General features: G+C 38.7%; 1 long non-coding RNA gene across 1 annotated transcript; it reads left to right on the top strand.

The window, feature by feature from the left end:
* Window positions 1-41407: 41407 nt before the first annotated feature.
* LOC141374951 (uncharacterized) lies at window positions 41408-94801 on the top strand. Its single transcript, XR_012382174.1, has 4 exons — window positions 41408-41615; window positions 42771-42967; window positions 44287-44402; window positions 94623-94801. It is a non-coding gene; the product is annotated as an uncharacterized lncRNA (long non-coding RNA).
* The last annotated feature ends 49378 nt before the right edge of the window (window positions 94802-144179 follow it).

The raw sequence follows: 144179 nt of genomic DNA, 5'->3' as shown, positions 1-144179 counted from the left end.
TTGTTTTCTGTGGCTGAAATTTGGGGGTGCTTGTTATGACAGAGTAACTGAGCCCATTCTGATGGAGGTGGAAATCTTTACGTTATACCACGTGATTTACATATACCTATATGTCCATTTATATGGTGAATATAAACCATGTTTTTATTCTACTGTGTTCCTCATCCAACAAGTTGGCTGCCCTTTAGTGGACACTTGAAACCTTTTTCTGAATTCATGTTTGGAGTTTGAATATCAGAGTTTTGAATATCAGTGTTTACTCAGTGGATAGCTCACTGAGGCTGTGTGTTTCGTACTTTTGTACCTCCCACTAAGCCCTACACACTTAACATAGAGTAAGCATGGACTGTTGAGTGAATGGATTACCTCTTAAATATTTCTTTTCCTGACTGAAGCCTGTCAGTCAATTTCATTTTTTCTGCATAGGTTCCACTCCCCAACCCTAAATTGTAGGCCTAACCACAGATTTTGATGTGAACACCTACAAGCAACAGCTTTGCATTTCTGAGTGAAGTCAGGAGTTTTCTGACCCCTGGATTCAGTTTTGTTGCCTTTGCTCAGCCAGGCAGTGCTGGCCTGTTATTTCTGCATTTCTTTCTTCATGGACTTTAGATCTTGGAAGAGACATTTAAAAACTCTGTTTATTTAGCTTTCACTTTCCAAGACATTTTCACTTTTTTCCCCTCATTTGAGCCTCCCTGGAAATCCTAGGAAAAGTAGCTGAGGTAGGTATTTCCCCCATTTAATAGATGGGTGAAGTAAGGTTCAGAGGGGTCACCCAAGTAGCAAATGGAACATGTACCATTGAGTTCTTGATAGAAAGTTTTATTGTGCTAAAGTCAGGAAATCAGAAAAATATTTACCTTGCTGTGCTTTACCACCACTTTGATTTTCCAAGAGGTAGAGGCTACTGTGGCTCTGAACTTATTTCTCATTAGTGAGATGATGCTTATGAAGGAGATGGGGATTATGGGGGAAGATGTGCACATTTTTCAGACTTAAAGACTATTGAAGGAGGGGAGACTAAGCACAAATATGTTCTCTAGGCATTCAGAATGCCTTTTTTCCCCTTAAATCAAAGAAATGGCTCTCAAGAAATGGCATCCTTCTATGGACAGAGACTTTAAAAGGGAACATAGCTCAAAGGAGATAGGGGGTCTGAAAAATGTAATTCTGATCATATATTCATGAATAATCCCCATGTGAATAAAGGTAGGCACATCTAAGGAAGCTTTTGTAACTGTCTCTCTGATGAGCTTATATTTAAAAGGACTCAGAGGAGAGATGCAAGAAGGGAAGCATGATGATGGGTAAGACCGGCCGGGCAGTGCCTGAGAGTGAGAGGAATAGACCATAGGCTGCTCAGCTACAGGTGACCTTGGATGGGCCATTCTTTGCTTGTGTGGGCCTTATAGTAGACATTCTTTCTCCCAGGTTTAAGATTTAAGATTTGCAAACACTAAACGTGCAAAAGCATGATCCTAAACAGAGTGTATTCAAGTAAGAGCAGCCCAGGATAAGTGGACGCTGATAAAAAAAAAAAAAATGTTAAAGACCGTAAAGTTGCTTTCAAGCAAGGGAAATGAGAGACCCAGAGCTATAAAAGTGAAAGTGGATGGCATGGGTAAGCACGTCCTATAAACTGTGGGAGATGCGGAATATGAGGAGGCCTGGTTCTGCTCAGTGTTAGGCCCCTTGCTTGGGGAATCTTTTGCTTTGTTACTAGGAATCACTTCTATTTGCCTGTGGACTGATCTAACAAGAAGAATAATAATCTTTAAACTGAGAGGGCAGAACAAACAATGCAAGGAGGAAACAGAGCCATGAGAGATGAAGAGAGAGAGTATCAAGTGCCCTTAATGAGAAAACTTTCTATGATCGGAAGAGCAGCATCCCAGGATGCTGAGATACCTGAAAGATATGATCAAAGGACCTGTCTTGCTGCTCTTAAGAAATCACAGAGAACAGGAGAAGAGTCAGAAGACTGAAAGATAAACACCTTCCCAGTTTTCTAAAGAAATAGAAGGATAAAGCGTGCATCTAATGAACACAATATTGTTCTCTAGCAAAAATAGGATACATTTTTCAATTAGAGAGTTTGTGAGCACACTGTGATAAAAGCAGCACACATGAAGAGTCAACATGATTCTCTAAGAACAAATCCTGATTATTAAACCACCCCCCACACACATACACACAGACACACAGACAACAGTTCTGGGTTGGGAGTTATAAGCAGAATGATAGCCCCCAAAGATGTCCTCATTCTCATTCCTGAACCTGTAAATAAGTTAGGTTACATGGCAAAGAGGAATTAAGGTTGTAGTTGCTAATCAACTGAATTTGAATGGGGAGATTTGCCCTGGTTTATCTGGATGTGTCCAATGTAATCACAAGGTTTCCTGAATGTGAAAGACGGAGGTAGACGAGTCAATGTCAGAGGGATGCCTTCAATGAAAGACTCCACTAGCCATTGCTACCTTTGCAAATAAAAGAATTCCATGAGCCAAGGAGTGCTAGCAGTCTCTAACAGCTAGAAAACGCAAGACAACCACAGCAACAACAAAACAAACAAACAAACAAACAAACAAAAAAACCCGCCAATTCTCTGGATCCCACAGAAGGAGCACTTCCCTGCAGACACCTTGATTTTATCTTAGTGAGACCCATTTTGGACTTCTGATCTCTAGAACTATAAAATAATAAATCTGTGTTGTTTGAAGCCACTAAATTGGAGGCAATCTGTTACAGAAGCAACAAAGAGGCATGGGGAGGGTCTTGACTCCACAAAGTTTTTGAGAGGTTTTCTTACAAACCTGATGGGAAAATTGATTAGTAATATTGTTTAGATGAGTTTCCAATTTCTTGCACAATCATCTCATGTCACTGAGAGAAACTGCCCTGCATCCTGCCACAGGACTCTGCTCTGGGTTCATTCACTCATTCACTTACTCCACAAATATTTACTGAGCATATTTTATGTCACGGGCACCGTTGTAAGAACTGAGAATTCAGCAGAGAACAAGAAAACAAGGTCCCCGCACTCAGAGTTTACATTCCAATGGAACAAACAGACAAAAAACAGTTTCTAGTAGTGATGTGTACTTTGAAGGAAAATCAAGCAAACTAAGGGAATAAAAAAATGCAGAGGAGGCTTTTTTTTTTTTTTTTTTGGATAGAATGGTCAGGAAATGTGTCTTTGGGGTGATATTTGAGCAGACAACTGAAAGCCATGAGAAGGTCTGATGAAAGAACCTCTCTATGAGAGAGGAGCAGACAGTGCAAAGACCCTGATAGGAGAAAGAGCTTGTCATGTTCTGAAGACAGCAAGAAGGTCAGAGGGGCCAAAATTAAACAAGCAAGACGCAGAGTAATAGGAGATAAGATAGGAGAGGAAGTAGATCATACAGTGTTTGAGCAGAGACTGGGTGATTACCCATGAGGCATGGTCGGTCTCCATCTTTGATTCCCAACCTCAGATGCTTCGACAAGAGAGAAAAAAGCATATTGCTTTGAACCTGGTCCCTTCTTCATCTGTGGCCACTGTTGCTAGGGCTTGGTATCTCTTACTCTAATACTGCTCACTCTCCTCTCTCTGACTTGAGAGGTAAAGGATACAGAATAATTTACTCTTTTGCAGTATAATTTTAGTTAAGATTCATTTGACCATATCATTTATTTTTTAAAAAATGTTTTATTTATCTATTTGACAGAGAGAGACCCAGCGAGAGAGGGAATACAAGCAGGGGGAGTGGGAGAGGGAGAAGTAGGCTTCTTGCGGAGCAGGGAGCCTGATGTGGGGCTCGATCCCAGGACCCTGGGATCATGACCTGAGCCAAAGGCAGATGCTTAACGACTGTGCCACCCAGGCGCCCCTGGCCATATCACTTCTAAAGCCTCTTTAATCTTTAGGGTTGTATGGTTACATAATTAGCTCTCCCACAGGACCGCATTGCTACTGGGCTATAGCATCTCACGGATGACAGTAATATCCGCTCACATTTTCTCAAAAGGTTACTCTGGGGATAGACTGTAGTGAAATGTCTGAGAGTATAATACAAGGATTAGAGCTGCACAAATGTAAGTTGCTATAATTAATAAATGATAATTTTTTATTTCTTATTCATTCTTTATAAACCATGGTCATTTCAAACTCTTACCTAATTCTCTCAGTGGACACCTTTTTACTTAATAACACTTGTGAACTCAAAAAAAACTTGAACAGTCAAAGGAACAACAAATGATTCCAGGGAAATTCCCACTGAATACCATGTATTATTTCTTTGCATATTGATTGTGGATCCATTGACACCTCCAAACTCAACCTTCTCTAAGTGGTTGGTATTGGTGTAATAACTAGGCAGACTGAGAGGCACTATAGTGTAGTGGCTAAGAATATAGACTTTGGATTTGGGTCCCAGCCCTTTCATTTCCTAGGTATATAACCTTGGGCAAGTAACTTCACTGCTTTGTGCCTCAGCTTTCTGATGTGTAAAATGGTACGAATAATGTATGAGTCAATTTATGTAAAGCACTTAAAGCAGCACTTGGCCCAGGGAAAACAATTAATATAAGCTATTATTTATTAGTTATATTAATTATTTATCCCTGCATAACAATATTATCACAAACTTAGTGCTTAAAACAACACATTCATTATTTCATGGTTTTGATGAGTCAGGAGTCCAGGCATGGCTTAGCTAGGTCCTTTGCTTCAGAAAATCACAGGCTGCAATCAAGGTGTCTGATGGGGGTGCAAGTTCATCTGAGGCTTGACTGAGGAAGCATCTGCTTCCAAACTTGCATGATTATTTGCAGCATTCAGTTCCTTGCAGGTTGTTGGACTGTGGACCTCAGTTTCTTTCTGGCTTAACAGATTAATGCCATTCTCATCTCCTTGCTGCTTGGGTCTCTCCATATAGAAGCTTACACCATGGCAGCTTGCTTCTTCAAAACTAGCAAGGGAGAGAGAATCACATACATGCAGTCACATATCTCCTGTCACCTCTGCCGTAGCCCATCAGCAAAAAGTGAGTCACAGATCCTGCTCACTCTCAAGGAGAGGGAACCACACAGGGTATGAATACTAGGATCATGGGGGCTATAATAGAGTGTATCTAACATGTCACTCTATTTTTTTCAATTCCTCAGTAAATGTACTTCAGATAGAGGAGACATATCATATGTGCAGCTGTTCCCCTAGGAAGTACGGAGAACTTGATCCAACTATTTCATTGAAATTGTGGTTATTAAATATGGTAAAATACCTTGCTAGACTTTTGTCCCATCAGATCATAAGGGCAATAAGCCTTCTATTGATACCAGTGTTGCTAAAATATTAGTCACAGATTTGCTTTTGCTATATATTATAGATGATATAAACTCATGATGAGCAAATCCTAAGTACCCTTCCCCACCTAGGAGTTCATAGTTCTGTTGTTACCTCACAAGCAAATTGAATTAAAACAAACTCATTCAGTTATATAAATTTGGTGTTTTATTATATATATATAAGTGGTAGGTAAATGAAAGGAGAAATAAAGGCTCACATTTAGAGAAAATCCACATCTTTTTAAAAAATTTTTTATTTGTTTTTTTTGAAAATCCTCATCTTTCAAGTAAAGCATAAATCTCTTCCTGAGTGTAGAGTTTTTGATGATTTGTTCTTCAAGACTACGTGCTGTCTTCTTGTGACTCTTGCTTTTTCTTCCAGACACTTGGCAAACCATCTACTTCATTATGTGCCCTGCTTGCTTCTTCATCATGATCTCATGCCATTCTCCCCCTTTCTCATGATGCTCCAGCCATGCTGGCCTTCTTTCTGTGTCTCCACACTCACCAAGCTTTTCTGCCTCAAAGCCTTCTCAGTTCTGTTTCCTCTTCATGGAAAATGCCTCCCCAAATTGCTCACATGACGAGTTCCTTCTCGGTATTCAGACCTCAGCCCAAACATCGTCAGAGAGGCCTTTCCAGAGTTCTCAAGCTGAAGTTCCCTTTTGTCCTGCCACAAAGACATTTATCACAGGAGTTCTTGAGCTTTTCACTGTGCATCAAATTCCCTGGAGAACTTGTTAAAAACACAGATTGCTGTGTCAGTTTCTGATTCAGTAGAGCCCAACAACTTGCATTTCTAACAAGTTTCCAGCTGATGGCCCAAGGGCCACACTTCGAGAGCCACTGATCTATCACGTTATCCTATTTTGTTTTTCTCATTGCCTTCATTTTCTCAGTATTTGTTTACTTATTTATTTGACTTTAGGTCTTATAACATCAAGCACTATGTAACAAGTTAGTAAAACAGTGTCTGGCTGCCTGGTATATAGTTTCTATTTGATGAATGAACAAATAATAAATAGATTGATATATAGAAGAAAATTCTACCTGAAGGCATTGGTTTTGGGAACTAAATTGGAGGATCCATTTCTATTTGTGGTTTCACAAATAGATATTAAAGATTGCTTAGGAAATATATATTTTAAGCTTTAAAATACAATAATTTAAAAGTAAACACTTGTGACTCCGCATATAGCACTGGGTTGCCCTAATGATTGTATGAGGGCTTGGAGCCAAGTGTAACATTAAATAGGTTAATTTTATAAGTGGCATATAGTAGTGAAGACATTTCAATAAAAATCTTAAGCTCAATGTATTTTAAACTAAACAGGGTAGGTTTTAATTTTATCTGGAAAATATCTTTTTCTCTCATTTTATACTTTTTCCTCTTTCTTGTCTCACGAGAATACCAAGAATTGTGGTTTGGCCCTGCCTCTAGATTGATAAATCTATTCTTCTATCCCCAGAGTGTTTCAGTCATTTTCTTTCATTTTATTATAACTGTGACATTTTTGTTAACATACATTCATCATCAATTACCTGCGACACCTGTGGATACCACATGCAGAATGGAAATCTTTTTAAATGAGCAGTCTAATTAAATAGAGTTGGTATTAGCTAATTATGAGACATACATCTTGCAAAAAGAAATGGGGAAAATTCACAATAAAATTATTTTATTTAAAAAAAGTTTAATAGTACTTATACACACATGCATACACATACACACATACATACACAGACATACAGACTCGAAGTCACTGTGAAATTGGTTTCACCAAAGGGTGTGTTATGAGGTTGTGCACAAATATCATCAAAGGGGAGATCTGGCAGTTATCCCCCTGATTTTAATCCTGACTGATACCAGATCATAACTTCTGTGGCCTCAGTTGACTGTGGTGACCAAGTGAACCTGATCTGATACCTTCCAGATCTCACTTCCATCTTATATTGAAGAGATATTGCTGTTGAGCAACATGCAAATATTTATGCTCAGGTCTAAGCAATTACAGCAAGTAGCCCATGCTTATAGCCTCCTTCATCTCTGAATGAATAGCTTTTGATTAACTACATTGTAAAGCAAAGTCACAAAATCATACGTGTTATAGTTAGAAATGGCCCTAGGGATTATTATTTTTTTAAAGCCTCTCCTTTAAGAGATAAGGATGTTGACACATAGATAAGTAAAGTGATTTTCCCAAGGTCACACAGGGAGTTAATGGCTGAACTAGGACCATGTATCTGCTTTGCTCTTTGTCTCTGGCACACTTTTCTCCCATTGTCCACAATCCATTTACTGTAAGGTAACTTAGAGAAAACCTACTTGATATAAGCTACCACAAATTTTAAACAATGTGAGAAATTAACTAATAATCATATACATATATGTAATATTTCCATAATTTCATATTTCCATTTAAATTGTGTCAGGGCTTGATATGGACTGAATTGGATCCAGCCCTCCCCACCCTGCTAAACTTAGATGTGGAAGCTCTAACCCCCAATGTGACTAAATTTGGAAATAGGGATTTTAAGGAGGTTATTCAGGTTAAATGAGGTCATAAGGGTGGAGACTTAATCCAATAGGACTGGTATCTTAAAATGAGGAAGAGACACCAGCAGTGCACATACACGGAAGAAAGGCCATGTGAGGATATAGCAAGAAGGCAGCCATCTGCAAGCCAAGGAGAGAGGTCTCAGAAGAAAGCAAACCTACTTCTAGAACTGTGAAAAAATAAATTTTTATTGTCTAAGCTAGCCAGTTGGTGGTGTTTTGTTATGGCAGCCCTAGCAGACTAATACAGGGCTGGTTCAAGGTCAAGTGTTACACCTAGACAAAGCTTTAGAAATGAGCCCAATTAGGGATGCCTGGGTGGCTTAGTCAATTAAGTGTCTGCCTTCAGTTCAGGTCAGGATCTCAGGGTCCTAGGATCGAGCCCTGCATTGGGCTCCTTGCTCAGCAGGGAGCCTGCTTCTCCCTCTGCCTGCTGCTCCCCCTGACTGTGCTCTCTTTCTCTCTCTCTCTGACAAATAAATACATAAAATCTTTTTTAAAAAAAGAAATGAGCCCAATTCCCCCAGCCCCTTGTTTCTGCCACTAAATGCTAGAAATAAAGCTACCACATCTTGCCCATAGCTGGATTGTTCCTTTGGTAAATAACTAGAACTCCCAAACCTTCTTTCTGAACAAGAAAAGTGATTCTATTTGGCTGGACTCACCCATATCACAAGTAAATTGCTGCCACCACAGCGGGAAGGCCATGCCCAGCAGTTCACTTCTTGGGACCAGTCCCTTCTTCCTCTATTTTCTCCCCCTAGTCTCCACAACAGTGCAGTCATCTTCCCAGTCACATTTTTGCTTAAGAGATATAGAAGGTAAGAACAGATAAAGAATGTTTATCAAGGAGAAATTGTAGTTGTGGGTGAAAATGAGTGAGCAGAACTCCATTCCAAGTCTGGTTTGGAAGATGACCACTGATTTCGGAGACTTAGTGAGCAGAATATTGGATTTGTAATATTATCCCACTCACACCCTTATCATCATGCACACAGCTCATACCTTAATTTCTTGAGTGATTCACCAGAAGGAATGTGGTAGGAGAAAGTTTTGAGATGGGCACCAGCTGGCTGCAGCCTTCCCTTCTGTCTGTGAGTAAAAAGAAACATTATAATGACTGAGGCTGATTTGAGTTAGAGTCTCCATGTAATTTTGGCTCCCTTTTTCCTGCCCCATGATGCCTAACTCTTTGGCCTGGCTTTTGATATTCCTCTGCTTGTCTGTCCCACCCAATTCACCCAGACTGTTGTCACAGGCCTTCTCAGCACCAGTTCCACCCTTTGGGCTCACCCCTGCTGATCTTCTTCCCAGAAATACCCTCCCTCTTATCTAAATTCTGCCAATTTTCAAAGCTCACCTTAAGTCCCGCCCCCTCTAAGAAACCCACAAAGATACTCAATCATCTCAATCTTGCTTTTCCCAAATTGCATTTGCAATTTGTCATTACCACACAATTAGTATCTTAGTATACACTCTTTGACCCATAAATTGTCTTTTTTTAACTCTATGCAATACTAGTGGCTACAGAGTGTCAGCCCTGCATAGAGGAAAAATTATGGGTTTTATAGAAGTAGACAGATCTGGGTTAAAATCTCAGATCTGTCATTCATGAGCTGAATGATTTGCATAAGTTACTTAGCATTTCTAAGTCCTAATGGCTTTGTCTGTAAACAAGGGTAATAATAACCACTTTCTAGTGTTTTTGAAAGAATTAAGTTAAATGAGATCATGTATATGGTGTGCTTCTTCCATGAATAGTAGTCTTGTTTTCTCCATGATTATATTGACAGTTATATAGATTTTTTTCAATTTACAAAGCACTTTCCGTACATGTTGTATCAGTTAAGAGCTCTTTCCTTTGTGGGATGATTCTAACACTCTCTGTGGATGGGAATTAAGTTATCTATATATTCCATATTGGAGCAACTGGAGGCGTACAGGAAATACTGTCCTAACTGGGGCAGTTTCAAGCACAAAGCAGACTGAAATCTCAACACCTTTTATAGAAGAGAGAAGTAAGAGGCTAGCAGAAATAGAAGGGAGATGGGGAAGCTCATGGGCTATAACACTGGCTTTTTTGGGGACCTCCATTTGTCTAATACATAGTGTACACAAAGTCACCATTTGATCAAGGGCCTATACACAAGAGTACATTATACTCTTATATGGTGTATACTCTTATACACCATATAAGAGTATAATCTGGTGGGTAGAAATAAATTAGAGTCTTAAGGACAGCAAAGTCATTTCTGTGACAATGTGCTTTCAGGACATCAACCTACTTAAGACAGATGCCACAAAGAGAAGACTCAAGCAACAGAGTCATTGGGGTCATCCCCCAGAAGATGTAGGAAGGGAATCATCTCAGCTCCAACCAAGGGATCTGCAATCCAGAATAGGGTCCCATTTCCAAGAGAATAGGAGAGAAACATGGCCAAGATGATGAAGACCAGAAAAGGCTACAACTCAGAGTCCAGATGTGTGCCCAGGCTCTTGGTAGGCAAACCAGAGAGCAGATCCATGGTAACGGGACTAATTTCAGGTCCCGCCAGCTGGTCACCTGAGCCCTGTTCTCCTTCTTCTGCTTTTAGTCCTTTGAAAACAGCTGACCACCTGGTAAGCTTGGCTTGAAGTACCAGCCAAAGTAATAGGCAATAGCCCTTCACTCGAGAATATACCAGACGTCTCTCCCGCTTATCCTTTTGTTCTCCTTGTCTCTACATGTCTGAGAGCTCCAACTCTGCATACCTATTTCTCCTCTATCTTTGAAAAATTCATTTGGACTGCCTTTTCAGGCTTAACCCCCTCACATGGATGCACAACCAAACATGACTTTTGAACCTTCATACACTCATTTATTTTAAAACAGTGTCTGCCACTCTTGGAAAAGGTGTCTGCAGCATTTGCTTCCAGCCCTGGCCATGGTGCCCTCACTCTTTAATTACAGCCAGCCTCCTGGACAGGGCAAGACTTGCCTTATTCTGGCTTGGCTCAAGGACCAGACAGGGGGTGGGATGGGGACTGGCTGAGCCTGCTGTAGGGAACATCAGTGACTCCAGCTGGAAGAGCCAGGGCCAGGTCACAACTGACTGACACAGAAAAAAGTAATCTTGATTCTTTTGTTGGGAGACAACCATGAACTTGGGAGTAATTCTGCCCTTGAGAATGGGGGGATTCAATTTTCAACTTCAGGCTCTTGCCTTGGCTAGCTTCCTTAGCAGCTAAAATAAACCATCTGCTTAACTTCCTATGCCCACTTGTTTGCTGGAAGAATTGTCTACCCTCCCACCTGGCTAAAGCTCACAGAGGAAAGACATAAAGATGCCCAGAGGCTTTTCCCAATCTCTCTTGAAGGCATCACGAGATTTCTCTATCTAGAAATGCATTTCCTATCTTATTCCTTAGTCATTTTGGGAAGACTTTTCAACATTTTCATTGGCTTTATTTTCCATTGAGTAAAATGGAGATGGTTCCTCAGTACAACCGTTTAACCAAAAGATACTTTTCCAGTTACTTTGAACCTAGATTTATAGCATAACTGAAGGATATATACACTCATAGATAAGAAGACATTCAAAGAAATAGGTCCATACTAAAACACCTACTCCCTTTCTGATCTGTACTGCAAATAGCTTCCTGGAATGCTAGCTACATTGCCATTTCAAAGAGAGTATGACTATTTTCACTGTGTCCCAAGTCTTTAATTCCACAAATTCTATATAAAAGCGAGGACTTTTAAACAGTACAGATGGAGGAGCACAAGGAAAATGGCTCTTCAGGACAAACACTTTCAATGGCTCCCCATTCCCCATGGTGTAAAATCAGAATTTCCTCCTCAAGCCCACAGGATCTTTGCCAGTTTTCCCCCAAGGTAACTTTCCAGCTTTATCCTTTGCTCACTCCTCCAAGTGATTTCATATCAACATAACATACCAACCTCACAGAAAGAAAAGTGCCCTCCCTGCCCCAAATCACACATTTAAGTGTAGTGGTTCATTTCTTGTTAACGAGATCTTAACATATCTATGCAAACTAGATAAACTTCACTCTGAACAAGAATTGCTTCTGAGTGAGAAGTCCTGGCATGGAGTACAGTCTAAGATGTTCTACACTGGGGAAATTTCTTGACTTGAAGCAGAAAGGCAGCTAATGCATGAAACCCTGCAAAATACTTTCAGTTTTCACAGAGAAAAGTCTATGAACATCACTTTCTAGAATTCTCATAGAATTCTATGAGAACAGAATATAGAGCCCCTCCCTCCAAGATCCAAACTCAGAACTAAAATACACAAAGTATTTACTAAGTTTTTAAGGCCCTGATAATATTAGGTTTTTGGAGTCTGAGTTCCTCTGAGGGTACAATCGCAAGTATGTGTGTATCTGTGCATGTGTGCATGTGTGTGTGTTTGAACTGTTGTGTGTATTGTGTGTGTGTGTGCGTGTGTGTGTGCATGTTTGGATGGTCAGTGGGTACATTTTCATGCATTTGACGGCACCCTCATGATCTGTATATGCCATATTGCCTGCTGTTGCTAATCTTGGGACCTACCCTAATTCTTGGAGTTCTTGCCCCATTTTTCATTGTAGGATAACAAGTATCTTGACTGTAATCTATTAATTGAATAATTGAATAAACTTGTTTCCCTCCAGTGCAAGCATATTGTTTGCACAGAGTGTCATCCTGGGCCCTCCAGCTATGGAAGGCCTGCCAGATATGTTTATTAAACCCCCTGTGCTTGGAAAGAACACAGAAAACTGTCATCTAGAGCAATACAAAAGTGCCTATCTCAGCTGGAGATCTCGCTGTTATGAATAAAGGAAGAGTTTGTGGTACAGTTTTGAGATGTAAAGAGAAAAAGCTTCCCCATGGTGCAAATGTGTTGTAACCCTCAGGCGAGAAAAAAATATTGAATTGTTGCTAGCAATACAATGTAATCATTGAGTTAGTGGCAGCTATGTTTCTAAGCTTCTTAAGGTAAAAATCATATTAATTTGGCTTTCTCCGAAGGACATTCCAGGTTGTTAAATGGAACCGTTGAAACATTTTTCACTAATGAACCTAGCCAATGAACAGCCAGTTCCACTTAAGTCAAATACTGGGCAAGTTGGCAGGGAACGAGGAGATGTGCTACGGTGGAGGCTGCCTTTGTTAGCTCGAGGCCACACTGCCTCAGGATGTGTTTTCCAAACTCCTGAGGTGCAGGCATTTGACCTAGGTGGTAACCAAGTGAGTGGCATGATGGAAACCACAATGATATACTCAGAAAAGTGAGTGAGTCAGAACTTGGCTTCTTCCTTCAGAAGGACAGAATTCATGGTTCACCCCCTGGGATGATGGGCATGAGGCCAGGAGCTTTCCAAGATGCTATTTTCTAGACAAAACACTCAGCTCCTGAAAAATGGTGGCTTTTATCCCTTCAATCTGATTCCTTAAGTCATTTCTGAGTCACTTAGACCTCACCCTTGGATGGCATCGCCTATGCGAGGCAGGAAAAAGAGCCAGTGTGTGCTCTGTGATCCAAACCAAGATTCAAGGTTCTCTTGTGGCGGTTGGTATCATTGCAGGTGATGCAGGAACCTATATTCTTGCGGGGGGCGTGGAGATAGGGGGAGAGTCCTCCTTGGAATGTCAATGGGAAGACATCTGTGCTCCCTGTGGCTAACATAGGGCCAGGCTATGGGAGCCTAGTAGTTTCACAGGGTGCACTAGTCTCTTGGATACTGAGAGGATAATTTTTTCGGCAACCAGGTCAAACTCCTTTGTTGCTTCCTCCTCCTTACTTTACTGGGTGGGATCAGGGCAATGCATTCAACAAAGGGGATTAGTGGGTAAGGAAGTGAGATTGAGGATCCCTTGACTGTTTATGCTTCAATATAATGTACTAATTGATTTAAGGAGGCAGTGTAGTGTAGTGAAAAGAGCCAAATCTGAAGCCACACTGAACTAGATTTATATTCCTTAGACTTGTAGACATGGGCAAGCCACTCAACCTCACTGAGCCTCAATTTCAAAATCTATTGACCGAGTTTAAAAGTGCCTGATTTGTAAGGATTAGGTATAATGTCTGTAAAGAGAATAGAATCATATCTGGAAAACACCAGAACCAATGAATTTAGCTATTGTTGGGTTTTGTTGTTGTTGTTGTTGTTTTTAATTGATCAAAAAAAAAAAAAAAGTACCTAAAAGATCCAAAAGAGTGAATCCAGTTTGCAAGGGTGTTTACTGGGCAAGAACACATGTCTCACAGGCATGTGTTCTTGGGGAGTCCAAGAGATTCTTGCCTCAGTTTGGAGCTATTGGAACCTTGTTTTTAAAGCTCCTTCTGCCATCTGGCCTGCTGCTGCTACTTAACCTGAGCATGAGTCAGCAGGAGGACTATTCAACAGACCTTGAGCCTCAAAGCCCAGGCAGGAATCCCAAGCTTATATACCAGAGTTTTCTGTGGGCTTTGATGTGCAGTTACCCCTTTGTTATATATATATATATATATCTTATCATTAAACACGCATGCACTCTCTCTCTCTCTCAAGCACTTAGTGATAAGTTTTAAAAAGTGTTTTCACAATACAAAGTCTTTAACACCAATATTTGACTACATGGTTAGTGGTTTTATTGAGGAGGTGCCCTATGTACCCATACTCCTCTGGGCAGAAGGAAGGAGATATTCAGAGTTTTAAGAGATGATAGGAAAAGTGAGAATGGCAAAGGAATAAATTATCCATTTGTGAAACCAGCTTCTTCAGAATTCCAGAAAACTGAATTTCTATACTTGGCCAGTTTTCCTAGACAGAAGCTCTCCAGGACTCGTGAGAGATGCACTATTTTGGTGTTTCAGCACTATATGATGCATTCTTAGAATGTAGCACCCTGAATAACATAAACTGACTGTCCATCATGTGGCAGACCATTTAAAGACATTGCCTATTTATTGATCTCAATGACCCTGCAGGGAAGTGGAAGAACATTTTTATTTTAATGATGGACAAACTGTGTTTCAGAGAGTTGACATCATCTGGTCACTTTCACACAGCTCCTGATGTTTGACTCCAAATTATGACCTTTCCTTAACATCATACTGCTTCTAATAGAATACAAAGGCAAGTATGTTTCCTCCTTACATCTTGGTTGGAGCTTCCCAGCATGCTTTGCTGCATGGAGTGTAACAGTAGTCTGCCCTGGAGGGAACAAAAGCTGGGATACCTGTGTTACGTATCTTGGTATTATTTGCGTGGCCAAATAAATCTATCTTGCTACAGATGTAACCGTCGATAATTTATTGATGTAAAAGTGGCCTCAGGTACCAGGTTTTTGGCAGCTGTTACACTGTCTGAGTACACTGTAGAACATTGCATCCATGAATATTTTATGTGGAGAAGAAATGGAAAAATACACCTTTCAATATATCAGTTCCCAGCACTGATCTTCATTACTGAAATATGAATCGAATCCCGTCTCTGAATTTGATCAACCCAAACTGTGCAAACTGAGCACTCCTTAAATTGGGTTTCAGCAGTGAATTGATTTGCACCCTAATTTTTGTTGAGCCATCAGCTGTTTATGTCAGCCTATCCTGTAGTGATGGGTTAGTGACCTCAGTGATATGTTGGAAGCTACAGACTTAACTGTCAATAGGATTGGCTTCGCCCTTTATCCGTCAGCGGCAGATAAATAGAGCCCCATTCAGTAGGTTCATTGTGTGGGGATTTGTTGGAGTTCTATTTATGCAGATTTGGAAGCAGTTGGAGATCATCAACATCCAATACACCCTCTGTCAAATATTTCTCTTCCATTGTCGGGTTATTAAAATATGGGTTGGGAGGTTGGGGGATTCTGTCCTTTTTAGAAGCAAATACTTAAAAAAAATAATCAAAGGGGCATTTTTTTTTATTTGTATTTTTTGGTATCCAGGGTACCTCTGAGTAGTAGATTTTTGATCTCTAGCCCATCCTCAAAACTGAAAACCAATCCTCCATTTCTCCAGGGTTCACCTTTTCATCACTTGAAGACCAGTGGTTACATGATTTGGACCCACTGAGGAAGGGAGAATGATATCAGTTCAAAAGTATTGGATACCTGTGGAGCACTTTGCAAGATATTGCAGGATTTTCTGGGCTTTCTATAGAACTACACAGAAGTATTGCTGAGTACTTTGCAATATGAATTCCTGCAATTTGCAGGAATTTGTCACGCTTTTCAGGTGATCATACTAGGTAAGTGTTTCATTTTTATCTCAATTGGTTTGATTTTGTGCTTTCATTATATTATTGCATTTAGGTTTTGCATACTTGGGGGTTGATGTTTTTTAACCAATCTTTAATCCCATCTCCTCTGATGAGCACCTGACTCAGCCTAGCTATATCTTTAATTGATGCTCTCTTCAACTCTATATGCGAAATTGCAATTCCATGATCTGCCTAAAGAGATAGGCAGTTTAATCAATGTACAAGTTACTCTACTTATTTTAAATAAATGCCTTTCAGACTTAGTAAACACCATTAGGGGAAACATGGATGGTTTAAAATAAGGTAAATGATTTATGTTTCCTCAAATGAAGCCTTTAAATTCATTTAATGAATGAAATACTTATATGACCCTTAGAAAATTTATTTTTGTGTAAAGTATGCTTTTGTTTTCAGAATTCCATAATTGAGCAAGATTCCTTTATGACAGATTGAAAGTAGCTTGTTGGCAGCTGTTAGATTTTCCGGTAATAGTCTAGGTTTCTAAATTTAGAAGGCTAAGATAGCACCCCCCCATAATATTTTCTATAACCTAAAACTTATTTATCAAAAGGGAATAGTTAGATTATTATTGCACTTAATATTTGAGAACTAAATCTCCATAGCTTTTTAGATTTTAAGACATACAGGTAAAGGGAGTGTCAAATAATTACTGGGTTTTATGAATAAGCCTAAAAATTTTAATTAAACTTTCAGAGCTACCTAAATTGTAGCCATAACTGAATGCGGATGTTGAGAGAATAGGGTTCATCAGACTTCATTTCTAAGAGATGAAGCTCCTGGGGACTCCCCTCGTTCCATCTCGGCGAGAAAGTGATAGCTGTGTGTTTTACCTTTTTATGCCCAACTTCTAATAACTAGCTGGCACAGAGTCAGAATTAAAACTCAAGGCTTCTGATTTTTAGCCCAAAGGTCTTTCCACAATTGTACCTCTCTTGAATGCTCTGCGTTAGCCCTGATATATAAGGGAATAAATCAAACAAGAATATCTAGTATATTCAATTTTAGAAAAAGAGTAAAAACACACTTTCTTACCTACCAATTGGTGAGCTTGGCTTTTCACAGTAGAGTTCTAGAGTACTTGGTTGATCCGGAGCAAGAAAGATTCAGGGCATTATAAAACATCATTAATTGCCAGAATCGCTTATCCTGAAAGAATCATGGGCTGCATTTTTCCTGGGGGTCCCACCTTCGATATTCTTTTCTCTTGTTCCCATAAATTTACTAATACTGATCAGATAGTGGATGCAAGTTTCTTATTTCAGAAATATAGTTATTTAACTATAAGATGCCTTTAAATGGCAAGAATCCTTGGTGAATTTAAACTATTGTTTGATTCAGAAAATAATCAATACTTAGAAAAAATATCTCTCTCCTGTAGCCTCAAACTCTCACCATTAGTCAAAATTTGAGTTAAGTCACTGAAAATCTCTCCTTTAAATATCAATATAATCATAATAATGATTACCATTTGTTGAATGCCTACAGAGGGGCAGACTAGGTGCTTTACATATATTACATTTTTAATCCCCAAGTCTGTCATTCAAAGTCTGCATTATTATCCTTATTCTAAAGATCAGGATAAGTAAGTTGCCCAAGGCCACACAGCTAGTAAGTCCTAGGGCCAAGGCTTGAATCCAGGTCTCTGTGTTTCTGAAGCCTTTTCATTTCTCCCTGTAAGATGGAGTAACGAATGCATAAAGTTATACTGATCAATGACACCAAGTCCACATTACTTTTAAACTAACGCAGGTCTTAAAATAATGGCCCCGGGAAAGATGCCACAAGACAGACACTTATGGTGGAGTGTAAAGACTTGACTTCATTTCCTTCATGGTTTTACCTCAAATCCAATGGCTTTGCTTGCCCCACTTAATAGTTTGCATGTTTTGGCAAGCCAGTGTAGAACTGGCTCTTTTTGGTTACTCAGTCTATTTCTTTTCATTCAAATGCATGCTTTGATGTAGAACCAAAGTCTAAGAATTTCAGCGGCATCTGGTGACAAAGAAGGAACAGCCAATCACCACCTGTTAGGCAGTCACAGACAGTGGAATGACCCCGGCTGAGCCTGTGCTGGCCATGTGTCAGCATCCTCCCCTCCCAGGTTGTACTGCCCCGGGGTAACCAGGACTCCACTGCTTCCTGCGCAGTAATTTAGTGTAAGGAGTAGGGTTTTGCACTGAACTTGTATCGGATTTCAAACATGAACAGAGTCCTCATGTGCCCTCAGGTGGTATCCCAGCAGGGGTGAGGTATCTGAAAGCATTTTGCAACCTGCCGCATGGTGGCTGGATGGTTACTGATGATCATGTCCTCAGTACCTGCAGTTTCCCAGACCTGCCTCCATATCTTTGCACATACTGTTCCTCTTCCTGGATCACCCTTCCTTACTCTCTTTAGGAGGTTAATGTCTGCACATCCTTCAGGACTTGGCTTGCATGTTACCTCCTCTGACCCTCAAAGCTGGATTTAATGATTCCCTGTGTGTCCCCATAGTAACCCAATGCCTGTTCTACTTAACAACAGTTATCACTAATCTGAAAATGGCATTTTAAATTATCTTTCTCTCCTAGAAGACTAAGATCACTGAAGGCACGGACTCAGAGACAATGCTGCCTCTAATTAACATTGGACTCTGGAATCAGACAAAACTAGTTTTAAATCCTGACTTCAGCATTTACTTACCTACCTTACTCTGTGTAGGGTTTACCTTGGATTAAAGAACCACCCAGAGCTTTAGCTTCCACATCATCAAGACTGTGATGATAATAAAAGCTATCTTGAATTGTTTTGAGGATTAACTGCAATAATGAACATAAGGTTCTTAAGTCAGGGCTTCGTATATAATATATGCACAATAAGGGGCATGATATTTATTAATTGTTGTACCACATTTTCTACCATAGTACTTGCTTAATAAATATATTTGGAATTTAGATTGTATAAGAGAGCTTGAAAAGGACAGCAGTCGACGACATCTAATCTGAAGTTCCACCATAGGCTTTTACAGGGGCCTCGGGTCTTTCTGTTGTCTTTCTGTGCCACTGTTAATAGTTGATAATTGTTTGTTTAGTGCTAAATCCCCCCATTCAACACCAACAGCTCAACAGTTCCCTGCTTTTTTGTTCCAAATTAACAGGGGAGGGAAAAGCAAGACATACAGCAGCTGCAATTGAAGATCAAACCCAAGGTCTAGCCAGGGCCCAAAGGACATATCGATGAGCCCATCATTCTCATACATGTCAACCAGACTGCAAGCTCCAAGGACTGAGAATTGTAATTTATGTTCACTGTGGCATTGCTAGCATAGTGTATAGGTCTGACACATAGTCCACACTAGATAAATATTTCCTGAATGAAGTAGAAAACATATCTGAAAGTTTGAATCAGTCCAGTTTCTGTTAGGAACCATTTAGCCCTGTGAGTCACCAGTTTGAGCCAACTTTTGAAGCATTTTGCTACAATTACATAAGTAATACCTGAAGTGATGCAGAGAGGACTTCTTACAGAGCCTGTATTCATCTTACTTAACTTCTGAAAGATTCCCTCTTGTTCTATTATTTTCAGGATTTTGTGAACATGTTTACATTAACCATGCTATTTGTGATTTGTAAATTTTGTCCATGTGCCTCCCTGTTTTAGCCTTTCTGGGCTAAAATGACTGAAACATTGAGGCCTGCCCATGCATAGCATCCCTGTATTCATTTCAGTTATATTGGTTGAATCCTACACTTAGAAGAACCTCCAATATTGCCAATGTCAGGCACTGTGCAAAGTGCTGAGAATACTGGACCTTTCTCTGGTCCAATCACAATCTTCCTTGGGATTGAGTCATGATCCAAACTTCCCTCCAGGTGTAGCATGTTTTAGAATAAGGTTATTATTTAGGGTTTTGTTCCTAATCACCTCGTCGGAGATGGTGGATCTGTATTGGCCCCTCGGATGCTTCTGTATTGGTTTCCTGTGCCGGCTCTTCTCCCCACCTGCATGATCCACTCCATTGCTCAAGACTTTACTCCATCTCCAAAAACCCTATGAGGGGAGGCAGCATTATCTTAAAAGTCTCACTGTATTTTTCAACCTTTGTCAATGTGCAGACCCTGTTTTGTTTCCTCTTTTTTTTTTTTTTTTTTTTTTTAGTGTGCAGGAGCCCAGTTCTTGTTCTATTTCTGCATGGTGCTATGCAGAGTACTGGATTTGGAGTTGAAAGACATGGGTTCCATACTTAATTTAGCTGCATCTTAGCTGTTTGACCTTGGCCAGGGCATTTAATGTCATGAGTTTCTTTACCTGAAAATGAAGTTAAAACCTACTCACAAGTTTTCTGTGAGGATTATAAAATATTACACATGAAAACAACTTACAAATGGTAAAGTACTCACAAATGTAAATTATTGTTCATTATCATCTACAGTGACTTTTAGAGAATTTCTGTAGGTATATTGGGCTATATAATCTTTTAGAAGCTCAAAGAGTTGGGGCACCAGAACATAAATTTCCCAGTCTCTATGTGAGAACTTGACTTGATGTATATTTGTTTAAAGATTAAAGAAACTATGTAAAAGCAATGTCAGTTTCTTGAAGGCAAGAAATTCTTTTTCATGAGTTTATAGTTAGCAAAGAAGAATATTAAAGAAACAAAGGAAGAGACAGGTTTTTGTTTTGTTTTGTTTTTGTTTTTGTTTTTGTTTTTTGGTCTTCCCCAGCTTGTGCTATAGCTAAACTAGGAAGGAATAAGGAATGTTCTCTCTCAATAATTCACTCTATAAATGGATATAATTCAGCCAACATTCCAATCAACAGACAGTTTTTGGATGTTTGTTCTGTGTGTACCATACTGTTTATCTAGAAGTAATTTTCTACCTGTTAAATTTAGACTTTTGTATTCATTAATGCAAAAGCATTAAATTCTCAGTCTTTGGCCAAAATACAGAGTACAATGCAGCTGTGGGTATGGAAAAATGAGTAAGACGTGATCTCTGTCTTCTGGCACTTACAATTTAGTTGGGGAGAGAGATAAGTGAACAACTCACTATAATAAGAGCTAAAATAAAACAAACAAACAAACAAAATACATAAAACATGAAGAGCCACTAGGAAGTAGGGAAGGAAGGCAAGGAGAACGCTGAAGAGCAGCCTGTGGGAGAATTAGACAAAACAATTCCCATCTTAGTAAAGTCTCCTTGGTTAGTGAGTATTGATCTTACCTTTCAGGAAAAAAAATGGGATTATTCCATTTAAAACAGAGTGAGGAGAAACATCTCTTCAGAACAGGGTGAGGAAGAATATTCCTGGTTAAGGGTGAGGCTCTGCCTGGTTGGTGCAAAAGATGTGTTTGGCAGAAGAGCTGGGGGCACGTTAGAGGACTGGTGAGAAGTGTGGTATGCAAGGCACTTTGAGGCTCCCTTATGGAGGGCTCCCTCTGTGCAAAAAAGAAAGACAGACTTTATTTCACAAATGATGGGGACTTAAAGAGATCTGGAGGAAGAGCTGTGACATGATTCAGGGTAACCCAACTCTGGTGGCAATTTGAAGACTGGATCTAGGAGGCAAGATAAAATGTCGACAGTGTGAAATGACGAGGATGATGCTTAGAGATCAGCAAGGCAAGAAGAGTGATGGGACAGTTTTGGTTCTCCGATATAAGGACCAGACTGGTGGTCATTATATCAGCATTTGCTTCCTCTGCCACAGTTTTGAATTGGAGCAGACCATACGGTGCTTTATCAAGAAAGCTTTACATGGAAAATATAAACCATTCATTCAGTAGTCTCATCTTAAAGAAGCTGACTTTATATATGAAATAAGAAAAGGTAAACAATACCAAAATCAAAGAAATTGTTTTGAAGAAGGTGGAGGGTGATGTATATATGCATGTGCGCGTGCATGCGTGCATGTGCAGTCAATGCTCTTCACTAGAGATGGAGATTATAAAGATGCCAATGAGGACAGAATAAAATTTGGTATATAAGACTCTATAGAATTCTTGCCTAAATCATCCATTATTGATACTAAACAGTAAAATCTACTTATTTTTGTCTTTCTACAATATTCTGTACATTAGAGATAACTCTATAGTAGTTAAATAATTAAATTAGATGTTCTTTAACATTAATTTCGAGTAGCAATGCATAGAAGGAATAGTTTGGATAATACCAATCAACTACATAAATAAAGCCCTCAAATTCCTTTTAATTTTGTTTGTTTGTTTGTTTTACTTTTTGACAAGTATCTATATCTTACAGATGAAAATAGATACCTAAAAGAACTGGCTTGGCACAAGTGAAGTATTTAAATCAAATATCTTATAGTTGACTTGTTTAACTCTACATCTTCACTTGTAAAGCTCAGGAGTGTGTTTTCTTACAACTGTCAATTTTCTTTTCTTCAAACTCCAGTTCAAACCCCACTTGCTCCAAGAAGTTTCCCCATTGCATAAAGGCAGAATGAACTGCTTGTCCTCTGGGCTTTCTGAGCAAAGCCCTGGGCTTTCACCTTACTAGGACCACATCTACTCTTGATCAGAAAGAAGACATATCAATCTACAATTAGTTCACTCTACCAACAATGCCATAGGTGAATAGACCATATACAACAATATCACATGCAAGATAGGACCGTTAACAAAAAAATCAGGGAGTCCACCCAGCACTAAGACCTGGCAGCCCTTGGGTAGGGCGTGGAAAATATGCAGTGTGTATGAAAAGATACTGCAATACCTTGGTTTTCTTTTTATGACAAAGAGAAGATTGTAGATGTTATTGATAAATGATACTTAAAGATGTTTCAATCCCATTCAGTGTGACTTAGTAATAGTAGGTGATTAGCACTGAGGGCACAAGAATGGAACAGAAAAAGGGAGCCCTAACCTTCCAGTTACTGATTTTATGATATTGAGAGAGTCACCTGAACCTCAGTTTTCCCATCTTTGAAATGGAGATGACGCTGTCTTGCTGACAAAGTTGAAGGATCCAATGGAATAACCCATGGAAAACACTAAGGATGTACCCAGCATATAGTAGATCCCAAAGCATTTAACAGATACTACTTATGGAAAAGTAGTACAACGCTGTACTATATCTATATACTGTATCAAGCCAGTACCATTATTAAATGTTACTTATTCAGTATAAAATGCTAGTGACTTCTATTTGGGTAAAGGAGCTTACGATAAAATGGTTACAATCTGTATATGACTGTAATAATGTTTTTACTATATTAACAGTCAATCCTCTAAATCTTTAGTTTATCTTTTTCTAGTAGAGATGTTATAGATATTAACTACTTTAATAAAGTTCATAAAAATTGTTTTTAAAGGTATACTCTAGCTAGGGCTCTTTCCCAAAAATGTATAATAGGTTTCATTGTTTATAACACCCAAATGAGAAGACATTCTCTTCACTGCTCTTTCATGTACTGCTCAGTGGTAGGACACAGTGCCCATGATGACAGGCTGGAGACTTGTAGCCCCCCAGCCATGTGTCTCTTCTGCCCCATTTACCTGTCGGCATCTATTCTCTTTGGGCTGAGTGTTTCCTGTGGTCCTGTCAGGTGGGCCTTGCTCTCCTGGTTATGGCGACCTGGTGTGGCCTCCAGGTCAAGTAAGCTTTCAAGTAAGCTTGGCTCACTTTTAGGTTTCATCAATTGCTTTGTCTGAAAAATGTAAAGGGGGAAAGGGATGGGTACACTGGGAATTTGGGGGTGGGTGAGGAGAGAGGGCAAGAGAGATTAGCGAAGTAATTGCTCTAAATTGCACACTGTCTGCTGTGTGGCCATGAGGAAGAACCTAAGTGTCGACTGAGCTGGGGGCACTGGGGCACTTCCTGGGCATGGGGAGGGGGCAAGGGGCTCACTAGCTCTGCTACTGCTGGACACAAATATACCCCTAAAATCCACAGGGGTTCTTTGAAGATAAAGTTTGAGGGGCTATCGATTGAGATCTTTGGGGGTATAGAAAAGAAGAGGAATTAATTTGACAAACTTATTCCCTCTGCCCTCCATTCATTAAGGGAAACTGACACCTTTTGCATATCTGGGGTATGCACATTAACACAGACAGATACATTTTTAAATAATCTGAACTTGTACTAAATTCCATTAAGCTTCTTTTCCCCATCATATCTGTAAAAAGAAGAAAGGAAACATGCTCCACTTACAAAAATCTCTCCTTTTATTTTTGCTCCAAGATCATGGTATCTGCCAAAACCATAAGTTTCCAGTATGACAAAGGGAAAACGTGGTTGGTTTCCACCCAAGTTAATTCTGAAATCTGAGCTCCAGTTTTATAACAAAGTGGAGCTATCTAATCCCAGTTATGCTTTCAGTCTGAGAAGGAGCAAGAAATATTGGGGAGAGCAGGGGTTTTAAAGAGCAGCAGCCTGGGTTTGAATCTTTACTTGGCCACTCACTGTCTGTGTGACCTTGTGCTCTGGACCTCGCTTACTTTGCCTTTAAAATGGGCATACTTGTAGTATTAAATTTAAGGTTTAGCTAATGGAAAGCCCTAAGCTCTGAGTCTTGTCTGGCCCATAGGAGGCATGTAATAGATACTCCTTGCTATCTTAGGACAGAAGCTGGCATGAAATTGGTTGGAATAAATATGCCATCATCATTGGTATCCCAAACATTATGCAGACATTTTTAAAAATATGGTAATCGTGTCCTGCAATCAAGGTAGAAGAGTTTTGAACGCACAGGTCATGATGTCTTTACAACCTGTTCGAGTTTTTTGTTTGCTTTACCTAAGGTTTATTTGAGTTTGGATGAAGAGAGGATGTATTTGGGCAAATTTGACAGTATGAGAAGCACAGTCCATTGTTTCATCTTCCCACTTTGGATTCCTGAAGAGCTCGTCCTAGTCCAAACCTCCTGAATTCAGCACAAAGCAGGTTCTGATTCTGATGAAACCGTGCAGTCTGTTTAACCTGCACAAGAATATGTCAAGGTTAAATAGAAAGTACATAAGAGGATTCAGATGTTTCGTGACATACATTTAAAATTCTTCCATTTCCAAATGAGAGCACCATAATATGCAGAAGCAAAAGTGCATCAAAAAGACGAGGGTCCTTTGAGGCAGGCATTTGGAGAGCTGTGTAAGTATTATTTGAAAAATAATCTTCAAAGAAGGATCAGGAGAAGAAAGCATGTAAGTGAGGGGCCCAGAGACTGAGACTCTGTATTTGCAAATGAGACTGCAGTAGGAACTTGACCTGTTCAGGTAATTGTACCAAGTTCTACCAGTTACCCAAGCCTCTTACTAAATGTCTGCGAGAGCATGCTCGCCTACAAGCGGTGCAAACACAAGGGACCAGGAACCTGCTTTCGGTATGCGTGCGTTGTACATGGAGGTGAGGAGCTTATTGCGTGTGTTGCTCTGGTGGGGCATTCTGCAGAAAGACTAATGCAGATAGGCTCCCTCAGGCCACTTAGAAAGTAAAGCGCCGGCAAGATGGCCGCTGAATCAACGGTAGCAACAACACCAAACTACCAGGCAGGGAAGGACAATAATAGCAACAGTTTCCTACTTAAAAAGAGCCCAGTATGTACCACTTCAGCTTATATATTATTTTGATTTTTGCAACAACTCTGTAAGGAAACATCCATTGTTATTCCCCTTTTATAGATGAGCAAACTGAAGCTCCGTCATTTAGTGACTTGCTCAATATCTGTGCTAGTCAGTGGTGAAAATATAATTTGAATTCACAATTGCCTGGCTGCAAAACCTCTGTTTACATATGGGCATAAGAATATAATAACAGAGGGGCACCTGGCTGGCTCAGTCAGTAGAGCATGCGATTCTTGATCTCGGGGTCTCGAGTTCGAGACCTATGTTGGGTATGGAACCTACTTAAAAAAAAAATAGAATATAATACCAAAAAGAGAACAAAATAAAATTTATGAATGTAAGTTTTTGCCTTTGACATTTAAGAGTCTCCTCTGTGTTGTAAAGCTCAATTGGCCTAAGAGCCTCCCCTGACTTTCAAGAGATCCTTAAATTACCTCATTTTTTCCTAATTTTTCTGACATCCCTTCTCTTTGGAATATACTTGAAAGGCTGCATAATATATCCTCCCTTTACCTTCCTCCCAAGTGCTATTTTAAAATATTTAATAATTATATATGCTTTGAAAACAATTTTCTTTTGTTACATCCAAAACTAAGGGTGTGTTAGTTAGGGTATAGGCCAAGCTGTTGTAACAAAGCATCTATGATAAACAATGGCATAAGTAAGATACAAAGTTTATTTCTCTCTCCTAACAGTGTGGAGGACAATGGTTCCTGCCTGATGGGCAGCTTTGACATCTTTAATGCCTGTTTCCAAGGTTGTTTGAGCTATTACTATTTCCCAGACAGCAGCAAGGATGAGAGGGAAGATGCATGGCAATTGATTTCATCCTGAAGAGATGACCCAGAGTCGCACACGTTGGTTCAGCTCTCGTCCCATTGGCTCAAATGCAGCCCCATGGGGTATACCGAGTTGCAAGGAAGTCTGAGAAATGCAGGCATTTGTTGGGCAGTCAAGTGCTTATCTGAAACTTAGGTCTTCTGTTACTAAAGGGAAAAGCAAAAGGGTGGACACTGGGGACAATCAGCTGCCTCTGCCTCCATCTGTTTTCAGTCTGGTCACCAGTCTGGTGTTGACTATTACATGAGGCAATGGAAGTATTAAGTACCAATCTTAAATGTTCTACTTCCAAACAGTGAGCTCAATGCCAGCCATCTTAAAATGATAAGCAAATAAAACTAAAACAATCTGACTATCAAGTTTGTGGGTTTCTAGGATGCTTAGACCCCTTCCCTGGCAAAATTTTTATGGTCAGATGGTCAGACCCACATCACTGGTTGGGTTGCCAGTCAATAAAAGTATAGTTATCGGGGAGAGTTGTTTTATAAAGAGCTGCCAAACATTATATTTATTTCTCAGCATGGATGAATTATAGATAATGATATAAATGTCCATGTCATCAGTTGGGGGTTTGTTTAGAAATTATAGGATGAAATTGATGAAGGAGTCCCCGTCTCATTTCATATTTTAACAGATGAGGAAACAGGTGCTCAGAGCAGTTAAATGACTTCGTTAAAGTAACGGCGCTGGCTAATGGAAAAGCATTTTAGGAAAGAGTTATATTTGCAGTCGTGTCTATTCAGTGCTAATGGGGCGAGTGAATGGATGAATGAATGAATGAATGAATGTTTGTATATTAAATAAATATGAAAGGTGGAGCAAGAAGTCGTTGAGAAACTGTAAGTAAGCAAAGACATTGTCATTTTCAAGTAAATAGATAGATGGCAGATTAAAAGTTCACATGGTAGTCATACTTAAATTTTATGAAACTTAAGTTTTAAATGGGCCACCCTAAACTAGACATTTACATGGACTTTTTCCTGGGAACTGTTTTGGCTTCACCTATAAACACATCATCATGACAGCATGCAGGTTTCCTCTTCTAAAGCTCTGCTTATTCCAGAATTCAATCAGGTTAGGTCAGAGACCTTGAAAACCATGAACAGAATCTTCAAAAGAAACCTAGCACAACTTTTTGAAAATGTATTTTTCCTATTATTAAGACAGGGCACTGTCTTGCTGCGCTGTTTTTTCCTGTACCTCGACAAGTGTTTCATGAGTCACCTTTGCTCAGCCTGACAGCGGAATGGTTCAGAAGGTCGCAGCCTTCTTCCTGACTCTAAAAACCTGCATATTCCTGAACAAGGGGCATTGTTTCATTGGAAGAAAGCTAATTAGGTAAAGAGCTACATTAATGAGCTCTGCAGGAGTCCAGACACAGTAAATAAAGAAGAAAAAGGATAACAAGGAAAAGAAAGCCAAAACATATAATGAAAGCCTTAGAAAGTTGAGTTTTCACACATAAAACTATCTGAAGAAAACCAGAAAGAAAAATTAATTTGCTTCTTCAGTCCTTAGAACACTGATTCCCAACCTTGGTTTTGTGACACTCCAGGATGTCCCCAATTACCTCAACGAATGACATGAAATGTTCCAAAGGATTCTCAAAGTGAAATTAGTTTTACTTCATTTGAAAATAGATGGCCAGTAGCTCTTTCAAGAGTAAGGGAATCAAATGAGCGTTTGGCTGTCACCAGCTCAAAAGGTTTCCAAGCACCAGGTTAGGGCTGATGAAAGAGGCATTTGGAATGGAAGCCATTTTGGAATGGAAATTTTTAATACTCATCTAGACATTTTTATCCCCCAAATCCCTGAGATTTCTCTTTGAAAAACAGAATAGCAATAATAATGATGACATTGTTCAGATGTTTACTTCACAAATTGACCTTAGGGGGTTGGGCAGGAGATTCTCAGAACATAAGAACATCAGAAGGGACATTTGAGGTGAGTTTTATTTGACTCTCTCCCTTGAGGAACGGGAAACCTGAACCAAGAGGGGGGTGGTGGTTTATCCAAACCCACAGCAGTGTGTTAAGGACCATGGTTTTCCACTCAGCCATACTGCTGTCCTCTGCCTTGTGGGATGCGCGAGACTCAGAATTAGGGGAAGAAGTAATTTTACCAGCCTTAAAAAGCATCCCTCCTTTGATTTTCACAGAGATAGATTTCAACAATCATCCCAATTTTCAAATGGAGAAACTGAGTTCTAGGTGAGTAAAGTCTTTGCCTCACAACATAGAACATTTAAGAAATGGATTTTGTTTTCACTAAGCCTTGAAGTCAGGGTGAGTAGAGAGTTGTAATGAGACATGAGCATAAAGAAAAGTCATAAATACAAGTCAACAATTAACACATGAGTGAGGGATTGGATATATATGGAACTCCATTCAGCCTTTACTTGAAATCTGACTGTACTGAGAAAAGTCCAGAGCAGCCCTTTTACAGTACGTGGAAACCCAAGTTCATGACAGAAGCTGAGTAGATGGACGGTGCTAATTAACAGTGCTATAAAACGTTTGCTTAGAAAGTTTTATATAGTTCTACTTTATGCTATTTTAGAAACCTTTGCCAAAGCAATCTGTTTAGAATTATTTAAGTGCCATAAATATTTTTTTCTCAACCCTCCTTATAGAATCATAGAATCTCAGGATTTAAAAGGTCATTTAGTTCAAACTCTGACTCAAAACAAAAATCCCTTCTTCAGCATTCCGGCAAGCCAGCCTCTGTTTGGCCACCCTCCGTTAACAAGGTAATGCCTAATCACGGCACCATCTCTGATGGAAAAGAATGCACAGAAATAGGGCTGGGATAAAGTACGCACACATGTGCACCTTAAAGATGTGTTTTGCCAAATCAGACTCCATTGACTCATCGTGAAAATAACACTCTCACTTCAAGTCTACACACTAAGCAGCACTCTTGAGGGTCCCCTTCCCAGATGCTGTTTATGTGTCAGACAAGTGGTCGTACTCCCGCTAGGGTTTTAGCTGTGTTCAGCGCAAATACAGCAATGTGTGCAAAACAAACAACGGGATAACAGAGGAGAGTGCAAGCAAACAGCGTGGGCAGCACATTTCTGAGAAAAATGCCCCAGGTATGGAAGTGCCCGAGAGGTTAAAAGGTCACCTGTCAGCCACATATGTCCCATCCCATAAAAGAGTAATTGTGACAGGTGTTCCTTTTCAAGGAAGAATCTACACCTTACTTTAAAAAAAAAAAAAAGATTTTATTTTTAAGCAATCCCTACACCCAACATGGGGCTCGAACTCCCAACCCCGAGACTGAGACTGAGCCGGCCAGGTGCCCTAAAGCTATACCTTACTTACTGCATATGCTGATTGGTTCAAGATGCGGCTGAGCCGTCCAAATTGCTACGATGAAATATTTGATCAAATTTAACATCTTTCTATGCCGCAGATGCAAATGTAACCCAAAAATATGGGTATCGTGGAGAAGCCTCTTGCGGATCCAGCAGTTTGATCATCTTGTATGGGGTGGCTAAAAGAGATACTAAGAACTGGTAACCAAAGAAAGTACTCAGATTTATACTTTGAACGCTTTGAACACTGGGAAAGTTTTAAACAATATTTTTCTTCGTCTACTTACCCTTCAACACTCTAGATTGTGTTTAAATTTTTAGCAATACCTTAGGGAATAGCATAGCCATGTTTCTGAATTCACGGGTCACAATTCATAATGTGTCCCGGTGATAAAAGCCCTTATTACGTGCCAGGTGCAAGCATATAAATACAAGTAAAAATGATCTCTGCGCTCAAATGCCCTGGAGAAAGTAGAAATGAAGAGATGAAAACAAAATTATGATTCTTCTCTTTTCATTAGAAAAGATCATATACTCATAAGGAGATTTTAAGCGTATTTGCCATAACACTTCACATTTCTTCAGACACACTAACACTAAGTAGTTTTATGTATTATATTACTGCTTTCATTTGTATTTATAGAAGAAAACAGACGGGTTTAAAATGCAGCTTTACTGTTTACTAGCTGTGATTCTGAACAGGCTCTTTAACATCTTTGGACCTGTAAAATGGAGTTTCTAACATGAACCCGGGAGGTCTGCCAGGCTCTGCAGCGCACGGAGCATCTAGCATTGTATTGGACACAAAATAGTTGTTCAATAAATGGTAGCTATTACTTACAGTTACTTTATGTTTTAATAGTTCTGAGACTCATCCGGTTTCAAGCACAAGGTATTTAGACAACATTTCAGATTAACTTTTGGTCATAAAAAATCTGTCTACAGAGAATTTTTCTAAAGTTTATTGTTACCACCTTATATTTTTTCATCATGTGAACATATAAAGGGACATAGAAAAAATATATGTTATAAAACCTATAAAACATGTGAACCGGGGCACCTGGGTGGTTCAGTCGGTCAGTGTCTGACTCTTGATTTTAGCTCAGTTCATGATCTCAGGGTCCTGGGATCAAGCCCTGAGTCTGGCTCCACACTCAGCACGGAGCCTCCTTGGGATTCTTTCTCCCTCTCCCTCTGCCCCTCTCATGCTCTCTCTCTCTAAATAAATAAATTAATAAAATAAAATAAACCCAAAAAACCATGTGAGCAACCATCCAGAGGATTCAAACATCACCAATGGTGTTAGATCTTTCCTGAAAGCTCTCAATATTAAGATAACTATTAGCACTTACTATAAATTTTAATTTATTTTCTTGCCACGTTCATATTTCTTAGAATTACAGGTAATGGTTTTAATGTAATGTTTGTGAGACTGGTAAAAGAAGGGGTGGGGTGAATACTGGGTTTGGGTGGAGGGGTTATAAGGAGGGAAGCTGCCCCTTTTCCACACAGTAACATCTACATATGCTCCACATACCACGTATTGGGAGATTAGGCTGAATCCCATTTTTCTGTGGGAACTATGCTGTATGCTTACATAAAATATAATAAAATTGCTTTTTATTAGCACTTTGTAAATTTCAGAATGTCAGAGAAAATTGTCTTATTTGGCATGACTTAGTTACCTGAAAGATACAATGTTAGAAACTAATATTTTTACAAAAGATTGACATTAATGATTGGTTATACTTCCCTTAAGGTCTTAATAATCTTGATGAATAAAAAATTCTCTTCTGAAGAGAAAATAAGAACACATTTTAGAAGGTAAACAGTTGACAGAGGACTCTTTCCCTGTCTAGTACCCCAAGATGACCATCATAATCACCAGTTAATGTCTGTATAAGTATCTGTCGCAGAAGAGAGTTCCAGGTCATGATAAAGATTTGCTATGTTCAAGGAAAACAAAAATTTCCTGCCAACAGTACACAGTACAGCTTTTCTTGGACAAGGTCGACAAATGCTGGAGTAAAAACATGAAGTAAAAAAATGCTAAAGTAAAAGATGTGAGTTTCGTAAAGGAAGCTTATACCTTACTTAATTTTAGTGATAAAAATGTTGAGAAACATCAGTTTTGAGGATAATATAATGCATGTATTTTTGGTTACCTCTTGTGGCTGCTAATTAAAATTTTTGTATTTATGCAACCTCTTCCTGAATTCTTTTAAAACTTTCCGGAAAAAAGTTGTTTTGTTTTGTTTTTACGATTCCAACACACACATAGTCATAATGTACTCTTTCTTAAGCCATAAGCTTAGGGACAATAAAAGTGGTCTGTTTTCTGTAGTTGTGTAAATGAGAAATAGCACCATGCCTGAGCAGCAGTAATAATCAGATGTTCAAATCATGCATTTGGGAATCTTATAATCAAAAGTGACTCCCAGTGGAAATCGGTGCTCTCTAAAGGAGTAAGGAACTGCATACCCGTGGGAGCACTATTTGCGTTTTTTATCTTAAGCATTACTCATTTTATTGTTTTGATAAGGAGATGTACTGATAGAGATGTTGTTAAAGAAAGCTCTTAGTAAATAGAGAAATCTTTTCGCTTTTAGGTTTTTGTCAGACATCTTTCCTGTAGTGCGTCTCCTGGCCATTCCCAAACACCCCCACCCATACACCTCCATACACACAGACATACACAGACACACACAGACACGCGCACACACACACACTGGTGCCTCTTTAGTCTGGCTGTGCTGCCTGGGGGGTTTCTGGGGCAGCTGTGATATCCTGAAGGGTGTGTGAAATTGAAGACAAACATTTTTACTAGGAGTTTACAGCCTTAACAAAGTAAACTGTAAGCCCTCCAGGTGTCCTTGATGGTAGGAACAAAGGCCTGTGGTGTAGCAAAAAGAGACCTGGATTTTGAATTAGAAGGAACTGCCCTTGAATTCTTGCTCCAAGTTCAAGAGCTGGGTGAACTTGGGCAATCACTTTCTCTCTCAGAGTCTAGGTTTCACCATAAGTCAGATGGGGGGTGGGGGAGGGGTAGACCAGATTACCTCTAAAAAATGTCTAAAAACCAAAGAATGAAATTTCAAACAATCATAATTGCTTTGGGTGATTTTTTCCTTTTATTTTTAATAATTAAGTTACCTTTAAAAACAAACAAAAGAGAAACAGAGAGAGACAGACAGAGAGAGAGAGAGTCAGAGACAGAAGTTGCCTAAATTTAAATTTCTCTTTTCAAGAAGCCAAAAAATGATGGTGGTGTTTTATTGCCTCTTCAGAACAAAGGAATTCTTATTTCCTTATTACTCTAATTCATTTTTCAAATATTTAATAAAAAGTCCTAAACCGTAGAGGTTTTATACATTAATCATTATTAATTATGAAATTTTGTATCATTCATTTTAGTTTACATGCAGGATCATACTTTTTCCCTAACCCTGATCCCACTCTATTAGAAAAGGATCACTAATCACTCCATCTGAACAGTGGGGAAAGGAGGCTCCGAGAGCTTATGACTTGGTCAAGGCCTCAGAGACCCACAGGACCATGACCGAACGCAGACATCTCCTAGTGCTGGTTCTTATGTGAATATTAATGTGATTAAACTGAAGTTATTTACTTCCAGGCTACTGTATCATCAAGTGACATTTCAGCTGGAGTTTATAAGTCCAGAGTTTATTTCATTTGTAGTTTGAAGCTGAGATTCTTTGAATCTCTAAAATGGTTCAATAACTGGTCATCTTTCGAGTTGAAAGATCGGTGTATCGATTTGAAGGTCGGGAATGTCCTCTGATGAGGGGTATAGAACCTATAGAAACCATTCATAGAAAGAAAAAGGAAAAGGAAATAGAGTGCATTTCTTCAGAAATTCTGAATTCTCCAGAATTTGGGGCACATTTCTTCAGAATTCAGAATTCTCCAGAATTCTGGAGCCATTGTCTGCTGATGGAAGAATGTGGATCTGGATATGCGGGAGAATCTGCACTTTAGAGCCCTGTGAGGCTGGCGAGAAACCCTGGCTCTTATACATTCAGCGATGCATCCCTTGGAGGCTCTACTTCATCAAACACTAAAGCAGAGTTAATATGAATATTTAATTTGCAAGGTCATTTGTAAGCATTAGAAATAATTTTGTAAAGCTCCTGCTATGTACTGTTTTACAAAATAAGCACTTCAATAAACGATGATGGTGGCTCACAGGGTTCATTTCCTTTCAACTTGTCCTTGGGTCTAGATGGTGATACCCTGTACTAGTTAATATAAGAAACCTAGTATAGGCAGAGGGAGAGTTCTGTCAATGGGAGAGCAGTTGAACTAGATAATCTATGAGATCCCTTGTAACTCTGATCTCCTATTATCGTAATTTATATTTTCCAATGTGTCCTCCCTATTAGAGATTCTAATGATGGTAGCGAAATAGACACTATTGTCTTCATGCATGTGATCTGTTATCTGAATATATATATATATACTGCAGACACCTTTCAAAATAGAACCTGGCCACATGCCTAAAGGAAAAGGCTGGTCTTCCTAGTGATAAACAATGCCAGAAGGAGACCCGCCTGGTAACAACAGTAACAACAACAGTAATAACAGCAATCGGTGGCTCAGTTGTTAAACGTCTGCCTTCAGGTCAGGTCATGATCCCAGGGTCCTGGGATGGAGCCCTGCATTGGGCTCCCTGCTTGGCGGGGAGCCTGCTTCTCCCTCTCCCATTCCTCCTGCTTGTGTTCCCTATCTCGCTGTGTCTCTCTCTGTCAAATAAATAAATAAAATCTTTAAAAACAAAAAACAATCATTTTTAAAGTATCTACTGTATTTCAGGCATCAGAAGCCCCACTATGCAAAGTTGACTGTAACCTTAGGACACTGGAGATCATGGCCCTGTGATGGTGCCAGGGAAGGGGGAGACACAATATGCACTACGTGTTGTTCAGCTGAAGTGTTCACGAAAGACTGCAAAACTTTTCCACATGGCGGGTATGTCATGGAAAATAGGCTGCTATTGGCATCATACAACCAGAATCTCTCTTTTATTAAAGACCGTGCACAAGTCACAGTGTTTCTAGACCTCAGTTTTCTCAACTATTAAAAAAAAAAAAGGCTGAGAAAATCTCCTTCCAAGTCTAGCATCCTATGCCCTGATGTGGTATTCAGTTATTTAACCTGCCCAAACCCTGTAGGTTCTTCTAAATGGATACGATTCAATAGGTGCATCCAGTTCACTAATTCTTCTTCTTTTTCCCTCCTTAAAACAACATTAACATCTATTTTGTAGCCTGAATAAACGAACACGACACATTTGTATGAATATCTGAATTGACTCACAAATATGTTTCCTAATTATGTTTTAATTATTAAGGTTTCTTGGTGGAATCAGCTCCATCAATCTTGCAATGTTGAAATAATATCAGAAAATCAAAGCTTTCTATTGAGGACCGACACTGGAGCAGATTTTCTTTTTGTCAAGTGTGCATTAATTTCCTGTTAAGCAACATTGTAGTTGTCATAAATTTCGGAGTAATCAGACCCATAGGAACTAAATAAAGTGAAGTGGGTGTCAGAGATCCAATTACTATATCATAAAAATGTCTACACGAGATTTTGAACTCTTGGCTCAGTCCTTTTCCTTCTTCCTAAATGGCCCCTCAGAGCAGCGACATATTTAGGAAAAATCTAGAAATTAGATTGCTATAAAAAAGGTGAAAAAAAAAAAACCCATACACACAGTACCAGGCAACAGGGGTAAAACCATCTCTATAAATGTGACAGACATAAAAGAAAGTGAAGGGAAGTTAAAAATTACCATAGAGCAGGCAGGACACCTGTGAAAGAACACACTGCTGCCAGTCACAGCTGGAAAGAAAAATGAAAGAGATGCAAACAACTGTCCTGGAAGCATGAAGTCATTCTTTTGTCTCCCCCCCCCCATGAACAATTACAGTATGCAAAAATTAAGGGGGGGAATCTCAAAGTATTAGGATGAAAATTTCAGCAGGCTCTGCATATAAATAGCAGAGGCATGGAAGTGTGCCTCTTTGAAAACAGGCCGTGTTTGGGAGCTCCCGGCGCATTGAAGGAAGTGGTAATTAATGCAGAGTGAATGACTTTGAATGAAGGATGAATAGGGGGCATAACAATGGGTAGGTTTTTTCTTTCTTTCCTTTTATTTTTTTTTTCTTCTTCTGTCTTTCTTTTCTTCTTCTTCTTCTTCTTCTTTTTTTTTTTTTTTTTTTTTTTTAGGTTAAAGCACTGAAGAAAGAAAGCTGTTAAAAGATGGCTACTGTGAGGCCAGAACTTCAATGTCTGTCTTGTGTGGCTCTCCCTTCCAGGCTGTGGTGGGAGTTTGTTTTGTGCCGGTCTCCCATCACAATGGAGATAATTTGCACCAATTTCATTTTTGTGTGTGCTCCTCGATGTTTTCCTTTCTGCTGGATGTTTTTTAAAAAAATATTATTTTGGCAGGGCTTGGTCCTTTGATGATCCTTTTGAGCAAATGGTTTGCCCAAAGTTCAGATGGCGCTGGCTCCGTCCTCTTTTTCATTTACAACATCAAGAGGATTACAGAGAATAACTTTGTTGCCCCACATCAATGATATTTCTTCAGGCTACTAGAAAGGTAGTTCTCAGAAAGTGTGTCTTCTAATAGTTTAGAACCTCCACAGGCTTCAGATAAAACAAGTATTAAATACAGAAAGCTCACAAGGATACCAAGGAAGGTTAAACTCACGCAACCTCCTTCATCTCAAACACCTGAAATATATCTTTTTTTTTTTTTTTGACTGCCGAAGTGTGATCATGGTGAAGACAGCAGTAAGATCTTATATAACAGAAGACAGAAAAAGACAGAGAAAGAGTCACGTGGAGATGCACACATATATTAGTGAGAGAACACAAAAACAATCCTGTCAAAAGGCGAGTAATTTATAATGGACCAAAAATAGGCATCAGTTCAAAAGATAATATAAATGGGGTACTCACAGTGTGATCTCTCAGTGAAACCATCTGACATAATTCAAAATTTGGTGTTAAGGACATTTTAGGAATTCTCACAATTTTCACAATTATGAATATGCAGAGGAATTCCCAAATAGGGCAGGCAATGTGAACCTCTCTCCTCTGGGTCCCAGGAAGCATTTCAGCTGTGGCTGGACATTGAATGTGGATGACTCACTAGCTCCTTCAAAACCCAGCCTTTCCTCTGCCCCTTCCCCTTGAACTAGCTTCTCTCATCTTCCGTCGGGAAATTCTGTGAACAGCTGAAAGGGTCCAGAGGAGCGACCGGTATCATGCCACTTGGTAACTAAATATCCCCGAATTTGGCCACAATCTCAATGTCGGGTAGTTATATTCTTTGTAATAGAATCTGCCTTATTAACTGCATAACTAAATATGATTTCAACTTTACACCTTTTTTTAAAAAAGATTTTATTTATTTATTTGACAGAGAGAGAGAGAGGGAGAGAGCACGTGCATGAGCCGGGGGGAGGGGCAGAGGGAGAAGCAGACTCCCCGCTGAGCAGGGAGCCCAACAGGGGACTCAATCCCAGGACCCCGGATCATGACCTGAGCCGAAGGCAGATGCTTTACCGACTGAGCCACCTAGGCACTCCTCCATTTTACACCTTTATAAAGCTTCTCACACAAGTAAATTCAAACCTGGAACTATTTCTTGGTGAGACTGAAAGCACAGATTCCTGGCTGGCTTAAAAATTACTATGTATTTTGAGTGCTCCTAAAAACCTTTGCCTAAAGGTGTCTTCCCTGACTTGTCACATTACCTGAAATTCCAAAATGAAAAACAAATTGCGTCCTCAACTCCCCATAGAGAGCAACAATCCCTGAGTGGGGCATTTCTGTTGGCTGGGGATGCAGAAGAGTCTGAGAGAAAGCTTTTGGGGGGAACAGAAGGTGCAAAGGGGCCAAAGAAATTCTGGAACATCAGTTGGCACCTACTCTTTATGTCATCCTTCCCTCTTCATTTCCATTGTTGTCTCCTTAAAAAAATCAGTTGCCATCCCCATCCTCAACTGTTTCAGTATGTCTAAACAGACTCCCAGAATTCCTCTTCATCTTATTCCGGTTTACCCTTACACTGCCACCAAAATAATCTTATAAGAGCATGGCTTTGTTCAAGACCCTACTCAAAAATCTTTGGGCTTCCCTTTTGGCTTCCCAAGATATTTAATCCTCCAGTTGAGCATTCAAGGACCTCCATAATCTGGCTGTAATCTGCCCTTCAGGCCTCAGCTCATGCTGCTTCGTGCCATGTTTCCTGTGACGTCAACCTCTGTAGAATATCTGATTTTCTGAACATGATTATGTTTACCCACCTTTAAGCCTTTGTGCATGCTATTTTTATCACCAAATGCTTTCTCAACTTCCTATCCACCCTGGTAATTTAAACATTGCTTAAAAGGATGTCACTCAGTTTATAGGAGGTGCAGGGAAATGGGCAGTTTCTTGTCCAGTTTCTCTACTCTGGGGGAGTGGAGATTGTTGTAGACTTTCTGGAGCAGAGTTTGGTTATCACTATCAAAATCACAGAAATTACATACACCATGTAATGCCACAGTTACACTTCTGGAATTTTTTTCCCTAAAACCACGTGTGTGTGTGTGTGTGTATGGAAATTGGGGCACCTGGCTGACTCATTCAGTAGAGCATGTGACTCTTGATCTTGGGGTCATGAATTTGAACCCCATGTTGGGGGTAGAGTTTACTTAATAAAAAAACTATGCATATATATATATATATATATATATATGGAAATAAGTATTTGGCAAGGATAATATCATATACAATAGCAGAAAATTTGCAACGATCTTAAGGCCCCAAATAGGGACTTAGTTAAATAAATGATGATACATGTAGAAATGAAATCATCTTTAGCCATTACAAGTAATTTTACAAACTGATGTTTAACAATACAGTATTCTTGATAAATTATTGAGTCACAGAAAGGATTTCTAAATGGTATAGGTGGTATGATCATTTGATACATATATGTCTGTCTATCTATCTATCTATGAAAAAAACTGGAAAGAAATGCACCAAATTGTTCATAGTTTCTATCACTGGGATTATGAATGAGGCTTTTTTTCTATTTGTAAAAAAGTGAATGTGGCTATCAAGTAATGGAAAAACATGAAGGAATATTAAATGCATGGCTAAATGAAAGAAGCCAGTCTGAAAAACCTACCTCCTATATGATTCCAACTATACAATAATCTAGAAAAGCCAAGGCTATTGAGTCGGTGAAAAGATCAGTGGTTTCTGGGGACTTGGGGAAAGGGAGCAAGGTCTGAAAAGGTAGAACCCAGGAAATTTTTAGGGCATTGAAACTATTCCATATGATATTATAATGAGGGATACATCACACTATGCATTTATCCAAAACCATTGAATTGTACAACAGAAGAAGAGAACCCTAATGTAAACTATTGACTTTAGTTAATAACGCATCAATACTGATTCATCGATTATAACAAATGTACCATACTAATGCAAAACGTTAATAATAGGGGAAAATATGAGGAGGGAGGAGGTATATGAGAACTCTTTGTTCTATCTGCTCAATTTTCTGTAAACCTAAAACTGTTCTAAAAAAGAAAGTTTACTAATTACAAAAATGAACACGATGTACTTTATGATAGAGAAATATTCTCAAAATACTTCCTAAAATTCCTTCAGAGCCCAATTTAAGTGCCCAGTCCTCCATTAAATTTTCTCTTATCTTTCAAGCGTTATGCCCTCTCCATGGCTGAGGGCTCACTGTACTCCCATAACACATGCACAGGCTGCTGGGGTGTTAGAACAGTGCTCCGCTTGAGGGCAGGGACTGGGCCTTGTCCCTTCCCCTTATGCCCAGCACAATGTCGGCCACAAAGCAGACTGCCTATAAACTCATAGGCACAGGTGCGTGCACATACACACACACACACACACACGAATACATAAAGAAGGGCAAACATGAAAAATATATATAACAAAATACATACACAATGCACATTATGCATGTCGACTGACTCAGTTCTGCAATTATTAATTCAGCCTTGGAAAGAGCTACTAATCTACTTGTGTGGGATTAATGATGATTTAGGTCATTTGAAGAAAAAAAGTATGTAGTTAATCTTTCTCACAGTGTCTCTAGTAGGTACTATCAATCAAAAGTGTTACTGCTTTAAAGCTTGGATAATCATCATTATCTTCCCAAATTCATCGTTCTTTCTTATTAGCATGATCTTGGTATAGCCATACAATTTTTCCCCAATTTTCCTCTAAATATATAATCTGATGTTTTCAACATGCATAAAAGTAATAAAAAATCATTTAACTTCTTAGAATGAATTGAAATGCTGTAATTTAAGAGATTAAAAAGTAACATCTCTATTCTTCATGTAATTTTTGGGTCCCCATGGCATTTTTGACCTACCCACATTGCTTCTAGAAGTTATACATGCAAAGAATTTGAATTTTATAGAAGGGAGTAGCAATGGGATAGAGAACAAAAGGAATCACTTTCTGTTGTACTTTTAAAAAAGGGAAAGTGTAATATACACCATGGTCCTTAACCCACTTCCTCTCAAGAAGAAAAGACATGTTATTAAACGTATCACTTCTTCGGTTCCTTCCATGACAATGAATGTAGATACTCTTAAATGCGAGGTATATAATGTTGGCTGCAAAGATGCTCTAGCATCTGGGCTCTTTTCATTATTTTAGCTTCTAGTGGCACTTTAAGTCTCTGGTGTCTTACCTCTACTGAGACCTGGCATTTCTTTGTGTTGGAGAGGCAATTTAATCCATTTTTACTGTCTGCAAACAGACTTTCAAACAAAACCTCAAACTCTTTGAATGTGCCCCAAGGATTCCACCAAACCTATAATCCTCCACTCTCTTTTGGGGCTGTGGAGGGTGGTGACAGGAATAGAGCTTGCACCAACTAGGGAGCCTCATTAGTGTTTGTGATTTTGATTTTTGTTACCATTCTGCTTTGTGGCCATTTCAAAGTTGGAGCAATAACTATCCTCACATCTCACTGCACCCTTCCCCCAACTCCCCCGAATTCAAGCCACCTGGAATGATCTGGAGCAGCGTCTCCAGACCATGGAGAAGGCCAGCAGACAGGCTTTCTCTCATGGAGTCAGGGGGCCTGATTATAAATAGGTGAGTGTTCAGCATCTGGATGTTGACAGTTTGAGTGAGCAGCAGAAAGCCAACCCCATGGCCATGATCAATGACCAAGTTCGACACGGTTAGGACTACCTCTGGACACAGGGAGCTGAAGCAAGTGTGCCAGGCCGCATAGGCAAAGCTTGGACAAAGATGAATTAGGAAGGAGAGATGAAAGAGAAATGATCCTAGTTGTCTCTTTCTTTGTGGGAAATCACACTTTGGAAAAATAGTACATTCTGAAGGTCAGTGCAGTGGAAGGAACCACGGGCCAACAGTGTTCAACAAGGGACTGCCATGTACAAGGCAAGTGATGCCACTGAACTGTCACAAACATCTAGGCGTCATCATTCCATTTCACAGATGAGGGAATGGAGGTTCAGAAAGATGAAGGAGCTTCCACATTCTATATTGAAACTGGGCCTGTGATCCAGAAGGCCTGCTCTTAACTGGCTTCCGGTGGGGGCTCGCAGACATCGACGGTGCCAAGCTCTAAGACGTCTTTCCCAGCTCTCCAAATGTCTTGCACACCTCCCCTTCTCCACTGAATTTGTGATCGAGTGTTAATTTTAAAGGTAAGTCAGGTTTTTAGAGTACCTGAAATGTAAACATTTAATATTTATAGGTGCCATTTAATCCTTTGAGTTTATGGGAACAGTCTTTGCAATGCATGTTTGGATTTAAATATTAAGAGATAGATCTTGGGACAAACATGTCTCCATTGATGAGAACAAAAAATGAAACGCCAGCATTGCTCATATGAATTCTTAACGTTCAACTGCATCTTCTGGTAGAAGCGTCAAACTCCTATTTGTTAATGTTGGCAAATATTGATATTTTACTGCTGTTGTCTCTATCACACCCCTATTAACCTCAAAAACCATAAGAGGGGAAGTCACCAAAAAGAAAAGGGCCCATAAGGTTGTGGAAAGAGCAGGGACCTGACACCAACACGTTCTTGGTTTGAATCCTGGTACCTGGGTTGCTGAGTGTATAACCAGTTACTTATCTCTTTGAGCTTCACTCAGGCACATTAATGTGAGAATACAACGACACCCTTTACCTGTACTTTTATTTATTTGATTTATTTGTCAGTGGAGAGGTCATCTGAGGGAGTCTCGTAGTGACACAGAAACATGATTTTCACAATCAAGGCATGGATACTTAGGACTTTTAGCGGATGTGGTAATGTTGGTCTCAGCCAACACTTAACTTTTTATGTGTCAACTTCCAAATCTGTAAAATAAAAAATAGGTATGTTATAGTGATGCAGGGTAAAGAGATATAAGTATGTAAAATTGCTTTGCTATCATTCGTGATTCAAATTGGAGGAACTCAGCTGGGTCTCCTTACAGATTCAAGTGAGTAGGGGTAACTAATCCTTTGGAAAGACAGGGACTGGATCGAGGTCAATAGTAGCCCTGTTCATAAGCCCAAACGGTTTATCTATTTATAAAGCATTCACATTAGCCAATTCCTTTCTTTCACATTTCGCAGCAGCCCCTTTGGGGAGATTTAAGTGTATGTGAATTTTTTTTTTTTACAAATGTTACAGGTGCCCATATAAGGTTTCTTTAAGGCAGAAATCTATTATGGTACTTTTTAGAAATTTACCTCCTATACAAGAATAATAATCTTAATAGTCAATGAGGGGGGCTTACTAAGTCCCATGTATTGTCTTAACCATTTGATACAGACTATGCCAGTTAATCCACAATCCCATTTTATAGATGCGGCAGCTGAGGCATGGGGAGGCTAAATAATGTGCTTTGGCCTTGCTACCTAAGTCAAAGAGCAACAAGGTGGTGGAGCTGAAGTCTGAGTCCAAGAGGTTTGAACCCAAGTGGATACTTTCAGCCACTTCACTGTATAGTGTCCCTGGAAAATGCTCACGAAATATTTACAAATAAATTAATTAATGGATAAGGTAGGTGGTATCTGGGACAAGGAGTCGTCTCTTAAACTCTTTCTCCTTTCTGAAATTAAAAATATATATATATATTTTGTATTATTTTTATTCTTCCCTCCTTTTGCAGAGGCGTATCCCTTCAGAGGCAGGAATGTGATAAGACAACCAGATATAAAGTATAGGAATCCTAGTGGAAGCACTCTTTGGGTTCCAAGAACTGAGAGCAGAATTGTGTTCCAAGCTGGGAAGTGCTAGCTCCACTCCTCTGCTCTGCTTCTGCATCATTATTTATTCCTTTATTTTTATTTTTAAGATTTTATTTATTTATTTGACAGAGAGATACACAGTGAGAGAAGGAACACAACAGGGGAAGTGGGAAAGGGATAAGCAGGCTTCCCATGGAGCAGGGAGCCCAGTGCGGGGCTGGATCCCAGGACCCTGGGATCATGACCTGAGCCAAAGGCAGATGCTTAACCAACTGAGCCCCACCCCAGGCACGCCGTTATTTATTCTTAAGAGAATAAACCAGGGGCTGGGGAAGAAACCACATGACAGGAGATGGGACTACATTCTTGCTTTCAGTGATATTGTTTACTGTATTTGAAATTATAAGCAGTGTAATTATTTTTACATTAACAAACCTTTTATTGAACAGCTTTCCATCTAGATATAGAACATTTTACCACTTTTTCGTAAGAATTTCCAGAAAAAGCTTTAGTTCCCAAAGATTCCCACCGGAGACTCAACATGTGGAGCCCCCATCGCCCCTGTACTTCTCAGTTCCCTATTGTTTCCCTTATTGCCTGGATTTTGTATTCTATCATAATTCATGCTTAAGACCAAAGGACACAAAATGAAATTATGCTTGTCTCACTATTGAAACGGGACAATCATTTAAAAACCTAGTGGTCCGTGCTTACCACAACTACTTAAACAAATAGGTGACACCATGAACTGGTGTTTTTCAGTTCTCTACTAAATTATTTTGGAAAATTTAGCCCATTCAACAAGAAGAGTTAGGCAGTTTCAGACCAGGTTACAAATGGAAAGGCATTTGTCAAGGCTGCTTTCACTGGCAATATACTTTAATGAGATGGCATTGAGAGAAGATGGTTAAAAGAACAAAGTCAGGTTTGTTGGGAGGCCATCAGTAACCCAAGAAGCCGCACTGCTCGGGGGCAGAGGCTGTGGAAAGGGTAATTGCAGGGAGTGCCAATCACACATACACACTACACAGAACAACTGGCCATTGATGGCCCACACCAATGGAGGGGCACAGAGGCAGGGAGGACGCAACACGGCAGATATGTCGGAATTCCTTTCTGTTTGCCTTTCAGTGGCCTTATATATGGTCCATTGCTAGGAGAGAAACATGGAAGAAAATGCTGGAGGGAGCGAAGAAAATGCAGCAAGAGTTTACACAGCCAGAATTGTGGAATGAAAAGGAAAAGAGGTGAGTCCCATTTCAGTTCGGTGGAGTTCATGCAAGCCACAGAAAGTTTCAATTTGGTCTAGATGTTCCTACGGGGGATACGTGAAGGTTTGTGAATTGAGAGAAAAAGGTCTGTCATCTACCAAACAACAAGGGTTAAAGGATGTCTGTGGATATGGATGAGGAATCCCCGCCGTCGGGGCTGGATCACAGATCTGAACAAACATTGTAAGCTCTACAATGTAAGCCAGTCCCTCCAAGGTCATGAGAATTATGGACTCCACTGCCATTGTCAGTGCTAGTCTCTTCACTTCCTCCCAGAAACCTGGGAAGGGCTGCAGAAAAGGCCCAAAGCCATATTGCGTTACAAGAGAGATTAAGATGAAACACTGGGAGACCAGGAGCTAAAAGACAGACAAGCATGGTGAAGTGACCATCTTTCAGATAGATGCCATTAGTATGCTTGATTCAAAGGAAGAGAGAACAGAGGGAGAAACTGAAGAAGTGTTTTCAACGGCGCGGGCACAGGAGTCGCTAAGTGGCAACGGCTATTGAGGGAAAGCTTCCTCTGTGGCAAGCCACTGAGCAGGAAGAGCTGGAAGTTGTTCTCGTGGCAAGAATACTCCAGAAATAGGATAAAGTTGCAATACTTATTAGGGCTTGAACGGAGATAACGAGGAATAATTTTGATGAGCACAATCATACGTGATTGATTTTTTTTTTAAACAAAATCCTCTGATCTTGATTACACACTTTGGTATATAAACCACCTTCCCTTTTTAGAAAGCTTAACCCCTCTGAATAAATTCAGCTCATGTTTCAAATTAAGTTATAATGCCAGATTGAATTAAAATTAAACATAAAATGATGAATTTATGCTCTTAGTGCTCAGGGACAGTAGCATGCTTTTTATTGTTGTTTCTCTATCCGCTTGGTATGGTGTCTTTCACCTAGCAGGTGAGCAATAAATATGTTGATTTTCTTGATTTAATCAGTGCTTGTGATTCTTTTCAACACCCAGTGGTTGAAGGCACGGATTCCATCACTGGCCTGGTTTGATAGTGACTTTTTGGTTTGCTACATCCTATGGACATTTTTATCTCTAATTTCAATGAATTTCATCTAGAATTTCACACTTTTCCTCCTCTTCTTTGTTTTTTGTGGAAATTGTCTTTTGGCTCTTGTACTCCTTTTGGTTTTCTTTGCAGACCTTTCCCCTTTCTCTTCCAAAACCTTTGAATGCTGCTATTATTTGGTGGCCCATACACTGGGGAGGACCCCCAAATCCATATCTGCTGCCCAGAGTGGTTTTCAGATCTCAAGGTGAGCTACTAGAAATCTCTACCTGAATGCCCCAGAGTTAATGCAAAACCAAGTTACTCTATCTTTTCCTACTAAACCTCTTCTATTTCTATCTTGATGAAAGGCTCAGATTTTTTCCAGTGACCCAAGGCAGTTTATTAACAACCATTTTAGACCTCTCCCTCCCTGCACCCCTGATGTTCAATCTCTAGACCTCTTTAATGTCCTTTTCTTACCTACAATCTCTGCCAGAGTACAGCCTCTCATTATTCCTTTTCTGGACTAGAGCAAGAGTTGCCCTTTCACATAGCTGAGCTTCTAATTTTCCATCTGTAATCCAGTCTCAAGTCCACCTCCAAGATGATTTCACCAAAACCAAATTAGAGGCTTGACCAACAGAAAGCACATTTACATTGTTAACAGGGTGGAATCCTAGGGCAGTATGCAAAGCCCAAACCCAGTGGCTGTGTGGATTTCACAGTTATGTGAGCCAATGACACCCACAACCTTTGCTTCCCTACCCCCGCCCCCCCACTCAAACCAGTTTGAATTGTTTTTTCTGTCACTTGCAACCAAAACAGACTTAGCTGATACAGCATCATGCATACAAAATAACAATGAAGCTTCCCCTGAAGGTTCAGCCTTGTTCTCCTTTTCACTCCCCACTCCAGTTTCCCCAGTCTTGCACACACTTGCTCATCCTTTACAATTCAGATTTCTCCCCTCATTCAAAATCCCACTCTTGTTCAAGCCTCCTCTGTAAATTTTTCTTTGACTCTTTCATGTTGAAATCGCATTATTAAGATGTTCTGTGCTCAGTAGGACCACTTACAAAGGAATCCCAATCAATGGATGATACCATCCATGGAGTGAACTGCTAAATACCTTCAACGGCATTTGAGTGAAAAGCGTGGCCAGAATGAATTCAGGAGAAACTTCCCTCGTTGTCAGGAGACCCTCTGAACTCTTAGAACCTCAGTGCTGCCTTTCAAGAAAGGGATCAATGGAACAGTGTTTTGAAGTGAGAAGACCCTTGATAAATATCTTATCAGGTCAAATAAAAAGAAATCTCAGTGTCTCTATGTCTCTATGACAAGGGAACCATGAGAAGGTGGGTAGGAGTAAGAAGTTCCATCTCTTATATAGCCACGTCAGTAAACTGGTGGCTTTAGAATACTACTATAGAATAAATGTAAAGCATCCCATGAAATTTTCCTAACTGATGAATGATTTCTCTTCATTTTTTGCCTTCTTCACATCATTGGTTGTATTTGTTTATTTGATTTCAGCGCTGGCACTTTTAATAAAAATTTCCTTCAGATACAGTATTAAAAATATGTTTTATGTACATAGACCATGCCTTCTTGATTTTCTCCTGGATTCACATATTTGCAATCTTCCTGATAGGGAAAGGCAGAGTAGAAGGCAGGAGCTTGGATCAAATACCTACTCAGTGTGCCAGATCCTTTGTATGTATTATGTAATTTGATTCTTACAGTATTGTTACTCTGGTATGGGTAGTATTGGTTGAGGGCAGCCTCCTCTTTAGTCAAGAATGCCCTCCCTACCGGATAGATCAGAACTCATAGAGTTTCCATGTCTCGATGAAGGAGAAGAGTGCAGTGGTTGGGAACTTCATCCAAGGGTGGAAAGATGGGTTTAAATCTCAGCTCTACCTTTGACCAGCTGTGTGCCCCTGGGTAAGTTGCTCAACCAGTCTGAGCCTTGGTTTCCTCATCTGTAAGATGAAGGTTTTAATGGTACCTCCATCCTAAGGTTATTGTGATGATTAAATGATTTCATAGCTGAAATGTGCTTAGAAGAGAGAGAGAATGGCAAAATTAATAAAATATTTAAGGATCACCTCTCATCTTTGCAATAAGATAGCAAGGTGATTCCCCCAGTCCAATCAGTATTTAAACACAAGATTTTCAGGTCAATCTTATAAAAATGTCATCAGACTTACCAAACCCTCTGAGTACGTGACTCTCTTCGCAAATTCCACCAGGGTAACTGGCACAAGTCCAGGCCATGAGGGAAACTTTCTAAGTGTGCCAGTCATTGGTGCTCCCTTTATTCTCCTCTAGGAATCTGAAATCTGAAACCCAAATATCCTCTAAAAGAATCTAACTTGGACAGAGAGGTTTTGAGAAGGGAAAGAGTCCCTGAAAGTTATTTTAATGATATATCTTCTACCTGTGTATATCGAGGACATTGTATTAAAGATCGTATAGCCATTTCCAGGCTCATCAGGAAAGTGTTTGGTGTTCAACTCATGATGCCTTCCATGGGCACTCAGGGGTGGTAACAAGAAGCCTGCCTCTGATAGACCTGCACCTTCATCTTGTGGAGAAGGAAATAGAGACCTAGAGAAAGGGAGTGACTTGTTCAACATCATGTATGGCCTAGGTCAAGGGTATGAACCTAGGACCAGTGGTAGAATGTGTGTGTGCTGGGGGTGGAGGGGGGTAAAGGTAACTCAAAGATCATATATAAATTTTGTTAACTATTTCCCTGAAGTTAAGACTTTCTTATAGGTCAAGCTTTATGCAAAAGAAAACACAATTTACATCTGGACTTAGGGTTGACATACATAGGTATCTCCAAATTAGTAAAAAGCAAACAAACAAACAAACAAACAAAGCCCAACAACATAATTAAAGGTTAGACTCACCCAATAGGATTGTCTGGGATGACAGAAAAAGAGATCCAGAGTTTCACACCAGAAAGCTTTGGTGACAATATGGTGATGACTCACCCAAAGTGCAAAGACAAGAGTAAGAATGATGAGCAAGAAATGCTGGTCAAAATCTTGGCAATGAGAAAAGTCATGCATAACTGCACACTCGTCATGGAGCTACAGAAAACAAACAGGTGGTGCAGGATCTGATGCCTGGGTGATCCTTCTGGTAGTATACATGTCCTCCAAACACTGAGAAGTGGAATCAAGAGACACACACCAACATCTCCCCTGGTGGATCTCACAGTTTTGGAAATGAACAGATAGGTTTATGCCAATATTTAAATATTCACAATGCTGTTATCTGATAATGATGTGTCACTTCATCTGGAAGAATTAGGGAAGACTTTCTGCTTGAGTTGCTGAAGTGCCACCACTTTTCAAAGGATATCAATTATAAATAAGTTCTATTACTTATATCAAGACGCAGGCTTTGTTTAACTACAAAGAAGTGTAGTGAAATTCTAATTTAAGTCAAAGAGCTTACTGAAGAGGACACGGCAAATGTTATTGTCTCCGAATTGTCATTAACCAGTGTTATACTGGCTATAGTGACACAGGAGAAAGCTTTCAGTAATAACTGGAAGATTTTTTTTTTTAATTCTATGGGGTTGCTGCCAGATGAATGCAAATAGGCATTTGGTAAGGATGGCTACAACTACAAACAATTGTAGTAGACAGAGGGTGTATGCCACAACCCAAGGGAAAAAGTATACTGTTGATTTCAGGAGCCCCTGTGACTCGCTTGTGTATTCCTGGGAATTCACAAGTCAGAGTATCTTCACCAGCAGTGCTATGCCACGCAGAGAGCCCAAGTCCAAGAGTCAAATGAGCAGGATTCATGTCCTGGCTCTGATGCCATTAGCTGATTGACCCTGGGCAAATCATTTTTAGTCTCTTTACCAAACCTCAGTGTTCCCATTCATATATGAGGCTAGGAAAATCTATTTTAACAGGTTGTTTGAGACCCTAATAAGGAACATATAGGTAAAAATGCACAGCACACTAGAGGATACATAGCAGGTGTTTTGTAAGAATGTTTTGAAAATGAATCTAAAGATGCTTTATTTTCACTTTGAACATGGTACCTTCTAATAAATAATTTAAATTGTCCCACCTTTGCATACTTTCTGGCTTGTGAATTACCTGTAATCAAATTCAAGCATAGGTTCCCCTTGGCAGGAATTGTAATGCTAATGGTCACTTCCAAATTTAATTGATATGAGTTCAGATTGTGTGTGTCAAATAATCTGAAAGAAGATATCTCTGCACACAATGATCCAAATGGCAAGATTATTTTATCATTAGAAAATGTTAATGAGAGACTAAATCATTCTGTTACCTGTTTTAAAAACAGTTCAAACATCTAATCCCAGATCCTTTAAAACTGAATACACATTTTTTTCTTCATTGTATTTTTTGAAATATATTTTTGTTGCATAAATAATTTTTGTAAAAAAATCAAAATAACACACCAGTTCAGTTAAGTAAAAAGTAAAATCCCCTATTTATTCTTTACCTCCCAATCCTACCACTAAAATAAACGCTGTTTATTTTCGTGTGTTTACCAATTCCCAATTTTTTTCTACACATGTACAAACACATAGATTAGATAGACATTTTACAACTCCGAATTAAATTATATTGAGCATATAGTCTTTCAATTTGCTTTCCTTTTTGTAATAACGTAGTTAGGGCATTTGCGTGCATGGCCCTCTTGTTAACAGTGACTGTGGCTAAGTCACAAGTCACTGGAAGAGACCCTCATGGGAACCCAGTTTCCATGAGGACATATGTAATAAGCTCTTACAGATTTTAATGATAGGAGGATCCATCTAAGGAGGCTGAGGAGTGAGCCTAAAGCTAGCAGGCTGGAGAATAGGTTGGACTGGCCAGGCCAGGCTTCCTGGAACATGAGGGCCTTGAACTTTGTGTGAAGTCGAGGCAGGAAAAGGAGATCTAAGTCAGGTTGCAAGGTGGACCCCTGGAACCAGGTAGAAATAAGCAGTTTGAAAGAAAGGAGGAAAGGAAAAGAAGAATTAATGTTTTCTAAATAACTGCCACATACCAGACAATCCCAAGTGCAATTCTCACCACAAGTCTGAGAGGAGGTGGGACTGCCCCCAATTTACAGATAAACTGGGGCTTAGACAGGTCTGTTACTGAGAACACACCTAATTAACGTCAGGGCAGGGATCTAAGCCTTGGTCCCTAAATCCAAAACCCTAGCTCTTTCTGTGGCATTAGGGGGAGATTAAATTAAATAACATGCAAATCACCAATATCAATGCCTCACAAAAGAAGTTGCTCAGGAAAATTTAGTCTGTCTTCTGCAATATATAAATCTGTTTTAGAATGTTCGTGTGTCTGAAGTTAGGTACATAAGGCAGGAGGGAAGCTTTATCGTCATACTTTTTACCAGATACGGTCTTGTATAATAGTACTCTGATCAATCTTTGCGAAGTTGGAGGACCAAACTGGTACTGGCTAAAATGTGATAGGTTTGAATTTAAAAAAGAGAATCTATTATAATCCTACTTATTTATTGGTAGAATGTGAGGGTCTTTACCCTTTCAAGTCATAGCTATGATAGAAAGATTTTGGATATGCAGTCTTCCTGTCATAACAGCCCTATAGGCTCCCAGTGAGTCAGAAACACATGCGTTGAAATTCCCCTGAAATCTATGGTGAGAAAATACTTATGTCAGCTCCTGCTAAGCTCCCACTAAGCACTCTGCTGATTGTAATTAATCAGGGGAGTTTGTTCACTGCCATGTCCTGCAGGTCAATCAGGTTCTTGTGCAGTGATCTGGGGAACAGCTCTTGACCCACAGCTATGACAAAGTGATCAACAGTGACACTCACACAGTATCTTTATTCATGACTGCATCCCAGAACTGCAAGACAGCCTGGGGCCCAGGAGACCCTCCATGAGTATTTGATGAATGAATGAATGAACAAACTAAAAACCAATATGGAGATTTGAATGCTGGCCTCATTTCTGCCACTAACAGCCATATGTCAACGAACAAGTATTCAACCTCTCTGGCCTTAGTTTTGTCGCTAATGAAATGAAAATGTTTGGCATGGTGATTTCCAATGCTCTTTTCAGCTCTTAGCCTCCTTGCTTTTCTTACTCTTAAATCCTACTTGAAAGGATGTGCTTCCTAAGGATTTTTGTATCTTTCTTTACACTCTCTTGGCAACTTTTCCTGGGGAAAATTCTTAAATCTGAATTCTTTCTTTTTAACTCTCTCATGCTCAATAAATTTATAGCGTGTATGCTAACCATTATCATGGCTCCAGACACCTAAGCAAAACACCTTTAAAGCTGATTGACCAAGCACTGTTAGTGCTAAAAAAAAAAAAAAAAAAAAAAAGGAGTAAGATTTGGAGGGGATTCTAGCTCTAGAATAATTCTGTTTGGAATCTATTGATAGGGGTAATGAACTTCATTCTGTAATAACTATTAATAGCTTAAGTACAAATATTTTGGAGAAGAAAAATGGTGAAAATTCATACTAAAGTGCGAGTGACCGATAGCAACTCTTTTATTTGGGTAGGTTTTTATTGTGGGTTAGAGAGAGGAGAGGAGCTAGAGAAGGAGGTAATAGAAAATTCAAGGTACCTGAATGAGGAAAGGAAGAAAAAGGTGGACTTAGAGATAAGACAGAAAATGAATGTGACCCACTGAGGGTCTGCCCCTTGTCTAAACTTCCTAAAAGAAAAATTCTAGGGGCACCTGGTTGGCTCAGTCAGTTAAGCATCAGACTTTTGATTTCGGCTCAGGTCATGATCTGAGGGTTGTAAAATTGAGACCTGCCTCAGGCCCCGCGCTGGGCATGGAGTCCGCTTGGGATTCTCTCTCTCCCTCTCCCTTTGCCCCTCCCCCATCTCTAAAGAAAAACAATCCTACTGACAATGGGCAGAATTCTTTAGGAAACTGGAAATATATATACATTTGGTAATCATTTTTATTTCAGTTGTCTTTTTTCTTTCCTAGTTTTTTTTGTCTTTGAAGTTCTCAGTAAATCAACTAATACTATTGAGATTTGCAATTCTGCTTTTATAAAAAGATACTTTGGGAGATATAACCTAAAACTTTTCCTCATAGCATCGTTTATGGTTAAGCTGCTAATTGAATGGACCTTAATAGAAGAGTGCTATGTTCCTGTTGAGCACACAAGTCTTAACTGCAATTAGCAAGCTCTCAAGTTCCAGTTTTGTTCAGGAAATATTTCTAAAACGATTTTCTCCTTTACTTGTAAATGGTTTATGTAAAGAACTGATTTTGGGGCCAGAGAATCCATTTTTTTTTTCAAGCTCTAAAACTTTGTGATTTTAACGGTTGAAAAAATCCATTTCTAGGAGGCCTGAAAACATGGACAGTCAGAGGTCAATTTAAAGTAATTATGCAAAATGAATGAACATGCAAAATCATGATCTCTGCTAGGTAAAGACTTTATAAATACCAGTTCATCTTGGTTTTTCAGTAGGCACAGAAACATATCTGGCTCCATTTGTACTGATGGAGAGATTTATAATCTGAATTATTTAACAAATGTTCCTTGAACATTGTAGGACCTCAAGAAATGGTTTCATAGATGGGTGAACCACCTTATCCAAGATATTCAAGTTAATGCAAATGGAATGGCAATGGAGTAAGACTCCATGTCACAGATTCAAAAACGTTTTGACAGCATATATTATTGGGAAGGACTAATTCAATTTATTAGGAATAAATGTGAAACCTACTACTTGAGGTTTTTTTTTTGTTAAATTTCTTTATTTTCTTTTTTTTCTTTTTTTAATTTATTTATTTGTCGGGGAGAGAGCGAGCACAAGCAGGGGGAGCAGCAGGCAGAGGGAGAAGCAGACTCCCCGCTGAGGAGGGTGCCCGATGCAGGACTTGATCCCAGGACTCTGGGATCATGACTTGAGCCGAAGGCAGACGCTTAACTGACTGAGCCACCCAGGTGTCCCTGGATTTCCTTATTTTAGAAAGAGAGTGAGACAGAGCACAAATAGGAGGGAGAGGGGCAGAGGAACAGAATCTTCAGGCAGACTCCCCACTGAGCTTGGGACTCGATAAGGGGCTGGATCCTGGACCCCGAGATCATGACCTGAGCTGAAATCAAGAGCTGGATGCTTAACTGACTGAGCCACCAGGCACCCCTACTACTTGAGTTTTAAAAAACCCTACCAATATAACATAATAGACGGTGTCCAAAAATTGGAGATTTTCGTGGAGTTTAAATTTAGTAAGTTAACAGTATATCATAGTTTCCCTAAATAGAAAGACAGAAGCTCAGTTTGCATTATGAGCAATATAGTGTCCAAAATAAAGCACGCGATAGTTTTATTCTCCTTTTCACTTTGAGAGGATCTACAATATTGTGTTTGGATCTAACCATCTTTTAAAAAAAATACCTTCAATTTTTTTTTTAAGTTTAGTAAATCCAATTGTCTCTGCTGGTGGGCACCTAGACTGTGGATGGGTCTTGGATCCTATCATTTCAGTGGAGATGAAATAAACTAGAATCATGTAGTGAAGATCAAAACTTGAGGAAAGACGAAAGCTTCCCCTGAAAGATAGTAAGAGAGTGACCAGATCAAGGGAAATATTAGCCAAAACTGCATTCTGCACATATTAGACAATATCTGGATTATAGTGCTTGGTTCTAGATATAATTTTTAATTTTAATTTTTTTTAAGATTTTATTTATTTATTTGACAGAGAGAGACACAGCGAGAGAGGAAACACAAGCAGGGGGAGTGGGAGAGGGAGAAGCAAGCTTCCCGTGGAGCGGAGAGCCTGATGTGGGGCTCATTCCCAGGACCCTGGGATCATGACCTGAGCTGAAGGCAGATGCTTAACCAACTGAGCCACCCAGGCGCCCCTCTAGATATAATTTTTAAAATTAACTAGTTTTCTTATAGAAGTAATAGGTTCCCACCAATTAAAAAAAAAAGCAAAAGCAAATACCCTGACAGTGACAGGTATGGGGTGAAATGTAAATCTTCCCACCATCATCCCAACACACTAATCTCATTCCTTAAGAAAACTAATGTAAATAATTCAATGTGCATACTCCAGAGTTTTTCTATGCGTATACTAACACAGGCTGGTATATTTCTTTAAGTACACATGGGATCAAGTCTGTATAGTTTGATAATTTTTACTTAAAAATGCTTTGATTATATTTCCATATTATCCATATATCATACCTTATTAATTTTTGCATAATATTCTATAACATGAATGTATCACAGTTGATTAATAATTCTCTTTTGACTATCATAGTGTATGTAATGATATTCTCTTAATAAACATTTAGGTTGTTTTCATTTTTTTATTGCAAGTAATGCTGCAAAAAACACTTTTGATCATTCATTGTACATCCATACAAGGATATCCAGTTTAAATCCCTGCATATGGTCTTACTGGATCAAAGGGCACATCCATGTTTGTTGTTCTTCCTATTAACAATTTCCAAATTGCCCTGTAGAATTGTCTGTTCCTCCAACCCTTCACCAATTCTAGGCATTTGTAAATTTTTATATAGTTTAAAGGTGAAAAATGGTATCTTATTATTGTTTTAATTTGTGTTTCTTATTTTATGGATATGATTATTACTCCATAAGTTTATAGGCGATTGGTATTCTTTTTTTTTTTTTGTAACCCCCTTATTCATATATTTCACTTGTTTCTCAGTTGGATTATTTATTTTTTCCTTTATCTTACTGGCCTCGGAAAGTCTTGCATATTAAGAAAATCAGTCTTTTGCCATAAATAATAGAGATATTTTCTAGTTTCTAGTTTGTCTTTTAACTTTGTTCATGGGATATTTTCATACAGTAGCTTTATTTCATTAATTTAATTTTTTGTAAGTTTTAATTTTTTTCATATTTTTAATTAAATTCTTATGTAGTTCAATTTAACCCATTTCTTTCCTTCGTGATTCTGATTTTTGCATCATGCTCTCACTATGCCAAGACTATATTTTTTATAGTTTTATTTTAAAAATATTTTATGGCATTTCCTACATTTAAGTGTTCAATCTATTTGGAATTTATTTTGCTTTAAAGAGTGGAGCAGAGATCAAATTTCATATTCCCCCAAATAACTACACATGTATTTCAATGTCATTTACTGATGACATTACTGATCTTTACCCTGGTGATGTAAAAGGCTAAATTTTCATATGCACTGTGCTCATTTCTGAATTTTCTATTCAGTTCTTATATAGCACCAATTGTTATAATTTCTGGTAGAGTTCATACCTCCACCACATTCATACCTTCCCTCACATTTTTCTTAGGCATGTTTATTTTTCCAGGTAAAATTATATTAAATGATGTGATCAGATCAAAATAACATCATCCCTCCACCAAAAACACCAAAACCCAAAACCTTCTGTTTGGCCTTTCTTCCTGTTACAACAAAGAAGGGTCGCTATGCCTAGGTAAAGACTCTCTCTCATGGGGACCTGATCCTCAGCCCCTTTTGGTCGTGTAGTTATGCTTCTCTTTCATTTATCCTTTGGTACTTGCTAACTATGCATCTAAATATATCTTTAAAATTACCAATTATCGTATGGTTTCACCCATATGTGGAACATAAGGAATAGCGTGGAGAACCACAGGGGAAGGGAGGGAAAACTGAATGGGAAGAAATCAGAGAGGGAGACAAACCATGAGAGACTCTGGACTCCGGGAACCAAACTGAGGGTTACAGAAGGGAGGGGGTTGGGGGATGGGGTAACCAGGTGACGGGTATTAAGGAGGGCATGTGTTGTGATGAGCACTAGGTGTTATATGCAACTAATGATATTACTCATTCACAAAAAAGAAAGAAAAAAAGAAAGGAAGGCAGGAAAGAAAAAAGGTAAGAAGGAAGTAAGGCAGGCAGGAAAAGAAAAAACTCTTGACTCTGTTTCCCAGTGCTTCTGCCCCTTTCTTTGCTTACCGTTTGAGCAGGAATCCTTGAGCTGTCTGTGTTTGCTCTCACATCCCAGCTCTTCCTCAGCCACTTCCATAGGCTTTCCTCTCCACCACTCTCCTGAAGCAGCTTTTATCAAGATCACTGATGTCTTTCATTTGGCAAACCCATGGTCAGTTCTCTGTTCTCATTCTACCTGACTCTCCCTATCATTTGACACAACAGATTATTCCTTGTTGATACATTTTCTTCTGAGATTTTGGGTCCAGCACATTCTCCTGCATTTCTTCCAACCTCGCCAGCCACTCTCTATGTCCTCTTCTGTTGAATCTCTTTCATCTAACGTCCATGCATTAGAGCACTTCAGACCTTTCCTCTCTTCTCCCGCTCATCTCGCCTCTTTTCCTCTCTCCTTCCCTTGCCTCTCCTTCCTCCTCCTCCCATGCTCTACTCTTTCCTCTTTGCCTCCATCTCCTTGATCTTATCCAGTACTACAGCTTTTAATACCTTACTCCTTCAACGTCAATCTCTCCTCTGAGCTTTTCTGATGATCTACATATAATCCTTGCTCGGATGTCTGATAGACACTCTACACTCAATATGTCCAAGGCAGAACTCTTATTTCCTGAGTCCAGTTTCCATTTACTGTTCTCCTAGTCTTAACCAGAGGTGCCCTCTCCCCCTTGCTAAGTTTGACATTGTCCCTGGTTCCTCTCTTCCCTTCATGCTCCTTATTCAATCCATCAGCAAGATCTGGCTGCTTGGAAGTACTACTTCCAAAATACAAGGCAAGGCCTTATGTCCTTCACTATCACTGTAGCTTAAGCCTTTATTCCATCTCTTAGTCCTAGGCTCCCAACTAGTCCATTTTTGCTCTTGCTTCTCTACTCCTCTGCAGCTGGTTCTTTACACAGTGAACAAGGTAATCTTTTCAAATCAGACCCTGTCACTGAGCAGCTTAAAGTTTTCTGATGAAATCCAGCCACTTAACTTGAAGTGAGGCTCTACAGGACCTGACCATTGGGTTGACTGACCACCTGCTCATCATCCTCTCCCTCACTCTCTCCCCTCTAGCAAGTCTGGCTTCCTTGCAGTCCCTTGAACACAGTAGGCAGCCTCAGGGCCTCTGCTTTTGCTTGTCCTTCTATTGAGAAGATTCATCTCCCTGTGGGTTATAGGGCTAACTCTCTCTCATCCTTAATGTTTCAACTCAAATGCTATTTCTGCAAGAGTTTTCCCCACCTGCCCTAGCTAAACACACCTACCCACATACCCACAACTCCACTCACTCTCTACTCTACTACCCTATTATATTTTCTCCATCTCACCTAAAGCTTTTCTTAAATGATAATAAGTATTTTCTGTCTTTCTCAGTGGGCTGTAAACCCCACAAGTAAGTGACTTTATCTGTCCTATAAATGTATAACCAGGCACAGCTGGATTATTGCCTGATACATAGTAAAGCCCACAGTAAGTCAAAAGTGTTTTGATAGCTCTAGAAAACAAACAAAACCCATATTGTTTATAATTTATATATTTATTTATTGAGATCACATAGAATTTACAGATTACCCTAGGGAGACATAACACGCTTAACATATTAAATCCTGCCCAAGACCATTGAATGTCTTTCCAATTACCCAAGTGTTTATTTTTTTAATCAAAGTTCTGGTACCCTATTCTAGGGGAAACTTTTTATAGTTTAGAAGGATATTTCTCTAAGAGAAGCAAACTCAATATTACTATCATATTTGTCTCCAAATGTGATGTCAAGTGGAAGAGGGAATTAATTTATTCACCATATTCCAAAGACCAGAACTGGACGGGAGTTAAAAGATAAGAAAATTCCACCTCAAGAAGGAAGTTTCTAAAAATTAGAACATGGGGCAAGCTGCCTGTGAGGGCGTGAGTTCTTCATCATGGGAGATGTCCAAGTAGAGATTGTGAGACTATAGAGCAAACTCCTGTATTAAGTGGGAGGTTGGACTAGAAGGGACCTACGGACCCTCTTAACTTTGAGACTGTGATTCATATTTCTACTACAAGTCTCTACCAATTTGATGCATTCCAAGAAATTAAATCAACCCAAATTTTCCCCAGCCACGGATACTTAGGGGGCTCTGAAACTGAGTGATTTCATGGTGAAGTCCAGACTCTATTCATGTACTTCTCTCTCAGCCCTATGAATTATATCTCTTTTCACTAAGTAAATCTTTAAGACTGGACTCTCCTTGGACCTAACTTTCCTGAAATATTTTACTTTACTAAGGCACCATGAAACAGAGGGTGTTAAAATCCAAAACTACTTGGTATTTTCCTTAAGAAATCAGATGACAAAGCTGAACAGCCAGCCAACAGGTTTTGCAAGATGTTACTTGTCTCTGCAAGTTATTGCTTTCAAATAGGCTAAATCAAATAGTGTGAAGCTTTATTGAAGAAGTTTTGTCCAAAGTTGTTACTACTGACCTGCAAACCTGGATTTTTTTTTTTTCCGCCTCCAAAACCTTGAAACATTCACAGTGGAAAAAAAGAGTAAAAGAGAAAGTAATAATGATAGTAGCCTTGCTTGCTATTATCTTCATTTGAAAGAAATGATATTGTTTGCAAAAGGTCCAAGGCTGTGGAGCTAAACCACAATTCTAGATAGCTCAGCAAGGCTTACCAGAAAGCAGAGTGAGCTTCTTTGTTCCAGTGCTTCATGGAAAGGAATCATTTCACAGCTTGTATGGATTCTGCAAAGACCTCAAGCTAGGAAGGGTAAGGAGACCTGCGGGAGGTGTGAGGGGGTCACTCGAATGTTATGAGATGGCTCTTCTGGCTGCTGGATTACACTTACAAGCTCTTGCAATGTGACTGCCACTCTGACCTTCTGGCCACTCAAGTCCAGGTATCTTAGGAGATGGGACAGAGATTCCAAACCAACTTAGACTCAGGCTTCACCATGTCATTCATTTGTCAACCCAAAATGCAGGCAGAAAAGACAGCCTATTCTCAAAAAAGTTTTCAGACATTTGAGTGCATCAAAGACGTATGTTATACAACAGAATCTTCTCTTAGGAAATCCATAGTGATTTTAGTCACTGTCGGCCACCTAGAAAATCCACCAGGCTGGTTTCCTGGAATTTCTAGGAGCTCATTCAGAGCTGTGGATCACATGTTCTTATGTGTATACTACAGGTTGCAGTTGTTAGCAATGGTCAGGTTTATAAGAAATCCCCTTTAAAATTCCATTAAACAGAGAGACTGTGGATGCCTGACCCCATGCAGGAGCCACGTGAGAAGCAAGGAGCTTGCCTTTAAGATTTGTTTCATGGCTTTTCATTTTAGGAAAAGCAAGGCTAACGCAATGTTCCCTAAATGCCAACATGTCTTCCGAAGGAAATCCCATTTGATGGCGCTCCGGCTTCAATACCAGATCCTAGGGGTTGTGTCTCCTTTTCCTTTTTAACTTTTACTGCCTCGCTTTCATTTCTTCACTTGTAAGATGGGGATATTACCTTCCTCTGTACTTCATGAGGGGGGTGGGAGAAGCTAGTAAAATAATTCACATGAAAATACCTTCTTTAAGGTATTTTAAAGCCCCATTCAAATATAAAATGATGTTATTACTTAAGACTTGAATTTAATTGTAGAAGTATTTTGTTTGTTTTTTACTTGCTTTCTCTGTAGATGACAAATGGGCAAGGATCTAAGGAATAAATGACCCATTAAATTCTATCCATTCTCAAAATCAAAATTTCTAGGGAAAGGACGATAAGATGTATGACACACAAGAGACTTCTTTGGGTGTGCCCTTTAGAAAGTAGTCCCACTACTTTTTAGGCATACCTAAGTGTGATAGATATGTTCCAAAAGCAAGTAAATTTCTCAGAATTTAATTATAAAGACTGTGAAATGCATGCGTTGCTTCAAAACATTTCCTAGGAGTCTCTTTCAATTAAAAAAACATACCGTGTTTAGATTAAAAAATGTCGCTTGAATTCCTGCGTCCTCCCTAACACTACCAGCTGCTGCAAATGGGCAGGCAAAATTCGAAATTACCTTATGGAGGAAACCTCAACAGATCATCATCAGATTACCTGATTTTAAGCACCTTCACTTGGTATTTAGACTATTTTTTCCATCTTTTTGAGTTTAAATTATACTTAGAGAGTAAAAAAAAAAAAAAAAATTCAGCCCCAGGAGGAATTTCAGAAATAATCCAGTCTATCCTCGGTGGTTTTATGGGAGAAAACACCAAGCCTCAGAGATGGTAAGTGATTTGACTGAAAACACACATCTCCTACATGTGGAAGAGAGATTAAGATTCACCTCTTCTGGCTTGCAGCCCACGGCTCATTCCACCCCATGCTACCTTAGGCCAGGGTAAGAAATATTTAATTGAAGGCTAATGATGAAAGACAATGAAGACATATTGTATTTCTTCTTTGGATTTCTTCACATATCACAGCAACACCTAGGAACTCAGATAATTATACCATGAGGAGACAAGTGACAGGAGAGCAAAACACCTCCTCTAATTCCTAGCCCTCTGTCAAATGCAGAGGATGTGGCAAATTGCTACCTGTAGGCTCCTGGGGGCAGGAGGGAGAGGTATATTACTTGTGCAAAGAGGCAGTCTTGGCATCTCCCTTTGTGAGATGTAAATCTAAGATTTGGGTAGATTTCAGGGATGGGGGTTTCCCAGGAGAGGGAAAGCCCTTAGCCTCGGGTCTTGGACTCAAAATATTCTGTTCTCAGTTCCTACCAAATTAACTGGAGCCATGAACAACTCCCTCAGTTGGGGGTGCAGAGCTGAATGGGGGATGTGAGGTTGATCCCCTGATACTGAAACTCTTCAGGTCTTCTATTATCTGATTCAACTCCGCTCTTCGTAATGAAGATCAAATTATATCCAGGACTCTGGTTTGCTGAAAAGAGAGAGAGAGATCATGGGGACGTATCATTTTACAGAAGACAATACCAGCAATTTTGGAATGAATCCGGCAGCTAAGCCCAGCAATTATTTGGACCGGCAATCCCCCGGTTCTCTGGGTGTGGACTGTGCTTGTGGGACTTGACCAAAGGGCAAAACTGTGGTGGCATCCAGTATCCAGGTAGCAGAGGTCATTGGTTTCCACTGTTTGCTCCAGCATATTCTGTGAAGTCACAATATTTTCCTAAAATTCCAACATGCTATCATGAAAAAGAAAAAAAAAATCAAATCACTCTGTTCAGAAAAATGTTAATTTTCTACCTGAAGCCATTAGAAAGAAACTGCCTCCCCAGAACAAGAAACCACTGGAACATTCTCTACATGAATATATGGGGGAATATTTGATTTTAAGGTGAAAATGTGTTTTTTTTTTAATTATAAAGAAATTTGGTGCCAGTTAGCAAAAAAAGATTTGTGAAATAGCTAATTCAAACCAGATGCCTGGAGAAATTGAGTTCGCTGTTCCTTCCTCAATGGTATTTCAGTAGAGTATGTGTCTGTGTTGCCCTGTGCAGATGAGCTCTGCAGCCAATGGTTAGAAAATAAAGGTGGATTTTGGTTCCATGTTAGGAAAAATTTTCTAATGATTTGAGTTGTCCAATATGTAATGGGCTGCATCAGAGGGTCTCCGTGGCTGGAGATGTTTATAAAGAAGACACAATGAAGCTGAGATGAGGTGGTACACTATATGACCTCTCAATGCCATTGTAGAAATTTCTAAAACCCTTCCCTTTATCGCTAAGAAACACTTCCCTGTACCCATGGCTTTTGTAATTCAAAAATAATGGATTGTTAAAAATGCATATTCAATATCTATCCAAATACAATAAGGGAAAAAATGAGTCCCAAAACAATGGCTTTGGTGAGAGGTTTTTATTTAAAAAAAAAAGTCTCATCCATGCATCTATTCTTTCAAGGGATTTTTCTAAAATGATTCAAAGTTGCAAATACCTACTAAGCTTTCAGTCCCCATCGTCTTTGGTTGGTGATGGCCTTGAAGGGGTGGCACCCCCGGCCTGAAAGTGGCTTCATCACATTTTCCTGCTATGGCAATAGTTGATGTAGACAACCAACCCTTTTACCAGGTTTCCGCAAAAGCAGTGTAAATGTTCGTAGGTCACGGTGGAACAGACAAAGAGAATTTGACAAGTAATCTGTTTATTCTTGAGATTATAAAACTGCTTTCAGGGTCACATTAAAGTAACACTCGCTGGGCCAAGAGAAAGAAACCATCCCTTGGCACAGACAGAATAACGGCTTTCGGACAATCGGGAGGGTGATGGTGAGTTGTCTTTCCACCTCACACGGTGGTGACAGAAAGCAGACGTTCTGCCTCAAAGGGCAGTACTGTAAATACAGAGCACAAAATTGGTATGGGAAAACAACAACAACAGCAAAGATAGGCTAGAAGTAGGGAAAGTGGCCTTCAACATTTAAACCACTTAATGCATAAATGGGAGCAAACCACACAGAAGAAAACTTTCTGATTGTTGTTGTCATTATAAAGAAGCCATCTATTACACTGCATACAGCCAGAGAGATTTAAGATACCCGAAAGGCAACTGTGTGCTTGAATTAAGGTATTTAGTTGGCATTTGATTTAGGCTTCTGTGAAATGCCACCAATAACTGCCATTTCAGGTGCACTTTATATCTGTCTGTCTTTCTCTGTCTCTCTGTCCAACTCTTCTTTTTGTGTGTGTGTGTGCCTGTCTGCCCATGTTCCCTCTGCCTGGAAAAGCTGTCCTCTTTGGTTTGCCTGCATGAACGCCATCTTAGTCTCCACATCTCAGCCCACTTCTCACTTTCCCTTCAGAGAAAGCTCACTTGATGAACAATTTCATTCTTTTCCTGGGTCTTTTCCTCCTTCAGGTGTTTGTTTAGTGTCTGACTACAACAAGCTCCTGAGACCAGGGACCTCATCCTTCGTCTTTGCTATCAGTCTCCAGTGTCCTGCATGGTGCCCCAAGGAAGGTGTTTTGAGAAATAAATGAATAAATAATTTTTGATAAATCAATAATAAGTAAATGGCAGAATAAGATCAGGGTGGCGATAAGCAAGGAGGGTCCTCAGCACCAAGCGTAAATGCTGGTGCGTGCTCACCCCTCCCTTTTGTGCCCAGCAGGTGGGTGCTGTGGGGCATGGTGCTCTAGATAAAGAGTGCAGGTGTAAATGGCAAACTTTTTTGATGGTAATGATTTCCAAGGGTCAAAACAGTCTCATATTTCTAAATTCTCTGCTGCCCAGGTAGACCCACATAACTCAGACGGCTTTACCACAGTATACACCCTTGGTGAAACATTAGTGTTGAGAAAGGCTAAAAGCAGAGAAGACTCTAAAGTTGTTTATATCTACTCAATGAAACGAATTGTCTTGCTTCCAAAGAAATCATTTGTATATTAAAGTATCACATAAACAGGCAAATAAATAAAAGTCTCTAAAGGCAGAGTTACAAGTTGCTTTTTTTCAAAGAAGCAGCTTGACCGAGGGACTTCCTGACCAGTCAGAACCTGGCCCTGGGTGCCTCTTCTTCCTAATACTTATCACAAGTGAAACTTTACATTTCTTATTGTGATTTTTTCTTTAATATCTGAGTTTCATAAATAGACTATCAGCTCCCTTAAGTTAGGGGCATTGTCTGCTTTTGTTACCAGAGTCTCCCTAGCACAAAGCCCAAGAGAGATTGGGTGAATTGGTGAATGAATGAATGAATGAATGAATGAATAGCACTTACACTCTCCCTACACCTGGCTTATCACCAGCTTGTGAGTTACCCTTGAATAAGTCATTTTATTCTGCTAGTGTTCATTCTCTCATGTGAGAAAATAATGATATCATTTTGATCCCTTCTGAATATAGTTTCGAGGATCACATGGCATGAAAGGGACATGAATGCCTTGAAAGGGATAAAATTCCATTAACATGTAAGCCACTGTACAAGAAGTACTCTTGCCACCGGAGCTTTAGATGCAGGAGAAGGAGCAAAAACAGATCTGAGATCAACTGTGTCCCGAAAGCAAGTGTGGAGCCAGGACAGGGAAGGGACTGCACCTAAATACTAACTTCAGGAATTTTGTGGTCCCCCATTAGTTCTGTTTGAGGAGAGACTCCCTACCACCTGGGGAAAGAAGGAGGGCAATGTGGCAGTTTCAGGCAACCTCTGGGTTGCCACTCCAGAAAACCTGGGGAGACAAAGATCAGCTTGGCCTTCATGGGGAGGGTACAAGGGAGACATGCTGAGTCCCGATGGCTCAGTCCTAGTCCAGGGGTAGCACAGGATTGTACCAGATGTGTGGACACTATCCAGCCTGGGCATTAGAAAAACCAATTTAACTTTCCTTAATCAAGCAAATTGTAGACTCAAAGAGCCATGCTACATTTAAGGGGAGGAACATCTTGATGCTATGATTATTCAACAGTAATAATGAAATCGTATTATTTGTTGTCTTAGTATATATTAGAAGCTTTACATGTGTTCATCTCTAACATCAGCTCTGTGGAGTTGATGCTTCTATACCTATTTTATAGATGGGGAAATTAAGACTCAGAGATCAAGGAACTTGATCACACAGCTAGGTGGTACAGCTGGGATTCAAACATGGGACTGCCTACCTTCAAATATGCTCTTTCCACCCTACCTGTCCAAACAAGGAAATTAAGACTTTTTTAAGAGCAGAGGAATAAGCCAAGCATGAGGTTCTCTTAAGTGTGAGGCCCTGTGTGCCCAGATCATAGGCCCATGAAGCTGGTCCTGCAAACCATTCAAAGTTGACTAAACAGGATCAAATAACCAAGTGACCCCCACCTCTTGCCAGTTCTGAGAACCCCTCAGAACTCCCCATGGTTGGAGCCTTGGCCCAATGGAGTTGAGGTAGGACAAAGGACAGTGGCCTGGCAAGAGGCAGTGAAGCAGGTCGTTACTACTATGCCTTCCAGAGACCCAAGCCTCCTGGAACCAGCACCAATGCAAGGGATCTGACAGCCCAACATCCTGGGAACAGCCCCAGGCTGAGGCCATAGTCAGGTACTGTGGCCATCGCCATCCACACCCTGGTTAGCCCCAAGACAGGTGCCCTGGGGAAACAAGATTGGCAACTATGACATAAACATACAAATATTTAAACAGAATGAAGAGAAAAAATTCCCATGAGAAACCAAATAAGAAACATTCATTGCTAAAAACTCAAATTACATGGAGGCAGAACCAACAAAACAGGGCTTTTCCAGCCTGGTTTCAGTCACTGTAAGAGCCAAGAGAGCAGGACAGTCCAAGGGGAGGGTGTTTCTCAGGAACAAATGAGATCAATCTCGTGGAACACTATTATTGACTGACCAAAGTCTTTGGGCTCTGAGTAGGCAATTTGGGGGAAGGATGGATATAGTGATTTTAGCAAAATTCATTTATTTTTTAATATTAATACAAAAATCGCACATGCTTGTTCAGAATACTTGGAAAACATAGAGAATCACATGAAAAAAATCACTCATAATTCTGCCACTCAGGGATAACCATCACTAATTTGACCTCTTGGTGTATATGCTTTCAAACTTTTATTACATAACAACATGTATATATTACAATAACATATATCATATATGCGTTGATGTATGTAAATGGATATATGTAACATATACATAATTGTTTTCAAGCACAAAAACCTTAGTAATATATCATGATTTTTTCCCTTGTTAAATATTATTCTATGTAATTGTTAATAGCTGCATAGTAGCTCGCCAAATAAATCCTCTATGTTAAGTTTCTTTTTCTTTTTGGTATTTATAAATAATGCTGTTACAAACATCTTGGGCACACACATACACTTTCACCGATATATTACGTATACCTGGTGTGGCTCAGAAAACATTTTCCTCTGGTGTGGCATTTTCTGTTCCTACTCTTAGGAGTGCAACAGAACCTGGACAGATTGCCTTCTCTGTGCTCCTAACGTCCCCCTAGCACTTCCCTTGCACAACTTTTATGGCACTTAGCACCCTCTACCTTCTTGTTATTTATGGTGCAACTGGATACTCCTGGAGGGAAAGGCCGCGTGAGACTCACCTCTGCAGCCCCCAGGGCCTTGTCCACATTAGGTGCTCTATAAATGTTTATGCATTAGCTGAATAAGGTCCCCAAGTCCTGTAGCCAGTCTTAATTCCAGTCCTCTGCCAACTTCCCTCCGTAATTGATGTGACATTTCCTTCTCAGCTGAGGGATTGAAGTTTGGGGATATGTCCTAAGGGGTCAATTAGTTCCTTTTATGTGTCTACCACCAGGTGACCAGAGGTGGGTCTTTTGAGAAACTTGGCAGTCAAATGGTTTAGAATTTCCTAGCTGGGTATGGAAGAGTTAAGCTGGGGCTTATACTAGTCTATGCTCTCCAGAAACAACTTGATGTTTGACACCCAAAGTTAATTATAGTTTTTATATTCAGAAAAGTATTGCCAAACTTACTTCTAGAGACCATTCAATATTGTATAAAGGGAAAAGATGATCTAAAGCACAAATGGCATACCGCCTGTTTTTAAATGGGATGAACGTCTAGTTCTAAACATCTGCTTGGCTGATTCTATCTCAAAAAGCTGCTTTGGGCTGTTCCCTATGTTAGCTTTAAAAGAGTCTCAGTTCTCATCTGTTAGAAGTGTTAAATCATGTTCTATCTTTTAAGAATAATAATATCTTTTTTAAAAAAATCAACTCTCATGAATATTCTGTACTGATTAATTTCAACAAAATCTCCTTCCCCGGTACTGGTCTCCTACTGGGTGCTACGCTAATGCTTCCCACTGTATACCAAGCTTATGTTAGGAGCTGGGGTGCAAATATGAATGAGTGGTGGGAGAGACAGGTTCAGAACAAAAGCCAGAGCTCTTGAGGGCATCCCAAGGGGTAGAAAATCAAATGAGTCAACCCAACATTCCTGGTTCCCTGGGGGTCACTTTTTTCCCCTTAACCTCGAACACCCCCTTCCCCCAAACTTCCACACTGAAGAGGCATCCTAGTGCAAGGAAAACAATTGGAGCAATTCTAGCTTTGAATCTGGCTCAACTCTTGATTAGCTTTGGGTCCTGGGTAAGTCACTTGGCCTCTGAGCATCCACAAGCAGGATGGAATAATAATAATGTGATGGCGGTGGCAAGTGGTTCAGAGCAAGTGCTCTGCCGCCACACTGCTTGGGGTCAAATCTCTCCCAGCATTGTAAGCTGTGTGACCTTGGGTGGGTTATTTCAGTTCTCTGGGCTTCAATTCCATCACCTATAAAATTGGAGTAAAAATTGTACCCACTTCACAGGATTGCAGAGGTTAAATATATTAACCTACATAGAGTCCTTAGAATAATGTAACTCTTACTACGGTAATTATAGTCGCTGTGAGTAGGAGCTATAATGGTGGTGGTGGTGGTGGTGGTGGTGTGATAGTTTTAACAGTCTGTGCCCAAACACAGCCCCAGATCCTCTCTGGTTGTATTTAATTACCTCTGGTTAACTCTGTTAGGATTTGAAGAACCTACATTCCTTGCACCTTTTCTACCTTAGTAATAACATCAACATTTACTGAGCACTTGTCATGTGTCAGACAAGTTCTAAGAACATTGGAAGCACTGCTCACCTAATTCTCACTATAAGGCCAGGTACTATTATTAGCTCCATTTCACAGATAGGGCAACTGAGTTACAGGGGGAGTAAGGGTCTTGTCCAAGAGTGAATAGCTAACAAGAGGCCTGTCTCCAGGCCCACAGACCATCTCAACTGATAAGACAAATCTCACCATGCTCATCGCTGAATCCTACAAGGGCCTGATTTCTGCCTGTGACTTGCCAATAGCTATGCAATATTATTCGAGCTTCTAAGTGCTTTCTGTTCTGTGTCCTTGCAAGGCGCTATTCTACAAAGTACTCAGAGGAATGACCAGTTTTTGCCCGTGAAGAGCACGGCATTTTGAGAATTTGGCTGAGCGTTTCTGTCTGGCCGTGGTATGGGGTAAGAGGGAGCGCTCCTGTTTGCATTAGCCGGGGAAGGACTGTGAACTATTATCTTGCCTTGTTATCTGAGCTGCTGGTGCACAAGGAAGTTTCCTTTGCTAATGGTTGAACTGCTCTTCAGATAAAGGCCTCCCCTGGATCTCTGCAGCACTAATTAATCAGCTGTTAAAACAGTAGTTGATAAAGACAGGCTTACTTAAAGTTCGAATTGCCTGCAATCAGAGATAACCAGCGAGTCCCTTTTGGCAGTGAGATATGAAAACAGCAGAATGATCTCTTATCAAAGTGAACATGGCACTCAAATGAAAACTGCAGTTCAGAAAATAGTTAAAGCACCTTCAAATTAGAAAGGAATAAACATAGAATTATTTCTTTTAGGCTGCGTAGACAAAGTGAAAATGGCACAAAATACCCACCCAGACACACCCACATAAATGTGATCCCCACTAACGCTGCAGTGTGCATTGGGTGAGCAGAGCCATGGTGGTGGGCGTCATTGATGGGGCTCCATGAGAGGATGCGGCATGTGGTCACCGTTTCCCTTTGACGGCTCCTTATTTGAGAACATTGCTTCTTTTAGGGGAAAACTAAATTAAAAATTTGATTTCTCAGAGGCAAGGACATGATTTTAAAAATGTATTTATTAAAGAAATCACCTGAAGAAAAGGAGCATATGGTAAATGGAACTCACCTTCCCTGAGAAAATGCTTAGATGAAATGGAGAAATAAAGCATGTGCATTGGTTTGGGTAGTAGTAACAGCTTTCCAATGGGTTAAAAGAGAGAAAGGCGCTAATTGGCATGGATGGAGAGGGAAGGATAATGCTTATGGGTCAAAGATCTTCTCAAAAGTTTAAATTTTATTTTTGGAGAAACAAAAGCAAATATAATTGTCTGAAGGGTTGGATTAAAAGTAAACTATTGTTTGAACACTCTATAAAATGTTTAACTGGCCATAAATATGTAGTGAATGAATGCGTGAAACCCCCCAGATACATAAGCTTGAAAAATAAATTATAATATTGAAGTGAACTTTCCTAAGTGGTGCTGTTGTTAGTGCTAGTGCTAACATTTTATTTTATTATTTTTTAAAGATTTTATTTATTTACTTATTTGAGAGAGCGAGTGCGAGAGGGAGAGGGAGCACGAGCAGGTGGAAGCAGAAGCAAGCTCCCCGCTAAGCAGGGAGCCCAATGCAGGGCTCGATCCCAGGACCTTGGGATCATGATCCGAGCCAAAGCTTAACGGCTGAGCCACCCAGGCGCCCCTGTTAACATTTTAATTTACTTGATTCCATAAACTTAATATAATGAAATGAAACGATCAATGGATTTGGAATCTGGCAGCCCAACTGTGGAATAATAGTTATTATAAAAACTAATAATTGATACAAATTTGCATAAGTAATCTCTCTGAATCTCAGTTTCCTCACCTTACAAATGGGTGAGCCAGAGTGGGGAGAGCACCAAACTATATTACCTCTAATGTCTCTTTTAAATCTCACATCCTATAATTTTAGATTTCACCATATATCATTTGTATCCAAATGCTATATATTTTATGGTCAATTTTAAGTCACAAACCCAAGAGCAAATCAAAAGTCTTTAGATAATTGGGTTCTAAGAAAACATTGTTAGCTATAAGAGAAGGCTTCCCCAAAAACATCTTGGAAATTTTGATCTTAAAAATGCAATGGTAATTTGTAATAATGAAGAAAGGTTTTAACAAAATTCCTTCTACCTATGTATTTATATAATGCTGGCACAACGAGGATTAGATATCACTGAATTTCCATGTGAGTATTTTGCATGGTTCAAGTTACCTTCTGCTTTCTGGATGGTTTTTCCCCATTCCACTAGATATGTATGTAACATTATCACCACAGTACACAAGCACTTTATAAAATACAATAGAAATCAGTCATTATTATTATTATTATTATTATTTTAGACTGTGACAGTTCAGGACATGGCACGTGTAGATGGCTATGAGATTGTTATGTGTCCAGTGGTGAGCCAGGGTCTAAGGTCTGAACACCCTCAATGTCCTGTGAAACTTTGGGCATCACATTCCAGTTGCTGTCTGTGAGTCATATCCCTCTCGCATGAAATGCAGGTAATAACCCAGCCACTGTCACCACACGCTGCTGGCGGAGGTTCAGATGTGGTTCACCTGATCTAAAGAGCCACAGGGACTCAGAGAAGACTGGTATATACATTCAGGGAACTATTATTAATCTACAGGATGATTCTCTGCAACCTAAGAAAGAACTAACTGTGGCAAAAAATAAGTAAGGAAGGATATAAATATCCCTTAGCTGGTTACCAAGAAATAGTTTTTGAGAAAAAAATAGGTGCTCAAAATTCTTTCTCTAAGGCTGACAATAGAGAACCTATAAAGTAGGGTTATTATGCCTGAAAACAGTTAAAAACAAAACAAAACAAAAAACTATGAGCACTTACTGGACACGAGGTATTGTCCTACTGTGTTATACACAGTATATCCTGTAATCCTCACAGACCCACAGAGGGAGATAGTACCATCCCCATTTTATGGATGAGAAAAATGAGGCAAAGAGGTTGAGTAAATTTCCCAAGCTCACGTAGCTAGTAAGTTGCAGAGTCGGAATTTGAGTCCAGGGGGCCTGGCTCTGGAATCTGTTCTCCCCCACTCCCCCACTAAGTAATGTTCGGAACAACTACAACAATAACAAAACAAAAATTTGCCCCTGATTCCAAGGCCCATATGTGGCCCTCCTAGCAGCCAAAAACAGGTCTTCCTCAAGCAGTCTCAGTAGGTGTAGGCATGCGGCAGGTGTTTAGTACATGTCAACTGCCCTTCCCTTCATTCTTCCCTCCCTCCCTGCTTCCTGTGGGCACAAGGACTGAGTATTTATAGATGGACTCAGGTAGATTTTTAATATGACCACAAATGGTGGTGGGCAGGCACCATCTGCCAACAAAATGAAAGCTTAAACCTAACTAACATCCCCCCTCCCTTTTCATTCCTGCCACACACCTGTTGAGATGGGTAATCTTCACCAAGGAGTGCCCATCTCTTCCCAGTCTATTTTTAATTCTCACTCATATTTGCAGATAGAAGTCTCTCATCCAAATGCCATGCTCCATTCTGTTGCATTGTGGTGCATGCTGGTATTCAAGAAATGCCATCTACACTGTTGTGATTGCTGTGAGGAGTTGCCTTGAGCAATTCAATACCTTTTCTGGACTGCTCATGACTTCCTGGGGACTAAAAAGTGAAATGTTTTCTTCTTAAATTCAATGTGCAGATTCCACCCATTCACTAATTAAATACCAAAGCAATCTGCCCTTATAAAACTACAGAGACACAAGTCATACTTGCCTGGATTAGTTTCTGGGTCCCGATCTCTTAGAAGGATTTTCTTTGCGTTATTTGCTACATTTTTGCTCCCGGTGCTCAACAACGAGCGATGAGTGAAGCCAGATCTTCACACGATGCCCTGAATCTGGCTGATGTCTGCTTGTTCCCAAGCACCTGCTTAAACAAAAGGCATAAGCTCCCCTGGCCTTCCATACTATTCACAGCAGCAGGTTTTCCTAATTGGTTTGGGGTTGGGTATACGTGCACGTGTGTATCTGCTCATGTTCAACAAAATATTTGCTTGGTTCCTTTTTTTTTTTTTTTTCCTCTCTTGCTTCCATCTAAATGCTGAACTTAGAAAGAAAACAGAACCAAGGTGCATGTTTTATGTCAGGGTAGAGAGGAGAGAGGACTTAGAAAGGTCCTATTGAGAACAAAAGCCTTTTGTTATGAAGGTGTCTTAATATTAGTGTAATGACTTCAGAGGATGAGATAAGGTAAGGAAAGTTAAGATGGGGCGAGATAAGATAAGAGGAGGTGGCAACATCAATAAGCAATATAGTTTTAAGGGTATAAAAGTGAACACACTAAAAATGTTTGAATCTGAAGAGCAACTGTAAATCTAACCCTGGTTCTAAATGGGCTCAATGTTACTCTAATCTATGCTATAGAAATTCAATAACTGACTCTGTAATCTCCAGAAAGACTCGTTCTACAGAATGCTGCCTGAGAAAGCAAGGGTTGGAATCGCCAGTTCTGCAGACACTATTATAAAAGGGCTGCTCCCACTGGTAAGAAGCACACTCACTCCCACTTGGAGGTGGTGCATTAATTCTTCCAAATGCTGTGTCCTCTTAGTAAATGCCTTCTCCTACTTGGGTTTTAAAAGATCAGTGACACGTTGCAAAGGTGAAATCAGACCACGCTAGTGTTTTCTTTTCCCTTCCCTGGTGAAAGAGTGTAAGTAACAGGACAAAATGTTTTTTGGAATCATATTGATATAATCACTTTCATTTTGTTTATTATATTATAATGCTCATCTTAGTCACAGTAATTTAGGACTGTTATCTTAGTCCAACCTCCTCATTCTACAGGTGAGGACCCTGAGCTCCATGGAGAGGCATGACTTCCTGAAGTGTATTGTTCATGGTGAAAGTTTTGTCTTTTGGTCATGTTATATTCCAAAGTGCTGCCCAGAAAACTTAGGATGCAGTTCCCTTTCATTCTATATAGAATACTTTTTCAATATGAAAGAACTTGGATTTGCATGATATTAGAAGAGGGGAATCATTTGCAGCAACTATTAGCCAGGTTCTGCTTAGGACTAGAGGAACATTCTGGGAGTCTTGTGAACTAAATTGCATTCTAAATTCCATTTTGGAGTGCTTTATGCTTCCAATCTGAAGTCTAAACTCAATGAGTAAGAACCTAGCTACACTTCAACAAGCCCACTAAGTCTCCAGAGAGGGTAGGAGGGGAGGTAAGGTAACAGATGAGCAGGAAGCAAAGAAAGCCTCCCCCAAATGATTTTATTTATTTTTTCAAAAACAGGATTACTTTAGTACAAATTTCCTTATACTCTGTGTCCTTCATTTTGTGGCTCTTGTCTTGCCCACACTGGAGGAAAGAGAGGTCTAAGGGCAAACAAAACAGCCCTTTTATTTTTTTATTATTATTACTTTTTTAGTATTTTATTTATTTGACAGAGAGAGACACAGCGAGAGAGGGAACACAAGCAGGGAGAGTGGGAGAGGGAGAAGCAGGCTTCACGCTGAGCAGAGAGCCCAACAAGGGGCTCAATCCCAGGACCCTGGGATCATGACTTGAGCTGAAGGCAGATGCTTAACGACTGAGCCACCCAGGCGCCCCACATAACAGCCCTTTTAAAGAAAGGAATTTCCATTTTCTTTCCTTTGTAATGAGGAACACCTTTGATTGAAAGTTGGTAACATTTCCATTTCCAAGTCTTACTTCTGCTAGTCCTCTTTAATTTTATAGCCCTTTTGGCTTCATAAAGTACAACTGTGATTTTATGAATCCTTAAAAAGAAATCTACCTAATTTCCAAATCTGCATTTAACTGTAGAAAACAGGAAGGCATAGTATTCATTCATCAGTAGCTGATTAAATTATTAAAAGTTTAAGAGCAGATTTCCATGGAAAAAAAACCTTTATGCAGTTACACGTGCTAGCCCATAGGAAGGGTAGATTCTTAATTCGTAAAGTTGGAAGTAAGCATGGACCTTGGTATTCTCAGTGACATTTAAAACAGTTTGTTAAATGAGAAATGGGCAGACAACAGCTATCAGTAAAGGCCATGAAGTCTGGCATCAGATAGGCATGAATTCTACTCCCCACCTTTCTACTTAAAAGCTGCTGATCTTGGAAAGATTCCTTTCTCTCTCCATTTTCTGATCTGTAAAATGGAGACAAGGATGCTAAATGATAACATTTTTGCAATAGGTTTTGTTGTAAAAACTACCTTTTCAATCATATATGTAAAACCTTTTGTAAACTCTAATTCACCATGAAATTATTTACTCTTATCATCATCTTCTTCTTCATCATTATTAAATAATCCATGATCCTTTCTGAAGGCTGACATTGCACATGGAGATGTGCTCCTAGACACGCGGACAGCTTGAGAAGTATTGCAGCCATTAGTCTCTCAGCCCAGAGTAACTCAGGTGTGACTGCACCAGGAAACAGGTATTGGGGCTTCTGGGTTGTAGATAACTAGGAATGTGACATCCCAAGATCATAAGAGTTCAAAGGCCATTACTTTTAAGATAATCAATTATAGGAAAAGGTGAACTAAAACATATGGAAAATCCACAGTGGGTCAGAGTCAACAACAACAACAAAAGACTCACAAATAGAACAAGTGGAGTTTAGATCTAACACTTCAGCTAATACCAAAGATGACCTTGCACAAGTTCCTTAGGCTCTCTGGACCAGTATTGTCCTAGTTAAATGCAGATTGTATGAACAGCCTATGAGACCTTATAATACTGTTAAAGAGGCAAAATATAGTGCTAGCACACCTCTTTCTCACACAGTGATTCAATAAACACTTGCTGGATGAATGAATGAATGAATGAATGAAAACATAATAAGGCATTTCACAGGTAGTACAAGCACAAAAGATATGGACAGTGGGGCAGTTAGCTCTGGATAATGGCAAAGAAATGTCAGCTAATTCTATAATCTGCATCAGTTTTGATCAGATTTAATAGGTTGATTTCCCCTTTCATCCTTTCCTGCTTCTTTGTGTGCCTGGTTATTTTTTATTTGGTTCTAGACATTATAATTTACTTTGTTGGGTGCTGGATATTTTTGTACTCTTTTATAATTTTTTTTTATTTAAATTCAATTTAGTTAACATATAGTGTATTATTAGTTTCAGGGGTAGTGATTCATCAGTTGCGTATAACACCCAGTGCTCATTACATCAAGTGCCCTCCTTAATGCCCATCACCCAGTTACCCCATCCCCCACCTACCTCCCCTCCAGCAACCCTCTGCTTATTTCCTATAGTTAAGAGTCTCTTATTGTTTGCCTCCCTTTCTGTTTTTATCTAAGTTTATTTTTCCTTCCCTTCCCCTATGTTCATTTGTTTTGTTTCTTAAATTCCACATACGAGTGGAATCATATGGTATTTGTCTTTCTCTGGTTGACTTATTTCGCTTAGCATAATACCCTCTAGTTCCATCCACATCATTGCAAATGGCAAGATTTCATTCTTTCTGATGGCTAAGTAATATTCCATTACACACACACACACACACACACACACACCCCACATTTTCATCCATTCATCTGTCAACAGACATCTGGGCTCTTTCCATATTTTGGCTATTGTGGACATTGCTACTATAAACATTGGGGTGCCTGTGCCCATTTGAATCACTATTTTTCTATCCTTTAGATAAATACTTAGTAGTGCAATTGCTAGGTCATAGGGTAGTTCTATTTTTAACTTTTTGAGGAACCTCCATATTGTTTTCCAGAGTGGCTACACCAGCTTGCATTCCCACCAACAATGTAAGAGGATTCCCTTTTCTGTGCATCCTCACCAACATCTGTCATTTCCCGAGTTGCTAATTTTAGCCATTCTGACTGGTTTGAGATGGTATCTCATTGTGGTTCTGATTTGTATTTCCCTGATGATGAGTGATGTTGAGCATTTTTTCATGTGTCTGTTAGCCATTCATATGTCTTCTTTGGAGAAATGTCTGTTCATGTCTTCTGCCCATTTCTTGACTGGATTGTTTGTTTTTTGGTTGTTGAGTTTGATAAATTCTTTATAGACTTTGGATACTAGCCCTTTATCTGATATGTCATTTGCGAATATCTTCTTCTATTCAGTAGGTTGCCTTTTAGTTTTGTTGACTGTTTCCTCTGCTGTGCAAAAGCTGTTTATCTTGATGAAGTCCCAATAGTTCATTTTTGCTTTTTGAAGATGTGTCTAGCAAGAAGTTGCTGTGGCCAAGATCAAAGAGGTTGCTGCCTGTGTTATCTTCTAGGATTTTGAAGGATTCCTATCTCACATTTAGGTCTTTCATCCATTTTGAATTTATTTTTGTGTATGGTGTAAGAAATTGGTCCAGTTTCATTCTTCTGTGTGTGGCTACCCAATTTTCCCACTCTCATTGGTTGAAGAGACTGTCTTTTTTCCATTGGATATTCTTTCCTGCTTTGTTGAGGATTCATTGACCATTATTTTTGTACTCTTAAATATAATTTGGAATTTTGTTTTCAGATATAATTAATTTACTTGGAAACAGTTTTATCTCTTTTGAGTTTTGTATTCAAGATTTGTACAGCAAGACCAGAGCAGTATTAAGTCTATGTCTACTTATTACCTACTACTGAGTTAAGACTCTTTTGTGGACTCTGCCCAATGCCCTGTAAGTCATGAGGTTTTTCAGTCTGGCTGATGGGACGAGGCAACGTTATGAAACGGTGTCAGTGCCATTTACCTCCAATCCTTTCTGGTGGTTCTTTCCCAGGCCTCAGGTAACTTCTTCATATGCATTGTTGACCAATGTTTTTGCTGAATATTTGAGAGAGATCCTCTGCAGATATCCAGAGTTTTCTCTCTCAGCAGCTTGCTCCTCTCTGGTACTCTATCCTGTCAATTCTAGCAACCTTGGTCTTCACAGGTGCTCAACACTGTTTCTTCAACTCAGGGAGTCTGCTAGACTCTACCTGGGTTCTCATTGTCTGTGCCATCACCTGGAGGCTTGCTCAAGGCAGTAGAATAGTAGAGCCCACCCCATTTGTTTTTCATCTCTTAGGGATCACTGTCCTTCATTGCCTGATGCCAGCATCTTGAAAATTGTTTTCTCATACATTGTATCTGGTTTTTGGTTCTTCCAGGTGGGAGAGTAAATCCAATTCCTGTTACTCTCTCTTGGCCAGCAGTAGAAGTGCAAAGGAAGTTTTGAGTAATTGTCCTATTTCTAGACAGAAGTCTTTATAAATCCAGATATGGAAAAATCACAGTTCCCTTTCTTCTTTCCTCCTTTGCTCTCTCTATAGACCATTGAGATAAAAGAAAAGACTCTATAATTCTGTAATTCTAACATTCTTTTTATGATACTTCATGTGAATTAGAGACTAAAATTTACTTAGGATTAACTAAGTGCCAGGATGTGTTCAATGCCTTATGTCACTTATCTGTTAAATCTTTGAAACCACTCACCATATCAAATAAATGGATTGTTATACCTAATCTCTGAATGAGAAAACTGAGGCCTAGAGAAGATAGATCAGCTTATCCAAGTTCACACAACTAGTGGTGGAGGGTAGTTTCAAAATCAGAACTGACTCCAAAGTGCACATTCTTTACACAGTGTCGTGCTGCCTCAGGGATCAAGTTATATCCCTCACAAACAGTTCCTGAGGTGGATATTTTATCTCTATTTTACCGATTTAAACAACAACAATAATAACAAAGCCCAGAGAGATGAAGTATTTGTCTTCAGGAGGCCCAACTGCAATAGAAACCTGTCTGTATCCACAGCCCAAGTTCTTTCTAATTCGCTTGGCGGCCCCTAGTTTCTACTGCTGCAAAAGTCACCTGCCCTTGCTTCAATGTTGTGTAACTGCCAGGTCTTATTTAAAGCAATTTTTAAATAAAATCTTTCTTGTTAAAATTGTAAGATAATTCATAAAGAATGGTGAAAATCAGTTTTACTAAGACTGGGAAACTACTATCCTTTTTTGTTTTATTTGAGAGAATTATTACAATTAACTTTTGATCCTAATTTCACAAATTCAAACATATAAACAAAAAGGCTGCCCCCAGGGAAATTCAATAAATATCCATTTATAGTCTCTTTTAATTATTTCTATAGTATTCATATCTATGTATGAAATATACTGTAAGATTATGAAAAAAATTTTTTTGGCTTTGTTCATAATTTTTTCCCCAAAACCTATGTATACCAATAAATTTCCTTGTCTCTTCCTGAAATAAATTTTTGCAAAGACAGGAAATTTATTTTTATGGCCAATTTTGTAAACTTGTCTTATTTTATTTTTTTAAGATTTTATTTATTTATTTGACAGAGAGAGACACAGAGAGAGAGAGAGAGAGAGAGCACAAGCAGCGGGAGTGAGAGAGGAAGAAGCAGGGTCCCCGCTGAGCAGGGAGCCCGATGCAGGGCTTGATCCCAGGACCCTGGAAGCATGACCTGAGCCGAAGGCAGACGTTTAATGACTGAGCCACCCAGGTGCCCAAACTTGTTTTAAAATTTTAATAGCAGTGCATATACTCTTTGCAAAAACAAAAATTCAATGGGACAGAGTGTGAAGTGAAAATATTACATGCCTTTTTCTCCTTACCCAATATTACCATTCTCCAAGGCTAACAACTGGTAACAGTTTCTTCTGTATCCTTCTAGAAATTTTTAATGCATAAACATGTTATAGACATAAATATATACTCCTTATTTTTATAAATTTGAATCATTTTAGAAAATATATCTATATTCTATATTTACTTAATATATTTTGGATAGCTTTTTGTGTCAGCTTATATAGCTCTATTACGTTTCTTTTATTACCTATATAATATTATGCATTGTTCATGATGGTATGTGTAAAAATGACATGATACATTTAACTACTCTCACCTATGGGAGGACACTTAGATTGTTTTCGATTTTTTTGCTATTAAAGTGTTGCAACAATAAATTCATTGTGTAGATACATCCTAAGTCAAAAGATGTGTGCATTTTAAAATTTTATTAGGTATTTCTAAATTGCCTTCTAAAATATTGCTGCACTTTGCAAACCCTTGGTCAGTGTTTCAGAGTAGAATTCAGTAAATATTTATTTAATGTATTTGTGAATGAGCAGCCATTTTCCCATGTTCTTGTCAACAATAGCATTGTTGAATTTTTAGAATCTTTTATCTGGTAGATGAAAAGTGGTACATTATTACTTTAATTTGAATTTCTACAATTATGAGAGAAGATGAACACTTATTTATTTTTGACCATTGTATTTTATTTTCTAAAAATTGCTTATTTGTGTCTTTTGTCCATATTATATTGAATGATTTATATTTTTCTTATTAACTTTATAAGGATTGTGTATTTATTAAATTGACTCTTTTTCTGGCATTTATTTGGAGAAATTTTCTCCCACTATATTCTTATTTTTTAACTTTATTTTTTGCCTATAATGTGATCAGAGTTACCAACCTTTTCCTTTATAATTTCTAGAGGTTTGATGCCATATTTATACTTTACACAGGGACCTTTTGTGCAGATATATTTCTAAAGGATTTCTTTTTAACATTGCAAACTCAATAGCTACTTAATTAGCCAAATTAAGCAACAATGAATTTTGTTGTGTTTTATCTGCATGGTTGAGGCCACTTAAGATAATAAGTTTTGCTATCCTCTTCAGATAAATAGAAAAAATTAAGTACTGAAAACTAACTTTTTTAAAAGATTTATTTGTTTGTTTGTTTGAGAGAGAGAGAGTAGGGTGAGGGGGAGAGGGAGAGAGAGAAAGAGAGAAGCAGATTCCCTGCTGAATGACCTGGATCTCAAGGCCCTGAGATCATGACCTAAGCTGAAATCAAGAGTCAGATGCTTAACCGACTGAGCCACCCAACTGACTGCCCCTGAAAACTAACTTGATAGAGGTGACAGAAAGAGAGAGTTGGCTGGTGGCTGACTCCCAGACTCACTTGGGGGAAGGCATTAACATAAAATATGGAAAGTAGAAAAGATTTGTGACGAGAAAAACATTAGAAGAATAAGTAGGAAATGGAAGGAGAAAATCCAACAGAGAAGGGATGATGGGAGTGTTGAAAAGAAAAGCACAGAGACTGAGAAAGGTATTTAGTGAAGGTCCAGAAGAAGTACAAGAGGGGAATTGCCAGGCAAATCTCTCTCTTCCCTTTAGTTTCCCCAAGGCGCCTTCTTTCCTGTCTCTATGGCCTGCAGGCCTTGAGATGAAAACCAACTCCAATCAGCATTATCTGTCACCATGTCACCAATTTCAGCTGCACAACTCTTTTTTTTTTTTTTAATAGGAGAAGCAAAGTTCTTTGTCCCATATGCCCCCCGGAAGGCCATCTTCAAGAAGGGAACACTTGGATTAGATGACTATCTTGCCAATTTTTTTTTCTGGGTAGGGAAAATTGGAGCACAGAAAAGTGAATGACTTAATATGGGCTTTTCAGAACCAGAAGAAAAATTTTACTCTTCCTCTCAACCGTATTCTTCTGGACATCACCGGGCCCAATTTTCATTTGTAAAATGAATCAACACCAATCAGTATTTTCATATGAAACTTTTTCTTTATAAAGGATTCTTGGAATAAACTCTGATACAGAAAAATCAAAGGCCAAGAAATCAACCCTATGATTTGTTCCATTCTTTAAAAGGTTATAATTAATTTAATATTTTGCATTCAGAAAAAGGTGTTGCATTCCCCAATGTCATTTAATCATATATTTAAAGTGAAAAGGAATCTCACTATTTCTGTGTTTCAAAATGATCCTGCATAGTTGAGGTTTGGCAAGACCTAGCATTAGCTTTGTTACCATAGCACAAGCTCTCTCTCTTTTAAAAATGGAAATATAGTCTGTTTCCCCAATTCTCTCCTATCATCCTCCTGTCCCCTTCTTTCCTCTTTTTTTTAAACTCTGTGTATTAGACACTATAAATATGTCAATTTCTTTATTTCTCTGGGGCTCAGGATTTGTGCAGTGTAGTCTTTCAACTTTATGTGATTTTTGAGATTCTATTTTATTCTTGTCCTCTCTGCATGTCCAAGTATGTCTATTTCTTAGCTCGGGATACCTGCAAAATATGACTGGTTTCAGAACTATTTCCAACTTCTTTGCTTTGTCTTGTATTTCTATTGTGGCACTAATTACTAGCAATATGATTAATGCACTACTTACTGGTGGCTTTGTTCCCTTTGTTTTTCTGATGATGCTAATTAATCCAATTTTGAAAAAAAATACTTTTAGTTCTGCTCACACATGTCAGATTGTAGGTGCTTTTGAAATCACTTTTCCCCCCTTTGGTTTTAAATTAAAGCAAAGAGTAAGAGTAGACCAATTAGTGACGTGGCTGAAAATGCTCTTATCAAAGTTGTTCATCAGGGAATGCGTAGGACCAGCACTATTAGAAATGGCTCTGAAGTAAGACAGTTTCCATTCGCTAAAAAGTTATTTACGCTTTATTCATTTCTTAGTTATAGTGTGTGTGTGTGTGGTGGTGGTGGTGGGTAGGGGTCATTACTGAAGTTTGTGTGGGACAGACTTTCGGTATTTTCAAGTGGAAGCATGATTAAGAATGGCTGTCCAAGATACAGGTACCAATCCGAAACCTGTCCGCTCCCTCCTATTGACATGCGTCAGTCTGCTGGCAGTTCTCTCTCACCAGGAGCTCATGGGGTTTAGCATTGGAAAGCTCAGTTTTAACCTGTAGTTGGTACTCACTGTGCAGTTTGGTTTATGTTCACAGTATTCATTTTCTTGGGCAGATCAACAATACTCAACGGTATGTCTCCTTTATTTATTTAGAGACAGAAAGTGTGTGTGCATAGGTGTGCACACATACAGAGGGACAGAGGGAGAAGAAGAGAGAGATTCTTAAGCCAGCTCCACGCCCAGTGTAGAGCCCCACAAGGGGCTCAATCTCACAACCCTGAGATCATGACCTGAACCAAAATCAAGAGTTGGTGGCTTAACTGACTGAGCCACCCAGGTGCCCTTATTCATGCTTTTTGATTCAACCTATAGAATGTAGATTGTATATAATTTCATAAAATTACAGCATAAAGTTCGAATGTTTATGTTCGATATGGAATAGGAAAGATGACTACTCATTTTTTGTTAATCATTTATAATATACTTTTTATTTTTAAGTGAAGTATAATTGACATATATTAAATTAGTTTCAAATGTACAACATAATGATTCAGCAGTTATATACATTACAAAATGCTCACCACAATAAGTGTATTACAGTATTATCGACTATATTCCCTATGCTGTACTTTTCATTCCAGTGACTTATTTATTTTATAACTGGAAGTTGTGCCTCTTAATCCCCTTCCCTTCACCCACCTTGATAATCAACCACCCCCACCCCTGCCTTTGACAACCACCAGTTTGATCTCTGTATTTATGAGTCTGTTCCTCTGTTTCTCTCTTTTTAGTTGTTGTTACTGTTGTTTGTTTGATTGTTCTGTGTTTTTAGATTCCACATATAAGTGAAATCATATTGTATTTGTCTTTCTCTTACATCTCATTTTGATTATGTATGTAGATCTAATCTATCATTTCTGCTTTTTATAGAATGCCAAGGAGGGTTTTCAGAATGGTTCTGAGGACTGCAGCAGGATAGGTCACATCCCTCTCCACCTTCGTTTGTTTATATCTTTTCTTTCCTAAATAAAGTGACCAAGGAAATCTATTTAAACGTTCTCATTCACTCAGCAGGGGTAGGTTAAAAATGCACACACTGCAGACAGTTAAATATTTCTGTTGAGCTTCAAGGTTGTGCTTTTAATTTTTTAAAATTAACTTTGAAATTGAATTCATTTCAATAAAAGGCAGGAGACTTGGTGAAGTCCCCACCCCCTACAAAATTGGATTAAAGTGCTAATTGTTTTATTTGAAATATCACTTTCGACTAATTAATTCATTTTGCCCTTGACTGAATTGATTGGAACCCCCAGAAGATCTTTAGGGAAAGAAAGAGAGAGCTATGTGCCTTGACCTTCCCTCACCCCCAATCACGTCCTTATTTACTATATTAAAACATGAAGCTCTGCCATAAAACAAAAGGTGGAAAAATTATGGAGGTTGAGGGAATAGTTTCCCCTCATGAAAAGCAGACTGATAGATTTTCTTTTTTAATAAAATGAAGTTTATGTTTCTGGATGGCTCTAAAGAAACTAGTCTAATCTAGATTTTCAATTCGTTTTCCAATATTCCTTGGCTCATATTTTGGTGCATTATTTTGGTGGATGCCATGTCACTCAGTAGTCACCAAATAAATTCAGTGGTTTATGGGATAACAATTTGGTGTTGTACTGTTGGGGGTGGTGGTTGTCGTTCTGTTTTATTTTGTTTCATTTTGTTTTTTAAAGTCAGATAGCAAGATAAATGGGCCCATATGAAATGTCCCTATTTTTTTTCTGTTTCCAACCTGTTAGGCTGGAGCAGCTTTTCTTGCTTTTCCTACTATGACTTTAAGTTGCAGTGTAGGACTGTTCTAATACCCGCTTTCTGTTTTGCATGTGACCCCCCACTTTTTTAAAGGTATTTATTTATTTTTTTAAGATTTTATTTATTTATTTGTCAGAGAGGGTGCGAGAGAGAGCACAAGCTGGGGGAGCGGCAGGCAGAGGGAGAAGCAGGCTCTGCACTGAGCAAGGACCCCAATGTGGGACTCGATCCCAGGACCCTGGGATCATGGGATCATGACCTGAGCTGAAGGCAGATGTTTAACCAACTGAGCCACCCAGGTGCCCCTGCATGTAGCCCTTTTAACTGATTTTCAAAAGTGGTTGAATACAGCAGGTGTTATGCTATTTTTTTTTAAGGGTATAAGTGAAATTCTGTTAGATCAGTAAAATGCCCTCAAAAGCACATTGAAAACCTCAGATGCTATCATGCCAGAGCTTACAATATTTGGTAAAGTGTTGTGTGAGTGTATGGGCTTCCTTTTCACAGCTCATTTTAATTTTCATTATCTTTCATCAGGTCTTTGATTCTTGTTTAGTTCCTGACCACATTTAACAAATAAAATATGTTCCATAAAATAAGCCTTTGTTGTCAGCTCTAGTATTTTCCAGACATAATTGCTTGTCTTCCTATTTCTACAATTTCTATATAATGACTAATATCAACAAATATGCCATCTGAGAATTAAATGTATTTACCCTGAGTTCTATAATAGTCTTTTGGTTACCTAGAGCAATATAATTGAGCATCTGGGCAATCACCCCACTGTAGCATGAGTTCAGTACACACAAGGAAATGATACATTAAATAAATGACAGCTACTGTTTATTGAGCACTTGCTGTATGCTAGGCACTCTGCCAAGGGCTATACAAATGCCCTTTCACTTCATCTGTACATCAACCCTCCGATGCAGGTATTAACATTATGGTTCTATAGATGAGAACACTGAGGCTCAGTGAAATTAATCCAAAGTTACAATTGTTTGTGGGGTAACAAAGCACCTGAGAACTGATCCGCTCTTTAATTCTGGAGGAAGGACACTATCATTTCTTGGGATTCAGAAGTTCTTTGATTAGGAAGTGATTGATTTATTACCAATCCAGTGAGAAATGTTTGAAAAGCTTGTCTTAAAATCTCTGTTAAATATACTTACAGAAATTTCCAGAGGACAAAATACGAACAATTTGTTTGTCTATAGTTTGACTACAGGACCCTGGAATAGTCAAGAAATTCCATAAACTCAATTAAAAACAAGGGGAAGGAAGGAAGGGAGGAAGGGAGGAAGGGAGGAAGGGAGGAAGGGAGGAAGGGAGGAAGGGAGGAAGGAAAAGAGAAAAAGTAAAGAAATAATCAAATTAACACCTGGTTGATGAAATTCTTCACTTTATTCATGTGCTTGAAGTGGCACTGTACAGACTGCCTGAAATGGCTTAAACACTTTGCAGCCACACAGAATCTTAGATCTTAATATATTCTGTTGTTGAAAGGTGGAAGACTGGTTTTATTCAAAAGCCAGAACCATTTGAAACCATTTTTCTTGAAAGTTAAAACAAATGCAGTGAAATTATCAAAACATTTTTGTCTAAATGTAACTATATACCTAGTTGACTAAGTTTTAAAAGTTGTCATTTTTATTTTCACATGTAGAGGTAATCAAATTTGGTTCATAAAATGTGTTTCGTAAAATAAGCCTTTGTATTAAACACAGAAAATAGACATATGTGCACATATACATATACATACACATATATATACATAGAAAAACACCCCTTAAATTTTGTCTGTTATTTGGTTTGAAATAATTATGACCTTACCATAAAACAAGCACCTTTATTAAAAATGGTACATGGGAGAAAACGGGAATGGTATTAGCAATACTTTTTCAATAGCTGATTACATGCCATATTCTAACATGGTCATTGTCCATATAACAGCTTGTATTCAAGAATAGTTTCATGAATGCTTTCTGTTTCTTTTTCCGTTGCATACAGTACTCATGACTTTAAAAAGTGGAAATTGTCATGTAAAAGTTAGCCTTCCTTTTTTAAAAGATTCTATTTATTTATTTATTTATTTAGAGAGCACACATGATTGGGAGAGTGGCAAAAGGGCAGAGGGAGAGAATCTCAAGCAGACTCCTTGCTGAGTTTGGAGTTGGATTCAGGGCTCCATCTCATGACTCTGAGATCATGACCTGAGCTGCAATCAAGAGTCAGCTCTAGTTGACTTAACTTAACTGACTGACCCACCCAGGTGCCCCAACCTTTTTTTTTTTTTTAAGATCACCTTCACTGGTGCAGAAATATATTTATAAAATAGTGGCCAACCTTTCATGTTGGTAATCAACACTAATATTACTAGAAGCGATGAGAAACTGCAACTTAAATCAAATATTATACAGACAATTGACTTTCATTAATCTTTTTACATAATACTTAATACAATATAAAATAATATACTATTTATTTATGATCTGTATTTTTTAAAAATATTGGTTTTCCTCTGCCAGTTACTCTATTCTTGGATCACTTTCCCTTTCCTATATGAAGATAAATGTTTGAGAAACACAAAATACCTTTTGGTCTTAACAAAATCACTAAAAGAAAGGAAAATACAATCGATTTTCAACTATTTAGTCTATTTACATTTCCCATTAGATTTGGAATCATGAGCTGACTATACTTGCCTACATCATGTTTTTATCTCTCCTACCTCAGGATTGCTATATAGGTAAAGAAAAGTGTGCTGTCATCCACCTGATAGGTTATTATCCCTCCACAGAAACTTACATGTATTTATAAGAATTTATAAAATTTATAAAAACATGGATAATATTTATTATATTTATGTTATATTTTATGTTATATTTATGTTAAGGCAAAAAAAAAAAGCAGGGTACAAAATTGCATATTCAATATGATTACAACTACGTGAAAGAAAATTGGAAAAAATATCAGAAGCTTAATACACCAAAATAGTAACAGTAATTATTTTGGGGGACTGAGTTATGAGTAATTTTTCTTCTTTTTCTATATTCTCTAAAATTTGTATATACCAAGTATAAATTATTTTCATAATATAAAAAGCTTCATGTAAAATGAATAGTGTGAGTTTGAGTCATATCTTCAAATAATGTTTAAAATCATTCTTCCATTTTGCTGAAGTTATTTTACATGTTGTAGACATGAAAATTCTGAGTCTATGCCAAAAAAGAAGGCTGACCCCCAGTTGGTAGGCGTGCCAGTGAGAAGGATGATTTGGATATAAAATAAGTGATGGATGGGAAGAAAAAAAGGGGGGGAAGGGGGAATCATCAGAATAACCAGATAATAGGAATAATGGAACATTGATTATTATTTTTTTAAAAGATTTTATTTTTAAATATTCCTTACACCCAACGTGGGCCTCAAACTCATGACCCTGAGATCAAGAGTCGCATGCTCCACTGACTGAGCCAGCCAGATGCCCTGGAACATTGATTTTTTTAAATATCAGGGTACTGTTGACTGATTCTTACTGAGTCTTACTGATCATTATTATAACTGGTTTACAGGCTTTTTTCCCATATCCTATCAAGTGAAAACATATTCTCCCCCTAAAACAAGAGACTTAAAGAATGGAATTAAAAGGTAAAACAAAAACGGTGGTGACTAAACTACTTGACTGTGTCTTTATTCTTTTTTTTCTTTTTGCCAGTACTTTTGGGAAAACACAGGCTGCAGAAAACGAGTCACTGACTTGTGACTTTCAGCAACTTAATTTTTCTCATCAGTAAAATAAGGATCAACAATATGTATTTTATAATGTAAACTACTTTGAGAAATGGCCTTCAAATTAGGTATGCTCATCCTAAATGAAAAAAAATGATGTACTTCCATGACATATGTGTATATATATGTTATGCATTACAATTTCATATATAAATATATTAATTTATATACAACTCTGCTGACCTCAGTACTCGATGCATGGATTGACTCTCAATGCCCGATGCAGGATTGCTTGTCTCATGTGTCAGATGACCATAGGTCTCACACAGCTCAGGAGGGATCCTGATGGAGGGACCACATCCCAGAGGGCTGGCCGGACACCCTCACCCATTAGTTTGCTTTTTATTTCATTTTTTTTCATTAGTGTGCTTTCAGCATATTGTAAGGCATTGCAGTTTTCACAGGCTAGCTAAAGGGAATTGTGGATTACATGATCTAGTTTTAACTGCAGGATCCCTCACAAACTGGACTAATGGCTTTGGAAGATCCCTTCAATGAAACCATATATTGAAATTAATATTAATAACATGAATACAAAGGAACAAGAAATGGCAAAGCTGACACTTCTCCTTCCCCTACTATGAATCATTAGTAACCACATTAAGCTAAAAAATGACAGTATGTTTAAGCTTTGACATCATTAATAACAAGCATAAAAATAAGGCCAACTTAGAGTCAGGCCTTTGAATCAGAAATTGTAAGTCAAAATTTTCATAGAACATGAAACATTTAATTATATTGCTCTTATTAAAATATTATATTTTTATTGAGAGCAAAATAAAATTGTGCCTTTAAAAACTAAAGTAATTATTTAAAATAATGTTTGTTTCATATTCATCCGAGTCTTTTAAAATTTCTATTTTTGTGTGTATTTCATAACGTATGCAATATGGTAGTGGTGCAGTAAATGTATATAATAAAAAGGCAATATGCATATTTTGAGGGTTTTATGTTGCAAATTATGATACTTGGGGGATATGTGATCAAAAAAGTTTGCCAACTACTTGTTTCAAGGATCAGATATAAAAATACATATGAAGTCCCAGGAAAAGCACTTATCACCAGTGGTTGTCAATCTAGTATACTAAGTGGCTCTTATTGAGATAACTGTCAGTGGGGACTTAGATATATTTTTAATTCATTTCAGTGTATACGGGTCTTTACAAACAACCCCATTCTCAATGGGATATTTATATCACAACCAAGGGCACCTGAGGAGCTATCCGGTGATCCTTGGGCTAACACTGCTTTTTGTCCTCATGGAAAATGGAAGAAGTCTTAGTAACTTAATGACTTTGAGGCTGGTGATCGTCCATTTCTGACTTCTGCTCTGCAAAACTTATCTAGGTTAATGAGAGCAATCTCATTTTCAGGATCCAAAGAGATAGAGAATATAAAATATAAATATAACATACCTAGCTTATTTAAGCCAAAAAGGTTCTAACAGAGAAATTTGGATTTTGGTAATGAAAAAGTTTAAGTATATATAGCAATCTGAGCAAAATGTCTTTTCTCAGAATGAATTAAATGCATTATTTACTGATCTTCCATCTTCTTAGGCTGAGTAATAAAAGGGAAAAAAGCAGTAATAGTTATTTTGTCCTACATTTTTGGATGGTTAGTATTAATACAGGATTAGAGAAGTTAGCATAGTATTCACATTTGACTTAAGGTTTTCCACAGCTTTCTCGTGGGACCTGTTCATTCAATATACTGTGACTTTGACGAACACAGACTCTTGTGAAACGGGGGAGGGAGGCCAGAGAATGTTCAGGAACCACATTTCAACTCAATTCTTGAAATGGTATCTCACTTGAATTTTCTATTTATTAGTATTCACATTTGTAACTTGTAAAGAAAATCAGTAACTGGGTTTCTTTTTCCCCTTGCCATTCCCTCAACACATGTACATTTAAAAAGAAGTTAATAAACAACAACGAACAAAAAATAGAAAAATACCTGCTTAGAAAATTATTTGACTCTTACTCTTATTCTTGAGGGACCAAATTACAGACAGGAGTGAGGGGAAAACTGGAGAATGTTTCCTTCATCTTTTCTTGCTTTCCTTTTTCCTGGTCTCTCCTCTCCATCCACTGGAATGTTGAAGAAAGTTCATTCTTTGGCCCCTACATAGTTGACTCATTCAAATTCCATATGCATTCAGCTGTGCAACTAGAAGAAACTTCTATTTCATTGGTGATTTAGAGAAGCCAACATAATTTGGTCAGTAAAATTATTGAAGGTGATACTTAAATCGAATAAAATGCTGGAAGTTTGAGACCTCGAATAGAGCAGTAGTGGAGAGATTTTAAAGGATTTCTTGTCATAGTTTTTTCAGAGGTGTGCATTCAAAATCATAATTCACCCATTGTTTCTGAACGGCAGGCAGCCCCTCTCACCGTCCAGAGGCCTTTGCTGCCCTGTGACTAAATTCAGCCCTTTACTTTTCCAGTTCTGCTTTCCTAGGCCTGTGAGAACATCCAGCCATTTAAGGGAGTGTCACTCAAGCTTATCCTTTTAATCGGAGCCCTTAGAAGAAATGCCAGTTTGTTTTTGGAGACAGTTAATCTGACGGAAGTAAATTCAAGTTTTGGCAAAGATCTGTGGTAAGATAGAGCAAAAAGCTGCCAAAGAGTATTATTAAAAGAAGAAAAAAAGGCACGACCTCCCCAAGTCAAATGCCAAGCACACCTACATCAGTTTCAATCAAGCTGCAGAAAAATAAGATATTTTTAGATGTATTAAGCCTTAGTGCTTCTTTGCCCCAAGGGCTGTTTTATTACTGCAGAAGGAGCTAGTAATCACTTTTCCATGAGGTTCTTATGATTTAATATGAAATGAGCTTTTAGAAAAACTATACTTCAAAACAAACCTCAAGAGTTATTCCTCGGTATCGCCTCACTGACCCTGAATGCTTCTAGTGGGTCTCTCTTTGCCTCATGGCAAGACCCCTCCACGTCGCTCTCCAGACATCCAACCAGGTCTGCAGATGCACCTCTAATCTTGGGTTCTCTAAGCCCCATTTCACAGGTTGAATTATTATTACACTGTTAAGCCAATGGCTAAACAGATACTGAATGAAGTCAAGGCTTCCTAGTACAGAGCTGAGGAGCAAATCAAAGCCTCCATTGTCAGGGGTACTCGTGGATGGGATCTTGGAGATGGTCTGGTCTAATATTCCCTTCTTACAGATGAGAAGACTGAGCTTCAAGGTGGCTGTGATGGGCCCAAGTCATATAAGCAATTAAGGGGTAAATATGGAGCATGGATTACAGCCCAAGTCCAGCCCATAGGAGTTTTCAATTCACCACTCTGAGCTTTTTTTAAAAGTCATACCAAAAAAATAAGAGTCTAGTCCAAGGAATGTCAAGTCTTTTCTCCTTCTCTGTCTGCCTCTTCATTCACTGACAGATCACAGGAGTCTTCTTATGCCCTCCTGTGATTCGTGATTTATCATTTCCTAGGATACCAAGGAGAAAGCTACCATAAGCTTCCCTTTACAGAATTTACTCTGGATCATGGGATGAAGGTGGGGAAGGAAGTTCTCAATAACACCCCTCCCCAAAAGAGATGGAGTGAGTATGGGTGATTGGAATCCCTTAATCCCATATTAAAACTGAATCCACCAAAGAGAGCTGGGTATGCTCTTATCAGTTCCCCTGTTTACCAGGAACTATAATTGGAATCGTATGAAACCACCCATATTCAACCATTTTTTGACTTACAAAAACAACAATCTCATAGAGCTCACCCTAATTTTATCAAGCAGCAACTGTGTGCCAGGAACTGCCTGGTGCCAATCAGTAAGTCAACCCTTCAAATGGCCTGAGAGTTTAACGTCTCAGTTCCTCCCACAGAGATAAGGCAGTGGGGGCTGTGAGTGGGCATATGATTTCCCTCTAGGTCATAGAACTATAAAGTGAGGACAACAGGATTTGGCCAACTAGATACTGCTCCATATGCCCTGTTCTTTCATGTTGCCTCCAGTGGAGGAAAAGGAGGGTATTCTTGCCATTCACTTTTCCCCTGTTCTCTTCCTCCCCTCCCCTCAGCCTTCTCTCCTCTGGGCACCAGATATTCAGGGTGTGCAGGATTCTGGCAGAGCCCATTACCCATGGCTCCCTAACCCTGCACCATCCATCAGGCTATCACTGGGAGCTCCTTTTCCTTCTGTCTCCCTTCACTCTCCTGTGTTTACCTTTTCAGCCCTTCGGTCTGGTTTGGCCCTATCAGCCCCATCTGTGCATTTCCCTGCCCTCCGCTAGAGAGTGGCTCTGTGACGCCCTGGGCATCACACCTTCACAGGAGGTGTTTTAAAGCCCTCTCCCCATCAATCAAGGCAGTACTTCAAAGACCCTCCTAGTCAAGGTCCAGGGCACAAGACAGTGGACTACTGAGGAGAATTCAGGGAGCTTATAAACTTGAATGGAAACAACATCATTTTAATGTTCACTAACTTTTAACTGAAATGTAGCATTTTCTTCCATTTTGAATGAAACAAAACAGTGGTATTCGTGGTACCCATGCCTTTGTGAAATCAGGTGAAATCACAGATATTCTCATATCTCATTACAGTTGTCGTTCTTATCTCAACATGCTGTTTACACTCATCGTGACCCAAAATTATGACCTGCTGCCAGCTCTTATCATTTATCTATTGACAAAGAAGCACATATTATTATATACAAATTTGCTTTTTAATATGTTGGTAAATTTTAACACAACTGGTCTTGTAAACTTACATATTTTATTATATACATTTAAAAGCATTGTTCTGGGAAGGGGTCCATGGGCTTCCCCAGATGGCCCAAAGGGTCCGTGGCACATGGCTAAGAACTCCCTGAAGTCAGTTCCGTTGTGTCTGAATCCTGACTCCACCCCTTACCAGCTGAGTACTTAGGAAATGTTTCTTTGCTTTTCCAAGCCTTAATTTCTCCAGTCTCTAAAGGTGGGAAGAGAACCTCATAGGTTTGTTGTGCGCATCATATGAGATCACACATAGCGCTGCACCCAGCTCAGAGTGAGGGCGCACTAGTGATAGTCCTCATTATTATTAAGAGGCTTTCCATTCCCGATGGTGTCACTTGCCTTACGTGGTCCTCCATTGTTCAGAGTTGGCCCAGACGAGTATTTGTGATCTAAGACCTAGTGTCCTCAGGTCCTTCCAGGAACCCACAGGCCTCTTGGTTAGTTGCCCTCCTAGAAGCAAGAGGTGCATCATTTATTTGCGTCCTTCCAAGCCGTTGGTCATCAGTAAGCAAGAACTGACTGATCTCCATGGGGGTCATTGCTTTTTCCAAAGAGGGAGTTTTCCCTGTGGACCTGGAGTCGAACTTCAGTCCTCCTGACAGTCACGTTATGTCCTAGTTCAATCCCTAGTCTAGGCGAGTCCCATAGCTTTGCCGCACCCCACTGTGGAAGCTGCCAGGTGACCTCTGTCTTGTCCTCCTTAGCTGGCTGTTGTACAGAACCCTAAAGAGAAGCAAAGGCCCTTTGAAAACTGTGAAGTGTGATCTCAATATTTGCCACACGCCTCCTCCATGCCTGTGTGCACATTTTCTCTTCTGCTAGGAGCACCATTCCTTCTGTATTTCCTGGCCCGACTCCAGTGGCACCTCCTCCAGCAGTCCACCCTGACTGTGACATCTGGGAGATGTACCTGACCCTTCCCTTCCTGCCACCTTCATCCGTACCCGGCTTTCAGTGCTCTTCACTTTCTACTTTACAGCTGTAGGTCTCACCTCCCCTGCCAAATAAGCATTCCATTGTCTAGTTTGACTTTGTATAGATAAAGCTCATGGTATTTTAGGCCCTTACCTAAATATACTAAAAATTCACTAAAAACAAACAAACAAAAACCACTTTTCAAGATGTTGAAGACAATTCCTGCCCCAAAAAGTTCTGATGTGGAGATAATAAATAAAAACATGGGGCAGCTCAAGTGCAAAAGCATTATCCAAATGCCATACACTAAAGCTGCAAAGAAGGATCAAGCAGTGACCTCTCAGTGGGCTGGGAATGAGGGTATGATAGATCATGGAAGGCTTCCTAGAAGAGGCGAGTATTGCCAAGGAATAAGTAAGTGTCAGGACTGATAACCTGGATGAAGCAGGGACGATAGGTGGAGTACTAAACATAGAGAATGACACAAAGAGAAGAGCAGGACAGAGAGTTCATCCATTTATTCCTTCACTTCCTTCTTCTTTCAGGTTCTTCCTCTTCAGTGTAAATGTGTTCTGTGCCAGGCATAGTGCTAGGCACTGGATAAACACAAATAATGGAGGTTGACAGAGTACTGTGAGAATTATTGAGATAGTAAGGGTATAGTTGTAACTCTAACCCATAGCAAGGACATCAGTGATGTGGGAATTCTGGCTTGTGGAAGCCTGGCAAATGCCTTTTTTTGGAGTGGGGAGGGTCTTCCTGAGCAGACCATGTATCTTTACCACCAATAAATGCTTACATGTGGTACAATCAGATCTTTCATCTTTTGGTGACTCAGAGTACAGGGAGGTTATGAGGTTAATGGTCACTGCAGCTATTAGCCTCACATACAACACCTATGGCAGGCAGCTTTAGTTTCTCCAAAGAAGGAAAGACTCTTTCTTATAAACTATTTTTGGTCTTTAATTATCCATTTTTGTAACCCAAAAGTCTTGTGTTGTAACTGTTCCAACTACGTACCACTTTCTGTTTATTATCTCAGTTAAAGTGCTCAATGATCCTATGGGAGATGGGTATTTTTCCCCATATTTTGCCACTGAGGGAATAAAACAGAGAAGTTAATAACTTTCCCAAGGCCACACACCTCATAAGTAATGAAGCCAGGTTTGGTTGCAAAGTCAGTGGTCTTTGCTTTGCTTTCTTTAAAACCATGCTCAGATTGGATGAATTAATATTGTTAAAATGTCCGTACTACCCAAAGTAATATAAAGATTCAATGCAATCCTTAGCAAAATACCAAAGGCATTTTTCACAGAACTAGAACAAATAATTTTAAAATTTATATGGAACCCCAAAAGACCCCCAAATAGCCTAAGCCATCTTGAGAATGAAAGCTGGAGGTATCATGCTTTTGGATTTCAAACTATACTACAAAACTGCAGCAGTCAAAACAGTATGGTACTGAGGCAAAAACAGACACATAAATCAATGGGACAGAATAGAGAGTCTAGAAACAAACCCATACACTTATATGGTCAAATTAATTTTTAACAAAGGAGGCAAGAATATACAATAGGGAAAAGACAATCTCTTCAATAAATGGTGTTGGGAAAAGTGGACAACTACACACAAAAGAATGAAACTGGACCACTTTCTAACACCATACACAAAAGTAAACTCAAAGGGGATTAAAGACTTAAATGTAAGACCTGAAACCCTAAAACTCTTAGAAGAAAACATAGGCAATAAGTTCTTTGACATCTGTCTAAAGGACGTGTTTTTGATCTTTTTTCTCAGGCAAGGACAACAAAAGCAAAAATAAGCAACTGGGACTACATCAAATTAAAAAGCTTCCTCACAGTGAAGGAAATCATCAACAAAATGACAAGGCCACCTACTGAATGGGAGAAGATATTCACAAATTATATATCCAATAAGAGGTTAACATCCAAAATATATAAAGAATTCATATAACTCAATAGCAAAAAATAAAAATAAAAATCTGATTAAAAAATGAGCAGAGGATCTGAATAGACATTTTCCAAAGGAGATATACAGATGGCATGAAAAGATGCTCAACATCACTCACCATCAGGGAAACGCAAATCAAAACCACAATAAGGTATCACTTCACATCTGTCAGAATGGCTAGTATCAAAAAGATAAGAACTAACAAATGTTGGTGAAAATATGGAGAAAAGGGAACCCTCATGCACTATTGGTGGGAATGTAAATTGGTGCATTAACAGTATTAAAATTATGAAAAAACAGTATTAAAATAAAAAAATACAACTACCCTGTGATCCAGCAATTCTACTTCTAGATATTTACCCAAGGAAAGCTAAAACACTAGCTTGAAATAATATCTTACATTATTCATTGCAACTTTATTTATAATAGCCAAATATAGACGTGACCTCAATGTCCATCAATAGATGAATGGATAAAGATAAAAAAGATGTGGCATATGTATATACACTATGAAATACTATTCAGCCTTAAAAAGGAATGAAATCTTCCTACTTGCAGTATGGATGAACCTAAGGACATCATGCTAAGTGAAGCAAGTCAGACAGAAAGACAAATACTATATGATTTTACTTATATGTGGAATCTGAAAAACAAAACAAAACAAAACAGAAACAGACTCATAGATACAGAGAACAAACTGATGGCTTCCAAAAGGGGGAGATGGATGAAGTAGGTGAAGGGGATTAAGAGGTACAAATCTTTCAGTTATAAAATAAATAAGACAGGGGGATATGATGTATAGCATAGGTAATATAGTCAACAATATTGTAACACCTTTGTACCACGACAGTTGGTAACTAGACTTATCATGGTTAGCATGCATATTGTATATAAATGTTGAATCACTATGTTGCACGCCTGAAACTAAAACAATATTTTATGTCAATTATTTAAGTAAAAAAGGGATCACTTAATTCTATATCCCTGCTTTTTCATATTACATGTCTTTCAGGGAACTTTCTGGGCACGGAGAGGTGTATTGGAGACATACTTCACATGTATATCTTTGTTACACCCAGAAAAAAATGCCCCAAACTGAAGAAGGAAAATGCTGATCAAGTCTGTGCTGGGAAATGTAACATGAACCTAATGTTTTAGAATGGATTCTTTAGAATTCAAAAGGACTAATAATAAATATGATGTGGCCATTATTTTTGGTGAGCAATTAGAATAGCATTATCTTGACAGAATTGAATTCCCATTAATGGAAGTAGAAAGAGTACTTCAGAATTTGGCACATCTTCACTTTCATGTTTGAAGTAGGCATCAGAAACAATGTTCTCCTAAAAACTTCAAAAGCCCACTTATTGTTGGAAATTTGTTCATGGATATATGTAGCTATTCTTTGGCACTTTTTTTGTAAAATGCTTTAATATTCAATTTCAGAACAACCATTCACTCACACATTTTAAAAATTAATTTAAGTTGGTGCAAAGAACCATTTGAAATCCAGAGAGCTTGTAGCTTGGCTCACTGAGTTACAAATAGGCCTGTATTGCTTTTCATAAGGATATGTTTGTTGAGCTGCATATATGCCTGTGTGTAGAATGATGCCACATGTGCGCACACACACACACACACACACACTTTTACATTCACGGGTGCACATGTTGTGGAATTGCCTTCAAAAGGTTCATTGATTCATTTATTGAACAAATATTCCCTAGCATACCTCATATGCATCTCTTCTAGACAACTGTAGGGAATTCAAAGAATCCTCAGATCCAGTCTAGTAAGAGGAAAGAAGCCTGAGAAAAATGAAATGCCAAATACCTAACTGAAAAGGGCTACTCGTTACTCTAGGGCAAATGCTTACTCAGGATTCTAGAAAAAGCCTCACACTAGAGGCCTCACACAAGAGGCCAGGTCTGCAGTTGCCAATAACTGCCATCTGATGAACTCTCATCATGTGTCAGACACTTTATAGGCATTATCTCTGGTTCACATCCTTACTTTTGAGATGAGAAAATAGACATTAGGGGGCTGACCCAAGGATGCACAACAGCCAAAGTTAGAGGCAGATCCAAACCCAGTTCTGCAGGCTGCAAAGTCCTCACGCTTCTCACTCCACCCAGTATTGCACTGCCTTTCCCGCAGGTCTCCACAGCCCACCGTCCAAAGTGAGGCAGGGCCCAGGCACACAGTGCCATGAGCCAGAGCAAGGTGGGCAGTTTGGGAAGGTGCTAACGATAAGAGATTCCAGCCTGGCTGAAGAGGGACTGGCAGGCCTTGCAGAGCATCCTTGTCTGTCAGGGACTTTGCCCTGTCTAGGCAAGCTTGTTGGGTTCCAGGCACTCCCTCTGCCTTGGAGCTTCCAAACACAAGTTTCAGTCCCAGGAGAGACTCAGGCTCAGTGCAAAGTAAAATAAAATGTAGGGCGGGCCCCTTCACAGGACCGCTAGGCTATGATGGCGGGCCAGAGGCCTGCACGCCAAATGGTGGCTCTCTTAGATCTTATGTGCACACACCTCATAGTATGTGATTCATGGTATAGTGTATGTTGATGTACACACATATGTCCTATATATGTTTTAGAGACATGAGTGGTTGGCCTCGGTAGAAGACAGAGAACACTCTTTTGGTCAATCTTCAGGAGTAGAATTTATTATTCCTTAGGAGTAGAATTTATTATTTCTATTATTAAAATCAGATATATGTTAATTTTTCATTGTTATAATACTTGCTTAAGTGCTTTTATTTTTACCAGGCTTATGCTCCTTTTTTTTTTTTTTTGCCATTTTTAGAGGCGGAGATGAGTTTTTAAAAGAAATATTGTTGGTGTCCTTCATATTAAATTTTGAGGCCCTATGTTCTCAGAAATTTTAGGCTCAGTAATAAAATATAATACTTCACATCATGAGGTGAAAACATTTCAACATTTGTTTAGGATGCCCACTCAAGAAATGGCAGGACCCCCCCCGCCGCCGCCTGCCACGGTGCCGGCCGTGCCCAACAATGGCCCTGAAGGAGGCCAAGAGATGGAGTCTTTCCTCCCCGTCCTCCCCCTCCCGCCCCATTCTCACTCTCCAAGTAAAGCAAGCCCTAGGCTTTTTTTCTTTTTTAATACAATTTTTATCTTAGAATAGCTTTAGAACTACAGAAAAGCTGTGAAGATAGTACAGAGAATTCCTATATGCTCCGCTCCCAGTTTCCCCTATTATTATTATTAACAACTTACATTGTGTGGCACAGTTGTCACCATTAATGAACCAATATAGATACATTCTTATGTGCCAAAGTCCACCCTTTCTTGGGATTTCCATAGTTGTGTCCTTTTTCTCTTCCAGGAAACCTGGACAGTCCCTCAAGACTTCTTTGTATTTGAAGACCTTGAGAGTTTTGAGCATATTTTGAAGATAGCTTAGCTATTTTGTGGCTTGTCCCTCAAAAGATATCTGTCTGGGACGCCTGGGTGGCTCAGTTGTTAAGCGTCTGCCTTCGGCTCAGGTCATGATCCCAGGGTCCTGGGATCGAGCCCCACAACGGGCTCCCTGCTCGGCAGGAAACCTGCTTCTCCCTCTCCCACTCCCCCTGCTTGTGTTCCCCCGCCCCGTCAAAATAAATAAATAAAATCTTTAATTAAAAAAATCAAATTTTAAGAGATATCTGTCTGAAGTTTTTCTCATAAATTGACTGTAGGTGTGGGTTTTGGGGAGGAAGACCACACAGGTAAAGGGATACTATCTTCTGATAACGAGTCTTCTTTTCTAACATAAGTTAAATACCTGGTACATAGCAGGCACTCAATAATTAACACAGATTCTTCTCTTCCCATCCCTCAGGCCAGTTTAGGAACCAGAAAATTATCTGTACATGAAACTTCTTGACCATGTTTCAGGTCCTCTTTTCTAGGAAAGGTATGATCCAGATGAAAAGCAGGCTTAAGAATAAAGAGGAAGTTTGGATTGTTGTTAACATATTCAGGGACAGCCCCCTGAGTACAAGTTCTCCCTGTGCTTTGCCCTTCTGGGACCTCTCTCATGTCCTGTGCGCCAGGAAGGTGATTTCTATGGTCTAACAGACAGATTCTTTGCTGTCTAGATTTGTATGGGGTTTGGTCAATGGAGTCAGTTATGGAGCAAGGAGTTGCATTGCTCCAAGGAGCAATGGAGCAGGAATTAAATGAGCAAGAGAGTAACTTTGTACATTGTCCCTTTATTTATCCATTTTGAGTGGCTGTCTCTTTCTCAACAGGATCTTGACTATATATACATATATATAGTCAAATATATATATATATATTTATACGTACATATACAAATATATATATACATATATATATATATTTGGATACAAAAAGAAATCTAAAGGGCTAGTGACAGGTCAGGTGGCCAAGTAGCAGCTACTGAATCATGACTTACTTGTGTAAGTAAGTCTGCTCTCTGTCTATGGAATGTTCTTCAGATGACCTTTGCAATTTTTTTTTAAATTATGTTGCCAGTATACAAAATATGTTTGGAATTTTAGAACCCATGTTTTGAAAATTATCTTTAGAGACAGTTTAATAGCCACCTTACCAAACTTGATTTCTCCACTCTCTGACAACCTGGCTTCTGAATTTCTTTTGACTATTTCTAAAACTCAAATCTGATGTCAAAGAGTAAAGGTTTTACTGGTGATATTTAGACCAACAAGCCATAGACTCTGAGGGAATTTTTTTTTAAGTTTTCAAAAAATCTTTTTAAAAAGAGAGAGATGGAGAGAAAGATACAGATTTGTTGAGCCATGGCAACATTTGGAATAACCCGGAGTATACATAGTTGACAACTTTTGAGTGGACAGGATCCATTTGGATCTATAGATTCTGCTATGTTTGTTTAAAAACCTGTCATTAGATCATAAATAGCACAGTGTTCTACAATGCAGGTTCTGGGGTTGACTGGCTAGTTTTATTTTTATTTTTTAAGTTCTTATTTATATTCCAGTTATCATACAGTGTAATATTAGTTTCGGTTGTACAATATGGTGATTCGACACCTCCATACAACACTCAGTCTTCATTTCAAGTGCACTCCTTAATCCCCATCACTTATTTCCCCATCCCCCCATCCCTCTCCCCGCTGGTAACCAGTGTTTGTTCTCTATAGTTAAGAATCTGTTTCATGGTTTTCCTCTCTCTTTTTGTCCCTTTGTTCATTTGTTTTGTTTCTCAAATTCCACATAAGAGTGAAATCATATGGTATTTGAATTTCTCCGACTTATTTCACTTAACATAATACTCTCTAGCTCCATCCATTTCACTGCAAATGCCGAGATTTTGTATTTTTTATGGCTGAGTAATATTCCATTATATATATATATGTGTGTGTGTGTGTGTGTGTATATATGTATATATATATATATAATATATATATATGCCACATCTTCCTTTTGTATTCCCCTCAGAACTAGGGCTAGGGTTTGGGTTCAGGTTAGGGAAAGGGTAAGTGGTAGGATTAGGGTCAGGGTGAGGGTATGTGTCTTGTGTACTGCAGTTCAGAGACCTCTACAGAGTTAGGGTTAAGATTAGGGTTAGAATTAGCATTAGGGTTTAGGCATTTGGGGTTTATGGTTTAGAGTTAGTGTTAGGGTTAGGGCTGGGCTATGTGCCTAGTATCTTACAGTTCAGAGACCTCTCCAGAGAATAAAATCCTGGATTTCTCTTTGGGTGTGATTAGACATGGCATCCATCCACCAAGCCAAGGGAAGGGTAGGGGGGATTTAGAGCTCTAAATACTCTTTATTTTATATATTTTTAATTCTGGCTTCTTTCTTTATTATCTGTGTGCGACCTTAGACAAGTTCCTTAACTCTCTCAGCCTAGGGTTTCTCGCCGATAACATGGAGACAATAATAGTACCAACGTCACAGCATTTCTCTTATAATTAAAAGAATTAGTATATGTAAAGCCTTTTAAAGATTTTATTTATTTATTTATTTATTTATTTATTTATTTATTTGAGAGAGCGAGCACACACATGCAAGCTGGGGGAGGGGCAGAGAGAGAGGGAGAAAGAGAGAGAATCTCAAGCAGACTCCCTGCTGAGCATGTACTCCCCCCACAAACGGGCTCAATCTCAAGACCCTGAGATCATGACCTGAGCCGAAATCAAGAGTCTGTCACTTAACCAACTGAGCCGCCCAGGTGCCCCTATGTAGCATATTTTAAATGATGTTGGAACATAGGAAGGACTGAGACATTTGGCATCACCATTGTGTACTATATTGTGTCATAGATCTCGATTAATGACCATCGGTGTTTGGTCAATTTATGCACTGTGGCTGTATTGCAATATTCTTCAATCTTGTTTCTTTATTTAACCGATGGCTGTTACCTTCATTAGGCAAGGCTACCATATGAAAGTAAGGTGTGCTCAGAGATTAACAAAATAAAGAAATATATTTGTATTTATACTTACATTTTTGTTGCCACAGAAAAAAAATAAGTGTTATTTCTTTAAAAAGAAAAAGTCCCTGATGGGCTAAAGTGTCTGAAGATATTCAACTAAATAAGCCTTGAGGCTGAGGAAGAAATTAGAGTCTGCTAATTCACCAGTTCTTGACGGGCCCTAGTCCCCTAACATGGCCCAACTAGGGAGACAGAAAAAGCAGGAATATCATCACCAAAAGCATGCTGTGCAATAAAAAAAATGACATACATAGGAATTATTTTTCTTTCCAAAGCTTTCAAGTGAACACACTTTCTAATTAATGACAGGTTTTACTTTTCAATTTCTAAGTTGCGCTGTATTCTTGGTATATAAATACACACACAAATATACAGACACATGTATTTCTTACATGATTGTACAGTCAAACTAAGTTAGCTGGAAGTACTGAGTAACCTCGTGAACTAATGAAGCAAACACGTGCCCCCGCTGGGCTATGGAAGTCTTCCAGGACCCCCAAGCATACACCTGCAGAAATCGGTGATTCACCTCTGAGTCACTCGGCAAGTGTTAGCAGAGAGAAGCAGTAGGGATGTGGAGGGTGCAGTTGGCTGCCGGTTCTCTCCTGCTCTCCCAGAACAATGACATTAATGACACTTCCAAACAGCTCACCCAGTCACAAAGTGGGAGATTTCAAAATCCATGTGGCAGCTGATTTCCTAATAGGATGCATTAAACAGGACATTGCATGTTTTATGGGCTGGGGTTGATTAGACCATAAGACTTAAAATATGTAGCTAAAGTGGTTGAAAAATAGGCCTTGGAAGTTCAGATCAAAGCATTACAGGGGGGTGATTAGATAAATAAAAAGTTTAAGCCTAACTGAGCAAATAATTGCACATCCCCTGAAAAGCTCGGTTCACAGGGATTGATCAAATGTGAGTCACCCCAGGCACAGATGTCTTTCTAAGAATATTCCTTTTAATTTTTTTAATATACATCAAAAGAAAAAAAATCTGAGTACTGACCAGCAAATACTCCTGTTTGTATAAGAAAAGCCTCTTTAAGATACTGACCAAAAAAAATGTATATATATATATATACATATATATATCCCTCATTGTTTAAACTGACCAGTTTTTTTTTTCTTCTTTCTTTTCCTTCTCAGTCTGTAGTGAAAGGTTTTTGCTTCTTTAAATGCGGACTAATAGAGCTCGCCTAAAAAAAATTCTAAACGATTTCTGGTGCCTTATCTTGTCCATTATTATATAAAAGTCAGATGTAGATTTATGTTACAAGCATATACAGTTACCTCTCTATAGAAAAATATGTCAGAGGGGGAAGATTCGTCTTTGTCTAGCTAAAAAACAAAACGAGCTTTGCAAAGCTTATTTGTGCCTTGGTATGTGCCAGATACAAGTTATCGCATTTAATCCTCCTGACAGTGCTCGGGGGCAGGTTGTCATATTCCCAGTTTACGTGCAAGGAAGTTGAGACACGAGTGCGATTAAGCACCGTGCCCTGAGTCACGAGGCTGGGAAGTGGCAGCGCGGAGTGTGAGGGAGCAGGTCTAACACTGGAGTCTTCCCACCCAAGAGTGTCCCAGACTCTGCAACTGCACTTAGATTCCAGTCATTTCTATGAGCTCATCTTGGCTGTTTCCTTGAGGCAGGCTCCCAGTATTATTTCTTATTTTGAAAATAAGCCATCTGTGATAGACATCATAGCTTTCCAAAAACCACAGAAAACAAGGCAGATGGGTGGATAGACATGCATTCAGAGCTGCTAAATTTCAAGTCTGCGATTTGGTCACTAGTTCTCTGTTACCAGATGGTGACCAGGCAAGACATGTTGGTAGCCAGGGTTCTTGTCCATGTCTCAGAATCAGCAGTTTCTCGAAAGCAGCTTTTATCTTACAACAATCCCCCAAAACTGGTGGTCAGAATTGGGGACAGGGGGATGGAAAATGGTAGCATCAATGTGTGTCCATGAATCAATACAAGGTCTCCAGTTCTGCCTGTGAGCTACCTTTCACAGTATCATTGGCCATATTTTGGTACCTTAATTTACCCTCCAGCTATAACGAACACATTTATGACCTTTGTTTCCTCAAATATTTCTGCAACAGGCTGTTGCTTTATATTTCAGTGGCCCTTCAGACTGCCAGGGGTAGGAAAACAGGTTAGCACAGGGAAACAACCATTCCCTCAGGCAGTCAGACTAGCCTGGTCCAAATCCTGGCTGTGCGACTTTGAGACAGTTTTCTCTAAGCTCTCTGTAGCTCAGGATCGGCTCACAGGGTACTGTCTTAGTCAGCTTGGGTTGCCATAACAAAATACCGTAGACTGGGCAGCTTAAGCAACAGAAACGTATGTCTCACAGTTTTGGAGCCTTGGAAGTCTAAGATCAAAGTGCCAGTCACTCAGGTTCCTGGTTTGCAGACAGCTGTCTTCCTGCTTTGTCCTCACATGGTAGACAGAGAGCAAGAGCAAGTTCTCTGGTCTCTTGTTAAGGCATTAATCCCATGGTGAAGACCCCACCCTCCTGACCTCCTCTAACCCTAACCACCTCCCAAAGGCTCCACCTCCAGATACCATCACAAGGGGGTTAGGCTTCAACATATGAATTACTTTGGTGGGGAGGGAGGACACAAACATTTAGCCCATAACAGGTGCAGTCTGTGAAGCAATTGGCAAGCACTCCATGAAAGTTAGCCATCACTAACTCAGGGGTTCTAAAACTAAGGAAACACATGAAATATACTAAAATGCACCTGTTTAGGGGCGCCTGGGTGGCTCAGTCAGTTAAGCATCTGCCTTCAGCTCGGGTCACAATCCCAGGGTCCTGGGATGGAGCCCCACGTCGGGCTCCCTAGTCAGTGGGGAGCCCTCAAAATTGGGGCCTGTTTCTCCTTCTCCCTCTTCAGTTCACCCTGTGTGTGCTCTCTCTCTGTGTCAAATAAGTAAATAAAATCTCTTAAAGAAATAAGATGCACCTGTTTACTCATTTTGATGAATTTAGAGGAACCAGCTTTTATTGTGCTAGATGCTTGGTCACACACACAAGGGACAAAGAAGACTGAGGTAAGGTTGCATCCTTCAAGGAGTTCCTGGTCTCCTGTGCCCCTTGGAAGAAACTTCTCTAGAAGATACCCTCTCCCCCTGAGCATCACCCTGGTCTTGCTGGGGAGGTGACCAGCCATGGACAAACATCCAAAACAGTCCTGGGACACAATCTGCTGAAGAACTTTGCAAGCCTTGGGGTGCAGAGTCACTAGACAGGTGTTCAAATCCTGGCTGTTGTAGTTATTGACTCCAACTTTGGGCAAGTTACTTAACCCCATTCAGTTCAGCTTTCTCCTCTGTGGAATCATTTGTTTGTTTGTTTGTTTAAAAATATTAGTGTGTATTGTGCACTGTTGGTGGGAATGGAAATTGGTGCCGCCACTACGGCAAACAGGATGGAGGGTCCTCAAAAATTAAAAATAGAACTACCATATGATCCAGCAATTCCACTTCTGGATATTTATCCAAAGACAATGAAAACACTAACTTGAAAAGACATATGCACCCCATGTTCATTGAAGCATTATCTATAATAGCCAATACATGGAAACAATCTAAGCGTCCATGGATAAAGAAGATGTGACACACACACACACACACACACACACACGATGAACTATTCCTCAACCATAAAAAAGAATGAAATTTGTAACCACTGTTTGATCTCACTTACATGTGCAATCTGAAAGAAAACAAAAATTAAAAAACCCAACTCAGAGACAACAGATAGGTGGTTGCCAGAGATTGGGAGGAGGGGCAGGTAGACAAAATGGGTGTAGGGGGCCAAAAGGTACAAACTTCCATTTATAAAATAAATAAGTCCTGGGGATCTAATGTACAACATGGTGACTATAGTTACTAATACTCTGTTGCATACTGGAGAATTGCAAAGAGAGTAAATCTTAAAAGTTCTTTTCACAAGACAAAGAATTTTTGCACTTTGGAGGATGACAGATATTCACTAAATTTATTGTGGTAATCATTTTGCAATATATACAAATACTGAATCATTATGTTGTACACCTGAAACTAATATAATGTATGTCAATTACACCTCGATAAAAAAAATAATGTATTTATTATTATTGTGCCAAAGAAATGGTGCTCATCTTGCACCTTTGAGTGGCACTCCAGCAGGAGACAAGGAGATAGCTCTGCATAGCATCAGGGCTGCAGTCCTTGGGCCGAGTGGGTACCAGGGCTGTCATCCTAATAACATGCTATAGATGTAATAGCAGCAGCCCTAGCTTGCAGACATTTTGGGAACTACATGAAATATAAGGAAAATCATCTAGCTATAGTTTTCACAGGCAAGTACTTGATAAATGTTCTCAAAATAAACAAAACGAAACCGAGCACAGTCTGCCCTTGTCAGGAGTGGGTGTGAGAAGAAAGGCTGTGTACTATCAACACGTTTATCTGCAACAACGGGTCAGAACTCCATAAACAGCTGTAATGCACTTAGGATGTAGCTGCATGAAGTAAAAACAAACAAACAGAGTGGCTGAGTGCCCTAAACCTCTGTCATCATCCTCAGGAATCCACTGGCTTTGGGTCTTCCAAGTTTCAGTGTTAAAATTTAGTAGGCTCTAGCACCAAAGATGAAGCAGATAATAAAGTGAGAAGTTTTTCCACCGTGTTACTTAGGTTTTCACTGATTCATTTAGAAATTACCCACATGTTCAAAAGAAAACAAAACAAAACCCTACAAGTCTCAAACAGGGCTGGTTGCTTCTCCCCTAGAGCAGTTTTCCACATTCACTTAGTCTTCTAGAAATGCAGACTCAAAGGAAAGTTTTAAGAGTGATACAGGCTCATTATCCACCCCACCCCCAACTTTGCATTTAAACCTCAATAAATATTAATGGAGAGAGTGAGCTAACATAGAGCATAAAGTCAGAGTACCCTTCTCAGAATCATCTGAGGCCTTTGTCAAAAAGTAGATTCCAGACCATTTATCTCTGTGGGTGGGGCTCTGGAATCCACAGGTTTAACAGGCTTCTCTCACACACAGATAGGGGAGAACCTCTGATAAAGGGGGATAAAATTCTCTGAATTTATCTTGCCTTAGGGCAACACCTGCCAATTTTAAAAACAATACAATAACAGGCTGATTTTAAATTGACAAATGAGAAGATGGAGTACTTAAAAACACTTCTGACTTAAGGAGTAGCAAACCCCAATATTAAAAGTACAGCAAATGACCCTTTTACCAAGTTCAATGCTAGGGCTATTCTAAGCTTGCTAAAGTATTAGAAACTAATAATTTAAAAATTAAAAAAACTGTGTGTGTGTGTATGTGTGTGTGTGTGTTAGAGCCAGGGAGTGTGTGTGTGTGTGTGTGTGTGTGTGTTAGAGCCAAGGAGAACAAAATGTTAAATAACCACAACAGAGCAGGATCACAAATCACTAATTGCATCTCTTTGATACATAAAAAGTATCAAAAGTAATCTTCACTGCTGAGAAAGACCCATTGCATATCAATCAGGATATGTGTGCACATTTGCCGAGCACTGCCCTAGCCCCAGATGTACAAAGATGAAGCAAACTCATTCCTGCTCTCTAGCTCACACTAGCAGTGGTTCTTAAACAGTTCAAGCTCTACAAGCCTGTGGCTTCATCCCTGAAAAAATGTCTATATGCACAAACAAACGTTTCAGGCGACTGAAGGAAACCCTAATCCTCATCAAGTCCAGAAGTAGTATGAATTGAGCAGGTTATAAATTCTTAAAGGTTTGTGGTGTCCCCTTCCCACATGTAATTCAAAATATGATTTAAATATTTTAAAGAAACAAAAATGAAGTTCTATAAATTAAAATTGCCTCTTTCTAGGACTTTTAATTGCCATTTCTATATGGTAGCTTTTTGTTTGTTTGTTTTTGGTGTTGGTGTTTTTAGTTGTTTGTTCAGTTTAATGCCTCTGCTTGGCCAGAACCCTACGTGTATATTTAATTTGCCTGTGGATAATCCAGCACTAACCTAGAGGGAGACACAACTCCCCAAACACATTTAATACCATACGGGATACTATGAACTCTGTAACTATCTGGGAGCACAGAGCAGATGACCTCGGGGAGAAAGTTTCATCTCAACTCAATCATCCAAATACAAGTTTTGAGCTCAAATGGAATGTTCCTTCAGTGATGCCAAGGAGAGGTAATGACCCTCAATTAACAAGCAGTGTCCCCCAGAGTGCCCTCAACAACCCCCTCAGACTAACAGTTGGGAAGGGCACATGTAAGGCTGGTGTGGAGAGCAGAAAGGGAAGACATTTGGGTAGCATTGGATGCTTTGTCCTGTTTTCCAACAAAAGATGGTAAGGATTAGGGGCAAGTAAGTGTGAGAGCCGATGTGCAGTGGGGGGCCAGCAGAGGAAGGGGAGAGCAAAGATTGTGGCAAGAAAAGACTCATCATGTGAGAGGAAATCCCGATGCACAATAAAGGAATGGGGAGGGAAATGGTTAAGGGAAGGATAGAGGAGGTCGCCAAGCCAGGACTGCTTGGCAACTTACCTTTAATGTTGACAACAGAACAAAGAGGCTCCCCGAGTAAAGACACCCAAGTGACCTGGGTTCCCATTCAAGAAAGATTTCCATTCTTAGTGCTCAAGTTAGTCGCCTCATAAGACGTTTGTTTTTAACTTTCACACACACATTGACCCAGGTCTTCTCAATGGCCACCTGCTTCCACCCAAACATCCAGGGAAGAGTTGATTGTTTATTTATTTATGCCCTGCCTATTTCCAAAATGGATTTAAGGCAGCAGAACACAAGAGGTAAGTCAAATTTCAATGTTAAAAATTCATTACTAAGAATTTTCCATATCTTTAGCCAGACAACACTTGATCATTAGGATGTGACGTTAGTGTTGCTGACACTGTGTATATTCTGATGTTTCTTTCTGCCTATGTAATAGAGAAAAAGATCGCTTGTCCTCAGCTCTGTACTGGTTCCTTTTAAATATTTCAGGGCAGGGTATCAAGAACCATATTTGCAGATGGAGAGGCAGTCCGTGGGTTTGAAGGTCATGATGATAATCACTACCATTTCAAGGGTACCTGCCATTTTACATAAGACTACATTAAATTCTCACAACGTTTTAAGAATTTATTATTCCTCCTTCTACAGATCAGAAAACTGAGAACCAAAATGGGAATTATTAACTTGCCTAAGGTCACATGGCTAATGGTGACAGGTTTCCAACACAGTTGTGATGGGCTTCGAACCATACCTGTTTTCCTTCAGACTGCTCTGCCTTCCTGAAGTGGGGGGGAAGGTGAGAAGAGGGGCGCCCTCAGCTGTCTGTGGGAGGAAACTCAGGACCAGACCCTAAAGTAGAGATATGTGCTTGGCACATAGCGTATGTCCTTGTTTCTGAAACACATCTTTGCTGTTGGCCTGTTCCAAGGGTTTTATTCATGTTTTCCACCTAAATGAACAGGGTTTGCTTTAGCATCATTTATGTAATGTAAATATCATCTTTCCCACGTTTTCCTTTTGGAGACTGTGGGTTTGGTCCTGAATTTGTGCATGTTTTGCCTGGCTGATCATAGCCGTGAGCAGCTTAAGTGATTGTTTAAGAGAAAAGGTAAACACACTGTTTTCAAACACCACTACAGAAGTGAGATTATGTAAATTAAGACCCTCAGTTACAATTTTTGTCTTTTACATAGTACTTTAAAAATTTTAGGGGATAGAGGAAAAGGCTGGATATAATTTTTAAAAATGGGGATTTAACAGGATACAATCAGGAGTTAGACATTTATGTGCCAGATAGTCTTAGAATATCCCTCTGGCAGCCCCTGCTTCTGTGACTTGTGTCTGTATGAACACCAAGGCCAAGGTGAAAGTCAGATGTGCCACCAAGATGCTGAGATAGGTACCCAGACCTGCGTTAGCAAAAGAGTTCTTTGGTGGAATGTTCCCCTGTGTCCAAATGAATTGGTCTGCCTTATATTTCATCAGCTAGGGCTGAGCTCTTTTACAAGGCAGTGACTGAGCAATGGTTTTTGAAATGTTTCTGAAAAATGAAACAGGAGTTTCCACTCCTCCCTTAAGCCTGATATGAATCTTCTGCTCATTATCTGTTTAAGGTCATCTGTATGTCAATAAAAATAGTGGTGTTTCCAACAAAAGATTTATTTTTGTTCCTAACCATAACCATCATCAACTCAAAGTCCACTCCCTATGGCTGTGGGCCTGGATCAAAGATGTTCTTTTCAAAAGCAGATCACCAAGGCCTATGAGACATATAGGTTGACAGTGCTGTAAACTTGAAGATAAGCAGGGCAGCACATATAGATGGGCAATCTAGAAATGATCTTGATGATAAGTAACTAATACTAGTTAGATATACTATCATTCTCTTCTTTCATCTTCCATTTATTTATGGAAGAACTTCATGCAAAAAGCAATCTATGTTTCTTACATAAAATATAAAGAAGAAGAAAAATGTGATAATCACATGTTATCCTACCACACAAAAAATACCCACAGTTAATGTTTTGGAATATAACCTTTCAGTCTCTTTTTAAAAAAAATATTTATTTATTTATTTATTTATTTATTTATTTATTTATTTATTTATGAGAGAGAAAGAGCCTGCACATGAGAACAAGTGCGAGAGGCAGAGGGAGAGGAAGAGAAAATCTCAAGCAGACTCCAGGCTGAGCACTTAGCCCTACATGGGGCTCGATCTCACAACCCTGAGATCACAACCTGCGCTGAAACCAAGAGTTGGCCACTCAACTGACTGTGCCACCCATACACCCCGACCTTTCAGTCTCTTAAATGCAGAGTATTATTATTATTTTCAAGTACAGGCATACCTCAGAAATGTTGTGGGTTCAGTTTCAGAACACCATAATAAAGCAAATATCTCATAAAAACAAGTCTAATGAATTTTTTGGTTTCCAGTCCATATAAAAGTTATGTTTACACTATACTGTAGCCCCTAAGTGTGCAATAGCATTATGTCTTAAAAATGTACATATTTTAATTTAAAAATACTTTATTACTAAAAAATGCTAACCATCATCTGAGCTTTCAGTGAGTTGTAGGTTTTTTGCTGGTTTTTTACCTCAGTGTTGACGACTGCTGACTGCTCAGGGTGCTGGTAGCTGGAAGGTGGGGTGGCTATGGTAATTTCTTAAAATACGATAACAATGAAATTTGATGCATTGACTGACTCTTCCTTTAAGGAACAATTTCTCGGCAGCATGTGGTGCTGTTTGATAGCATTTTACCCACAGTAGAACTTTCAAAATTGGACTCAGTCCTCTCAAACCCTGCCACTGCTTTATCAACTGAGTTTATGTAGTATTCTAAATCTTTTGTTGTCATTTCAACAATCTTCACAGCATCTTCACTAGGAGTAGATTCCATCTCAAAAAAACCACTTTCTCTGTTCATCCATAAGAAGCAACTCCTGATCCATTACTTTTATCATGAGATCACAGCAATTCAGTCCCATCTTCAGGCTCCACTTCTAATTCCAGTTCTCTTGCTGTTTCCACTACACCTGCAGTTACTTCCCCACTGAAGTCTTGAGCCCCGCCCTGTCATCCATAAGGGCTGGAATCAACTTCTTGCTGTTAATGCTGATATTTTGCCCCCTTATGATGAATCACAAATGTTCTTAATGGCATCTAGAATGGTGAACTATTTTTTTAAAGATTTTATTTATTTATTTGACAGAGAGAGACACAGTGAGAGAGGGAACACAAGCAGGGGGAGTGGGAGAGGGAGAAGCAGGCTTCCCGCGGAGCAGGGAGCCTGACACGGGGCTCGATCCCAGGACCCTGGGATCACGACCTGAGCTGAAGGCAGACGCTTAACAACTGAGCCACCCAGGCGCCCCTATAAATAGCTTTTGAAAAACTAATTTTAAAGGTAACATATGCTGACTGTTTAAAAACAAATCAGACACACAATAAAGAAGGAAGGAAAAATAATAATAATTAATAGTAATAATGTATACTGTCTTATCACACAAGGCAGAATATCTGCCTCAAAGATTTGTGTATTTTAAAAGTTTTATTTATGTGTTGACAATTTATCCACAAAAGTTATATCAGTTTATATTTTAATAAGAATATATGAGAATATCTGTTCTTTTCATAACCTCAAAGAACCTTTGAATATTATCTTCTTTCAGCTTAATTTGATAGGCTGAAAAAAGGGGGACAAGATTTTATTTTCCATGTCTTTGATTCTTAGTAAGGTTGATTATTCTTATATGTTTATTTGTATTTCTCACTATAAATTGCTTATTTATTTTTTTGCCTCCTTTGCAATGTGTTTGTAAAGCCCCTTTGTAGTCAGGCTGTCAATCATTTTTCTGCCAGCTGTATTAAATTTTTTCCTTAGTTTATTCTTTTGCTTTTGAATTGTTTGCCTATTTTTAAGTCTTTATTTTTAAATAATTTGAGATTTATTGAAGAGTTACAAAGGTGTACAGAGAGTTCTTATATATCCTTTATCCAGCTTCCCCCTTTTACTTACATAATTACAGTACAATTTTCAAAATTAAGAAATTGACCCTTGGTACGATACTATTAACTAGTGTTTTATTTAGAATAGACTTTATTCAGATTTTGCCAATTTTTCCACTAAGAGTATTTTTCTGTTCCAGTATCTAATCTGGGATCCCACATTGCTTCAATTTTTATGTCTCCTTAGTCTCCTCCAATCTGTGACAGTTTTAGGTTTCCCTTATTTTCATGATCTTGACACTTTTAAAGAATACTAGTTAGGTATTTCGTGGAGTGTTACTCAGTTGAGGTTTCCCCACTCAAAATTATCATTTTTTTTCTCTTTCTATATTCAATTGTTAGAGACAAGTCATTAAGGCCAGTCCTCACTCCAGTGGGAGGTGGGCTAATCTCCACTACCCAGAGAGAGGAGTATCATAGAATTTGAGGACCTATGTTAAAATCATCACATTAATAAATACTTTGGGGTATGGATACTTTAAATCTATGTAAATATCCTCTTTCTCATTAAAGGTTATTTTACTAAGTAATTTTAGCATTCATCACTAGATCTTGTTTGAAACCATTATTACTATGATGTTCTAAAAGTGATTTTCTATTTCCCTCATTGCATCTGCATTTATTATTTGGAATCCTTCTGTAGGGAATATTAATTCCTTTTCCCCCAGAAATATGGTAGGCTTCAGTGACTAAACACATCACCAAAGGCCTATTTTTTTTTTCCATCTCTGCTCTGCTTTCTGTACTATAATGGTAAGAAGGCGGTCCGTTTCTCCCAGGGTATATTTGTTTTTGCTTGCTGCTATAACACATTACCACAAACTTGGTGGCTTAAACAACACAAATTTATCTTTCTGGAGGTCAAATTTCTGAAATGTGTTTCACTGGACTAAAGTCAAGGCATTGGTAAAGTTGTATATCTTTCTGGAGGCTCTAAGGGAAAATCCATATCCTTGCCTTTTCCAACTTCTAGAGACTACCCACATTCTTTGGCTCATGGCCTTCTACCATGTTCAAAGTCAGTCATAGTAGGTCAAGACTCATACTCAGTCTTTCTGGTTCTCTCTCATCTACCTACTTCTTCCACTTACAAGGACCCTTGTGATTACATTGGGCCTATGTGGATTATCCAGGATAATCTCTCCATCTCAAGGTCAACTGAATAGCACCCTTAATTATATCCACAACCTCAATTCCCATTTGTCATGTAATATAACAGGTTCACAGTTTTGGGGATTAGGATGTAGACATCTTTGAGGGCCATTATCTGCTTACTACATGGGGCCATCAGCTTTTTATCTATGGGTATAGGTAGAAGGAATTGATAGATATAAAAATAGAACAATTCCACTAGCTTCAACAGGTGCAACACAATAGAATTGATTTTTACATGGGTCCCAGATAGATAGCATCGGATCCTCTTTATTCTGGGAACCAAATGAGTATAGTCCTAAGACATTATTGAGAATGAGCAGGCATTCTCAGTGATTCGGGGCCTGGGCTCTTTAGGTACAAGTAACCCTGAGCCAAAGTTTAAGTTGCTACAATATCATCAATCTTTATATTTAATACCTACAAACTTCAATTAATTTGGAGACCAAAGAAACAAAATGTCATTCCAAATTGACTGTTAAAAGCATACTTTTGAGAGGATATTTTACTAATCACATATACCCACTCTTAATTGAATAAAAGCCTTTTCAAAGATCTCTTGAACCTGAAGAAAGGTTTCAGGAAATGGTTTCCTCCAGTGTTATTTTGACCTTGTTAGGAGCTATAAGCTCATACTCTCCTTTAGACTAAGGATTCCCCCTTTCTTCTCTGCTCGGGCCATGGACAATGAGGCAACAATGATTTTGGTTTTCTTTTATATTGTGGGTCTATATTCTATGTGTAAAGGTCCACTTCTCTTTGGTCCATCTTCTGCCCTTTAAAAAGAAAAGAATTTATTTAAACAAAAACAAAACAAAAACAGTTCACCCTTTTCTCTCACCCCTCAACCCTCTCCTCTGGCAACCACCAATCTGTTCCTTGTGCCTGTGAGCTTGGGTTTATTAATTAATTAATGTATTTATTAGATTCCACATGTAAGAGCAATCATATAGTATTTGTCTCTCTCTTTCAGACTTACTTCATTTAGTATAATGCCCTCAAGGTCTATCTATGTTGTGACAAGGTTTATTGCCTTTTTATGGCTGAATAATATTTCTTTGCATACATACATCACAATTTCTTTATCCATTCACCCTTCAAAATCATTTAGGTTGCTTCTATATCTTGGGTATTGTAAATAATGCTGCAATGGATATGGAGTGCATATCTTTTCAAGTTAGTGTTTTCATTTTCTTCAGGTAAATACCTAGAAGTAGAATTGCTGGATTGTATGATAGTTCTATTTCTTTTAAAGATTCATTTATTTATTTTTAGAGAGAGAGAGAAAAAGCGAGTGGGGGGAAAGGAGCAGAGGGAGAAGATGAGATAAGTTCAAGCAGACTCCACGCTGAGCACAGAGCTTGATGCGGGGTTTGATCTCAGGACCCTGAGATCACTACCTGAGCTGAAACAAAGAGTCAGACACTTAACCGACTGTACCACCCAGGCGCTCCTCTATTTTTAATTTTTTGAGGAACTTCCATACTGTTTTCCCTAAGTAGCTGCACCAGTTTATATTCCCACCAACAGTGCACAAGGATTCCCTTTTCTTCACAGCCTTGCCAACACTTGCTATACACAATCTTTTTGATAATACCTATTCTGATGGGTATGAGGTAATATCTCATTATGGTTTTGATTTGCCTTTCCCTGGTGGTTAGTGATATTGAGCATCTTTTCATGTGTCTACTGACCATTTCTATGTTTTCTTTGGAAAAATGTCTGTTCAGACCTTCTGCTCATTTTTAATTGGATTTTTTTTTTGCCATTGAATTGTATGAGTTCTTGCTATATTTGGGATATTAGCCTCTTAACAGATATATAATTTATAAATATTTTCTCCCATTCAGTAGGTTGCCTTTTCATTTGTTGATGGTTTTCATGGCTGGGCAGAAGCTTTTTATTTTGATGTATTCTCACTTGTTTATTTCTGATTTTGTTGTTTTTGCTTTTGGTGTCAGATACAATATATATATATATATATATATATATATATATATATATATATATATATAGCAAAGACTTGTGTGAAAGACTTACCACATTTGTTTCTAGGAGTTTTATGGTTTGAGGTCTTACACTTAAGTTTTTAATCCATTCTGAGTTAATTTTTTGTGTATGGTGTAAGACAGTGGTCCAGTTTCATTATTTTACATGTGGTTGTCCAATTTTCCCAATATCATTCATTGAATATCATTTATTGAAAGAATGTCCTTTCTCCATTGTATGTTCTTGACTCTTTGTTATAAATTAATTGATCATATATACATGGGTTTATTTCTGGGCTCTCTATTCTATACCATTGATCAACGTGACTGTTTTAAGTGCCAATACCATGCTGTTTTAATTACTATAGCTTTGTAAAATAGTTTGAAATTAGGAAGTGTGATGCCTTCAGCTCTGTTTTTCTTTTTCAAGATTGCTTTGGCTATTCAGAGTCTTTTATGATTCCATACCAATTTCAGGATTTTTGTCCTATTTCTGTGAAAAATGCCATTGGAATTTTGATAAGGATTACATTGAATTTTTATATTGCTTTGGGTAGTATAGACATTTTAACAATATAAATTGTTCTAATCCATGAGCACAGAATACCTTTCCGTTTATTTGTGTCTTCTTCAACTTATTTTACTATGTCTTGTAGTTTTCAATATACAGTGGTTTTCAACTACTTGGTTAAATGTATTCCTAGGTATTTTATTATTTTTGATGCTATTGCAAATGGGACTTTTTCTTAGTTGCTCTTTCTTATAGTTCTTTGTTAGTATATTGAAATGCAATTGATTTTTGCATATAGGTTTTGTATCCTGCAACTTTACTGAATTTGTTTATTAGTTACAACATTTTTTTGATGAGTCTTTAGGGCTTTCTATATATAATACGTCATGTGCAAATGTTGACAGTTTGACTTCTTCCTTTATAAACTGAATGGCTTTTCCCCCCTCCCTTTTCTTGCCCAGTTCTTCTTCCTAGGACTTCCAAACTCTGTTGAATAAAAGTAGCAAGAGTAGGCATCCTTGTCTTGTTCCTAACCTTAGAGGAAAAGTTTTCAGCTTTTCACCACTGAGTATGATGTTCGCCTTGTGCTTGTCGTTTATGGCCTTTATTTTGTTGAAATATGGTCTCTCTCTATACGTGCTTTGTTGAGACTTTTTTTTTAATCATAAATAGATGGTGAATTTTGCCAAATGCTTTTCTGTCTATTGAGATCATCATATAATTTTTACCCTTCATCTTGTTAATGTGGTGTATCACATTGACTAATTTGTGGATGTTGAACAATCCTTGCATCTCTAGAATAAATCCCACTCCAGTCATGGTATACAATCCTTCTAATGTATTGTTGAATTTGGTCTGCTAATATATTTTTTTGAGGATTTTTGCATCTATGTTCATCAGGGATATTGGCCTGTAATTTTCTTATCTTGTGACATACTTGTCTGGTGTTGTTATCGGGATAATGCTGGCTTTATAAGATGCATTTGAAAGAGTTCCCTCTTTTACTTTTCAGAATTGGTATTAATTTTTCTTTCAATGTTTGGTAGAATTCACTAGTGAAGCTGTCAGTCCTGGACTTTTGTTTGTTGGAAGATTTTTGATTAGTGATTCAATCTCCTTACTAGTAATTGGTCAGCTCAGATTATGCACTTATTATTATCTTCCCTCTAGTAGGTTTTTACCTACTCATGGGTTAGTGTGGCCATTGTCTTTGCTGTGAGGGCTAGTTATCACCAACATCCTGTGGTCATTTTTTTTTTAATTTTTATCTCTTAGTACTCATTGAGTACATACTATGTGCTAGGCACATGCTTGGTATGAAGGACACAGAGGTGAACACAATCAACGTGTACTTACCCACATGTTGTTTCCAGTCTAGAGAGAAGATATATTTAAGATCTAAGGAGAGTATAGTAAGCATGATGGTGCAAGGGTGAGTAAATTGTGATAGACAAGGGCTCACCAAGGGGATAAAGATCTTTGTGATTCTATAATTCTATTACACTTATAAGTGCATATGTCTGCCTCTGTTGGGTGATACATTCTCTGAGAGCAAGCACTGAGTCTGCTCCATCTGTGCAAACCTCTCAGCCATACAAAACAGGAGCTTACTAAAACTCTGTTTAGCTCAAGTCTTCACGTGCTCGCTTCGGCAGCACATATACTAAAAATAGTTCAAGTCTTCACTGTGGACTCTTTAAGTGTTATTGCTAAATGAAATAGACTCAGTTGGTCATTATAGAAGGACTAGACAGTGGGCTTCTTCAGAACAGTCACTACCTGCCTATTAATCTTGGTACTCTTAGTATCTTGTCTAGAGTCAGGTATAGAGTATATATGCAAAATCTTATTGTTTAATAAATGAATGAACAAACCTAAAATCTAAAAGTACCTCTGTCCATCACTAAAATTCTCAAAGAAAAGTGAAGAAACATTCTATGAATGTTCATGCTAACTCAACACTTAAAACTCATCAGGAGTAAACATAATCCTATCCTAGTATGTCTTAAATATGCCCTGCATGAATAAGGTGTGAGTTTTACAATCTCATTTGCTCTATCTATGTGAAAGCTTTTTATTTGGCTTCAAAGTCTTCAACTTCACAGCAAAATTTCATTATGTCCCAGCTGAGTTCTGTTTAATGGAATTAAATTTCACCCTTTCTAATTATCTTTTGGAACAGACAATCTTTACAGAATAATTAGTAATAGAAGAACATAATGGATCATTGTCTTTATTACTGCAAAGAAATCCTAGATGCTGCTCTAAATCTTAAAAAAAGATCTCATGAAATATAAAATGTATTGAGTCCTTCCTCTTAAATTATGTAACATTTAAACTTTGTCAACATAGCTTAAAGATGATGGGAGGTAATTATTTTCCTCCTTCACTTTGAATTATTTTATGAAACTACTTTAATGATCCCATTCAAATTAATTATGCTTACATTTCATTTTCAAGATTTTTTTTATTGGTAGAACATTCTATTATCAAACACAATTTAAATGCATATTTTTCTCACTCATCTCAAGATCTATTTTGCTTCCTTGTACAATTTTTTTCTAGACCCTAACCTAAGTTCATTAAATTGTATATACAAAATATAAGAGAAGGCTAAAAATATAGCTATTTCAATATTTTTAAAAAGTGAATGAAGTTTAATTAAAAATCATTCCACTTACTCAACCAAAAAAGTATAGTGCCATTGGAAAAATTTTGTAAAATGTAACTCAGTGAAAAAGAAACATCCAGACATGGGTAGAAAAAAAAACCCAAAATACCAATAGACAAAAAATTGTTGGTGTTTTTTTTTTCCTCTCTAAACACTTAAACAATTAAAAGTTACCTTTAAAAATGGAAGATGGAAAAATGTGGTAGAAAAATGAGTAGGGTCCTTCTTGGACTTTTAGTCTTTATAGTTTAATTTGTTGAGAATTTAAAATTACAGTAATTGCCCTTAAATAACTGACATTATTTGACACCACAACAACAGAGGAGTGGAAATGACTGACAAACACACAAAAGACTTTTGTTATCTTTGTTTGTCTGCCTGAATAAATCTCAACAACTATTTCAAAGATTTAAATTTATAGCATACTTAATCGCCATTAGATGGCCAATCCTACTGGCTTTCAGCTAAGTTTCACTGACACTCAACATTTTTGGTATCAACTTCTTTAACACATCTAGTTTGTCTCAACAGCTATCTTTAAACTAAATTATTACCTCTAAATTAAACATTTTGATGAAATATGTGGAATTAAACAGAATTAACTTGAGATAAGTGGAGCTCCTTCTTTTTTCTTCCCCTATACTGAGGACTGGATTGCGGGGTAGAGAAGGGGGTGTTTGAAATGGTGAATTTGAAAAATATAACCTACTGTCTACCCCCATATATGATGGTAAGCTGGTTAATATTTGGTTTAATGATTTCTTTCTTAACAAATCAAGCGCATTTAAGAAATTGATACCCCAAGCCATTTATTGTAACGTAGTTACTCAAAGAAAATCAGGTCTGCCATATAATTTAGAATTCCTGCAAAGAATTAGAATGCAAATGTCATGGATGAAAGATAGAGTTTTTTCTTTATTATTTTTATTTAAGTATTTAGTTCTTATATTTTTGCACTTCCAAAATAAAGCATAATCTACAAATGAGGATAAAAATAGTAATTCTTGAAAAGTCCATTTTGTTTCCTAGTGAAAATAGACACTTAAAGAAAACAATTGAATTGGAATAATCCCCTAATTGGTATCACACTTGACATTCCGCAAACTGTTTTCCCCTATATTCACTTGACATTTACCTGGCTTGTAAAAATTACTTCTCTTTTGTGTTTTAATTTTGATATCAAGTTCCATCCATACCGAAACGAGACACAACTTATTCTATGCATATTATCATATAGTGACTTTCTGATTGGTAGTAAAGTAAGGAAATACGACATACCATATAAAGAAGAGTCTTCCGGGGTGTGAGTATGAGTGAAATAGGAAATGTATTAGGTTTCTAAGAGGTCAGAGGGGTTAGGTCAAGAGGATGAATGAGGCACAGGGGGTTTTAAGCTCAGTAGCGCATGGTTCACTTCAGAGGAAAGATTCCGGTTTTTCGTTTTTTTAATAGTTGTGTTTCTTCTTTGGCCTTTATTACATTACCTTAATGGATTAAAATATACTAGCTTATTTTTTATTGTTCGTACTGCTTGAGACTAAGTACACAAAATTATGAAGATTTGGTTTTTTCTTTAGTCCTCTTCTAGTACCTTATGAAGTGTAGAAAGCATACCTTGCTTATCTTGGCTCTAAGGACTTTTCCCCTGAAGCTGTTTGGGCCTTCCCAGCTATTTATACTAATTGCCTAATTAACTAGCAGAAACGAGTATTCATTCTTTTGGCCAAGTAAGGGAATTTCCTTCTCTCCACCTTACCTGGTGCAGGTGGACAGCTCCCAAAGCTGAAGATCTGATAGTCATTGCAATAGTCCTCTTTCCTTCCTCTTTCCAAATGACAAAGCCTGGGGAGTATCTTTTTCTTGATGGCTAATGAAGTTTTCACCATTTTCACAGGAAACAAATCTCTTTTCAAATCTGAAGCATTTCAACAACCTCTAAATGTGAAATCGCTGATATTCTTTAACTATGTCAAATTGAGCCACTGCAATCTCATCCTTTGAGCTGAGGATGTTCAAAATTTGGATACTGAATGCAGAATTAGGGATTGGTCTTCTCTTAGTGACCAGAAAACTTTATCTTAATCCATAGGTACTCTAATATTTGAGCCAGCATTTAAAGAGGCAAATGGCACATGGTAGAAATTATTTTTAGCAACTTGAGGGTGAAATATGAACGGACCTATTCTTTCCAGTATCCAGTTATTTAAGCTCAGTCATACACCAATGACAAGCAGAGAATCTGATGTCTTCATCCAACTTTCAGATAAAGGAGACAATGATTCTGGGTGCTAGGCTTTCCTGTGAATGTAGTTGCTCCTAAAACTGATAGGATCAGCAAACTTCCTAAAACCTACAGGGGGGAATTGATGTTTTTCAAAGAGTGGTTTAGGAAAACAAGGGAAGCAGAAGTTTCTACACTTTGGGATAGAAGGGAAGGAGAGTAGGGAGAATTTTTTTTTTTTTTGTAACCTGCAACAAGGAATTATTTCTTCGTTGATTCTATTCTGACAGGGAAGGAGAATATGTTCTTTCACTGTTTTTCTCTTTAAAGATTTATTGGAGGTAAATCTGTGTTCAAAGCAGAGCTTAACAAAAGGGGGATATATTGGTCATGTGAGTGGCAAACACAGAAACATCACCTGAGAAATAATAAATTGATCAATTATATATCAAACTAAGCTGGCATTTAATTTTGGACTTTCTATAGGCAATTATTTCACTATACTTATAACAGATAATTCTTAATTTTAATATTAGTGTTTGAATATGTATAGTCCTGATAGGATAGTTTTGCCACTTTGATTCAGGTAGCCTTTACTAGCAACATTAATTTGGAAAGTTGATGTACAAATGGACTGCTTTCTTGTATTTTGACTTATAAAAACTATTCATTTGTATCTAATTCAGTGTAAGTTATATGGCTTGGGTCCCTTTGTTAGTAACGTCTTGACTCTGGAATGAAATTATTTGAAAGATCTTTTTTTTTTTTTACTAACTTTGAGAAGGTATTAGTGAGTTTACCTCATTCTTATTTTTAGTATTTATTATTATTTTTTAAAATTTTATTTTATTATGTTATGTTAATTACCATACATTACATCATTAGTTTTTGATATAGTGTTTCATGATTCATTGTTTGCGTATAACACCCAGTGCTCCATTCAGTACGTGCCCTCTTTAATACCCATCACCAGGCCAACCCCTCCCCCTACTCCTCTCCCTTCTAGAACTCTGTTTGTTTCTCAGAATCTGCCACACTTATGAGACATAAAACCAGCTTTGTTCTAAAGTTGCAGGTCCAAAGATTGGTCTACAGTCATTAATTATCTTTTTTATGTTAATAGAGATTCTCAGAGTGAAAACAGAAAAGTTTGCTTACAGTATGCTTGATAACAGAATTTCAGTAATTTGACTATTCCTTTCTGGTTTAAAAACAACTTTTTAACCACCAAATGGGAGGAAAAAAGCAATTAGTATTAATGTTATTTTTTGCATTCTTACGAAAATTATGCAAATGTTGAATGATATGTCAAGACCTCTGCATATACATGCATATACATATATATGTTTAGAAGCATACTCATTTGTAATAATTTTAGTGAAAGGAATATTTAGCAACAAAATGTTCTGTTTGGAGACATACTTTAATTTTTTTTTTCAAATTTCATGTCCACAGTTGTCTTCCACCACTACCAAATATTTGTATTGTTAGAGCAATACATTAAGAAACACAATATATCTTTTTGCTACCAAAAACATTTAATAGTCAAATTGAACTTCATAAAATGTTTTTATGATAAAAGTTGGGGAAAAAAAGACAAAGAAACATACACAAATAAAATTTAAATTGAATGAATATTCTGTTATCTGCCGGGGGAATAGACATTTACATATTTATTTCCTTTTTTTTAAGTGTACCTAGTAACTGTATATCTTTTCCCTTCTCATTTCTACTTGGTTCTTTTATTAACTAGTCCATAGTTTTACCTAAGTAGAGGACCATGCAAACATACTAGTATTTTGCTAAGTTGCAAACAGCAACATTAGAAAGAAATAGTAATTGATCTGCCAGTTGCTGGATATCTGGCTGTTGATCTCAGTCATACACAGGGATTCTCAGTCATACCCAGGAAACAAAAGATCCAGAACAGTAAGGCTTTATTTTGAAAGTAGCTGTATGCTGGCTATTAAATGTTAAGGCTGGTTCTATGCATGGAAAGTTTTATTTGCTCCTCCAAGAAAATACCTTGTGTTGGTAGGACTCCCACACTGAGAAAAGCATTCTAGTACTTTTTGAAATAATCATGGTAATAATCTGTTTCTCAGAGCTTAGCTATGTCTTCCTAGTAAACCAAACTATACATCATGTTGGTGGAGATGGTCCAAATGTGATCAACCTTGTGATAACACACAATAATGTCTAAACCCATGTGGATGCCTTGTCATAATAACAAGGATGAGAGACACCATTTACTAAAGACCTGCATATCTGGACTGCATACATAGCAGATACTGCAAATATGTTACCTGAATTCCCAACCACAACCACCTCATGAGGTCGTTATCATCATTATTATTCTATTAGGTTATAATGTTTCCCATTCTACAGTTGAGAAAACTGAGAGGCAGAGGTAGTCACTTGCCAAAATTTTTAGAATTAAGAAATTAACATAAATCTGATAACCTTTCCAATCAATACCTAAAAATGAAAGCCGCAATGGGGTGTAAAACTCTGCAGAGCATTTTCATTCAGGACAGTTCAACAAAATACTGTAACCCAAGAATTTTCCAGTTTGAATTAGCCACTTGTTTAAAACATGGGATGATTCCCTACTTTGCTTAAAGCATTAATAATAGAGTGATCACCGTGTGTTTTCAGCTGCTACATCAGGTAAATGGAAGGCTACTCACCACTTACCGTGTATGTCAATCTATTTTTCTCCCACTGTGGAGTTTTTATTGTGATGCTTCTAAAACTGTATTTCAGAGTGTAAGCAGTAAAAAAATATAAAAATATGAAAATACAATGGTGTTTTAAGAAACACCCTATTTGTTAAAATGTCAAGTTTTTTTTTCATGAATAACAAATGTGGCATATTTTGCTAAGTCTTTAAGAAACATTCAGGTACTGGATTACTTATACATTGAGGTTGGTTCTATACAAGCATATATTTCTTATGTGAATCACCAATCAATAATAAAAAAAAAACCTTTGTCTCCTACATATACAAATCTTCTGGTATGCAATTCATGATAATCACTATTCTATTCTTCTCAGATTTTATTTTTTCCCTCCTGTTAAATCAAAGTGCACAAAAGATTGAGGGGGGTTGCCATAGTCCAAACAAATACATAATATAATTTGGCAATGGGAACAAACTATTAAAAATGACACCATAAAAAAAAAATCAAGACTCCTGGAGGCAGATAAAACTCAGACTGGGTTTAGTCAAGCAAATTACATGTATTATTTTTGTCATAGTTCTTTTTTTTAAGGTTTGACTACATTTTGTCTGTCCACGAGACTTTCCTGCACCTTAAAGAGACATTATTATTACTGTTATTATTTAATCTAATTGACACTGGTTATTTTTTGAAAAAAAAACAATGAGATGGACAAGTTGGTCTCTGACTTTTGGTGAAAATTATTCATAAGTCATTTGAAGCTAATAGACTAACAAATAATTTATGGCCTATATAGGTGACAAAATGTCTTGAAGGGAGTTCTAATTATTGACCCCATTTTACAGATGATGAAACCCGGGGTTTGAGAGATTAGGTCACTTGCTCAGTGCTACACGAAAAGTTGTTAAACTGAGACTTAAACCCAGATCAGTTTGACTCCAAAACTTGAGAGTCTAACCTATAACATAGCCTTACATCCTACACTCAGAATCCAAAAACATTCACATCGAGTCTGGCACTCGATGTGAGTCTGAGATTGCAGACCAACCCCTTTCTTTTACATATGAGGAAACTGAAGTTTTAAAAAAGTAACTATGTCTTGCCCATCATTGCAACAACAAACTAGTGACCGACAGGACTCGAACTCAGGTCTCTTGCCTTCAAGTCCAGGAGACACACCATTCTCTCGTTCAACAAAATTTGCATAACCCAGGAGACTGAAGACTAGCTTTGCAGTTGAACACACCAGATAAAATACCAAAGAGCTAAATTTGGGTTGCTTCTGTGTTTTCTAACTTGCAGCTGCTTCATTGCAGGATCATACAACACATGATGCTACAGGGACTTAGAGCCACACATAAAACATATTAAATGTAGTCGGCAGTGATGAGATTTGGTACCAAATAAGAAGCTTTAATTAATTTTAAATGGTGCTTTTCATAGTGTCAAAAGCTCAGTCCACTGAAGTGGAAAAGGGGGTTGGAATGGCGAGATCCTAGCAACCCGGCTAATCTGGGCCCTTCTGAGCAAGCTCATTTAGAATTCTTACATCAGTGCATCGGCACGCTGAGGTGGGGCTCATGGGGACAAACAAAATAGCAACCCCAACTCCAGCACCACTCAGAATCCTGCATCCCGGGGAGGCCTGAGAGCTCAGCTGTATTAAGGGGCCGTTGGAGTTTCCCTGTTATTTGTCTACTTTTTGAGGATTAGAACTTCCGCTGGGCTGTGTTCAACTGTGCTGAGAATTTAAACTCAGTGCATGCAACAACAGGAACAGTGAGATCTGCTAGAAATGTTCAAAAAGAAGTCTGTTTGGACTTTTCAAAGATTTAGATGCACAAAGAGAAGTAAATTGAGGGGTTTCCGGTTTCTTCTGGGAATCTACATTGGGTGGTGGTTTCTTTTTTTCTATTTCCCTTTCTCCCCCCATGAACTTTTGTTTTAAAAACTGTGATCATGCAGATATTCACCATATAGACCCATTTGAGTGGCATCATGGTAGAAAGCTGAGATAGTCATGTGGTTCTTAAACATACTCACACACAAGCTCGTGAAACTTCTTTTCCTCTTTGTGACATATAAATAGGAACTATCAATATGAAAGCCCTTTATCATAGAGACCACAGAACTATGTAGCAAAAGGCAAATAGAAAGGACTATTTGAAGTTTTTCTATGATAGTTCCCTGGCTTTCCAGCTAAGGAAACTGAGGCTCGGGTTGCTGTGACAAGGTTAAGGACACATCTCCAGGTTTCTCCATTTCCCTGTTCTTTTCTTTATTACATAACTCATCACTTAATAGGTATTGTTTATAAGAGTAGCATACAAATAAGAGGCAGGTGCCACTTGCAAGTGGCACATGTCTACTATTTTTGATACAACTATGCTATGTGGATATATTGATGATAATATTAATAATTAAATAAGTCATGATTAGTTCTTGACAAATGAAGCACTCATTTGGGTCAGCATTCATAAACCGAAGATATTTTATTTCTCCCTGTTCTTTCATCTTACATAAATGCACACCTTGTCACCATGAAAGTAACTAACAGCAAAATAATTCATTTTCTGAAGGCTACCCATTTATTAACAAGATCCATAAGCCTTTATTTTTCCAAGCTCAGACTTGATTTTGTTTTGTATGTTACAGAGAAAAAGAGTGAAACAACATCCATTCTCTATTTATGTTCTCTGTTCCTCTCATACATACAAGGGTCTCTAGAATCAGAGGACAATTCTGCAGCCTAGGTTGCTAGTAGTGGTGGGAATTGCAGACAAAACGATTTAGGCAAGCGTCCAAAAATAAATGCCTAGCCAGTGGTCTACTCTCTGAAAAGGAACTAGAAACAATCAGGTTTCCATCATAGGATTTTTAGAAACTTGATATTTGCAAGACTGAAAATATTTTAAGGAAATCCTTTCTTAAGGTGTTCCTGTTTTTTACAATTTTTAGTTGAGATTCAATTAAAGTGAGGAAGTAGAGGGAAGAGCAAATAGAATAACAATTGTACTTTGCATTAAATTAAGGAAAGACCATGACTTTAATTTTCTAATATTTTTAATGTTTTATTAATGAAAGGTCACAGAAACTTAAGTCAACTCTTTATTGGGGGTTTTAACTTTTTTTTTTTGTAAGGATATTTGAGATATTCTTCACAGTTATTTAAGTTGGTCAAGTCATTTCATTTGCTCTGTCTTGAGTATCCAAATACTCCTCCACCCCGCAACCAACTAGATTTTCTTTTCCACTTGACCCTCTACCTCCTTAAACACAGCCCAAATATAACAGCATGGCATTAGGGTGGATATACTGCATTTTTATATTGAGTATATTTTTATACTGAATTTTATCTTCTTGCTCTGATCTAACAATCATTCAATACAGAAGGAAAAAATAAAATTGAAGAGAGCCTGCTTATCTTGTTTTATTAGCTCTTACCATTGAAATATTTTATCTAGTATTCATTCAATGTCTATATCCCAGTAGATATTGAAGAAACAAAAATCAGAATGTTCTTGGCATACATGAAATATAATACTACCAAATATTAGAATAACTGAATCAATAGAATTTATAAATAGATATCTGCTTTGCCCATCTGCACAGCTAAAATGCAAATAATGTGTTAGTCACAACTTTGAACAGAAGAGAAATGAAGCTTAAACACTAATCTGAACACATTCTTTTTTCACGTGTAGGAATACACAGTATGAAGCCATCTCCCTCAACCACCTAATAATGTAGTAAGTAATACATAGCAGATAGTAGATCCTGTAAGCGTAGGAAATGGAGGGAGGTGTGGAGGTGAGTGTATGGGGAGGAATCCAAAAAGTGTCACTGGAAAAATAGTAACTTTGTACACATTTTTAATCATTGCTGAGAAAAGGGTAAAGAACTTGTGTTAGCTTTATATAAGTTCAACAACAAGAGAGTAAAGGTTAAGAATCCTACTTTCAGCCCCAGTGTGGTATTAGAAGTCCATTCTCCCGTCAATACACAGGGGATTTGCTCACGAGAACGAGAGTTACACGAGCAAATCCTTCAGGGATCTATGAGAAAATAAACTCTAACGAGAATATTTTAACTACATTTTACAATAGACTGATCATAAAAAAAGACGTTGGAAATATGGAAATTTTAATATTTCAGGAGTAATCTACAAATATATGTCTACGTGTATAGACATGTATTTATAGACGTACATAAACCATGTACATATATACTAGAAATCTGTAGGTGTCGATATGATTATGCACTAACTCTTAGCCCGTAAAACCAAGTAGCTCATTAAGCGCTCCAATTAGTTTTTGTTATTGTGCTCTTTTGAGGATATGATCACAGCACATAAAATTTCACTTAAACAATTGAAATAATAACACGGCAAAACTCAAATGGCACATCATATGAATTTTTTTTACTTTCTTCTTTTTTTTAGTCACCTCAATCATAAAACACCCATACATGTGATCACTGCAATTTTTCTCACCTGAGCCCTTTCAAACAATAGATATAAGCATCTCTATTTTCCTTGAAAAAGACCAAAAGGGACAAATTTCTCATTTTCTTTTGCAGTAACACTTTGGATTTCAGCAAGCAGATTTTAGCATAAAACATTTCTCCATCATGGGAAGAGCAGTGTGCAACAGTAAAATTAAGATAGACAATTCTTATGCTACCATATACATTATAATATTAAAACCTGTGAGGACATGGGTAAAAGGTCAGTGTTTATTAGATTATTTCCGTTCTTCACAATCTGTTTGCTTACTCCTATAGCAACTTGTTGATAATAGGAAGTCTTTTGTGAGCGACGGCATGAAAAACAATGAAAAGCATCAGATTTAATAAAGTATCTAAGCAAAGTCTTAAAATGACACCCACACTATGAAGGGAAAGCCAAATTTGCTTTTTCTGAGGGGAATTTGTGTTTGTCAGGAAGGGTTCCTGGAGGCTTTGTTTGGAGGCCTTGATGTGTGACCAGTGCGCTATAGGCCGCCCTTCACCCTTGCCCTCCTTCTACCACCGCTCTGCCCACCCATACTGACACCGCAGGGGGAAGGGTTTCAGAGGAGAAAGAATCAAAAGCTGAGGGACGGGGAAAAAAAAAAAGTGCTTTTCAGGGTCTGATGTGTGGGAATCAAATGAGAGGCCTAGCTCAAATCCGGTCGCCAGGCAACCAAAGTGATATGCTGAGGGAATATCATTAAAGTTGGAAAGTAAGCAGTCTCTCTGAATTAGTAAACCAACCACAGGATTGACGACGCACCCGAACTCTCTCAGGGCTGGAGTGCAATTTCTCCAAGGAGGACAAGCAGGGGCTTTGCTAAGTTAAAGGGGGAATGGAGAGGAAGAGGGAGAGAGAGAGAACGCAGCTGATTTGTAGAGTTTTTTCATAAAAAAAAGACAATGGCTGTCCAGACATGGAGTTGGTGGTAAAATATGGTGGCTGCCACGGCTGCAGCTGGCTCTCTGACACAAGATTAATAAGTTGCTGTTTCCTAGCCGACCAGAACCTAGTGGGAACTATCCAGCATTTTATCTTGAATTGTGGGTAACAGCCTTACTGCAAGCTGGCCTAGTTTACTGCTCTGTTTTTTCCAGATCTCCCGAAGTGCAGCAAACATCTGTGACTCTAATGAGGTCATCATTGAGGGTGTCCAGAGAGCTGGGCCCTGAGAACTGACCTCACCTCTGCCTGAACATAAAGTACAAGTGCTGTGGGGAAGCAGGACAAATTAAATGGGGGAACTGGCACTTGGCTGTAAGTTAAGCCCTTAAGAAACTTTTTGCTGTGATTAAAAAAGAGAGAGAGAGAGGGAGAGAGAGAGAAGAGATTGAGGTTCAGAAATGACAGTACAACAAAGCAGTAGCAAGCCCACAGAATGAGATTTAGGCCTCACTGATGAATATTATCACTGACATGAACAAGCAAAGCTTATCTGGGCCTTCCTTCTTGAAAGGCTGAATAAAATTGAATTGCCAACTTCTGCATTTTACCACATTTTGGTGGAAATGGCTCAGAGACCTACATGATTTAAAATGAAGCCTGAGTGAATTCAACCACAAAGCATATATATATATATATAAATGTGTGTGTGTGTGTGTGTGTGTGTGTGTTTCTGACAGCAACATTTCAAACATTATGCGACATGGCATATCATTTGTAAGTAATTTGATTAAAGACACAGAAAACAATTCCAACTTTTCCAGATGGGTCTTCCTCTCCCCCGACCAGTTATTCCAACAGAGTCATAGTTTTTGTAAATAATACCACCAAACAAACACATGAGCACAACCCAAAACTGTATTGAAATCAGTGAGATATCATCATTGCTTACTCATCTGAGGCAAGAATATCAATGAGATGTCTCTCCCTAATGCTTTCTTTAAAAATCCCACCTATGGGAGGATAAATGTAAGCGTTAGAAGGAGGGAACACGTTTTAAATTCGGAGGGGAAGAAGAACAGGTTTCTGAAAACTGTCCCTACTGTTTAAATTTATAAGTGCATTGGCCATGTGTTGATTAGTATTGTCCATTTCAGCCACATTGGCCCACAGAGAACTGTTAATTCAGTGGTGTCATCTTTGATGCCCAAGGAAGTGGCCATGCAGATGAAGTCCAGGAGGAGAAATAAAAAGATGGAGTTCGTCTTCAAAACTCATCTAGGAACCATAATTCATATGTATTAACTCACTGCATGCAGATACATTTATCCCTGCGATCAAGTCAATGAGATCCAGAAATATCATGTCCTGGTACTTTTACAATGAGTTTGATTTTGGAAAAGTGAGAATATGATGATGGGATCAAATTTGTCAAGTTTGTATTTTATTATTCTCAGATTATTACTTTTTAGACCGTATTTAATGCAAGGGCTACAGAAGACAAGTAATAAAGCAACCACTTTCTTCAAAACCAGTAAATGTTGCACAATATTCTCACTTGACCACATCATGTATCCCTGACTTGGGGATGAGAGGGCGGTAGCAGATGGGCTAGCCAGGAGAAAGTGTTGGCCATTTCTGATTGATCCTGAGCCTTTCCCTATGATAGTAAGAGGGATGACGATGAGGTGCTATCCTGATAAGGCTTAATTTATGAATGATGAGCATTATGGATTGGGGACAATTATGAACATGTGCTTAAAATTCGGGCCATCCAAGATGAAGGGTCTAAAAGAGTCATGCTGCTGAGAAGTTCTAGTACTACTTGCCAGTCCCTCAGTGAAGACAATTTCACCTTAGAAGAAGAAAGGCAGCAATTCATTGTTCAAGATCTTGAGCTTGAGCTTTCCATTAAGGAGAATGGAAAGAGAGGCTTATAAAACAAAACAACTTCTGCTTATAAGTGAATTGGGGAGAGGAGCATTTGGGGAGCAGAGAAGTATACCATTACACTCTTTCTCAATTTTCAGGAAGAGCTTGGCTAATGCCCATTTCAAGGCTGAGTTTATTTTTTAAATGCAAATGAAGGAAGTGTTGCGTTCAGCTTTGCAAACAGTTTTCAGAAATCCTGTTGGCCTACATTTAGCTGGGAAGCAGCACCCCGTACCAAGTGTAGGGGCTCAAACAATCAAGCAGTTGTTTGCTTCACTCACATTCCTGAGGCAATCTGGTTCCAGCTGAACTCCTTGGGAACAGTCTGGGCTATGTACCCCTGGGGCATCTGCTCCAATTAGCACTGACCCTTGGGGGCCTCCATGCTGGCCCTAGGTCACTCCCAACCTCTTGGACTCTGGGTAAACCAGATTGTTTTAGGAGTCTCTAAGCTTTCCATGGCCCCAAGACAAACTGGACATCCAGGCTCACCAAGAGAAATTCAGTCACCCTGGAAAGCCAACACCAACATGGCTTCCTTCAAGTTCTCTGGACCAGAGAGGAGAAACATATGGTAGGAACTTTGCCATGATTGAGGAACAATAGAAAAGACGAATCAGAGAGTGCTCGGCCAGGCTAAACTCTGCATTGCATGGAATGGGTATAGACTGTAAGGTCTCATAGAACTGGGTTGGCTTTTGGATCTGCTCCATCTAACTGAATGGCTTTGCACAAGTGACCAAACCCTACCAAATTTCAATTTCCTCATGTGTAAAATGGGGATGAAGAGATCTGTCCTACAGTGTTTTCATGAAAATCCAGTAGCTTAATGTAACAACATGTGCCATAAAATGCCAGGTTCATAGAAGGTCCTCAGAAAATGGGAGCTTATTGTGAAAACCATCATAGTTGACCAAGAAAGTGCCACTCTTGGGAAAACCAGGGTCCACATAATTCTTTAAGCTCCTCTGTTTTGTTGTGGTTCATGACCAGTATGTGACTGGACCTTCCTTTCTAAGAAAGCAAACACCTCAACTACTTTTTGTGATGCTCCCCATCCAGCACTTCTAGGCACTATGGGGATAAAAGAAGGAATGTATGACATGATCTCCAGCCTTGAGAATCTACCTGCAAGAATAGTACTGATAGAGCATGAACCAACTCAAGAAGAATTTAGGCACAAACTGCGCAGTCCTGAGGAGTATATACAATGGGAGCTGAAAGAAGGGAGGAAATTACACTGGCTGCCATAGTTGGAAAAATCTCTGTGGAATTCTTGGGCTTAGCCACTATTTACTGAGTGTCTATTATGAGCCAGATACTGAGAGAGAGAGCCAAATACAGAATGGCCTGTGCTCTAAGATGCTTGGGGCCTAGCCTGGAGAAAGACACATTAATATACTATTTGAAAATGGTGCAGTGAGTGCTAAGAATGCATATGGGGGGAGGAGTGTCCTGAAAAAGCATGGGAGAAAAATGGCTTAAGTTGACTTAGAAGGACAAATTGGGACTAAGTCAATCCTCGCAGTTAGACCAGCATGAACAAAGATATAACAGTGGGGAACAATCAAGGTACTCCTCTGTGTGTGTGTGTGTGTGTGTGTGTGTGTGTGTGTGTGTGCATGCATGTGAGGGAAAGAGAGGGACAAAGAGAGGAATAGAGTATATAAGTGGAAGGAAAAATAGAACTTCTAAAATTAGAAATCTTCTAAAAGAAGATTTAAAGAAGAACCTATTTTAAATTGCTATCTCTATTTCTTTTTACAGATGAAGCAGATGCTCATGCGAAGAGGCTGGCATGGTTCTTGACTGGCAGGTTATGAAGGAAAAGGATTCTTGGCTATGGCTTTAGTGAGTGACCTGGTAGGATAGAGGGCAGCCATGAGTTTATTCAAATAGGAATCCACTCCTGTCTCCCAGAGAAAAACTTTACAGGTTGGTGGGATCGACCAGAGTGGGGCCATAACCAGAGGTGGTTTTGTGAGTTGGTTTTCTGATCAAGGTCTTCTCTTGGGAATTAGCCAGTAAAGCAGAGATCTGGGCCAAGGTGTCCGAGGAGAATCAGTTAGCCCGGTATTGGGCCTGGGATAGAAGTGAAGGGACTATAGGAATTGGGAAGAAGACAGTATTGCTGGAGTTGGCTGCGAAAAAGGAACTAGAACTAGACACAACTTTGGGACTCTCTGAGGACTCCTATATCTCAACCCAATTCCCAGAAAATTCTCCCTACTTCTTTGTCCTGAGTTACCTATTGTCTTGGCCAATTTGCTGTATTGGCTATCTACCCTGTATGCTGGTGCCAGGATAGGAAAGGTGTTCAAGTTCTGGGTCATTCTTGGACGGGTCATTCAAGGCTCTATCTCATGGAATTATCCATATTTACTAATGATAATATGAGCCATAGTAACCCAGAAGGTCTCTAGGGCTAGAATAAATGTTTCTTTGAGGAGAAGTGTGAGCAGTTATGGGATTCTTCCTTTAGCAGCAAGAGACCTGGAGATAATTACTTGCTTCCACTATTGGGACTGACATAACCAGACAATAGTTCTGCTGTGTGCTTATTTAAGCGGCATTGGGAAAATCAAGCTGTTGAAATACAACCACTCCATATAGCCTAAGAGTTAGTTGGGATTTTCCCTTGTCCTTTCATTCTACAAGCATTTATTAAGCACTTATTATGAGCTAGACACTGTGTTAGGCACAGTTTCCATCCTCAAAAGGTCACAGTCAAGTGGAGGAGACTAAAGGAGTAAGAAGTACAGAAGGACATAAGCACAGGACATTGAGGGAACCCAAAGGAGTGGCCTTTGGGATCAGAAAAGGTTTCAGGGAGAGGAGACAGAAAATAACATGGATTAGTTGACCTGGTTCTATGCAGAGGCACGTGGAGATGGAGAGAGCTGAAGCAGGATGGGCAGGCAGGTATCAGGTCATGAAGTGTCTGGCAAAGCAGGCTAATAAGTAACAGTATTACCATAATGGAGACAAAGCATGGTTGAAGGTCTTAACCAAGAAAGCGGCACAATCAGTGTTGTGTTTTATAGCAATCTTCCAGTGGCTGAGAGGTAGAACACCTTCAGAGATAGAGATGGGGCAGGAGGATACCTGTGTCAACAGATGGAACAAACATGAAAATATTATTAGTTACCCTTCTACAGATGATAGAATTGAGACTCCAGTTGGTTTACTTGATCAAATTTTCATAACTCCCCATTGGAGTTTTTTGAGGACAGGGACCCATATTTCTTATGTTGGCATGCTTTCCTTTGTCGAGGCAACGTCCAGGTCCATAGGAAGCACTCAAAAAATGTCTACTGAGTCCTTGGCAAATGGAGGACAAGGAACTGGGTTTCAGTCTCTGATCTGGAGCTTTTTCTACAACCACATGCTGCTTCCCTGAAGGAGTTTGATTTTAGAAATGACTAAAGGCTGGGGTAGCAGCTATGTGTAGCATAGCCCAGCACTAGTAGGCCCTTTGTGAATACCGAGCTGGGCAGTCTAGGCTTAGGCAGAAGGGAGCTCTGAGGAGGTGAAAGAGGAAGCATCGCATTCAATCTCCAAGGCGGCTGTTAGAGTGTGAGGCACTAGGCAGGAGTTGCCGCCGTTAGGTTGCTGAAGAGGGGAACTTGAGCAGTTGAGTCAGAAAGAGGTCCCTAAGCTTTGGGGTGGGGGAGGGGAAGGCAGGCAGAGAAGTTTCTAAGCGGTAGGAGGGACTCAGGAAAGAGATGAGCGGAGTCCCACTTTGACACTTGTTGCTGCCCTGCCTCTTCCCCACTCTTCCACCCCAAAAACTAAGTGAGGAATTTTGTTCTCTTTCCTTCATTGGGTCAGTTCAGTTTGTCATTAGGCACCTCATACATCCTGCCTATTCAGAGAGTAAAAGTGAGCTATGCGAATGTGGGTGCTGGCTACATGGACTTTGGGGTCTGAGCTCTGGGATATTTTGGCCTCAGTTTCCTACCTGTAAAATGGAACTAATAGCACCCACTTCATAAAATCGCTTTGAGGATTTAATAGATGATGTTTATAAAAAGTTTAGCATAGTGTCTGACCCAAGATAAGTACTGAAAACAAGATAAGCCTTGATTATTTTCAGGCTCAGGGAAGGTGAGAAGGTCGTGGAACCAATAATTGAATTGGTTAACTACATAAACTACAAAAAACGAATTGGCCAATGGATGGTTCTTGAAAAACTTCCTTTCCATTCATCTCTGCTCCTCACAAGCCTGAGGGATCTGGTCCCGGGTGACTTATACAGAAGGCCCTGGTGACCAGCCCGTGTGTGGGGCCAACAGAGGTTGCTCAGGGAGCCCTGGGGTGGCCACCCATGAAAGCAAGAGCTAGCAGCTTGAGGACATAACTTAGAAATTTGTCTACATAACCATTTTTTGAAAAATACCAGACTAGCTAAAATTGAGAAGAAAAAGAAATACGGTCATTTCTTTAAATGCAGCCCATCAAGAGCACCAACCCTGATTTGGATCTAGGAATATCTGAGGAGTTGAAATACAAAGGGGGGCTGTGTTTGCACTAATCTCTTATTTGTTTTCATGGACATAATGTAAAAAAGTAAATAAAGCATTAGAAAAACAAGCCAACTCTTAATAACCCAAAGAATCTATATTCAAAAGAAAAAAATACAGCATTTGCTTTCACCAGAAAAACTTCTGATTGTAATATCTGCTATTAGCATTTTCACTGATGCATTTTCCCAATTATTATAATAACCTTGGTATTGCTCATAGACACTAAATCAGCAGAGAGGCCAGTAGAGAGTGTATATAATAAAATGTGAAATGGTATTTAAGTTATACCTAAAAGAAATTGAAACAGGGCTAAAAATTCATATCTTCTTCAAAAATAAAAATTTTATTTCCGCTTTTAGAAATCTGGCCTAAGCCAATGGACAGAAATTAAGCCCATGAATTGTGCACAAAGATAATTATTACAGAGTTTTGTAATGGCAGGAATTGATAACAAACTGCATGTTCCATAACAGGGGACCTGTTAAATACATGCACTGGAATATTATGCAGTTATTAGAAATGATGCACGTTAATAATTTTAAGGATATGAGGAAAATGACCAAGATATACTATTAAATAAAAAAGCATACAGAACTGCAAATGAAGTGTGATATTAAATATATTTAATAATAAGACTGGAAGAAATGTAATGAAATGTTAACAATGGTTATATTTGGGTGGTAAGATTATGGGTGATTTTTCTTCCCTATTATAATGTTTACTACCTTTATAAACCATGTGCATGTAATACTTTTATAATTGGTTTTAAAAACACAATAAAATCATCCTGCAGAGTTATAGTTGTTTGAGACCTTTAAAAGGAATGAATTATTTCTGCCCATAACAAATTCCACTTAACTCTATTGTGGGAAGATTTAAAGCTAGTTCTGAATTATGAGTTCCAAACATTTTCCCCTCCTAGCCCCAGACCTCCTAGTCTCAAGCCTTTTCTCAGAGTTTCTGATTTCTTTTTTTTTTAAGATTTTATTTATTTATTTATTTATTTATTTGAGAGAGAGAAAATGAGAGAAAAAGTGAGTGGGGAGAGGAGCAGAGGGAGAGGGACAAGAAGATTCGGTCCTGAACTCGAAGTCCGACGTGGGGCTCAATCTCACAACCCTGAGATCATGACCTGAGCTGAAATCAAGAGTTGGACACCCACCTGACTGAACCACCCAGCCGCCCCCGGAGTTTCTGATTTCTGAGGCTATTCACACATTGCACTTCCCACTTATTCCCCATCTTCATCCACTGGTGAGTGTCTGCCTCCTACCAGTCTCTCCTATCTCTTACTCTGTCTCTCTTATATTAAGGAGTAGAAAAATGTATGAAGAGAACAAATAGTCACACTGGGCAAAAAGGTAGATGTATGCCTTGTTTTGAGGAAAAAAAGAAAACAGCATTTAAAACAGATACATGATAAAAACAAAGTGACCCTGCTTTAGAATAACTCACAGTAATAAATTCACTGTCGTACATTGGAAATTCAATGTGATGGTTAAAAGTGTGAGTCTTCCCTAACTTCTTAGGACCCATCTAGTAGTCTCTCCATCTCACTTCGGTCTTCAGGTTCTTCTTCAGCAGATTTGTCTGACCCTGAGGTATAAAAGCCCGGGCGAGTTGGCAGGGAAGCAGCATGGATGGCCTTGCACTTTCAGATGGGACTAGCTTAAGGCAAGTGAGGCAATAGCTCCTGGCACAAAATTTAAGGCAGTGTGGAATGTGAACTTGTAATTGGGATAAATACTATCTTAAAACAATATTTTTTAAAATCAAAATTAATGCAAAAAATTCACGATGAAAAAATATCAAAATTTTGAATAAAGACCAATACCATGACATTTTTTCCAGAACATTAAAATCGTTTAAGAATATTGAAACATTAAAGGGCACCTTGGTGGCTCAGTCAGTTGAGCGACCTACTCTTGGTTTTCACCTCAGGTGATGATTTTGGGGTCCTATGATCAGCCCTGTCTCTGGTTCCACGCTTAGTGGGGAGTCTGCTTGGGGATTCTCTCTCTCCCTCTGTCCCTCCCCCCTAAAATAAATAAATCTTAAAAAAAAGAATATTGAAACATTGAGGGGTGCCCGGGTGACTTAGTCAGTTAAACGACCGACTCTTAGTTTTGGCTCTGGTCATCATCTCAGGGTCCTAGGATCCAGCCCCACATGAAGCCCTGTGTAGGGCTCCAAGCTCAGTGTGGAGTCTGCTTAAGACTCTCTCGCCCTCTGTCCTTCCCCTGGGCTCACTTGATCTCTCGCTCTCTCTCTCATACAAATAAATAAATCTTTAAAAAAAAGAATGTTGAAACATTGAAAAATTGGTGTATTTTCATTCTCGAAGAATGAAATCACATTAGAATCACTCCTCAAATTCTGTCATTTCTTCTAAACCAGCCATGATGGAAAGACCCAGTGCTCTGGGTCAAACACTGAACAAGTATGGCATCTCAGATCAACCTATATTGGATTAAAATTCCTATCCTATTAGGTTCTAGGAGTGGACATCTTATATCTATACCATTCGGTGCACAACTATGTGTTGAGCACCCACGGCATGCAACTCATTTTCTAGTCACTGATGCTCCATCAGTGCCTAAGACAGACCAGAGCCTGGTAACTGGGAACTCGCATTTTCCTGAGCCCTTAATTAACTGGTTTTTCTTGTTTATTTGTTTGCTTTTAATGCATGTTTATTTTTCACTAACGTTTTCTTTTTGAGCTGCTGTAAATTTACTCTCTGCTCATCTATATCATTCTTTGGGTTACTGAAATGGGCTGCTTGTTCTAACTCTTGCATTTTGCACTGGTCCTCTATATTTCTGTTGATGGTTTGCTTTCCACATATATAAGTGTCCCCTTCCACACCGACTTTGCTTTTCCTATTTCCTGCTTTGCCTTTGCACATAATTGTTCACCAAATATTTGAGGATCACTTGATTGCTGAATGAAAGCATCAGTAGAAGAAACAAAGGAAGGAACAAAAGAACGAATGTCCTTGGTCCCTGGAGAGGTGTGAGGGAGGAAGGGAGGCAGGATTATCATGTATCACCTCGCTGTATTTGTGTTTGATATTTGAATATGTGATCATGTATGTGTTGTTCGTGCACGGTAAGGGGATGCACAGGTGGGATAGGAACACCAGGATAAGTCCTTCGTGGTTGTGACATTTCAGAAAGAACACTGGCCTGAGAGATGTGTGTTACGTTGAGTAAGTCATTCTTCCTCAGTGAATGGGTCTCTGTTTCTTCATCTGTAAAATAGGGGAGCTGAATCTGGAAGTGGAACGTGCCTTTCATCTCTAACACAGGTTGAATTGACTCCTAATGTTGTAGGGATCGGTTAGTGTGGGTGCTGATGAGCAATGCCTTCGATTCTGTGCTTTTGGTGTTCATAAAAAAGGAGTGCCTTTTAATTCTACAGTATAAACATCAGTCAGGAGAAGGAGAGCAATTGTAGTGTTTCTTCTTGATGAGGATTCGAAGAAGTAACTGTGTGACTCCAAGGTGCCCCTTTGGTATTCAATGTTAAAATGAGGAAAACTCAAACAAAACAAAACAAAAACCTCAGGTCCCTTCCAGGGCAAAATACCTCTGGTTTAGCTTTGAGAAATTTTGTACTCATGTATGGGGTGTGTGTGTGTGTGTGTGTGTGTGTGTGTGTGTAGGGACATTATTTTGTTTTTAATTTAACCCTTGAGAGAATTGGTAAATCAAATGCCAGCTCCTGAATACTATTAACAGCACCTAATATTTGTAGAGTGTTTTACAGTTTACACAGACATTTTCACATTTATATTCCCATTTAATCATCATGACAGTCCTGTGGTATGGGAATTTCTTATTATAATCCTCTTTCATATGCGAGAAAAATAAGCTGAGTCCGTGATGCTCATCTTTGGACCCCAAACCTCTAGCTCTTTTCAGACACAGATTTTTTGAATCTCTTTCAAGAAGGAAGGGCCCCCAATGGAACAGGCATCCAGCAGAGGCTGTGCCATTGTGTCTCAGAGATTAGGGGAAAGCTTCCTGCTTTGGAGGACAGGGTGGAATAAATCAGTAGTCCTCCCAAACCTGGTCTCAACCTAGACCTGTGGAATCAGAATCTTCAGGGAGTGATTTCAATGTCAGTCATGGAGAAACTTCAGAATTTTATAAAATTTTTGTATTAAAAATCTTTTGTATGAAATTTTAATAAGTATTCAGGGACTATTGTGTAGAAAAGTTACAATACTGTATTTGGTCCCTTCCACTGTTGTTGTTGGTGGTGGGGTGCGTGTGTGTGTGTGTGTGCACATCTGTGAATGAATCTATGAATTCTCAGAACTTTTTTCAACTATGAAAATCAAATATCTAAAAAACAATGGTGTACATGCATCACATTTATCATATTCTTTCCCTCCATAGAAATCTTAATGGTCCTTTATTACTACCAGATTAAATTCTAATTCCTCTAAGTTTAACTTTGATTACAAACTGTTTGATTTCAGCTGCCTTAGGTTTTCATTTTTAAACTATAAAATTAGGTTGTTTGACTAAATTGTCTCTAAAATACTTCTCTTAAACTCTTTGGATTTATAAGTTAAAGGAGTACTATGTCATTCAAACAGCAATAAGCCAAGTGTTCCAGGAAAGTCTCCTCTGGAACACAGAGCAAGGCTGGCTGGAGAAACCCCTACCTTTCCTGAGTGGTGTTGGCCCAGTGAGGGTGGTCTGGGTGTAAACTCTTGGAAGCAAGAGCTCCACTCATTTCCAGCAAGGTAGCTAAAACAGGCACTCTTCCACTGAATTAAACTCGAATGCATGTTTATCAAAATATCAGAATTAAGTAGAACGTAATGAAGTAAAAGGTAATCATTCAATATGAACTGTCCAGATGACAATTCAATGTTAACTTTCCCTAGTATATTACATTTAGGTCTTTTAAGATTTTTGTTCCAAACATGTTAAGAACCTATCTCACTTTTTGAGTGAACTAATTAATTTCTCTTTCCTCTCTTCTTCCTTCCTTTCTTTTTTCCTCCCTTCCTCCCTCCCTTCCTTCCTTCCCTCCTTCCTTCCTTCCTCCCTTTCTTCCTTCCGTCTTTCTTCCCTTTTTTTCCTTCTTATTCCATTGACACTTCAAGAGAAAATGAACATCTCCTTGACTTATTTTAACCCAGATCCCATCACATGCATGGAAAGAAGTAAATCAGAACAATGAATGTGCATTGTGAAAATGGAAAATAAAGTGGTGATAGATGACTATTATTGTGGTTGTTATGATATTGTCAGATTGAATTCATGTACAATATGTCCATTCAGAAATCCAGCAAAACACAAAATCTTTTTTGCCCTTTTTTTTAAAGCTTTATTTTAAAAAGACACCTTTCTGTCACTGGTGCTTGTAAGTGAATAAAATGAAATTGATGCCTTGCAGGGGAAAAAAAGGAAAAGACTTCTTTACTTTGTGTTAAGAATACGTGACATCTTTGCTGTCAGTGATAGGAAAGTGAAATACATACCAAATATGTCTTGACATAACTTGACAGGAATGTATGTCTTCTTTTCTCTCATTTATTTTTGTGATAAGAATATGTGATTTTGCTGCCAAGGAAGCTTGTAATGTTGTAGAGAAATGGAAATGAAATTGTGTTGGGTATGTCCAATTTCCCCTGATGGAGTGGCATGAGCTATAGCGTGCATGCAGTCTTGGGAAGTTAACAACAGGCCTCAGCCAGCAAGACCCAGGCATTGACATTTGTCAAAACAACTTTCCTCAACACATCAAAATGTTCCTTTCTCTGTGTTATTCAGATGTGTTCGGGTGACTACATTTTAGAACACGGTGTCTGTCAGAGAATCATCGCCATCCACATGTGAGCGATATCAAGAGAAAATATCTTATCTTCCCAACTCAAGTATAAATAAGCCTATTCTGTTTTGATTGTTCTTAATCTACAAATGTCCTTGAAAACCAATCAAAATTTGATATAACTAAAGAGTGTTGTCTTTTTGTTTTGTGTTCTCTTCCCCATAACCTGACAAAAGTAAATGGCACAAATCAGTTCTTTTTTTCTTCCTTGTTTCAAAGCATCATGCCCTTGGATGTTGTGTGTTGGTGTGAGTTTGGTCTATTGTTCTTGAGTTCATTGCTCTTATAATTGTTACCTTTCTGAGAAGAACCCAAATCATTTGGTTTACACTGTCCTTTTAGCAAGTATCCCCACTCTTAATTTCTTACTCTGTTGCTATGGAACAGTGGACATTAGGCAAGGTGGGTATTAAGCACAACAAAATAGTATTTTAAGTGAACCACTAAGTCTGTCTTCTGGGGACTCTTTTTAAGGACACACACACAATTTCTAGAACCCTCACAACAATTTCTACAATAATGGTGTTTGAAGCAAGAATCTCTTACCTACGGCAGACAGAAAGAGAATCAGCCCAGCAGTGTAATCATTGCTCTGCTGTTTGAAGGAATATTGAGCTTAGATGCCTCCAGAAAGCCCACCAGGCCCAGAGGCACTGGACAATAAAAGGAGAAAAATAATAGACCCCAATGCTTTATTAAGTATATTTTTTTCTCACTTAGGTGCCCATTCCCTGGTCAGACAATTAGTTGAGGTTCTCTCCAGAGAAAGTGTTACCCACCAAGAAAAACTCTTTTAACCTTTCAAAATAACAAATATCTTTAATGACTTTTATCCCCTTTCCATTGACATCACAGATACAATGTGGCCTGTCTTGAAGTCAAGCCCAAATTGAAATCACTGCTGGCAGGGACAGGAAAAATAGAACATATGACAATAAGAGTGACAGATGAAGCTTTGGGGACCTTGAAAGAGAGAATACTCAAGCTATGACCTGGGACAGAAATCCTGCACCTTAGTAAATACCTGCCCCATCTGGAAGTTAATAGGCAGGTACATTTGCACATGATAACGGGCTAAATCCAATGCTTGATAGGAGTTGGTATTATTTTCCATGTAACCTGTTTAAAAGGAAAGCTGGATACGCTTCCTAGCAAGAACCTTTTGATTATAGACCAACTGTTCATCACCACACTCCCGGGGGAAAACATTTTTATTTGGTTGTGTCAAAAGATAACATTTACTAGAAATACTTTTGAAGACAGGACTTCCTAAATTTGCTTAATCTGGCTACAAATGGTTATTAAGCATTTAATCATGGGGGGAAAATGTATATTTGTATATTAAAATGTGCTATCATTATATACATTTCTTCCAAAGATAAAGGCAACTTCTAATATCCCTTGATTTATTTGCAGGAAAGGAAAATTTTTATATTTCATGACTTAGGAAATCTGTTAGTTGCATCTCGACTTTAATTTCTTTTTTTTTTAATTTTTATTGTGTGGCATTTCTAAATGATTGCCTGAACTAGAGGGAAAAAAATCAGGAGCATCTACCAATTTCTAGTGATTTCTTTTATCGATTCCTAATTACCTATACTCCCTTTGCTCTTCAGCTTATATTCCTTTAAAGCACAATTTGTTTAAGGCTTATTCACTCTTGGTTGCTTTGGCAATTGGTAGTAAAGTTGTCCTGGTATCACCCATTGCAGTGAGAATTTTCCCCAATGATGGTCGTTGTAGGTCTTTTATGTCACATATATTTTACTTGTAGAACTGTCAGAGAAGAATTTAATTCCAGTAATTAGTTATTTCAGGTAAATTTCCCAAGGAATCCTCAGCTTAGACTTTAGAAGCACTGCCTTCTATTCAAACAATATGAAACCTTTTAGGACATATGAGTAATTAAGTTTGCATCATTGCGAAATAAACACATAAGCCTACATTTTCATTGAAGTTTATAAATCAGTGGTTGAGAAGTAAATACGTGTTTCTCTCTGTAGATAATAACGGCAGAAAGTCACAATGTTTATTTTGCCTTTAAATTTAAATGAAATAAGGATGGTTCAAGTTGACACAGGGAAAATCTGGTTGCTTCCCTGGGTCCATCAGCACTTTTACTCACTTTTCAAATGCTTGGGGTCGCTTTGCAAAGCCTGAGACATATTTTACCATACCCCACCTTTTTCTGATTTCATAAGCCAATATCATTTTAAAGAAAAATTTAATCCATATGTTTCTGATTAATCTTTACTAAACTCATCAAAATGGTGTTTTGTAATAGTGATTTGGTATCCAAGAAGTCTTTTGAATCTCTGTGTAATAGGCCTTCTTAATGCCATTTCTCTTTGAAGCAAGAAGTTGTGTTTTGCCAACAGTAAAGAAATTCAAACCCCCAAAGGGTTGAGATCAGTTTAAAACTTCAAGCCCGAGGGCTCTGTGGGGTTCTACACTTGCAATAGGCTACTTTCCTTCTGACTTTGGAATACCTTATTTTCCTCCCACAAGAAATGCTCTATTGTTTTGCTAACATATGTGATTTAAACTACCTTCAGATCTTTGATACATAAAAGTGTATGAACTACGGAGCGGGGCCTAATGTTTAATTTACGCTTAAGCAATTTCATTTGATTGTCCATTTGGAACTTTCTTCAATTCCCCCTCTTCCTGACCTTTCCACATACCTTTGTAATTTGGGTTTACCCAAAGATTTGCCAGAAAAGATGAACCATGAAGATCTTACAAGTTGGAAATAAGTGCTGGGCAACAATCCCCCCCGCCAAGTTGCCCAATAAAGACATTTTTCTTGATGTACTAAGCTAACATCTCATGCTATCTCTTGCACTCTTATTTAGGTCAACAACCAAAACTTCAGGGTAGATTTCTAAGATGTGCTCTATGTCATAAGGTGAACCACAATTCACAGTAGTAGATGTCTGTTAGTTTTTCAATGTAGTTCATTTCTGTTTGTATGTTTAAAGGAAGATCTGTATAATTTCATTCTGTTCTTTATACAATGGATGAGAAAGAGGAGGAGAGAGAGTGAGAAAGAAAACAAAATAGTAGGTACAAGGAGTTAAGCATCCAGACCACTGTGGTCCTTTGTCCTTGCTGCCTCCTGGCCATGAAGTGGGAGTGCCCTCTAGTGAAACTTTAAAATCACTAGAAGATACTGGGTATACGGTGGTGAAGATTTCCTCCTAAACTCTTGTTTCGGAAATCTGTGGACATTAACAATTTGCATAAGTTTTGAATGAGCTTTAGAGAAAAGCACAAAATACTATCAAGTAAAACTATTTCTTTAGGAAACAAATAGAAATGAATATGTTGCTGTCAATACCAAAAAGTCTATACATATATATCTCTTTTTGACATCTATGTATCTCTGTATACATAGAAATCCCAAGGGCACATAAGTAGCAAACAACTAAAAGCTATAGTTATCTAAATAAAAACATAATAACGTGC

Source organism: Callorhinus ursinus, unplaced genomic scaffold, assembly GCF_003265705.2.
Source record: "Callorhinus ursinus isolate GAN/ISIS: 27379988/994484 unplaced genomic scaffold, GSC_fseal_2.0 scaffold1, whole genome shotgun sequence".
NCBI lineage: Eukaryota > Metazoa > Chordata > Mammalia > Carnivora > Otariidae > Callorhinus > Callorhinus ursinus.
Note: the sequence above shows the minus strand (reverse complement) of the source record. Positions and strands in the feature narration are given on the sequence as shown.